General features: G+C 53.0%; 2 protein-coding genes across 7 annotated transcripts; both read left to right on the plus strand.

Moving 5' to 3' along the window:
- The first annotated feature begins 12,232 nt into the window (after window positions 1-12,232).
- IGSF9B (immunoglobulin superfamily member 9B) lies at window positions 12,233-88,583 on the plus strand. 6 transcript variants are annotated; one of them, XR_008629351.1, is made up of 22 exons: window positions 12,233-12,496; window positions 20,953-21,150; window positions 22,642-22,788; window positions 28,577-28,728; window positions 28,957-29,074; window positions 30,142-30,283; window positions 30,367-30,512; window positions 32,631-32,773; window positions 33,523-33,663; window positions 33,739-33,855; window positions 34,402-34,552; window positions 35,282-35,405; window positions 37,816-37,991; window positions 39,182-39,408; window positions 41,777-41,861; window positions 68,393-68,554; window positions 68,932-68,977; window positions 69,588-71,219; window positions 71,671-71,760; window positions 72,340-72,385; window positions 75,283-77,220; window positions 80,074-80,099. XR_008629351.1 is itself a non-coding variant. In XM_055133355.1 (20 exons), exons 1-20 carry the CDS (start codon window positions 12,433-12,435, stop codon window positions 80,280-80,282), a joined length of 4,302 nt encoding a protein of 1,433 aa, XP_054989330.1. In that variant the 5' UTR covers window positions 12,233-12,432; the 3' UTR covers window positions 80,283-88,583. The 6 variants fall into 6 exon arrangements, 3 of the variants coding, with proteins under 3 accessions (XP_054989330.1, XP_054989333.1, XP_054989331.1); XR_008629350.1 differs by having other exon boundaries at window positions 77,099-77,220; window positions 80,074-80,085; XR_008629352.1 differs by lacking the exon at window positions 71,671-71,760 and having other exon boundaries at window positions 77,099-77,220; window positions 80,074-80,085.
- Window positions 88,584-125,189: 36,606 nt separating this feature from the next.
- Window positions 125,190-131,833, plus strand: SPATA19 (spermatogenesis associated 19). The gene is made up of 6 exons (XM_055132165.1): window positions 125,190-125,267; window positions 125,403-125,459; window positions 126,534-126,623; window positions 126,774-126,865; window positions 131,536-131,613; window positions 131,758-131,833. The coding sequence occupies exons 1-6, from the start codon at window positions 125,190-125,192 to the stop codon at window positions 131,831-131,833; spliced, it is 471 nt and encodes a 156-aa protein (XP_054988140.1).
- Window positions 131,834-141,031: the final 9,198 nt, after the last annotated feature.

Genomic DNA, 141,031 nt, shown 5'->3' on the forward strand with positions numbered 1-141,031 from the left:
GGAGGCTCATTTCTGGTCCCACAGGTGGCCAGTCTTTATTACCAAACAAACCATGCTCTTTGCCCAACTTCTCGGGATTAAGTGGGGGTGGGGGCCCCTCTGTGGGATACCCCTCCAGGACCCGGCCTCAGTGTGGGGCAGCTGCGTGAATCTCCTGGGTTCAGACTTGAGTGGATTCCCTTCACTGGTCTCCAGGTGACAGGCCTGGCGCTGGCCACGGTGCTGAGCATCCCCCCAGCAGCAGCCAGAGCTGCTGCTCCAGTGAATTCAGCCCCGTCCTCAGCACGGACGTGGGGCGCACGGGGCTCAGCCCTCTGTGGGTCCTGGCGCCTCAGAAGCAGGGATGCTGCCAGGCTAGAGAAGCCCTCACCTCTGCCCCCTGTGGAGTGCCCCTGAGCCCACACGTGAGAGCTGGCACAGAGTGCAGGCACCCCCGGCCACAGCGAGATGTGTCCTGTGGCTCTGGAAGGCCCATGGGGATGTGTGAAGGTGTGTGGGCGCGTGGGCCTGGACGCGGCGTGCGGCACCTGTCTGCGTGGGCAGCGTGTGAGAGACTGTCCCTGGAGTGTGTGGTGTGGGGAGCGGGAGGGGCCGGACAGCTGCGGTGCCGTGGGTGAGAGAGGAGGCTCGCCAGCTGCCTCGGTACTGCTCTCAGAAAACAGCATGCACAAACACGCACAGCATACATGCATGTACACATAGGCACACACAGGCAAATGGCACATATGCATGCACACATACCTGTGCACAGGCACACATGCACACACAGGCATGCACATATGCATGCACTGGCACATAAAGGCACACACATGCATAGGTGTACACAAGCACACATGCACTTGTGCATGCACACACAGTCACACCTGCACACACATGCACACACAGGCACACACAGGCACACATAGGTACGCACAAACACACAGGCACACACACAGGCACACATAGGCACACACAAACACATAGGCACACACAGGCACAGATAGGCATACACATGCACACACAGGCACACACGCATGCACACACAGGCTTACAGGCACACAAAGGAACATACATGCACACACAGGCACACACATAGACACACATGCACACACAGGCACACACACAGACACATATGCACATACAGGCACACATGCACACACAGGCACACAGGCACACATAGGCACTACACACACAGGCACACAGGCACACAGATGAACACATGCACACACACTCATAGGCACACAGAAGGGCACATAGGCACATATGCATACATGTGTCCACACAGGCATACACACAAGCATGCACACACAACTCATACACACGTGGGCACAAGCATACACACATATGCAAAAACACGCAGGTACACCCAGGGGCACTTACACGTGTGTGCACTCAGCATGACTGAGTCACCCTTCCTTGTCCCATGCCCACCCCACACATGCACACACAGACGCGAACACCCCCAAACCTCTCAGGAAGAGCCTGGAGCTGGCTCTCCGCTCTCTTCCCCTTTAGTCACTAACATGCAGCTTCCAGCCTCTTGGGGGCCCCTCTGTGGTCTTCTGCCCCTGCTTCATCAGGAGTGGCTCTCCTGGGCCAGGGGTACTTGGTCGACACAGTCCCTGGGCTCCGTCTCGGCGTGCATGGGGCCCTCGCTCACTTTCTGGAACAGTTTGCTCTCCTCTGTCCCAACCCTGGCTCCAGGAGGCTCCTGCTGGCGCCACCTGCTGGATTTGGGAGCAGTGGAGGGGGTGCCTGGCGAGACCCAGACACTGGCACCTTGGCTCAGGGCGTGTGGGCCCAGGAGGCTCATATGGACAAGCCTCATCCTGGGCCGGGAGTCTGTTCCAGGGCTTCCGCCTGGCGCTGCCTGCGGGTTAGCAGGAGTCCGCGTGGCTGAGAGTGCTGGGGGTTGTGCTGGCGAATATTGGCACACAGAGAGCACTTTCCCAGGAGCAACGCAGAGTGGGCGGACTCCGGAGGTTTGCGCAGAGGCTGTGGCCTGCAGGCGGGGCCCTGGCGGGGTGGCACGCGGTTCTGCGTGTGCTTGCAAGCTGCGCGCCGTGAGCCCTGTGGGAGAGTCTCGGCAAAGATGTGGCTTCAGCTGCGGGAACAGGCTGGGGCACAGAAGCCGATGCTTGTTCTGCCGAACCCTCCAGCCCACACGCGCCCTGACTCCGCAAAGTGGCGAGATTCTCTTACTCTTCAACCCCCTCAGTCCTTCTCCCCCAAATGCCAAGGCCTGATTCCCAGGGCCTGCTCACCCATCTCCTCCCCATCTCCTCCCTCCCCCTTCCCGAAAGCCCCCTAGCTCAGGGGCACCCCCAGATCCTACACTTGTGCCCGTCCAGATTTCCTAGCTCCCTTTATGTCAGGGGTCCAAGGCTGCAAAGACTCTTCTTGTCTGCCAAGGGCAGGCGTTTGGTCTGGAGGGCACCACCATCCCCCAACACACACACACACCCTGTTCTTGCTTGTCTCCAGGGCTCACGCCTCAAAGAGGCTCAGAGAGAAGCAGTAGCGGGCGGAGAAAGGCCCCTTCTGCTCTGGCAAAGGCCCTTTTCAGAAGCAGCCCCCTCTTCTTGGAATGTGGCAGAGGCAGCTTGGTGCCCCCCAGTGAACCTTGGGGAGACGCCAGGAGACTAGCCATGGCGCAGCCTCCCCTGGCCGGGCCACCCCCCCGCCCACATTCCTCTATCAGCTCATTGTCCCCAGTTTCTTCTGATGGCTCCATGGGAGCCTCAAAGGGGGCTGGTACCACTCACAGCCTGGGCCAGGCCCTCTGCAGGCTGCCCCAAGATGGGTTCCTAGAAAGGGTGGGGTGGGGGAGAGCTTCCCAGCACCCCAGCAGGCCTCCAGACCTTCTTCCTCTCACAAATAGCTCCGGTCTCCCTTTCTGTTCTCCACCTCCTCGCCCAGGAAGGCCCGTCTAGATCAAACATCCCAGCACCACCCACACACCTGGGCTTCCCCCTCCAGGGTCTCCATGCCCACCGAGTTCCCTTGTTCTAACAGCTAGTAAAGGATTCGGGGCTGCAGTGTTAGGGGAAGCACCATATTCTAGATTATTTTTTTTGGTTTTGGGAGCTCAGTCCTCCCAGCCCCCTGCCTGGCACGGCAGGGTCTCTTCACCGGATATCCCTGCCGCATCCAGGAGAGGCCAGGTTGAACCCCTCCTGGGCTTCCGCACCTGCTTGAGATCCCTGCCAGCCATGCTGCTCATCCCTCTCAGGCTCTGGATCAGCCCGACTGCTGTGGAGGGTTCTCTGAATTCGGGCAAGAGGAACTTTCATTCCTGCAAAGCGCTGGCAAGACAAGCATGAGCCAGACAGCCAAGACAGACACTGGAGCCATCACTGGGGCCCAGGAGGACTGGAGCACAGGCCTTGCATGTGGGAGTCCGGGGCTCAATCCCAGCATTGCGAGGCCCCCCAGCACTGCTGAGAATGACCCCGGAGCATGGAGTGAGATAGCTGAAGCACCAGGGGTGAATCCCCTCAAACCTAAATCCCTCCCAACAATCTTTCTGGATAATGAGAAATTTGTATATCAATATTCAGACATCAACATTATTATCGTTCATTCATTCATTCATTCTGGCTTTGGACCATGCCCAGCGGTGCTCAGGGATCACTCTTGGCAGTGCTCCAGGGACCCTATGCAGTGCTGGAGATCGAACCTGGGTTGGCCGTGTGGAGAACCCCTGTTCTCTCCGGCCCTGTCACTGGCATGTGCCACAGCCCTGTGCTGTGGCACATGTGCTCCATGCATGTGCTCCATGCGCCAGGACACCTCGCCTTTGCCGGAAAGCTGAGGGTGTGCCCACAGCCGCTCGCAGACCTGCGGTCCTATGCAGAGCCTCTCCTGGAGTCTTCCTAAGAGGCTGGACGAGGTGGCGAGCTTGCTTCAGACGCCCTACTGGAGAAGTGAGGCTGAGGAGGGACTCAGCTCATCCGGCTCTCTGAATCCTGCTCTCTCCTGTCCCCGTGTCCATGCTCCATGGAAGCTTCTAGATCTCCCCTCTGCTGTGTGGCTTTTCCCCAGGAAGCAGCCCAGCTTCGTCTCTGGGTGCCCCATGCCACTCTGCCGTGGAGCAGAGGATAGGATGTCTCCAGAGAGGGGCAGGGAAATAGGGGCCTGACCTGACCCATGACCTCTGGCCCATGACCCCTGCCCCCTTCTTCCTGTTTCCTGCACCTGGCACAGCCCAGCTTCTGCCAAGGCCGGGGGCAGGGGGGAGCAGGGCACAGAGAAGCGCTTGGTACCTCCTGGCTGCTGACACAAGGCCCTTCTGTGTGCGGGTGGAACATTCATCATCGGGGGTCCAGGAAAGAGTGTGGGGGTCGAATGTGTGCCAGAAATAGACGTCCAGAGTCCTCCAGCTGTAGCTTCAGAGCCGGAGCCCCCATGCCCCCTGCCAGCAATGCCCCTTCTGTGGGTGCAAAGCACAGCACGCACACACCCAACCCCCCAGGCCCGGGTGTCCCAGCCTCCTGTCGTGCCCGTTATGTGTGGCTGCCTCAGCCCAGACTTGCTTCTTGCCCCCTTGCCCCCTTCCCCAGCTCCTGAACCCGTATCCTGTCCTGACCCCCACTGGCCTCGCTCCCCACCTCTCCTAGCTGACCTACTTCCTCATGCCCCAACGCAGTAACAGTCTCTGCTCTGAGCATGGAGGTGTCCTCCTGGTGCCATGGGCCGACCCCCGCTTCTCTCCCCAGAGGCCCCAAGAGGGAGGCTGCTCCAGCAGCTCTCCTGGGCCAGGCAGGGAAGCTGAGTGCTTCCTGCACACTCCCCGTCCTCAGGGTGTGGGTTGATCCTGTCCTCCTGCCCTCACTCAGCCTCTCCGTCTCTCCCAACCACTAGGCTTCCCAAAGTGGGCGCAACAATCCCCTCCCTTGGTGGGGCTGGTTTCCTGGAACACTTTCTCTCTGTTTATTTAAAGAAGACAGATTTCTGGAGGGGGGCTCACTGAGTGATTTCTTTCTGAGAAATAGAGACAACAGGCAAATAGCAACAATAGGGAGAATAAATCTGGGAACCTCTCCGGGATGCCACTTCTCCCTCCTCCATCATCTCCTCCCCCACCTTCATCTATCCTATTTTCCCCGTCTCCCCTGTCTCCATCTCTACCACCTCTCACCATCTTCATCTCCACGATTTGGTCCATCTCCACCATGTTCACCTTCCTGAGGTTCTCTGACAACTCAAGTCTCTCTCTCGACTCGATGCTGACAGCAGTTTTTAAGTGTCAGCCTCATTTTTCCAGGAGACACTGAGCTCCAGTGATGGAGGCCAGGCCGGGCCTGTCTGTCCTGTGCCCACAAGCGGCTGTTTCTTGCTAGCTGGAGAATTCCTTCTTCAGATGTTTTGTGAGGCAAGCTCCTTGGTCTCTTACTCCTTGGCTGAATTGCTTTACTTTATAAACCTCTGTTTATAGTAATTTTAAAAAATCAGTTTCAAAGTCAATTATTCCGACTCATGCATCTGTGTGGTTCTGGAAGCTTCTGGACTACACTGGAATGCCTACACCACTGACAGGTCATTGGGGGAAAACCAGCTGCAGTGTTTCCTCTGCTACAATGTCCTAGGGGATGGCAGTGGGTTAGGACTTGAGACTGTCGGAGAATCTGAGCAGAAACAGCACAAAAGAGTCTCCAGGTCCTTCTTTCCCAAACAGCTTCATTTCTAGAAACTTCTACTTTCCCTTCAGAGAGGAGAATATGTGACTCCCACACAAGCATGACCCAGATCCCAGCATGCTGGGAGTGGCACTTGGATGCCCCAGCCAGGCTCCGACCCCTCACTCTGGCTTTGCATAGGGCCACTGGCTGTGAGTAGGGCCACTGGCCCATCTGTTCCAGCACTTTCCACTGAGGCCCACAGCCCTGTTGGGCAGCATGAACAGAGTCTGTCTGTGGGTGGGGCTTCCTAGGAGTCCCTCAAGTCAAGTGTCCTATGAAGCCATCCTCAGCAGGCAAATGTCCCTTCAGATCGATGTCCCCTCCCCCCATGCCCCAGGACAGCTGCTGTCCACGCTTCCGAGCTCTGACAAGGCTGAGGCAGAGCAGAGAAGCTCCTTCCTGCACTCTGTGTGAAGCCACTCTGGCAGGTCGCTCAGGGCTGGCCCCCAGCCCGAGTTGTGGCGAGCCTGCTCTTGAACTGGATTTCACATTCAACGTGGATTTATTACTTATGCATCTACTTTCTCCCTGGGCAAGAACTTGTTCCCTTCTCGGTCCAACAAGAAATAAATAATACTGCGCTAAAATTCCAGAGCTGGTTCATGTCACTGAAGAGTTTCTATCAGATGGTTCTTTAAGAACTGGGGGTGGGGCTCAATGATCAAGCGCCAGAGACTTGGGTTCGAACTCCACCACTGAAAGGAAAAACAAGAAGTCTGGCAGAAGGGGCAGAGTGAGAACACTCTGCTCTGTAGCTTCTGGGGTCACCCCTGCATTCTGGATGGAGCGCCCCCTCCACCCCTGCCCTGGCTCCAGGCTCTGCTGGGGCTTGTGAGGGTTGGAACCCAGTTCAGCAGCGGTCATCCACCCCTCTCTCCAGGACAGGTGGGGTACTGGTGTCCTCACCTCCCATGCACAGGACCACTCTTGGACAAGACGGCAGAGACCGCTCATGTGGGAGATGTGGTCAGTATCAGCTGAGACCTCAGGAAGGGGTCTGTGATCACTCAGGAAGGATCTGTCTCAGGACAAGTGACCCAAACAAGGTCACATATCCAGGGGTTGCTGGATATGATGGGAGACTCGGACAAAGTTTTGAATCTAATTTTTATTATTTTATTTGCTTATTGGGGGGCCATCCCCAGAAATAGAGTTTGCTCCCTGGTTCTTTTTCTTTTCTCTCTTCTCTTCTCTTCTCTTCTCTTCTCTTCTCTTCTCTTCTCTTCTCTTCTCTTCTCTTCTCTTCTCTTCTCTTCTCTTCTCTTCTCTTCTCTTCTCTTCTCTTCTCTTCTCTTCTCTTCTCTTCTTTACTTTTCTTTTCTTTTTTTGCTTTTTTGGGCCACACCCGGCAATGCACAGGGATTACTCCTGGCTCATGCACTCAGGAATTACTCCTGGCAGTGCTTGGGGGACCATATGGGATGCTGGGAATTGAACTCGTTCGGCTGTGTGCAAGGCAAATACCCTACCCACTGTGCTATCACTCCAGCCCCTGCTCCCTGGTTCTTAAGGGAGCATGTGGTGCTGGGGTCAACCCCAGATGTCTTCCCTGACGTAAAGCATGTGCTCCTTCCAGTTCTTTGAGCTCTCCAGCCCAAAGTTTATTTATTTCTGGGGGTGTATGCCACAACCAGAGATGCTTAGAGATTATTCCCGGTTCTGTGCTCAGAAGTGACCCCTGGCAGTGCTCAGGGGACTGTATGTGGAGCTGGGGATTGAATCAAGGTCGACCCCATGCAAAGCAAGCACCGTAACGCTTCTATCTCTCTGTCCAAAGTTTGAAATTTTAATAAAAAGTTGATAGAGAGGAGGAATTTACCGGGAGGAGAATGTTGGAAGAGCAACCTGGATCCAGAAAAAGAGCTTAAACCCAGAGGCTACCTGGCTGAGAGAAAGGCAAGTCGGCTGCTGGGAGGGCCCATGGCCTGCTGAGTCTGGATGGGAAATTCTTGTACGAGAAGCAGGTTTGTGAATCCTGCACTTTCCTTCTCTTATCCTGTATCAGATCATAAGATTAGATATTTATATTTCGGAAATCCAATTTCCTTTGTTTATTTTCTTCTTCCTTCCAAGTTCTTTTAAAACATGCTGACTGGTCTCTGGCATCTTCAGAGCAAAAGAGGTAAAAGGATTTGTTGGCTTCACACAAAGGATCGGCTTTTGATAAGGGCCAAGTTCACCTCCCTGCATGTCTGTGCTGGGGGACAGTAGCTTCCATCAAAGCGTGAAAATCTGAAGCACTAGGTATGGTCTGTCCAGCCCTTTCTTTCTGGAGACTTCCTCAATAGTGCATGTGGTGTGTGTGTGTGTGTGTGTGTGTGTGTGTGTGTGTGTGTGTGTGTTGCTCAGAGGGACCAGGCAGGCAGTGCCAAAGAATGAATCTGAGCCTCTTGTATGCAAAACCTGCATTGGTTCAGATCTGGGGAGCCAGAGAGATATACAGCAGCTAGGGCACTTGTCTGCACGTAGCAACCTAAGTTTGATCCCTTTCACTCCATGTGGTCCCCCGAGCCTATCAGGAATGATCTCTGAGTGCAGAGCCAGGAATAAGCCCCAAATACTGCTGGTGTGTCCCCAAAACAAAATCCCCAAACCCAGCAGAAATAAACAAACAGGTTCTTGGAGCTGGAGTGATAGCACAGCGGGTAGGGCGTTTGCCTTGCACACGGCCTACCCAGGTTCGATTCCCAGCATCCCATATGGTCCTCTGAGCACCGCCAGGAGTAATTCCTGAGTGAAGAGCCAGGAGTGGCCCCTGTGCATTGCCAGGTGTGACCCATAAAGCAAAAATAAATAAATAAATAAATAAATAAATAAATAAATAAATAAATAAAGCAAGCAAAAAAAAAAAAAACCCAAACAGGTTCTGGAAATCATCTGGAGGGGGGTGGACTGCAGCGCCCTCCTCCCCACGAGCTTCTGCATTCTGAGACCCGGGCTTGTTCCTGCTGAGAAGCACAGATGTTCTCTGCCTTGAAACTTGGGTTCCACTAGGTCTCCCAAGCCAGGCCAGAAGTTAGCACCTTCCACCAGGTTCTGATGGGGGATGCTGGCACTTGGCACCCGGTCACCATGCTGTGGGGAAGTCCAATCAACCTGCGCAGAAGCCCACTCTGGGCCCCTGAGAACAGCTGGCTTTGCCTGTGGCCCTGGCCGCTCGCCAGCAGCAACTTGCCGGCCATGGGAGAGAGCCATCTTGAGAGAACGCCTCCCGCCCGGCTGGTCGGGTGCCAGAGGAAACAGAGAAGAGCTGTCCCCACCGAGCCCAGCTCTGTTAGCAAATAAATGACGCTTGTTTGAAGGCACTGCATTTGGGGAGTTTTTTTTATATAGGGCATGATAACGAAGGCAGTTCTCTCATTCTGTCAACTCTGAACGTGCTCTCTGGGGCTCACGTGGATGGGTGCATCTTCCTAATGGGCAGCTGTCCCCATACTGGTCCTAACCTGGATTTGAGAGAGAGGCCTGCCCCTCCAGCCCCCAAGGAAGGGGAGAGGGAACAGGCAGGAGGGGCCAGACCCTTCTGCCTGTTCCCGCTCTCCATGGAGGAACTGATCAGATGAGCTGTTATTTGGGGCCAGGTAGGTCATACCTGGTGGTGGTCAAGGCTGGCTCCTGGCGGTGCTCAGGGGACCACAGGAAGTGCTGGGGATTAAACTGGGATTAAGGCAAGTGTTTCAATTCCTGCACTGTCTCTCAAAATGGCCCCAAGCATTTTGTCCTTCCCAAAGCAAGAGGGATGACCTCTACCCTCATGCTGATGGATGGCCAAGGCCTTCCTCCATGGCATGGTACCGGGCGGGGTCCACCTATCACCTGCTTATGCTTTCAGCTCACATCCTGCTCCCATGGCCCTCTGTGACAGCTGCAGGCCATGTTCATTCCCTGCTGGGATGGGTCCATGCCAGGGAGATGCCTCAAGCCTTGCTGCGCCCAGAGGCAAAGGTCGAGTGGTGGGGCCCCTCACCACAACCTGATACAATGTGTCTCTTTTGAGTTCAGGAGAAACCAAGTCGGGACTTCAGCACTGAGCACTTTCCCTTTTACTCCCAGCTTTCTCCCCTCTCCTCTATGTTTTCATGGCCTTGTTTCACAATTCCTGAAAGGCTTATCCAGGAGGATATACTCTCTTGGGGTGGGGTGGGGTGGGCTGGGGTGGGGGCTCTGAGTGGTACTCAGGAGCCCGGGGAGCCATCACAGTTAACCAGGTTAGATTCAGTGCTAGGGTCTGAGGATGTGGTGCTGTTTGGGGGCTGTGGAATTGGGGACTATCAGGTCTTCCTGAAGGTACCGCGAGGTGGGGGTGGGGTGGGTGCATGAGGGCCAGCTGAGATGCTCCAACTGTTCTTTTTACAGCCATGGTGTTGCATGGCTGGAGACTCTACCCCATTGTTGGGGAGCCCACAGCCCTGGGGCTGGAGTAAGCTGGAAGTCACTTGTGGCTGTTGCAGATGACAGAATTGCCTAGCACCTTACTCAGCACATGTGGTGGTACCTGGGATTGAACTTGCAACCTTACATTTGCAAAGCAGGTGTCCTTAGTCACTGAGCTATTTCTCTGGACCTACTGTCTTTCTGGACAGCTGTGTTTGTGCCTCCTTCCTCCCAACCTCACGGAAGGGTTTGACAGTGTCCCCATCTTTCCCTGTACCCCCTCCCGCCTGGGACCATTCCAGAATGTTTTCCTGAGTACAGGTGCTTCCTGCCCCCGTCTTGTTGATACCGCGAAAGGGCCAGGCACCCGCACTCACCCTTGGGATTCCAGCATTTCTCCCTAGGCCAGTTAGCGCTTGGAGATTCTGGAAGAAGAAAAATCCTGCTATTAACAGTTCTGCAAATGGATCCCCACAAGACTTCTCAGCCCTGGGACCCTGGGAAAGGAGGCGCATGTGTGTATTTGTGGAAGTTAAGGGTAGAGCGGCTATTCTCTCATAAGCTAGCTGGGATCAGTAGGAGCCTAAGGCTTACAGCTGACTTCAGAACCCCCAAGAAAAGCATTTGTTGGAGCAAGAAAACCTCAGGCAGGGACTCAGGGACAGAGCTTCCAGTGCTGTGTATCACTCTGGGCTTGTGGGGCTGGGAGGCATGGAGAGGGTCCAGGCCCTGAGCCCTCACCTGACACCCGCAGTCCCCACCTCCTGGTGGGTGGTGAGTAAAGAGGGTCTGGGTTCCCTGGTAAGGCTGTTCTCAGCCTCAAGGTCATGCATGTGGTGTGTGCCTGCCCAGAAGCGGGTCTCCTAGTTCTTTGTGTGTGTGTGTGTAGGGGGGAGCACCAAGTCTTAGGGCAGTGCCCTGTGGCTAGGGTGTACTGTCGGGGTGACATTCCCAGCTGGCATCCGGGGCCCCTCTACCTGCCTTCCTTGGCCAGCAGTCCCTCCTGGGGCCGTGCCCTGCTCACCGCAGCTATCCCCACTGGAAAGAGCAAATATCTCTACTACAACCTCCCAAGCAGGCCAGGGCGAGGAGGCTGTTTGTCCGTTTCCATGACACTCATTTATTTCTTCTGCAAATACAGCCGTGCTGGTTGGGGGTAGGGAGGAGAGGGGAGACTGGGGAAGCGAGGAAGACCCTCAAGTGGACTGGACTCGCGTCCTCGGAGGAGTCCGAGTTCACCTTCTCCCTTCCCAGGGTCCTGCCTCCATCCCAGCCCCCTCACACAGCGTTCCCCACCCCCACCCTGGCTTCTTCGCTGCCGCGGAGCTGGGGCCAGCTCGTCCATCAGTGCTGGGCACAAGGAGGCAGCCTTTTATGGAAGAAGGGAGGGGAAAACTTTCATGGCTCCAAGTTGAGATTAGTAACGATGAGCAAGTCTGGCCAGCCCTGGAACGGCCTATGCGCGATGGACGCGGGTTCCAGTGGGGTCTGGGACACACCCGCATCCCAGTCAATGGCTCGGTCTAAATCCCAGTGACTTTTAGAGGTCATTTTAGTCATCCCCCCGCCTTGCCGCCCGCTGGAGCTCAACTCAATATCACGTTTGGGGGGTGGGGCGGGGGTTGAGGGGAAGACTGGCCGTGTGTGGAAAGCGGGGGGAGGGGGTGCGGAGGCAGCGCGTGACCTCTTTTGCGAAGCTCTCCAGCGAAGGACGTCCCCAAACGTTCCGGGGCTGCGCGTCCCCGGGCTTCCCCCATCATCCAAACGGCACTGTCCTCTGGGGACTGTTATTTGCAGGATGGAAACCGGATGTCGGGTTCCCTGGGTGGGCGGGGGCGCCACCCCCTGGTACCTGTCAGGGGTAATACGACACTCCCCAGGGTCCCGTTAGCCCTGCCGAGGGGCCAGCAGCATCTCGGGAAGAAACTTGCCATGCAGTGTGAGCAGAGCGCGGAGCGGACCGCGCCGCCACACCACCTTCTCCCTGGCAATGCGCATGATTCTGCGGCTCTGTGCTCACCACCCTCCAACGCACCTTGAAATGGGCTCGCCGCCCTCGCGCCGCGACAGGCAGCTGCATAAGCCAATTGGCGCTCTGGAAGGGGGAGCCTCGGCCAATGGGCGGGTGCCGAGGGCGGGTCCCGGGGCGCGGCGCGGCTAGGCTGCACCGAGGCGCGGGCCGCGCTCCGCCCGGGCTCGTAGTGCAGGTGCCGCTGCGCCGGGGCCCGGGAGGCTGCGCGCCGAGCCAAGCGGAGCCGCGGAGGGATGGAGAGCTGGTCGCCCGGGCTGCAGGGGCACCGGCGCGGGGCGTAGGCTGGCGCGGGCGGGCGGGCGCGGGCGCTCGGGCGCGGGAGCATTTGCGGTAGGATGAGGCTCCCGGCGGGCGCGCGGTAGTACTATGATTTGGTATGTGGCCACTTTGATAGCAAGTGTGATCGGCACCCGAGGTCTTGCGGCTCAAGGTGAGTTCGCGTGCAGCATCCGTTCCCTGCTCCTCTCTCGGCCCCGCCAGGCGCCGCGCCTGTCCATTGGCGAGGCTCGGGCGCGGGCCGGGCGCGCGCTAGGCACGACCGGGCAGGGCCCGCGGGTTGCCAGGGCGCGGAGCGGCCCGAGCTCGCAGGCTGACATCCGGGGAGGGACGCCCGGGGATCGGAATCGGCTGCGCCCACCCTGACCCACCCATGGGTCTCCAGCGACGCGCCGAGCCGGGCGCCCTTTGCGGGCGCGGCCACCCGCCTCCAGCACCGGAGAATCGGCGCCTTTCCTAACTCGGGTGGCCGGAGTTTGCGGGGTTTCGGGCGGGCTGGGACCCCGCGCGGCGACTCCGCTCTGTGGACTGATGAGCGGTGACGCGAGGCGCGACCCCTGGCCCGGACTCTGGGGGCGCAAGGCTAAGGGACGGGCTTCTCAGCTCCGCGGTGCCCACCCTCCGGATCGCACATTCCCCTGCGCGCACAGCTCGGCAGGTGGAGGTGGGGTCCTTCTCGGGGGCTCTCGGGACCTCGGGATGAGAAGCTGAAGCTGGAAGGCTCTCGTGGCGGACGCCGACCTCACCGCACCTGTGCCCCGGGCTGGCAAAAGTTCCGGGGGACCCCGCGGCCCTCCCGCTGTCGACGGCGGCGGCGGTGTTTCCCCGCCGCCTGCGGGAGCACCGGGGGCTTTTCCCTTTCCCGGTTCCGGGAGTGAGGCTGGGAGGAGGCGAGAGCTTCGTAGCGCGCTGGATGCTGCGGCTCGAGCGCGCGCGCTTTTGCTGTGGACACGGCACAGCGGCCGGCGAGTCGGGGTGGCAGCTGGGTGCCCGGCCCTTGTATGGAAGCGGGAGCGGGGCTCAGCCGCGCAGAGGCTCCCCGGCTGCGGGCTGCGGGAGGGGAGCGGCTTGCGGGGCTGGGGGGCGGCGGCACCCGGGGAGCCCCGCTCCCCGCGGCGCTCGCCTGCTCAGTGGGTCGTTCGAGATGCCTTTTACGCGGGTCTTCTGCCTCCTCGTCCGGGGGTGCGCAGGGGAGGGGAGGGATTCGGGAAAGTTTCTGGAATGGGGCTCGTCTCCAGTGCTCGCGGGAGGCGTCTGTAAACACACCGAGCGCAGTGCCGGGGGAAAGGGGGGCTTTTGAGACGCCGCGTCTTCCCGGATGGTTAAAAACTCCCCGTGGGCTGCAGGGGGACCCCCGAGACCGGGATGCACCAAACCTGGGGCGGCCGGGGGACCGGGTGGGCTCGGTCGAGGCTCCAGCCCGAGCCCCGCCTCCCCTATCTCCTTGTAGTCTCTGTGCCCTCGGCCGCCCCCCGCCAGGTTTTGGTATGTTCCTACCATGGGACCCGGACTGGAAGCACAAAAGGATGAGCTGGGATCTTTGAATCCAAAGGGGCTGGAGACAGACTCCGGAATGGCCTGGGAGAGAGGGGGAGGGGAGGGGCTTTCTGCAAGGTGAAGCCCAGAATGAAGGCAGAGGGGGAGCTGGGGAGATTCCCGGATAGCAGGACCAGATGAGGGAACCCCAACATTGAAGGGGGCGCCAAGGTTACGCCTTCTCTCTGGGTGATTGGACACACAAGCCCTTATTTAAGGTGTTGGGGTCTTTGTTGCTGAGTCTTGCTGGCTGGTGACCTTGGGTAACCCGCCCATAGCCCCGTGGCCCCCACCCTTTGTGGGAAGTGGGAGGGGGGTGCAGGGTGATGCGCCCAGGGGAATGTGTGGGGAGAGCGCTGGAAAGCAGGCGTGTCTGCCTGTGGGACAGTCGGTGCCCAGAGAAGGCTCACTTCAGTCTGAGCATTGCCGTGGCTCCCGGTTCGCTCTTTTCCTTGAGCCCCTTCTCCAAGCTTTGCCCTTGAGCCAGTCCTGCCATTGATCAGTGGGAGTGTCTGAGGGCAAGTCAGAACCTTCTGGCTGACCTTGTCTGGGGAGAGCTGGGCCCTCAGCCTCCCCAGGGGGATGTGCACATCCCTGGGGGATGTGTGAGGGCCAGCTTGCAAATCTTGGGCGGGAGCTGTCCGGACAAGCAGCTTCATCGAGCCTTAGCCTGAGCTCTGAGGTTGTGGTCCCCGCTCAGCTCCTCTCCTGGCTGAGATTCCCTGGGGTCACTGAGCTGCCATTCCTAGGTTTGACCTGGGCTCTGGGTGGGAGGACAGAGGGGGGTGCCTGGTCCCCCTGGGCTGCAGTTCAGCACCGCAGACTTGCTGAGCAAGCTGGGGGGAGGCCTGGAGCCGCCAGCAGGGGAGGGGATGCTGGAGTCTGGATTCCCAACACTGCTGCTTCCTCCTTTCCTGGGTGTCCCCCACAAACGGGGATTCTGACTCAGAGCTGCAGGGGGACCATGGTCCTCCTCTCTTTCATCCGTCCATCCGTCCTGGATGCTGGAGTTTGGAGTCTGCTCCCGCCCCAACACCAGCCCCTGGCTTCAGGCAAGCAGGCTGAGGACCGACAGGAAGTGACTTAGAGGTGCTTTCGAGAAGGGGCGTGTCGGCTCCCTGCTGGGGCTAGCTGGGGAGGACAAATGGGAAGGGGTGGAGGGCAGGGGCTGTGCTGGGCAGAGCCATGTCCAGAGCCAGAGCCAGGCAGCCGCAGGTTTAAGGCCCTGAGACTGCAAACAGGGCTTTGCTTACCTGGGAGCAGGGAGCTAAGCAATTGACACATGCATTGCCCCTCCTTTTCTCCTGACCCCTGACCCTTGACATCCGCCCCTGGTGCCTGCCCCTTAGCCCCTGCCCCGACCTATTCTCTGTTGAGTTCCCCGTACCCAGAGTGCCACCCTCACCCTGCCTACTGCTCTTTCCCACTATCTCCACCCCAGTCAGGGAGCTGGGACAGGAAGATAAGCCCTAGAGCAACCCAAGACAGCACCCCACTTGCTCCCAGAAGGCTCCTCCCACCCCACCTAAGGCCGAGAGTGGCGGACCAGGGTCCCTGGGCATTTCTGTCCTGTCTGCTGTCTCAGATGTGCCCCACAGCTTGCGACGAGCCACTCTGAACTGTGGAAGTGTGTGGGGGTGTGATTGAGTGCAGGTTTCTGTGCCCATATGGAGTCCATGCCAGTGTGTGTGCATGCATATGTGTTCAAGCATATGCCCACGTGTGCACATGCATGTGTGTGCATGGAGTCTCCGCATGGGCGCACGGCACATGTGCATGCATGTTCTTGTGTGTGTGTATGTGCAGAGTGCATGTACACACCTGTGTGTACTGTGTGCCACTGTGTGCACATGCATGCAACATGCCTTTCTGTCTGAACATCTGCTGTACACAGGCATGTGTGCCTGGCCTCTCTGTGCCATCGCTGTGTCTGTGGATGCACGTGCTCTGCCGTGGGGAGGCACACCCAGCCTGTGTGCAGACAGAAGAGTGAGTTGGTGAGGCTTCCCCGTCCCCCCTGCTCCGTGCTGGAGTTGGCAGCAGTCCAGAAGTTTCCAAAGTTGGCAGCAAAGCCTGGGACCAGGGACGAAAGATACCCATGGTCCCCAGGTCACTGACAGTGGGGGGCGGTGCTTGAGGGAGAGACGGATGCCGTACTCAGAGCTGGCCTGCCCGCAGGGCAGCCCCTCCGCCCGCAGGGCTGACCTATTTTTCTCAGGGATCTTTCCGCTTTGCTGCTCTTTCTGGGTGAAGAAGCAGGAGATGGGGAGTGAGGTGGGGAGTGGAGTTCTGGCCACCCTCAGGGAGTCTGGGCAGCATCTCTGTATAGAGAATGGGGGACTGACTCGACCTGGCCTCATCTCCTTCCTGTCCCTTGATCCTGGTCCAACTGGATGTCAGCCCCTGCCTCGCATCTGTGGGCTGCCCTTCCCCCACCTCTGCTGGCGTCACCCACACAGAGCGACTGGGGTTTCCACTGCTTATCCCTCCACCCCACAGCCCCCCGCCTATGGGGTGTGACCAGGCCAGAGTGGTGTGAGTCCAGCCAAGGCCACCTCTGCTGTTTCCTGTCAGAGCTCTAGGAAATACATAGGGTCTGGCCCTGAGAGCCTCCTGGTGCAGGTGGGCTGCTTGCTGGGGAACCCCCTGGAGGGCTGGAGAGGCAGGGGGTTCCCTGGCTGCCCATCCTTTAGCTCCGACTCTGCTCTTCAGCATCTGTCTTAGCCCTTGTGGTCTGACCTCATCTGACCTCTGACCTCTGACCCCCAGGGGTTGATGGGAGCTGGTGAGCATCTCATGGGGGGGCGATACCCAGAAGGATGGAGACTTCTATGAGGACATATCAGGGTGGGGTGTAACATCCAGGTGACCCCCTGTGTCAGGGTGGGTCTGGTGTCCAGGTGACCCCCTGTGTCAGGGTGGGGTGTGACATTCAGATGACCCACATTGGGATGGGGTGTGACATCCAGGTGACCTCCTGTGTCAGGGTGGGGTGTGACGTCCAGATGACGCCCATCGGGGTGGGGTGTGACGTTCAGGTGACCTGTGTCAGGGTGGGGTGTGACATCCAACTGAGGCTGTTCTGGCCAGGACAAGTGCACCAGGCTGCTTGGCAGCTCTGGCCAGAAGGGGCTGGCCCATATTTTGCCCTCTGTGGTCCTCGGGCAAACCCTTGGGGTGCCTCCTGGGTTCTCGGGGGAGGGTTCCCGGGGGCTGGGCCGCATTGGAACCCTCAGGGGTATTTTTAGGCTGCAGATGGAGGTGGCAGCGGCTGGCGCTGGTATTATTAGACCACAGACCTGTGGTTCCAGTTGGGCCAAGGAAGAAGAGGGGGAGGAGCACAGGAGGAAGAGGAGGAGGAGGAAGCCCTGCCAGGCTTGACCTCCAGGAAATGTGGGAAACCTGACCCCTCCTACAACCCACACCCAGGCCCCAGCAGCAGGGTCGCAGACAGAGGCCCCCCCAGGGCAGGCCCCCCTCCCCCTCCCCCTCTCCTGAGCCTGGTCTATTCACCTCTGGCCATGATGCACCTGTGGCTGTGTCTTGGGAGCACATTGGGATGAGGAACAGAGCCGAAAGGCAGGGGCAGCCGAACCTGATGGGGGCGGGGTCAGCGTGTGGCCTCCGGGTGGCTTCCTCTGCACTTGGCATGGACTGGCCAGGTGGGCTGTGTGGGCTGATCCAACCTTCCTGTTGGAGGCCCAGCCCAGAGGCAGGCGCACGGTGGGCATTTAGAAAGGTTGCATCCACCCAGACCTGAGGCTGGCCCGTCCAGGGTCCTCCCACCAGTGTGAGTGGGCAAGGCTCTGCTACCTTGGCACCGTGTGGCTGTGGAAGGGGCTGAGCTGCCTGCTGCGTTCCACCTGGCCCAGAGATAGCTGACTTGCCTCTTACTTACTGACTTGCTTCCCAGGAGGTGACCCCCACATCCCTCCTGCACACTCTCCCATGCCTGGGGGAGCAGCTGGCCAGTGATCACGACAGCCTCCAGGCTGCACTTCTGGCTGTACCTCTCCACCGCTGTCCTCCTGGAGGGGTTGGGGTCCTCCTGCTGCAGCCCACCCCCACTCCCTACCCCCCAGGTTCAGCTGGGATCCTGTGTTCAGGTCTAGCGCTGAGTCCTTTGTATTCTTCCCTCCCCCCTCATTTTCCTGGACACCTGCCCCTCATGTCCATGTCCCTGACTCTGGCCCTCTCAGGTCCTCTTCGCACCAGGCGCTTCTGGGGAAAGTATTAGGTGTGCTGTGGGCCCGCTGGGCGCAGGGTGCAGCAGGGGTGGGGGGGAGCCCAGGGAGCTGGGCTGGGAGGGGGGCACAGGGCATGCTCTTTGTTCTCTCCCCTGGTCCCCACCCTGCTGACAGGCTGGGCGCTGTCCCTCTCCACCTGCTTTTGCTAGGGGCGCAGCTGAAGGGGGGGAGCAGGCTGGGGTGGCAACACCGGCTGCTCATCTCTATGCGGTGTGAATGAGCCTGTGCAGGTGTGATGAAGGAGCAGCAGGGGCTCTGGGGACAGGCCGCCCCACCTCAGTGTGAGCATGAGCGGGCCTGCCTCTACCCTGGCCCTGGGCCCCTCTGTTTTCTCTTCTCGTTGCCTGGTAAGGCAGCACTACACACTCACAGATGTGTGCATGCATGTACACACTTTCCTTGGCCATGAGCACACACACCCTCTCCTCACACACATTCACACGCACATACTTGTACTCATGACCTCACACATTCCCACGCAGGCACACATGTGCACATTCACACTCACATACACACCCACACACACTCACCCTCCTGTACATACATTCATGCTTATATGCACATGCACATGAACATGTGCATACATTCACACTCATGCACACATGTGCTCATGCACATACACATGCACACACATTCACCCTCATGCACACACTCATACAGCACATTTGCACTCACACGTGCACACGCTCACACATACACACAAATACATGCTCCCACATACACACAAGCTTATGATCACAATACACACTTATGCACACACTCATGTGTACACACATTCATGTTCACATATACACAGACACTCATACATGCACACTCACACATGTACACACATAGTCACACACAGGTGCTCACACAAGTACACACACTCATGCACACACAAATAACACAGACACACAGGCTCACATGTGTGGACATGTATGCTCACACAGCACATGCATAATCCTCATGTTGAGGTTGCACAGACAACAACATGTGTGTGGGTGTGTGCTTCCCTCTATGCTTCCTGGTCACTCATGGTGCCTGCATGTGTCCCTCTCAGGCCCAGGATCAGCCTTTGTACTGGGAGCCAGGGGTCTGCCCTGCCGAGGTGTCCCTGGGGTGCTGGGGGAGGCACCTAAGGCAGCTGGCCATCTCCCTGCTCTCCCTGAGGGGGCTGGGATTCAAACTTAGCCTGAAGCAGGGTTGGGGGTGGGGGTTTAGGAAGCCTGCTGGGGCCTCGGCAGGTGAGTGCAGAGCTCTGCTTGGCTCCAAAAATACTCTGTGATCTTAGCTCTTTCTCTGGAAAACAGTGATGTCACCGGGAACCAATCGGCTTCTGGCAGGGCTGGCCTCCTCCTCCTTCCGCAACTTGCAGGGGAAGAGAAGAGAGGGGGAGGGGGAAAGAGTGCCAGGGATTCAGGGAGACTCACAGACGACAGACAGACAGACACTCAAAGGGAGTGGGATGCCAACCCCGAAATGCACAAGCACAGATGCATTTTCTCCACACAGACAAGTGGCAGTACCTTTCTCACTGCACAGGGGAACCAAAACCCACTCTCCTCGGCACACATGCATGCTGACACATGCACATACTTATACATAACCCACATAGATATGCACACAGTGAATGCACACACGTGTGCCACACACAATCGCACATGTACACACACATGCAAACACACTGACAGATGCTGGGAAGCAGAAACAGGCAGCAGTCAGCACCCGAGCAGGGGCTGGAGAGAAATTCTACAACAAAGAGACTTGAAGAGAGCCTGAGAGATAGTCCAGTGAGGAAGGCCCCTGCCTTGCACTCAGTTGACCTAGGTTCGATCTCCAGCACCACATATGGTCCCCTGAGCGCCTGCAGGAGCAGACTCTGAGCACAGAGCCGGAAGCAAGCCCTGAACACAGTTGGGTGTGGCCCCCAACCAAAAACAATAAAAACCCAACCTACAAAAATCCAAAAACCAGAGACATGAAGAGAGACAGAGACCCCGAGAGGCATGAGAGAGCTGGAGAGAAATAGGACAGAACTAGAGCTGGAGCTGGACACGCAGAAGGAGGCAGAGACCCCGAGATAGGAGGAGGACAGTGGGCGGATACCCTGGGGCCCCAGGGGTCAGTGAGGCAGCCCGGACAGACACTGTGGGAGAGTCACTGGCCCAGAGGAGCTGTCCCTGGTGCTGCCGCGCCCCGCGGTGGGGCGGGGGCACTGTGCGCAGGCTGAGTGGGGGTGGGGGGTGGGGAAGGTGGAGGGAGTGGCTCTCATGGGCTGGCGAACTGGTCAAGGTGACTTTGTGGGTGGAAATGGGCTTACTCCTCTCTGGCGAATCGGTCTGGGCCAGCGGGAAGTCCGAGGCTAGCCCTGAAGATGTGTCTGCGTTAACTGCCCCTGCTGACCCTTGGTGGCCTCTCCCTGCTCTGTCCTTCCCCTCCAGTCCTCTGCCTATCCCCAGCTTGACTTTTGCTGAGGGTAGGGTGGTTCTCTTGGCTCACCGGCCCTTTCAGTGATGGCAGGGCTTCTTAGGCTGATGGATGTGGAGGGCACAGTTGGGGGGGTGCGCCCTGCTTTCCCATTACAAAGGGCCTCTGGCTGGTTGGGGATTCCCTGAGTCCGCCCTGCAGCGGAGGCCCTGGATCTCTGCATGCAGGGGGCAGGGGAGGGCTGATTCTGGGGGTGTCCAAGGGAGGGCTCCTTTCTCCTCTCCCCCAGCCCCCCTCAGGTTCCAGGATGTGGGGAACTCAGTGCTGGGGAGACTCGGCAGAGGGGAGCAGGAGGCACCGGGCTTGCAGACCTTCTTGTGTATGTGGGGGCGCCCAAGGCACTTCCTGTGTGTCCTGGCAGGTGCCCACGGCCTGCGAGAGGAGCCAGAGTTTGTGACTGCCCGCGCCGGCGAGGGCGTGGTTCTGCGATGCGACGTCATCCACCCGGTGACAGGCCAGCCCCCACCCTATGTCGTGGAGTGGTTCAAGTTCGGGGTGCCCATCCCCATCTTCATCAAGTTCGGCTACTATCCCCCTCACGTGGACCCTGAGTATGCAGGTAAGGTCTGGGCTGGTCCCTTCTGTCCCCTCTCCTCCCAGCTGTTCTCCTAGGAAGGCACCTGCACCCTCCTGCCCACCCCCCTCAGCCCAGCCCCCACCCAGCCCTGCTCCCTGCTTATCTCTATTGCTTCTTATCTTTCACTCCCATTATCTCTGTTTCCACGGTCCCTGCCATCCTGGGGACTGAGTAGGTTTTAATTAAGTGGTGGAGGCAAGGGAGGAGCAGGTGCTGCATGCAGAAAGCTTGGCTAAGTGACACAGCCCAGGGGCACTGGGCAGAGGCAGAGGAGCCAGGCTGGGCCCGAGGGCTGGTCTCTGCAGGAAGTGGAGTCTGAGCTGGTACCTCGGCCAGGCTGTGGGGCTGCAGGGGTGCTATGTGGCTCCACCCCTCCCTCTCTCCCTCAGCTTCACTTTGCTCCTTCCTCCCATCCTTGTCTCTGGGTGTAAGTGGCCTCTTGGCTCTCTGTGTCACTGTCAGTGCCTGCTGTCACTTCTGCGGCTGCTCCAGCTTCCCTGCTCCAGCCCTGGTGTGTTGCCCTGCAATTGCCCCTGCCCACAGAGGCCTTGCAGTGAGTCACTTCCAGCAGCTGCCCACCAGCCCGCTGGGGAGGAGGGCACAGGGTGGATGAGTGTGTATCTGTGCAAGGGACTGATTGCATATGCACATACATGTCAGTATGCATGGGAGCATATGTGTGTATGCATGAGCAGGTGTGTGTGCACAGACTTTTACCTGTGTGCACACAAATGTGTTTGTACACAAGTATGTTCATAGTAGTGTTTGAGTGTGTCTGAGTGAATGTTTACAGAGGGCTGTGTTTGAGTGTGGGCAGGTGTGTGTGCATTTGAGTATGTGTTTGCATAGATTTGCATATGAGCAGGTGTGGAAACCATTTGCAGAGGGATGTGTGCAGGGAGTGTGTTTGCATGTGCGGATGTGTGTGAACATGGGAGTGCATGCTGGGATTTCATCGAAGAGAGGAAGTTGGTGGGTCACTGCTCTTATCTTCTGACTTCTGGGCTCTGAATAGTTTTTCTTCTTAGAGTTCTCTGTGTGTGTGTCTGTCTCTGTCTCTGTCTCTGTCTGTCTGTCTGTCTGTCTGTCTTTCTGCCCATCTCTCCCTCTCCCAGCCCCAGCCCTATAACCCTTGTGCTCTTCCTTTGCCCCAAGAGAGCCCCAGAAGAAGGGTATATTCTAAGGGACTGAGGCTTCCCTCTGTCCAGACAGGGTGGTGGGGCAGGGAGATGGCAGGCAGCTGAGGCTGCAGGCGGGGAGGGTGGTGGTGGGGGAATGGCTCTGACCAAGGCTTTATGCCTTTTCCTTGGCCACCTGCTGCCCGAGGTTGATGCCAACTGTTCTCCTGAACCCCTGCCATGGGAGCGTGTGGGAGCTATGTGGGGTCCTCCTCCTTTGACATGAGTGTGAGGTAAAGAGCTGCTGCCCTGGTCCTGATGACCTCTGGGCCTCCTGTCCACTCTGTTCCTCTAGGGCGGGCGAGTCTTCACGACAAGGCATCCCTGCGGCTGGAGCAGGTGCGCTCTGAAGACCAGGGCTGGTACGAGTGCAAAGTTCTCATGCTGGACCAGCAATATGACACCTTCCACAATGGCAGCTGGGTGCACCTCACCATCAACGGTGGGGCCCCCCTCTCTGAGGTCTCCCTCTTGCACCCCAGCCTCCTAGCTCACCTCCCTGCCAGCCCCTCCTCCCTGCCCTTCCTCCCCATAAGGTGCGGTCCAGCTGCATTCCCTTTTCCCGATCCCTGACCTCACTCCACCCTGTTCCATCCTCCCCCACTACTTCTCCTCTAGGCTCCTGGCCCCGCCCCCAACCCCTGGCCCCGCCTTCTGGATCCTGGCCCCGCCTCCCCGCTCTGGGCCCCGCCACAAACGCCCCTCCTACTTCATCCCCCAGCTCCCACTTCCCAGCCGTCACCCTTGCAAGGACCCAGTGGGGAGCAGAAGGCGGTGGGGGGGGCAGCTCCGTGACTGGAGGAGTGTCTGGTGGGGTGTGAGCACCAGAGGCAGCTTGGAGGAGGCTGTAGGGGGTGAGGGGGGCGGGGGATGTCCTATCCTGCACTTGCTAATGGGGTAACAAGAAGCTTAGCGCACCACCGTCCTTTGAGATTACTAGTTTGGTTCCGTTACCCAGATGCATCCCAGAACTATGCGGTGTGCGTGTGGGGGGCGTTACTGGGGTCTCGCCCTGCCCTCAGTGTAGGAAGGCACCCCTGTCAGTTGGGGCCTCCTGTCCGGCTCTGGAACCTGTGTGGAAAGGGACAGTGATGGCTCTGGCCACTGTGTCTGGACAGAGTTCACTGTCTGTGTGCCCCCGCTTGACTAGGGCGGTGGCAGTTTGCAGGGTTCTGTGTGGGTGGGGTTTGGGGCATGGGGTAGGGGCATCTCCCCAGTGGAGCAGCTCTCTGCATGCCGGGAGGACTCCTGTGCAGAAGAAGGAGGCAGGAACAGGGGGAGGTGGGTGGAAGTGTGTGGGTCCCCACGGACGGCTGGGGCAGGCTTGACCCTTCTCTGGACTCACTCTGCGGAGTCTTAAGTGCTGCAGGGGCCGTGTGGGGGCCGCAAGGGTGTGGGGGCCGCAAGGGTGTCTCGGCTTTGGGCCCTATGGCTTTGGTGTCTGCAGCTGGAGACCTTTGGTGGGGAGCAGGGGCCTGGGCAGCTCTGAAGGACAGTGTCTCTCCCCCAGGGTCTCCGGAGGACTGTTTTGGCCAGAGTGCTCGCCTGGGGTAGCACTGGTGGCCCTGGTCAGCCTGCGGGGGCCCATGCTGACCCACAGATGTGGTGGTTCCCGCCTGCCAGTGCTAAACAATGGGTGAAGGGAGCTTCTTTCCACCCCAGGGTGGGCAATCCCCACGCCCGCACGCTTTGAGTCACCTCCTTTCCATGCCAGCTGTTGTGTGTGCCGGGAACGAAAACTCGTCTTAATATTAGCTCAAGCTAAACATAATTAGGAAGGTAAATTTGCTACTAAAAGCTTCGCCAAGTGAACAAGCCAAGAGATCCCCACGTTGCTTTGCTTCTGTCTGTCTCTCTCTCATGCACTTTCTGAAACAGCTCAGATCCCTGGGCACCACCGCCCTGCGCTCCTGGGCGTGTCTCTCCAGCTGTTCTGGTCTCAGGCAGGCAGGCTGCTGCCAGGGACAGCCCATGGCCTTCCCCCCGGAATTGTGTGCTAGGTCTGTGGCATATGTGTCTCAGTTTGTCTGACTGCAGAGGTGGGGGGTGAGTTGGTTTGGGGTGAATCCTTAATTGCTGGGCCTGGAGTAAGCTTGGATACAGTCCTCGAGCAATTTGATTTCTGGGATCGAGGTGACAGTTTAAAGGGCCGAGGGCAGGTTTTGCGTGAGGGAAGCCCAGGGTCATTTCTGGGCACCTTGTGGTCCCCTGAGCACTGTAGGCAGTGGTCCTGGAGCAACTCTCTGGCCCCTGAGCGCTGCCGGGTATGGATCAAATCCTGAAACCAGAATGAAAAATGAGGACTGGCTGTGTGTCCTCTTGACCGCAGTCCTGCTCTCGACCACTTCTGTCCCCTCTCTGAGCTTTGTTTTTTTCCGTGACGGAAAATGCTGTGTGTCACAGGGCCATCTGAGGACTCAGCATCTCACTAGGGTCGCCGGTATGAATGATGGCCCTGCTCCTCCCACGAGATAGAAGAATGACATCAGAGGGCGATGTCGTGCAGGGACAAAGTCACAGAGGAAGGACCTTGGGTGTACAGGCAGAGGACGACGGTCCACAAAAGTGCTGTGCATTCTCCAGCAGTTATCCATGCAGGCTCGGGGACTGACTGTGGGCAGGATGGGGTCCCCAGAGTCGGGCTGGGCTAGGTCCTGTGGCCACCACCAGCACCAGCACCTGAAGAGCCAGTTAGGACCAGAGGTGGGTGCTGTGGGTCTGGTGAGCAGGCGACAGACCCAGCTCTGCACCAGTGAGCACTTCAGAGTCTGCCCTGGCAGATGGCGGCCAGGGGCTACAGGGAAAGGTGCTCCAGGCAGAGGGAAGAGTGTGCCTGGATGTTCGGAGGATAGAGAGCCGAGTGGTTTATGAGAATGTGTCATCAGGGAATCCTGGGTGCTTTCCAGGGCACCCTCATCTCCACATGTGGCAGAACTGCCGCTGACTCCCAAGGGGGCAGGAGTGTCTCGCTCCCTCCCTCAAGTTCTGGGGCACCTTCCAGCAGAGATGTGTCATTAATGAAGGGACGAGTCCAGAGCGAGGCTGTTCTTGGGTGTCCACCGTTGGGCAGTTTTGACAGGGATCACCTTTGGAAAAAATGAAAGGCCAGTGAAAAATAAGACTCACAAACTGTCTCTTCTCTTTTCTGGAAGACCAGCTGGGTGGAAACAGACCCAATTATTTCTTTATCACACGTGAAAAATAACCCCTCGAGCCCAAGCCAAGACTTGCCTGAGGTCGGAGAATGGCCCGAGACCCGGCCAGGCTGTTTGAACCTACACTATTAATTACAGGCCTCTCGGAGGAAAGAAAGAAGCCTGGAAATGCAGCTGGCAAGCTAACACCTAATTCAGTAAATAATCGACAGGCAAACCATTATTTTCCTGAAAACTATAAATTGTTCAAAGTACTTTCTTGATTAGCACCTAAATAATAAAGTAATTATGTAATTAGTAATTAATTTGTCACTTCAGGACGTAATTTAATTTATTATCTTTTCTCTGAAGCTTGACAGTAGAGGTAATAGAGGCAGCAGTGGTAGTGTTAAGTGTGTTCTGAAGGGCAGGCTTGGCAAGGAGGGTGCAGAGCACAGAATCCTGCTACAGGAAAGCACAGTGTGAGGGTTCCAAAACCTTCCAGCAGATGGGTGGGGGCTAGGACCCCCTCTTTCCAGCATCCTATGGAACCAGACAGGACTTTGCTGGGAATGTGGGGTACTTGTGTGTGCACGTGTAATGAGACTCAATATTTTTGCTTTGTTTTGGGACACACCTGCTAGTGCTCAGGGATCACTCCTGATGAGGTTCAGGGGACCATATGGGATGCTGGGCATTGAACCTGGGTCAGCTGCATGCAAGGCAAATGCCCTTCCCACTGTGCTATCATTTCGGTCCCAAGACTCAGGACTCTTCATTCTATTTTTGGGGGGGTTTGTTTTGTTTTTTGGGTCATAGTTCTCAGGGCTTACTCCTGACTCTGAGATCAGGGGTCACTCCTGCCGGTTCTTGGGGGCCCAATTGGGTGCTGGGGATCAAACCCAGGTTGGCCATGTGCAAAGCAAACACTGTACCCACAGTACTGTCACTGCGGCCCACCCCAAGTTTTATTTATTTATTTATTTTGGCATTTTGGGTCACACCCAGCGATGCTCAGGGATTACTCCTGGCTCTGCTTGGGGGACCATATGGGATGCTGGGGATCGAACCCGGGTCGGTCGCATGCAAGGCAAACGCCCTACCCCCTGTGCTATTGCTCCGGCCCCCAAGTTTGTTGTTTTGAACCACCTGTGACAATGTTTCCGAGGCTGTTCCTGGCAGTGTGGGGACAGAGCGTGGGTCCCAGGCCACAGCCCAGAGTGTCACCTGGCCACCCCTCTGCTCTTGCGGTTGTGATGAGATGTTGCATTGGGCTGCGCTACTCACACACTTCAGGTGCTGGGCTAGCCAGGGATTGCCCACGGTGGAGCTCCGCAGAGACCCCAGCTGTGGCATTTATGGTCCCCACTGGGCATGTGCTGCTGTGCCAGGGACTGAACTTGGGGCTCAGATGTTTAAGCTCTGGCGCCATCCTGGTGCTGTCCTGGTCTAGCTTGGAGCCGTCTCTGCACCGCCCTGGTGGCTCTGTGGCAGCTCCCCCGTGCCCCTGGGTCCGGTCCCCTCCGGGCACTGTGCTTGGAGCTGAGCGTGTGTGGGCCCATCTGTGCTCAGGGAGTCCTGGCAAGAGCTGTTGGAGTGGTTGGGGGCAAGGATGCCAAGGGTTTGTCTCTGCAGGACCCATGAGGGCACTGGGGGGCACTGGAGGCAGGGCACAGCCCAGTGCTGGGCCGTAAGGCGGGGCTTCTTGTCCTACATGGGGGACTCAGGGTAACTCAGTATAGCAGAGTGGGGGGGGGCGGGAGAGAGGAAGGGCGTAGGGAGAAGGCATGAGACTCCCTACTCCAAGCACCCCACGATCACTTCAGAGGCTCCTGGAGAGATGTGGGGCTGAGAGCACTGGGGGTGGAGAAGCCCCAAGAGCAGGGCACTGTCCATCCTGACACGGGTGTCGGGGCGGCGCTCACCATTCCCGGACAAGCTCCTCATGGGTGCTGGTCAAGTGGGACCCTCACCTCAGGCTGTAGGGTTGGGAACCTTGGGGCCAGAGTCCCGAGGCAAACAGGTCTGTGCTGCCGGGTGCGTCCAGGTCCCTGTGCAGGGGGCTGGGGTGGTGGGCACACTCAGAGCTGGGAAGGGAGTAGCCTGTGAGGAGGAGGGCAGCGGAACTGGCTTTCCCTGCATTGTCTGGGGAGAGGAAGGTTCTGGGTTTTTTTCCCTGCATTGTGGTGGGGGGAGGAAGGAAGGTTCTGGAGGGTTTCCCCTGCATTCCCTGGGGGAGGAAGGTTCTGGGGGTTTCCCCTGCATTGCCTGGGGGAGGAAGGTTCTGGAGGGTTTCCCCTGCATTGCCTGGGGGAGGAAGGTTCTGGAGGGTTTCCCCTGCATTGCCTGGGGGAGGAAGGTTCTGGAGGGTTTCCCCTGCATTGCCTGGGGGAGGAAGGTTCTGGAGGGTTTCCCCTGCATTGCTTGGGGGAGGAAGGTTCTGGGGGTTTCCCCTGCATTGCCTGGGGGAGGAAGGTTCTGGAGGGTTTTCCCTGCATTGCCTGGGGGAGGAAGGTTCTGGGGGTTTTCCCCTGCATTGCCTGGGGGAGGAAGGTTCTGGAGGGTTTTCCCTGCATTGCCTGGGGGAGGAAGGTTCTGGGGGTTTCCCCTGCATTGTCTGGGGGTTTTCACTAGAGGGTTGGGAAGAGGAAGTTCTCCAGAATTTTTCCTGCTTTGTCTGGGAGGTAGAAGGTTCTGTGATTTCAGGGACCTGGTCCTATGATCTCGGGGACCTGTTGGGGAGCAAGTGGCTGGTGAAGGTCAGAAGTGAGGTGGGTTATGGTGTGTCCTGTGACGGGCAGAGGGCCCCAGGTCTGGACCACAGGGGGAGAGCTGAGGGTGCTGGACCAGTGCTGGGGGCCGAGGGGCTGCCCTGTTGTTCCCCGGTCCCTGGTCCCAGCTGTCTTGCCCGATGGGCCTTGAACATCATTGGTTGGGACACAGATCTGGACAAGGGCAAGGCCTAGGGCTGGTACATGGGGGCTGTCACCTTGGCCCACACTCCCTGCCTGCCTCATCCCTGCCCCTGGCGAGGTCACACCTGGGTGTACACCGGAGACCCTGCAGGTGCTAGCCCAGCCAATGCTCTCTCTGCAGCTCCCCCCACCTTCACAGAGACACCCCCACAGTACATTGAGGCCAAGGAGGGCGGCAGCGTCACTATGACCTGCTCCGCCTTCGGGAACCCCAAGCCTGTCGTCACATGGCTGAAGGAGGGGATGCTGCTGGGAGCGAGTGGGAAGTTCCAGGTGAGTTGGATTCTCTGGGCCTGTTTTTCTGCCGTGGGCCGGAACCTCCCGTAGAGGCGTGGCTGGGGCTCAGATGGCACCAGACCCCTGCCTGGCACAGACCCACCAGTGCCACATCACTGTTGTCTGAGGGCATGCAAAGCGTGCCTCTGTCCCCCCAGGTACCCGGGTGCAGGAGCCTGGGACCCATGGGCCTGGGGTGGTCCCATCGGTCTCACCTGTCCGCAGGTGAGCGATGGCAGCCTGACAGTGACCGCAGTGAGTCGGGAGGACAGGGGTGCCTACACGTGCCGTGCGTACAGCATCCAGGGGGAGGCGGTCCACACCACCCACCTGCTGGTCCAAGGTAAGGCAAGCATTCCGGTCTTGGCCGGCCCCGGGCCTTTTGCACTTGAACTGCAGTGGGTTTTTCTGTGGAGAGGTGGGGGTTGGGGAAGGCTCCTCTCAGTGATCAGGCGGGGGCTCCCATGGGACCTGCTGCTCTGCCAATGAGGCGTGGGGGCAGTGTGCTGAGTGCTTTCGTGGTTCCGTCCTGCTAGCATCTTACCATGCCGCTCCCTCCCTCATCCATTAGTGATGGCATCAATAAATCAGGACGGGGCGCCGCGCCCAAACCCAGAGGCTTAAATAACACCCGGCGTTTGGCAGAGCTGGGAGGCTGGAGCCAGCATCACAGAGGCCACTTGGCCCGGCCTGGGGCCCTGGCATTGCCGAGCCCCCTCTGCTGCTCCCCCAGAGTGATGCTGAGCCTGTCCACCCGCTGTGCCAGCCACCGCTGGTGGGCGGAACTGTGAGGCTTTGTGGCAGCTGTTCCGCTGTCCAGCCTGCCCAGGTGCTGGAGTGCAGGCCCTACCAGCCACCCCACCCCCCGGGCGCCGAGCGTCAGCATTGGCCCCATGTAGGCCGCAGGAGGGACAGAGCTAGGTGGCAGCCGTGCCTGTGTGGGCAGCAGCACTGAGGTGCTGAATCCCACCCTCCCTCTTGCTCACCCGACTCCTCTCCCTGCGCTGCCTGTCTCACCCCAGCAGGTGGGCAGGACCAGCCTCTGCTGCCTCTGGGGGCACAGCCCTCGCTGTGCCCGCAGAGGGGCTTCCCTGCGTCTTTTGTGTCACCTTTGGCTCCACGGAGGGACGGGTTGTGTGTGTGTGTGACCGTGGCCAGTGTGTGGGTGCCGCACACATGCCCGTGCAGTGGACAGCAGCTCGCAGATGTGTGCCTGTGTGTGGAAGAGGGCTGGGTGCCAGGATGGACAGAGGGTGGGGACAGCAGGCGTTGGCCTCGCCTTAGGCCACGTGTGTCCCTGGGCTCTTTGGGGAGGGGAGTGTGGCGGTGCCCGCCCTCCCTCCTAGCCTGTGTGTGACCGGGGAGCCCTGCCCCCTCCAGGGGAGGTCATGCTGCTCCCCGTCTCCCCAGGGCCCCCCTTCATCGTCTCACCGCCGGAGAACATCACTGTCAACATCTCCCAGGATGCTCTGTTCACATGCCGGGCGGAAGCGTATCCCGGCAACCTCACCTACACCTGGTACTGGCACGACGAGAATGTCTACTTTCAGAAGTGAGCCCCGCCTGCCCCTCGGGTCCCTGGAGAGGGGGACGCCGCCCGGCCCGGGCCCTCAGCGCCCTTGCTTGTCCCCGCAGTGACCTGAAGCTGCGCGTGCGGATCCTCATTGATGGCACCCTTATCATCTTCCGGGTGAAGCCCGAGGATGCGGGGAGGTACACCTGTGTCCCGAGCAACAGCCTGGGCCGCTCGCCGTCCGCCTCGGCCTACCTCACAGTGCAGTGTGAGTGCAGTGGGCAGGGAAAGCGGAGGGCGGGCTGCCAAGGCCACCCTCCACTCACAGGGCATCAGCGGGGTGGAGCTGGCACCGGACAGGGGGCCTTGGACCACGGGGGCCGCCGCAGGGCTCAGCCTCTCTAATTCCCTCAGCCAGAAGCGGGACAGGGCTGGCCAGGCAGCACCTGGGCTTGGACCCCAGGGCTCAGGGACCTTTTCTCAGATCTCAGCTGTATGTGAGTGTATGTGTGAGTATATGTATGTGTGTGAATGTGAGTGTGTGTATATGTATGTATGAATGTGTATGTATGTACGTATGTCTCTGTATGTCTCTATATGTGTGCATGTCTGTATATCGCTGTGTGTATGTGTGTATATATAGTCTCTGTATACATCTGTGTATGCATATATACACGCATGTGTATGTATGTGTACATGTGAGTATGTGTATAAATGTGATAAGTGTATCTATATAGCTGAGTATGTGCGTATATGTGTGTATTTGTTTGTGGTGTATTGTTTGTATGTGAATATGGGTATGTGTATGTATACGAGTGTGTATGTGATCATATATATGTGAGTCTATGTGAGAGTATATGTGTATGTGAGTCTATGTATATCTATATACAAATGTGAGTATATGTGTACGAGTGAGTATACCTGTTAACTTTAGAGTATATGCTATGTGTGACTGTATGTGTAAGAGTATATATGTGAATATATGCATGTATGTGAATATATGTATTTGTGAGTGTATTTATGAATGTGTGTATGTACATATGTGTTAATGTGGGGCCGGAGCGATAGCACAGCGGGTAGGGCGTTTGCCTTGCACGCGGCCGACCCGGGTTCGATCCCCGGCATCCCATATGGTCCCCCAAGCACTGCCAGGGGTAATTCCTGAGTGCAGAACCAGGAGTAACCCCTGAGCATCGCTGGGTGTGACCCAAAAAGCAAAAAAAAAAAAAAAAACATATGTGTTAATGTGCAAGTGTATGTGTATATGAGTACATGCAAATGTATAAATATATGTGTGAGTATATAAGTGAATGTATGTATATGTGAGTGTATGTATGTATATGAATATATATGTGTATATGTGAATATATGTTTACATGTGAGTGTATGTGTGAGTATATGTATGTGTGAGTATATGAGTGCATGAGTATGTGCATATGTGAGCATGTGAAAGTATGTGCATATGTGTGCATGTGTATATGTGAATTTGTATGTATGAGTGCATGTGTGTGTATGTGTGAGTATATTGTGAATATGTGTGAGTATTTGTGTTTGAGTCTATATGTGAGTGTATGTATATGTGAGTGGTGTTCATGTGAGTGTATGTGAGTATAAGTGAGTGTATGTGTTTAAATGTGAGTGTATATGTGTATATGTGAGTGTGTATATATGTATGTCAGTATGTATATGTGTGTATCAGTGCATGTATATGCATGTATATGTATGCATGTATATATGTGAGTGCATGCATGTATGTGTGCATATGTGAGTAGGTATGTCTGAGTGTATGTGTGAGTGCATGTATGTGAATGTATTTGAGTATATGTGTATGGGTAAGTGCATACACGTGTATGTGTGAGTGCATGTGTGTATATGCATATGGGTAAGTAAATGTGTGTATATGTGAATGTGTGAGTATATGTGTTTGAGTGTATATGAGTATGTGAGTGTATGTGTGTTGGGGTATGTGGTTGTGGTATATGGTTGTCTGTCTGAGTATATGTGTATATAACTGTATGTGAGGGTATGTGATTGTGAATATATGTGTATTCATGTAATATGTGGGAATATTTGTATATGAGTGTATTTGTGAGTATGTGTGTGAGTGTATATGTATGTGATTGTGAATATATTGTGTATGTATATGTTTGTGTGTCTATGAGTGTATCTGGATATGTGAGTGTATGAATCCATGTGATTGTGAGTATCTGTATTTGTATAAGTGTATGTGTATGTATGTATGTGAGTATACATGTATGTGAGTGTATGTGATTGTGTCTGTGGGTGGTGGGGGCTACCCCCCACTCCATCAGGTGCAGGGCCTGCTTAGGGATGACCCCTCACCCCCTCACCTCCTGGCATCTGCTTTTTCTTGCATCCACTGCAGACCCTGCCCGAGTCCTCAACATGCCACCCGTCATCTACGTGCCCGTGGGTATTCACGGCTATATCCGCTGCCCTGTGGACGCGGAGCCGCCGGCCACCCTGGTCAAGTGGAACAAGGACGGACGACCCCTGCAGGTGGAGAAGGTGCTGAGCACTGCTGGCCTGGAGGCGTGTGCATACACACTAATTAGCACATGTGCAGGCATGTGTGGAGCACACATGCAGGCATGCAGCATGTAGGTGTGCAGACACAATGCGGGCATGTTTGCACACACACTGCATGCATGCATGGAGGCATGCACAGAGACACACAGCACGCAGACAGGCAAGCATGCTGCACACATGCAGGCATGCAGCATGTAGGCATGCAGGCATGATGTGGGCATGTTTGCATGTACACTGCACACATGCATGGAGACATGCACAGAGACACAGCACGCAGACAGGTATGCATGCAGCACACATGCAGGCATGCAGCATGTAGGCATGCAGGCACTATGTGGGCATGTTTTCACGCACACTGTACGCATGCATGGAGGCATGCACAGAGACACAGCACACAGACAGGCGTGCGTGAAGCACACATGCAGGCATGCATCGTGTAGGCGTGCAGGTACCTCTTGGGCAGCATGCATGACACGGGCATGTGTGCATGCACGCATACAGTACAGGCACGCACACACAGAGGGACACACAGCATGCAGACGTGCAGCACGGAAGCTGCCGGCCCCCCTGCAATGCTGCCTCTCATGGCTGAGTGCCCACTAGCCCCCACCCCTGCATGCCCTCAGGAAAGCTGAGGGCTGCACACCGCTCCCGGGTGGCGGCCATGGCCTCACAGGTTGGCTGGGGCTGCCCCAGACTCCCCCTGATCCCACTCTGTGCCCCGCCAGAACCTGGGCTGGACCCTCCTGGAGGACGGCTCCATCCGCATTGAGGAGGCCACAGAGGAGGCGCTGGGCACGTACACCTGTGTGCCTTACAACACGCTGGGGACCATGGGCCAGTCGGCCCCCGCGCGGCTCGTCCTGAAGGTGAGCCCTGCCGGGTGCCCCCACCCCGCCACCCCCCTCCGGTAGCCCCACATCACACCCGTGCTGCTCCCCCAGGACCCCCCGTACTTCACGGTGCTGCCAGGCTGGGAGTACAGGCAGGAGGCGGGCCGGGAGCTGCTCATCCCGTGTGCTGCTGCTGGCGACCCTTTCCCTGTCATCACCTGGAGAAAGGTACCTGTGGGCAGGGGGAGGGGGACCCCCGCCTCTGCAGCCCCTGGGCGGGCAGGGGTGTAGGGAGCTGGGACCCTGGGCCTCTGCAGCTCCTGGGCGGGCAGAGTAGTAGGGAGGGGGAATCCTCCACATCCCTGCCTGACCCAGAAGCTAGTGAGCCCCACGGGGGTCAGGGAGATGTCCCTGAAGAGGGGTGCAGGATCTGGGCCGCTCCTTCTGTTCTCACGACTCCTGAGGTGGTGGTGGCGACTTTTCTCCCCCTGCACCCCGCTTCTCCCTGTGTCCCACTTCCCCCACCCTGCGCCCTCGGCCCTGCTCCCCCTGCACTCTGTTTTCCACTCCTGCCCTTCTACACTCTTCCTGTCCCTCTCCCGGACCCCCTCTCTTCTCTGCCCCTCTGCCCTCTGGTCCCCTCTTGTCCACCCCCTTGCCCTCCCCCTCCGGCCCTTTTCTGCCCCCACCCTCCTCCCTCCAACCCCTGTCCCTGCTCCTTCCCCTGCCCTCCCCCGCCTCGCCCTCCCCCTCTTGCCCCCTTGCTTGGCCAAGGTAGGGAAGCCCAGCAGGAGCAAGCACAGCGCCCTGCCCAGCGGAAGCCTGCAGTTCCGCGCGCTGAGCAAGGAGGACCACGGCGAGTGGGAGTGTGTCGCCACCAACGTGGTCACCAGCATCACTGCCAGCACCCACCTGACCGTCATTGGTACGGCCGCCTCTACCCGGGTTCCCGCTCTGGGCTCTGTGGGCTCCTGTCCCTGGAGCCCCTTCTCCGATGCCCAGTTCCCCAGCCCTCTCTCCCTGGACACGAGGTGCCTGTGTCCCGGGGCAGGTGGGGAGGCCGGGCTGCTCGCTGGGCCTGAGAGGGTAACTGGGGCCCCCTTTCCCATGGCGCCCCACTGCTGCTCCCGTTTACCCCGGCCCCCCGGGGACTGACTCCACCAGCGCCGGGGTGGCTCCATGGCAGGTTAGAGGCCTGGCCCTTGGCACTGAGCAGAGGAGCAGGTGGTAGCCCCGACAGTCGTGGGGCCGGGTGGGTGGTCTGGCACCGAGTCGGGTGGACCCCGGCCTGGCATGTACTCAGCTGAAAGCCCACTTGCAGTTTCCCGCCCTCCTGGGGGTGGGCATGTCCCGGAGGGCCTGTGGGCTGTGCTGGTCACCTCGGGGACTGTGAGCCCCAGCTCCTCAGATGAGGTGCGGTGGGGGACCTCGTGCCCACCTGCCCTTCACACCGTGTCCTGGAGGCCGTGTGTGGACAGGGCGGGGGGGGCAGTCTCCTGCACCAGCCCTGCTCCCCATGATGCTCGGCCGGGTGTCTCCCCGGAGCTGCCCTTTCACCCCTGCCCACCCCTCTGCGGACTTGCCGCGACCTGCTGGGCGCCCTGATCTGCGGGCAGGGCCCTTTGCGGCCTGAGCGTCTCCACTTGCTCCCCAGGCACCAGCCCCCACGCCCCGGGCAGTGTCCGGGTCCAGGTGTCCATGACGACGGCCAACGTGTCCTGGGAGGCGGCCTACGACGGAGGCTACGAGCAGACATTCTCAGTCTGGTACGGCCCTCTGTGAGTCCGCCCCGCACGCTTCTCTCTGCTTCTCCCCCCGCCCCGGGCTGCCGGGCCAGGGCACGGCCTCCAGGGGACCTGCCTCGGGAGGCTTTTCCTTGCTGCCCGCCTCCACTTCCTGGGCTCTGGGCACCTCCTTCAAGACTCCTCTGCCCCTTGAGGCCCCTGGACACCCGAGTCTGGTTCTCATGTAGCCCTTCCCGGTTGGTCCTGGCACCCGGTCCACAGTGCCGCCTCCGCGGCCCCACCCAGTGCCCCGTGCTCTCCGGGTCTCTCCTTCATCCTGTTTCTTCCAGGGGGCTCCCTAGTGGTGCTCCGGGGCCCCTCCCAGCAGTTGTGGCCGGCGGTGTCGGGCTGAACCCTGGCACAGCCCTGGCCCTGTTCTGTCATGCTGGCCCTGCTCTTCTCTTTCCCTTCTCTGCTCTCTGGCGGTTCTGGGTGTGCAGGTGGCCTCTGGTGCCACTGAGGCTGCAGCCTGGGGGCTCTTCCGCCCCTCTCCCACCCTCTTCACAGCCCGGGCCGCGGTGCTTTGAGGTCTTGGCCCGGACCTTGGCGGCACGCAGAAGGCGCCATGGGCAGTGCCTGCTCTGCCGTCTGCTCCACGCAGCTCCTTCGCCACCCACACGGCCTGTCCTGAGCCACTCTGGGCTCCAGGGGAACCCTGGTGGGGGACATGCACCCCTCCCCCTCCCCCTCCACGCCCATTTCAGCCAGGGCTGGGGAGGAGGCTTCAGCCAGGGCTGGGAGGCTTCAGGGAGAGTTGGGGCCCACTGTCTCCACCCCGGCCCCTCCTGTCCTCACTGTTCGGGTGCTAGATAGACAAGCTGGACTGAGAAAGGGGGCTGGGGGAGTCTAGGAACAGTGGAGGTCTGGGGGCTGTGGGGGCCTAGAGGGTGCCAGTGGGGGTCTGGGGACTGTGAGGATGCCAGTGTGTGTGTGTGGGGTCAATGGGAGTCTGGGGGGTGTGGGGAATCAGTTGGGGCCTGAGGGCTGTGGGGTCAGTGGGGGCCTGGGGACTGTGGCGGTCAGTGGGGGCCTATGAGGGTGCTGTGGGGGTCTAGGAGCCTTGGGGGTCAGTGGGAGTCTGGGGCCTGTGGGATGCCAGTGGGGGGTTTGCGGGGCAAATATGGTTTTGGAGGGTGCAGGGGCCAGTGCAGACCTGGGGTGGGAGGGGCCAGTGGGGCCTGGGGGGTCGGGGTGCCAGTGGGGGGGCTGGGAGATGTGGGGGCCAGTGGGATCTTGGGGTTGTGGGGGTGCCAGTGGGGATCTGGAGGGTGGGAAGGGGCTAGTAGGGGTCTGAAGCATGTGGGGAGCCAGTGAGGGTCTGGGGGCTGTGGGGTTGCTGGCAGTAAGCTATGGGCCTCCCTTAGTGGGGAGTTGGGCATAGACTGGGGGTCCCCTCGCTGCTTACAGCTCTGTTCCCACATGGCCATCAGTGCACTGGGCATGGTTGCTGTGGCTCCCTGGCCTGACTGGCATGGCAGGTTGGCACCTGCTCCTCTCACCGAGGCCTCAGCAGGGTGCAAACATGGGTGCAGACATGGGCATAGACGTGGGTGCAGATGTTAATGCAGACGTAAATGCAGATGTGGGCAGAGATGTGGGTGCTGGCCACTGCTTCTTGCTCGGCTGGTGCTGCTTCAGCTCCCGTGGGGACCCTGTGGGCAGCACCCAAGTCTCAGGCAGCGCTGGCACCATGTCTTCTCCCTGCTAATAGAGCCCCATGGGCTGTGCAGGGCAGGAGACCCCCGCCTCCTCTCCCCCCTCCCCTCACCCAGTCTTCGTTTTGGTCATGGGGGCCACCCCCTGCTCGGGTGCCTGCTCAGGTGGGAGTCAGGGGGCAACATGGCACCGGGATTGATCCTTGCACACTTGCTTGAGCCTCATGCCTATGCTGATGTCTCATTCTCAGGCCTTTGGGGTGCCAGCCCTACTCTGGGGTGACCCCTGTTACTTTTGTCCATGTCTGGACCTTCTCCACGACTTGGGTCTGGTTGGGTAGAGACACCTCTGGGTTCTGCCAGCTCTCGCGTGGCTGTGCCCAGGAGGGCAGTGTCCAAGCACACCAGATCCCCTCCCTCTTCCTGGGGTGTCATGAGTCTGGTACCCTCCTCCATGAGAGTTCCGCCCACCCCAGGCAGATCCGCTCTTGGGACTGTGATTGGGTTTTGATTCTCCCATAATGCCCTGGGCTGCTGGCTGGTGTCTGGAGCATCCTTTGTACTGAGTGGCCCTGTGGGAAGATACTCCCAGCAGTTACTGGGGGTGGCATGGCTGGGGTGGGGGACTGGCACAGCCCTGGCAGCCAGTTGGATTTAGACGGGTGGGCAGGGCCCTCGTGGGCACCCTCCTCTGTCCAGTGTGACCCACCCCGGCCCCTTGGCCCTGTCCTCTTGTTTCCTTTGGTCAGGATGAAGCGGGCACAGTTTGGGCCCCACGACTGGCTGTCTCTGCCGGTGCCTCCGGGCCCCAATTGGCTGCTGGTGGATGGCCTGGAGCCCGAGACGGCCTACCAGTTTAGCGTCCTGGCTCAGAACAAGCTGGGGAGCAGCGCCTTCAGTGAGGTGGTCACTGTGAACACTTTAGGTGAGGCCTGGGTGCGTCTCGCTGGAGAGGGGGTCCTGGCAGGCAGTGGGCAGAGAGCCCATCCAGGCCCCGAGCATGTGTGTTCCAGCCATGGTTTTTGACCTTTAGGCCTCAGCTGGTGGTGGGGAGGGGAAAGGTGGTTTCCTGGTTCCCAGTTTTGGTTATTGCTCCCTTCTTTCCTGCCCCGACCCCCCCTCCCGCCCCTTTTCTGTTCTTGTGGCCACATCTGGCAGTGTTCAGGCCTTACTCCTGGCTCTGTGCTTAGGGATCACCGCTGATGGTGCCGGGATGGAACCCGGGCTGGCTGTGCAGGGCAAGGGCTTTCCCAGCTGGACTGTCTCTGGACTGCCCGGGGGCAGGCAGCCCCCAGCTCCTCCTAGTGCTGCAGGGAGCCTGTGTGTGTGTGTGTGTGTGTGTGTGTGTGTGTGTGTGTGTGTGTGTGTGTGTGTGTGTGTATGTGTTGGAGGGTGGCAGTGACTGTGGGCCTTGTCTCCACCCGGCCCACAAGGGGATCTGGGGAGGCTTCTTCTGACCTGGAGTGAGCAGGACTCGGGGGTTGTGTGCAGAGATCCCGTCTTCGAGAACAGGCATTGGGGCCTGGGAGACCACTCAGGGCTTGCATGTCTGTGCCAGGCCCCACATCATTCCACAGCATAGCTGGGCCCCAGCCTGGGGCCTTATGGCTGGCTATCTGAGAGCTGTATGGAGTAGCCCTCAGGCCCCCTGGATATTGCTTGAGCCCCCAGAGAAAATGGTACCCAATTCTTCCCTCTTACCAGCAGTTCTTTAAAAGAAAGTTTGGGCTGGCAAGAATGTACAGTGGTTAGGACGTTTGCCTTGCATGTGACGGAGCCAGGCTTGATCCCTGGAACCCCATATGGTCTCCCAAGCACCGCCAGTAGTAATTCCTGAGTGCAGAGCCAGGAGAACCCCCTGAGAACTGCCGCATGTGGCCCCAAAACCATGGGTTGCTTTGCAAGTAGCCGACCTGGGTTTGATCCCCGGTATCCCATAACCGTTCAGGGGTGATCCCTGAGCACAGAGCCGGGAGTAAGCCCTGAGCACTGGCAGGTGTGGCCTGAAACCCACCCCCTACCGCCCAAAGGGAGGAGAGGGCAGGCGGGTGACAGGACGCGCAGGGCCAGAGGCAGGTGCGGGCCTCACGTGACCATGCCGCCTCCCCTGCACAGCATTCCCGATCACAACTCCAGAACCCCTGGTGCTCGTCAGCCCACCGAGGTGCCTCACAGCCAACCGGACGCAGCAGGGCGTGCTCCTGGCCTGGCTGCCCCCCGCCAACCACAGCTTCCCTGTCGACCGCTACGTCATGGAGTTCCGCGTGGGCGAGCGCTGGGAGACCCTGGACGATGCCATCCCGGGCACTGAAGGGGACTTCTTCGCCAAGGACCTGTCCCAGGTGAGGGCTGGGCGGCCCCCGCCAGGGCTGCCGGGCAGTCTGAGAGGCCCGGGCCAGGTGATCGAGGGTGGTTTGCGTGCCAGGAGGGTTTGGGGACATAGTGCAGGGATGCAGGACAGGGCAGGGGACACAGGGTGGGACAGGGGAGGCAGGGCATGGGGGCACAGGGCAGGAAGGGAGGCAGTGCTCTGCTGCCTTTCCTTCTTCATTTACTGGGCACTTTTTTTTTTTTTTTTTTGCTTTTTGGGTCACACCCAGTGATGCTCGGGGGTTACTCCTGGCCCTGCACTCAGGAATTACTCCTGGCGGTGCTTGGGGAACCATATGGGATGCTGGGGATTGAACTGGGGTCAGCCATATACAGACAAACACCCTACCCGCTGTGCTATTGCTCCGACTCCTACTGGACATTTTTATTTATTTATTTATTTATTTATTTATTTATTTATTTATTTTGCTTTTTTTGGGTCACACCCGGCAATGCTCAGGGGTTACTCCTGGCTCTGCACTCAGGAATTACCCCTGGCGGTGCTCGGGGGACCATATGGGATGCTGGGAATTGAACCCGGGTCAGCCAAGTGCAAGGCGAATGCCCTACCCGATGTGCTATCTCTCCAGCCCCTCCTACTGGACATTTTTGTGTGGAATTTGGTGCCTGGTGGCTCCTGTGCGACCCCTTTGAGTCCAGTGCTCAGCAGCCTGATGCCTGGGTCTGAGTCAGTGTGGTGGGGCCGTGCGTCAGTGTGGGGGGACCCTGGGTTGGTGCGGAGGAGTCATTGGTCAGCCGAAGGGGGCCCTGAGTCAGCAAGGGCGGTCCTGGTCCATGTTGCCTGGCAGTGAATCCTGGTTGGAACCTGTTTTCAGCCCCTGAGCTTTGTACCCTTGTGGTTGGTGCTGCTCCCTCTGAGAGCAGGACACAGTGCCCCCCACCCCAGAACAGGACACAGTGCCCCCCCACCCCAGAACGGGACACAGTGCCTCCCACCCCAGAACAGGACACAGTGCCCCCCACCCCAGAACAGGACACAGTGCCCCCCACCCCAGAACAGGACACAGTGCCCCTCCACCCCAGAACAGGACAAGGTGCCCCCCCCCACCCCAGAACAGGACACAGTGCCTCTCCCACCCCAGAACAGGGCACAGTGCCTCCCCCACCCCAGAACAGGGCACAGTGCCTCCCCCACGCCAGAACAGGACAAGGTGCCCCCCCACCCCAGAATAGGACACAGTGCCTCCCCCACCCCAGAACAGGACACAGTGCCTCTCCCACCCCAGAACAGGACACAGTGCCTCCCCCACCCCAGAACAGGGCACAGTGCCTCCCCCACCCCAGAACAGGACACAGTGCCTCTCCCACCCCAGAACAGGACACAGTGCCTCCCCCACCCCAGAACAGGACACAGTGCTCCCCCACCCCAGAAAAGGGCACAGTGCCTCCCCCACCCCAGAACAGGACACAGTGCCCCCCACCCCAGAACAGGACACAGTGCCCCCCCACCCCAGAACAGGACAAGGTGCCCCCCCCAGAACAGGACACAGTGCCTCCCCCCCCCCAGAACAGGACACAGTGCCTCCCCCACCCCAGAACAGGGCACAGTGCCTCCCCCACCCCAGAACAGGACACAGTGCCTCTCCCACCCCAGAACAGGACACAGTGCCTCCCCCACCCCAGAACAGGACACAGTGACTCTCCCACCCCAGAACAGGGCACAGTGCCTCCCCCACCCCAGAACAGGGCACAGTGCCTCCCCCACCCCAGAACAGGACAAGGTGCCCCCCCACCCCAGAATAGGACACAGTGCCTCCCCCACCCCAGAACAGGACACAGTGCCTCTCCCACCCCAGAACAGGACACAGTGCCTCCCCCACCCCAGAACAGGACACAGTGCCTCTCCCACCCCAGAACAGGACACAGTGCCTCCCCCACCCCAGAACAGGACACAGTGCTCCCCCACCCCAGAAAAGGACACAGTGCCTCCCCCACCCCAGAACAGGACACAGTGCCCCCCAACCCAGAACAGGACACAGTGCCCCCCCACCCCAGAACAGGACAAGGTGCCCCCCCAGAACAGGACACAGTGCCTCCCCCCCCCGAACAGGACACAGTGCCTCTCCCACCCCAGAACAGGACACAGTGCCTCCCCCACCCCAGAACAGGGCACAGTGCCTCCCCCACCCCAGAACAGGACACAGTGCCTCTCCCACCCCAGAACAGGACACAGTGACTCTCCCACCCCAGAACAGGGCACAGTGCTTCCCCCCCACTGCAGAAATAGGGCACGGTGTCCCTGCCACCCTGCTGTGGCATGGTCCCTGCAGAGCGTGGTCCGTCCCATGTCCCCGCCTTGACAGTCTTGTGTGTCTACAGGACACCTGGTATGAGTTCCGAGTTCTTGCCGTCATGCAGGATCTCATCAGTGAGCCCAGCAACATCGCCGGGGTCTCCAGCACAGGTATGTGGGGGCGCACGGCTATAGGGATGGGTGCAGAGCCCTCGGAGGAAGGGCTGATGCAGGCCTGGGATGGGGGTGTGTCACCGTGGCCCCCATCCAGCCGTGTGTCCTGCCTCTAGCCCCAGTCCTAGTCTCATGCTGTGGATGTGGTTTTCATCCTTGGCCCCTTGGAGTGTCCTGGGTCCCCTCTGGTCCCAGGGCAGTCATGCTGCTCTAAGGAATGGGGCGGTGGTGTGGGGCCAGAGCCCCTGTGATCTGCAGGGATGCCGTGAGGACTGTGATTTGGGAACAAGCATGCAGGCCAGCCTGTGAGGTTTGGGGACATGCATGCCACCAGGGCCACCAGCACACGAGGTTTGGGAACAAACACACAGGGCCATCCTGAGAGGTTTGGGGACACGCACGCAGGCCATCCTGAGAGTCTGGGGACATGCACACAGGGCCATCCTGAGAGGCCTGGGGACATGCACGCAGGCCATTCTGAGAGGCCTGGGGACATGCACGCAAGGACATCCTGAGAGGCCTGGGGACATGCACGCAGGCCATCCTGAGAGGCCTGGGGACATGCACACAGGCCATCCTGAGAGTCTGGGGACACGCACGCAGGCCATCCTGAGAGGCCGGGGACACGCACGCAGGCCATCCTGAGAGTCTGGGGACATGCACACAGGCCATCCTGAGAGTCTGGGGACAGGCACACAGGGCCATCCTGAGAGTCTGGGGACACGCACGCAGGCCATCCTGAGAGTCTGGGGACATTCACACAGGCCATCCTGAGAGGTCTGGGGACAGGCACGCAGGGCCATCCTGAGAGTCTGGGGACACGCATGCAGGCCATCCTGAGAGGCCTGGGGACAGGCACGCAGGCCATCCTGAGAGGCCTGGGGACAGGCACGCAGGCCATCCTGAGAGTCTGGGGACACGCACGCAGGCCATCCTGAGAGGCCTGGGGACATGCACGCAGGCCATCCTGAGAGGCCTGGGGACACGCACGCAGGCCATCCTGAGAGTCTGGGGACACGCACGCAGGGCCATCCTGAGAGGCCTGGGGACATGCACACAGGCCATCCTGAGAGGCCTGGGGACATGCACGCAGGGCCATCCTGAGAGTCTGGGGACAGGCACGCAGGCCATCCTGAGAGGCCTGGGGACATGCACGCAGGCCATCCTGAGAGGCCTGGGGTCACACACGCAGGGCCATCCTGAGAGTCTGGAGACAGGCACGCAGGCCATCCTGAGAGTCTGGGGACACGCACACAGGCCATCCTGAGAGGCCTGGGGACACGCACGCAGGCCATCCTGAGAGTCTGGGGACAGGCACGCAGGCCATCCTGAGAGTCTGGGGTCACGCACGCAGGGCCATCCTGAGAGTCTGGGGACACGCACGCAGGCCATCCTGAGAGGCCTGGGGACACGCACGCAGGCCATCCTGAGAGTCTGGGGACACGCACGCAGGGCCATCCTGAGAGGCCTGGGGACATGCACACAGGCCATCCTGAGAGTCTGGGGACAGGCACACAGGGCCATCCTGAGAGTCTGGGGACACGCACGCAGGGCCATCCTGAGAGTCTGGGGACATGCACGCAGGCCATCCTGAGAGGCCTGGGGACAGGCACGCAGGCCATCCTGAGAGGTCTGGGGACAGGCACGCAGGCCATCCTGAGAGTCTGGGGACACGCACGCAGGGCCATCCTGAGAGGCCTGGGGACATGCACACAGGCCATCCTGAGAGGTCTGGGGACAGGCACGCAGGGCCATCCTGAAAGTCTGGGGACAGGCACGCAGGCCATCCTGAGAGGCCTGGGGACAGGCACGCAGGCCATCCTGAGAGTCTGGGGACACGCACACAGGCCATCCTGAGAGTCTGGGGACACGCACGCAGGCCATCCTGAGAGGGCCAAGTGCCTTCCCTGCTGCTCTCCCTCTTGAGCCTCCTGTCAATGCAGAAGCAGCAGCATCTCATCCAGAAAGGCCGCTGAGGGCTGGGGAGGGGTGCAGGGAGTCAGGGGCTGAGCCCAGGCGGAGGGCAGAGGTGGAGGCGATCTTAGGCCTCTATCAGCACACACTCGTGTGGCACCATGCTGTTCAGTCCTGCTAACGTCCTGGCATGTCATGCAGGGCATCTGCCCCAGCACGTCAGGTCCCCCCAGCCCCCACTATCTGAGGGTCCCCTCCTGCCCCCAGGGTCCCGGGCAAGCCCAGACCAGAGCAGGCCCCAGGGCATGTTCGCTGGGCGGTTTCTTCGTCCTTCTCTGTATTCTACGCCCCTGCATGGGGGACAGCCCAGGGTCTGTCCTCTGGCTCCTTTGCTCAGCAGAGTCCCCTCCAGGTGCGCCCAGTGACCCGTTGTGCATTGAGACCCAGTTTCTCCCTCCGCCCGCTGGTGTTTGGGTGCTGTGAGGTGGTGGCAGTTTGAACAGTGCTGCAGGAATGTACTCAGGGGGCAAATAGCTTTTCAAATGAGTGTTTTTGGGTAGGACTGCTAGGTCACATGGAAGTTCATTCTTAACTTTTTTAGTTTTGGGGCCAAACCCAGCTGTGCTCAGGGCTTAGTCCTGGCTCTGTGCTTAGGGATTATTCCTTGCAGGCTCGGGATGCTGGAATCAAACCTGTTCCACCGCATGCAAGGCAAGCGCCTGATCTGCTCTGCAATCTCTCCAGCCCCCTCATTTTTTTTTTAATTAGTGAATCACCATGAGGTACAGTTACAGGCTTACAAACTTTCATGCTTGTGTTTCAGTCACACAATGATGGAGTACCCATCCCTCCATCAGTGCCCATTTCCCACTACAAATGGTTCCAGTATCCCTCCCACCACCCTCACCCCATCCCCCACCCCACCCCACCTTTGTGGCAGGGCATTCCCTTTTGCTCTCTCTCTCTCTCTCTCTCTCTCTCTCTCTCTCTCTCTCTCTCTCTCTCTCATTTTGGGTGTTGTGGTTTGCAGCAAAGGTATTAAGTGGCCATCATGTTTGGTCTATAGTCTGCTTTCAGCCTGCATCTCCCATCTGGAGTGGGCCCTCCTAGCACTCTTTGCTTGGTTCCCTTCTCTATCTGAGCTGCCTTTTTCCCCAGCATGTGAGGGCGGCTTCTAAGCTGTGGAGTGATCCTACTATTCTTGACCAGCCCCCTCATTCTTAACTTAAAAAACTTAAAAAAAATTAATTACCGTGAGATAGTTACAAAGTTGTTCATGATGGGGTTTCAGTCATACAATTATTCCAACACCTGACCCTTCACCAGTGCACATTTCCCACCCATGTCCCCAGTTTCCCTCCCGCCACCCCCCCACCCCCCAGCCTGCCTCCATGGCAGGCGCGCTCTCTCTCTCTCCCTCCCTCTCTCTCTCTCTCTCTCTCTCTCTCTCTCCCCACTATTGTGCATCATGGTTTGCAGTGCAGGTACTGAATGGTTATCATGTTTGCCCCTTTACCTACTTCCAGCACTCAGTTCTTGCCCAGAGCTTTCACTACTCTTTGAGCTAATAGCCTACATTTTTGGCAGGTTAATTTCTTGGTGAACTCAGTCCTGAGGTCATGGAGTCTGTCAGAAGCATGGCAGCGACTATAGGGTGCCAGGAAGCCCAAGGGTGCCGTCAGGATGCCGGTGCTCTGGCCCAGTGAGTCTAGGTTGACCCACTGGGGTGCTGTGGCCTCTGGCTTGGGTGCTCCGGGTGGGCTGCTGCTCCTCCAGCAGAGCCTGGCGGGGCCACTCGCCCTCACCCTGGGGCCTGGTCTCCAGGTAGTGGGAGCTGAAGGACTCAGCGGAGATCTTCCTCCGAGACATGCTGCAGCTGCCACGGTGGGCACTGAGCTGCAGGAGCTGTGCTGGGCTAAGGGCGGGGCGGGGGGCACTGCGGGCCTGGGCAGGAAACCAGGCCCTAAGCAGGAGCTGCAGCAGCTCCGGCCCGCACTCCGGCCCACACTGTGCAGGCACAGGCAGGACTCGGAGAGCACTCTTTAAGAAGGAAGAGTACAAAGATGGAAATGACACTCACATTTGTTCCAGTGAAATCAGGCCATTTCTGTGCCCGCCGCGGCTGCTGCTCAGAGGCCTGGAGCCACCGCGGCGCCACCACCACCGGCTCCCTCATCCTTGCGTCTACGCGCCCCTCTAGACGCTTCCCACAGAGGCTGAGCCAGTTGGCGCTGCCGCCAGCAGGGGTGAGGCTCTGTGTCCCCCATCCCCCCCAGCACTGGTGGTTTCTACTCTTCTTGGCTTGTGCCAGTCTCACTGATGAGACGTGGTTTCTTTCTTATTTATTTATTTTGCTTTTTTGGGTCACACCTGCTGATGCCAGGGGTTGCTCCTGGCTCTGCACTCAGGAATTACCCCTGGCGGTGCTCGGGGGGACCATATGGGATGCTGGGAATTGAACCCAGGTCAGCTGCATGCAGGGCAAATGCCCTACCTGCTGTGCTATCGCTCGAACCCCAGTCGTGGTTTCTTCTTGCTGGTTTGATTTGCACTTCCCCACTGCTCTGGCTCCAATACTACAACTTCTCCGTCCGCCCGTCTATAGTTGATCATTCGGGGTGTTTATGTGTCTCAGCCATTGCCTGAAGTCCTGTGCTGGACGAGGGCATGCACATATCCTGCTTTTGTGTTTTGGGGATAAATGCCAAGAAGTGGTTTTGCTGGGTGGTATGGAAGTTCTAGCCCTGTTTTATTGGTGCCATCTCCATACCCATAAAGGCTGAACCAGGTGACATTCCCACCAGCCATGGGTGAGGCTCCTTTCTCACCCCAACCCCGCCAAGCAAGTGCTGTTTCCTGACTTTTTGATTAGCGCCAACTCACTGGTGAGGTATATCGTGTTGTTTTGATTTGCACTTACCTAACCATGAGGGATGATGAGCGCTTTTTTGCATGCATATTGGACATTCTTATGTCTTCTTTGGGAGAGTATTGATCGCCTTTCCCCATTTGTGAGTATGGTGTCAGATTCTTTTTTTTTTTTTTTTTTGTTTTGGGGCCATACCTGACTGTGCTCAGGGCTTACTTCTGGCTCTGAACTTGGGGTTCACGCCTGGCAGGGTTCTGGGGACACATGTGATACCAGGGATTGAACCTGGGTCAACTGCACACGTGGAAGGCACCCTCCCTGCTGTGCCATCTCTCCAGACCCTCATGGGATTTTTGGTTGTTGAGTTTTGTAAGAGTTTTATAGATTGTGGATATCAGCCCTTTGTCTGATGTATTGCATGCAAATATTTTCTCCTGTTCATTCGGGTGGCTTTTTACCACACCCCGAGTTTCTTTAACTGTGCAGAAGCTTTTTGGTTTATTGTAATCCCATTAGTTCCTTTTGTTTTTGTTGTCTTTGCCACTTTGCTGTCTCATTTAAGACGCCTCTGCAGTCAGTTTCCTGGCTGCGGATGTTTTCTTCAGTATTTTCTCTCTGCCACTCTCATTCCGTTGCTCATCAGTTTGTTCAAGCGGGCACCAGTAATGTCTCTCATTGTGAGACTTATTGTTACTATTTTTTTTTTTAATTTTTAAATTTATTTATTTTTAATTAGAGAATCACCGTGAGGGTACAGTTACAGATTTATACACTTTTGTGCTTATACTTCCCTCATACAAAGTTCGGGAACCCATCCCTTCACCAGTGCCCATTCTCTACCACCCGTAAACCCAGCGTCCCTCCCACCCTCCCCAATCCCATCTCCCCCCACCCCACCCTGCCACTGTGGCAGGGCATTCCCTTCTGTTCTCTCTCTCTAATTAGCTGTTGTGGTTTGCAATAAAGGTGTTGAGTGGCCGCTGTGCTCAGTCTCTAGCCCTCATTCAGCCCGCAACTCACTTCCCCCACATGGCCTTCGACTACAATGTAGTTGGTGATCGCTTCTCTGAGTTGACCTTTCCCCGGAACGTGAGGCCAGCCTCGAAGCCATGGAGTCAACCTCTTGGTACTTATTTCTACAGTTCTTGGGTGTTAGTCTCCTACTCTGTTATACTATATACCATAGATGAGTGCAATCTTTCTATGTCTGTCTCTCTCTTTCTGACTCATTTCACTCAGCATGAAACTTTTCATGCCCATCCACTTAACTACAAAATTCTTGACCTCCTATTGTTACTATTTTTGGCATTTCAAATACGCTACGGGTAGCTTGCCAGGCTCTGCTGTGCGGGCGCGATGCTCTCGGTAGCTTGCCGGGCTCTCCGAGAGGGGTGGAGGAATCAAACACGGGTTGGCTTCGTGAAAGGCGAACGCCCTACCACTGTGGTATCGCTCCAGCCCTCAGTGTATTTTATGGACTTTAATCTAATCTCAAAATTTTTAATCCACTTCAGGTTTACTTTTGTGAATGGTGTGAGGTATGGTTCTATTTTCATTGTCTTATATATGTCTATCCAGCTTTCCCAGCACCATTTGTTAAGGAGACTCTCTCCGCTGCACTTCATATACTGAGCTCCTTCATCATCACTGTCCATAAGTGTGGGTATTTAATTCAGGACTCTCATTTCTGTTCCATTGGTCTGCAGATCTAGCTGTCTTTATTCCAGTATTATGCAGTTTTTATTATTTAAGCTTTGTAGAATAGTTCAAAGTTGTGAAACACAGTATCTCCCATCCTCTCTACACCCCCAGCCCCCAGCCCCCAGCCCCCGCCAACCCCCTGCCCCTTAGGATTGTTTTGGCTATTTGGGGAGTTTAATGGTTCCATACAAACATTAGTGGGGTTTGTTCCATGTCTTTGAAAAATGTCCCTGGGATTTTAATGGGTGTTGCATTAAATCTGCATAGCACTTTCTGTAGGATGGCTCTTTTGCCAATGCTGGTTCTTCCAGTCCATAAACCAGGAGTGTCTTCCCATTTTCTCCCATTTCTCCTGTTCTCTCAGCAGTGAGTTACAGTTTTCACTGTGTAAGTGTTTTATCTCCCTTGTTGATTCCTAGGGGTTAGATGTCTTGGGGCACTATTTTGAAGGGAATAGTCTTTTAAGTTTCTTTTCCAGTTCACCTTTTGTATAAAGGACTGCCATGCATTTTTGTTGCTTTAAAAAAATCATAGGTGGGTGTTAGATCTTGTTGAAAGCTTTATCTCTATCTGTATGATTTCTAACCTTTCCTTGTATTAATGTGGTTTATCACCTTATCGACTTGGACCTATTGAACCATTCTTGCATTCCTGGGATAAATCCCACTTGATCATGGTGTATGACCCTTTCAATATATTGCTAGCTTTTGCTCACTAAGATCTTATTGAAGATCTTTGCATCTATATTCATCAGGGAATTTGGTTTGAAATTTTTGTGTGTGTGTGATTTCTTTGCTTTGGCATCAGGATAATATTGGCCTCATAGGAGCTCTTTGGGAGGATTTCTATTTTATTGACTTTCCGGAAGAATCCTACATAGACGGGTAGAAAATCCAGAAAACCAGTTCTTGGATTCATCAATCTTTTGTATTTGTGTTTTTGTTGAATCGTTGATTTTGTTCTAGGTTTTATTATTTCCGTCCTTCTGTTACTTTTGTTGCTCTTTTCCTAGTGACTCAGTATGTGTTGGCCGCTCCTGGTTTCCGATGAGCTCAACTTGCATTGCTGTGAGCTTCCTCTCAGGATAGCTTTTGCTGGGCCCGTGTGTTCTGGCAAGAGTGTCTTCCCCTCATTTGTTTCTGGGGATTCTTTGATGCCTTCTGTGATTTCCTCTTTGACCCACTGCTTGTGCACTACTAAGTTGTTTAGTGTCCAAGTATTTGAATTTCTTTCCACTTTAATTTTTTTCTTTCATTTTATGGGTTTTCCTTTTAAAATTTTGGGAATCACACTTGATGGTGCTCAGGGCTTACTCCTGGCTCTGCACCCAGGGATCACTCCTCATGGGCTTTGGGGACCATACGAAGTGCTAGGGATTCAACCCCAGTCAGCTGTGTGCAAGGCAAGTGCCCTACTCACTGTACATCTCTTCCCCCCTCATTAAAAATTTTTTTTTATAACATTGCGATTTGCCAGTTGTTTCAGGCATTGTATGTTCCAACACCAATCCCATCACCAGTGTAACCTTCCTTCCACTCATGTTCCTAGTTTCCCTCTCAGTCCCCCACCCCCAGCCTGTCCCCTTAGCAGGCACAAACAAACAACATCAAGGCAAATGGAATTGTCAAAACTTAGATCAGTAAAAGTCAATTTGTGATAATTGTTATATCTCATAATGATGTTATTAAAGTCATTGTCTGGGGATTTACTGGGCTGGTTGGTGCCAGTTGAGCCTTCTGTGTCATCGTTTAGGCTCATTGAGCCTAGTAGGCTTCTCTGCAACTTTCTCAGCAGATGTGTTGCGATCCTATTGGCTGTCAGTACTATGAAATTTGGAGCTATGGAGCTAGAATGGTTTGGTGGCTTGGAAGTTTGATGAAGTTCAGTTGAGGGGCTGGACCATTTCTCTGCTTCTGTGTTGTAGGGTGTCAGGTATGGTGGGGGGCTGCTGTGCCTTCAGGCAGAAAAGGAGATCTGCTGCCCCCATTCCTAGAATTGTTAGCCCAGACCAGTCTACCTGGGAAGATTTGGTGGCATCATCTTTCAGAGGTTATGGAGCTAGGCTGTTTCTATGTCCGAAGATGTTGTGTTCTTTCCCCCTTTTTATGATTTGTGTTTTCTTATTAAGTTTAACAAGCACTTTGTATATCTTAGATACTAACCCCTTTCAGATGAGTGGTGGACAGATCTCTCTCAGCCTTTTTATTTTGGTCGTTGTTTCTTTTTGCAGTACAGAAGTTCCTTTATTTGATGTAATTCCTAATTTGTTTATTTTTGCTTCCATTTGCTTGGCCAATGGCATAGAATCATTGGAAGATGCCCCTAGATTTGATGTAATGAAATATTCTATTCAGGTTTTTCCTATATAATTTATGATTACAGGTCTGATATGAAGAAGTTTTTTAATAATTTTTTGAATCGATGAGCAATGGGATGACAGTGGTATAGTGATGCAGTGAAAGTAGTTCACAATATTTGATCACATTTTATGTTTGAACATCAAATATTTGATCACATTTTATGTTTTATATCTTCCTACCACTATATTTTGGATGTTTCCATCTTGAACCCTAACCAAAACCCCAAATAGAAACTGAAATAATTTATTTTGGATTTTTTGTCATGAAAAACTGCTGAAAATGCTCCCAAAAAATTTCCTTAGAGGAAAGTGTGTGAAGATTGTTGTATTTCACCCAGGGGCCTTTAAGCCGTTCTATAAGAGATCACTAACGTATTTGTTAAAGGTTGAGCCTTGTGTACTTAGATACATATATATCTAATATATATATTTAATGTATATTTATATATATATGTATCTAAAATAATATTTCCCTCTAAGATTCTTTGCCTCCTTCTTTAAACCCCATCAAATGTGGTGCAGTACTCTTGGAGTGTGGGTGGTGTGAGGTATGAGATGTCGTGTGGCTGCAAATGCGGCTGCACAGTCCAGGAATATGTTCACTTGTGGGTGAGGCTGGGCTCAAGTGTGTAGACAGTGGCTGTGAATGTGGTGGTGGTTGCGTTTGGGAGGTTTTTGGTTGCCGGGGCTGGGTCCCTTGGGGTGGGGAGGGGTCTCACTTGCCCCCCTCTGTGGTGCCCTGAGTGAACTAGCCTGGCACATGGTCTGGCAGCATGGTTAGGGCACGTGTTGTGTTATGCAGCCTTGCGGGAGAGAAGGAAATGAAACTGGTATGGAGGTGTTTTTTTTTTTTTTTGTGGGGGGGGGTTATACCCGGCAATGCTCAGGGATTACTCCTGGCTCTGCATTCAGGAATTACTCCAGGCTGTTCTTGGAAGACCATATGGGATGCTGGAGATTGAACTCATGTTGGCCATGTGCAAGGCAAACATCCTACCCGCTGTACTATCACTCCGGCCCCAATATGAAGGGTTTTACTTGACTTTTGTGTATGGTGTGAGGTAAGGCAAATGGTGTGAGATCCTTATCTGAGTTAACTTTTTGTTTTTTGGGGGGCCATACCTGGCAATGTTCAAGTTGTTACTCCTGACTCTGCACTCAGGAATTACTCCTGGAAGTACTTGGGAGACCCTTTGTGATGCCAGGGATTGAACCCGGGTCAGCAATGTTCAAGGCAAGTACCCTATCTGCTGTACTACCTCTCTAGCCCTGAGCCAACTTTTTCACATATGACTGATCAGTTTTCCCAAAACCATTTACTGAAGAGACTTTTCTTGCTCCACTTCATACTCTGAGCTCCTCTGTCAATGACTGTACTGTGTACTGAGGGTTTGTCTCTGGCTCGCGTTCTGCCCCACTGGTCTGAGGGTCTTTGCTTATTTCAGTACCATGCTATCTTAATTCCTATTACTTTGCATATTACTTTGCAATATAATTTAAAGTTGGGGGAAAAGTCTCCCATAGTATTTCCTAAGATGGCTATTTGGGGTGTTTTTACTTTTATTTTTTTATAACTCTAAATAATTCCAGCAGCATTTGGTCTATGTCTTTAAAAAATGTCATGGGTATTTTTATAGAAACTACACTAAATTTGTATATTGCTTTGAGTAGGATTGTCCTTGTTAATTCTTTTGACAGGAGATGTGATTTTATTTCCTTATCCCTTTCTTATTTCTTTCAACTGTGAATTACAGGTTTCTTTATATAAGTCTTTCACCTCTTTTGTTAAGCTGATTCCAAGGCACATTTTTTTTTAAGGTACAATTTTGAATGGGGATTTCTTTTATTTTTATCTCTTCTATTGTTTGCATATAGGAATGCCATAAATTTCTGCATGTTCATATTGTAGCCTGCCATGTTACTGTACAAGTTTATTGTTTCTCAGAGTATTTTGTGTAAGAGTCCTTAAGGTTTTCTAAATTTATTCTCATGTCATCTGCAAATAATAAGTTTGATTCTGTTCTAATCTGGATGTCCTTAGTATCTTTTTCTTGCTTAATTGCTATGGCAAGGACTTCTAATACTACATTTAACAGTAGTGGTGAGACTGGGCAATCTTTTCTTGTGCCTGATCAGAAGGCTTCTAGTTTTACACCAGTGAGTAAGAAGTCAGCTGTAAGTTGATGGCAAATTGTTTTAACTATGTTGAGGAAAATTCCTTCAATCCCCATTTTATTGAGGATTTTAATCACAAATGGGTGTTGAATCTTTCTCAGCATCTATTGATATGATCATGTTTTTAAAAATTAATCATCTTTTTTATTTTTATAGTTAAAGAATTTATTTTAATGTACACAAAAGCAACAACTGTTGATACAGTTCTAGAAGTGAAAGTGATCACATAACAAAGCTTCAATATAAAAATCAATAGTGTAAAAATATCAGTTTTTAATGTGAACATTTTTCTGATCATGGGGGTTGTTAATTGCCTAAGAAATTATTAAGCTGTTGATAGTTGCCTTCTATATTTTATTGTTTTTGTTTGTTGAGTTTAATTGGCTTCTGTTGCTTTCCCATCTAATTTGGTGTACTCATATTGGAATTTCATTGTTGAGAAATAAGGAGGTGTCATGGCTATGCAAACTTCAGGATCTATGGTTGATGGGCCAATGAGTTGATTGTGGGAACTGGTATTTCAGTGAATTTCAGCTACTTGGCATGCATCCCCTTGGATAGTCATCAGGAATCGGTAGAGCCGGGCAGGGGGTGGGGGGCAGCGAGTCAACATGGCAGAGGCTGTCTGGCCATATGGTTTTATTTTCCCTTTATTGATATTACATTGATTGACTTGTGCTCTCTTTCCCTCTTTGTTACTTTCTCTCTCTCCTCCTTCCTTCCTTCCTTCCTTCCTTCCTTCCTTCCTTCCTTCCTTCCTTCCTTCCTTCCTTCCTTCCTTCCTTCCTTCCTTCCTTCCTCCCTCCCTCCCTCCCTCCCTCCCTCCCTCCCTCTCCCTCTCTCTCTCTCTCTCTTTCTTTCTCTCTTTCTCTCTTTCTTTCTTTCTTTCTTTCTTTCTTTCTTTCTTTCTTTCTTTCTTTCTTTCTTTCTTTCTTTCTTTCTTTCTTTCTTTCTTTCTTTCTTTCTTTCTTTCTTTCTTTCTTTCTTTCTTTCTTTCTTCTCTCTTTTTTTCCTTCCCTTTCCCGTACCTCATAGCACTCAGGATTTACTCCTGGCTCTTTGTTCAGGAATCATTCCTGGTGGGTTTTGTGGGACCTAAAACACCCTAAACTTGCACATATGAAAACGTCCTTGCATCAGTGGGATAAATCCCACTTGGTCGTACATCTTTTAATGTTTTGTTGGATTTAGTTCCTAGTATTTTGCTGAGTGTCTTTGTGTCTATATTTATCAGGAATATAGGTCTATAGCTTTCTTTTTTAATGATACTTTTGCTTTTGATATCAGGGTGATGTTTGCCTCATGGAAGCTATTTGGAAGGGTTTCTGTTTCTTTGATTTTTCTGGAGGAGCCTGAAAAGGATTGCAAGTAGATATTTTTTAAAAACTTGAAAGAATTTGCTAGTAAATCCACCTGGACCTGGACTTTTGTTTTGGAGGAGGCTTTTGACTATCAATTTCCTTGACAGTAATTGCTCTTTTCACGTGCTCTTTTTCTCTTGGTTCAACCTCAGAAGGTTCTGAGTCAAAATTTATCTATTACTTTTTGTTTGTTTTTTGTTTTGGGACCATACTCAGTGATGCTTAGGGGTTACTCCTGACTCTGTTCTCAAGAATTACTCCTGCAATACTCAGAGGATCATAAGGAATACCAGGAATTGAACCCAGTGCAAAGAATGCCGAGAGTGAGAAAGCCACAAACAGACGCCTGTCTTTGGAAACTCTCGAGCTCATTCATCAACGTGGTTTGGCGCGAGCCTCAGGCAACCACAAGCTAACGTCTGAGCTCACAAAGCTGTGCAGAGAAGCGATAAAGGAAGACCTCAAAAAGAGAAGAGCAACAGTATTGGCCGATGCGGCAGAAGCCGGGAAAAATATTTGCAATGCTCGCCTGTCCTTTGCCAACTACAAGACCAAGATGACTGCCCTCCGACGTCCTGATGGATCTATCACATCTTCCAGAAAGGCAATGGAGAGGATTATTCACGACTTCTACTCGGATCTCTTTGACAGCCACGTCCACCTGCCCACATACCAAATTCCGAAGGATGGATATGTCGTTCCCAACGTCCTCCCTTCCGAAATCTGACATGCCATTTCATCGGTAAAGACACGTACAGCACCCGGTCCAGACAAGGTCAGACCCAAACACTTGAAGAATCTGCTGCCAGTACTCATCAATACACTGGCTCGGCTCTTCACACGCTACCTGTCTGAATGCAAGGTTCCCAGTGGAAAACCAGCAGGACTGTTCTGTTGTACAAGAAGGGAGACATCTACGACATCAACAACTATAGCCCAATCTGCCTGCTGTCTGTCATCTACAAGTTGTTCACTTGTGCCATCCTGAATAGAATAGGCAGAACACTAGATGAAGGACAACCATGCAAGCAAGCTGGTTCCGAAAAGGATTCAGCATGATCGGCCATATCCACACAGTGACCAAACTCATTGAGGTTTCGAGAGAGTTCAAGATGCCGCTCTGTCTAATGTTCATTGACTTAAAGAAGGCCTTCAATTCTGTTGAGACTGAAGCAGTCATCAAAGCCCTAGCCAAACAGGGCGTTCAAACTCAATACATCAAGATCCTCCGCGAGCTGTATTATGGATTCACCACCAGGATCTCACCATTCCACAAGGAAGTGATCATTGATGTAAAGAGAGGTACCGGTATGGCAGGGTGATACCATTTCACTGAAACTCTTCAGTGCCACCCTCGAGAACGTCATGTGACGACTGGAATGGGAAGGAATGGGAGTGAAGATAAACGGTCGGAAACTACACCACCTCTGCTTCGCTGATGACATCGTTCTCATAACGCCAAACATTAGACAAGCGGCACATTTCTTTTAGGTTCTCTAATTTCATGGCATAGAGATTTTCATAGCAATCCCTGATAGTACTTTTAATTTATGTGGTATCTACTGTGACATCTTCCCTTTGGTTTATTAGATTTGGTTTATTAGATTTTTCTGTCTTTATAAGTCTTACTGGTGGTTTGTCAATCTATTCTCTCAAAGAACCACTCTTGGTTTCATTGATCTTTTGAGTTTTTTTTCCTTAGCTTTCATTTAATTGATTTCTGCCCTAAGTTTTATTATTTCCTTCCTTCTGCTCCTTTGGGTTCCCTTTGTTAGTCTTTTTCAGTGCTTAAGCTGTGCTTTTAAGTTATTTATTTGGCCCTTTCTTATTTCTTAACAAATGCTTACATTGCTATGAACTTCCCCTTAATGCCACGTTTGCTGTGTTCATATTTTTTTATGGGATATTTTATTTATTTATTTATTTATTTAAATGAATCATCATGAGATAGTTACAAGCTTTCAGGTTTGGGTTACAATCTCACAATGATCAAACACCCATTCCTCCACTAGTGCACATTCCCCACCACCAATATCCCAGGTATACCCCCCTTTCCCACCCTCCTCCTGCCTCTATGGCAGACAGTATTCCCCATACTCTCTCTCTGATTTTGGGCATTATGGCTTGCAATACAGACACTGAGAGGTCATCATGTTTGGTCCATTATCTACTTTCAGCATGAATCTCCCATCCCAACTGGTTCCTCCAGCCATCATTTTCTTAGTGTTCCCTTCTCTATTCCATCTGCCTTCTCCCTTCTGCTCATCAAGCAGTCTTCCAGCTATGGGGCAATCCCCCTGGCCCTTGTATCTACTGTCCTTGGGTGTCAGCCTCATGTGATGTTATTTTATACTCCACAAATGAGTGCAGTCCCTCTATGTCTGTCCCTCTCTTTCTGGCTCATTTCACTTAGCATGATACTCTCCATGTTTATCCATTTATAAACAAATTTCATGACTTCATCTCTCCTAACAGCTGCATAGTATTCCATTGTGTGGATGTACCAAAGTTTCTTTAACCAGTCATCTATCTTAGGGCACTCGGGTTGTTCCCATATTTTGGCTATTGTGAACAGTGCTGCAATGAATATATAGGTACAGATGACATTTCTATTGTGCTCTTTTGCATCCTCGGGATATATTCCCAGAAGTGGTATTGCGAGGTCATATGGAAGCTCAATTTCTAGGTTTTGAAGGACTGTCCATATTGTTTTCCAGAAAGGCTGGAGCAGTTGGCATTCCCACCAACAGTGAAGGAGCATCCCTTTTTCCCCACATCCACGCCAGTACTGGTTGCTTTTGTTCTTTAGAATGTGTGCCAGTCTCTGTGGTATGAGATGATATCTCATTGTTGTTTTGATTTGCATCTCCCTGATGACTAGGGATGTGGAGCATTTTTTCATGTGGCTTTGGGCCATTGTATTTATTTTTTGAGGAAACTTCTGTTCATTTCTTCTCTCCATTTTTTGATGGAGTTGGAGGTTTTTTCCTTATACAATTCTACAAGTGTCTTATATATCCTGGATATTAATCCCTTATCAGATGGGTATTGCGTAAATATTCTTTCCCATTCTGTGAGTTCTTTCTGTATTTTGGTCACTGTTTCTTTTGAAGTGCAAAAGCTTCTTAGTTTGATGTAGACCCATTTGTTTATGTTTGCTATCACTTGGATGGTCAGTGCTGTTTCGTCCTTAAAGATGCTTTTGGCTTCAATGTCATGGAGAGTTCTGCCTACATTTTCTTCTATGAACCTTATAAGTTCATATCTGGTGTTGAGGTCTTTAATCCACTTTGATCTGACTTTTGTGCCTGGCATTAGACAGAGGTCAGAGTTCATTTTTTTTTGCAGGTAGCTATCCAGTTTTCCCAGCACCACTTGTTGAAGAGGCTTTCCTTGTTCCACTTTGCATTTCTTGCTCCTTTGTCAAAGATTAAGTGGCCATATATTTGGGGGTCTGTGACAGGATATTCAACTCTGTTCCATTGGTCTGCAGGTCTGTTTTTATCCCAATACCATGCTATTTTAATTACTACTGCTTTGTAGTGTAGTTAGAAGTTGGGGAAGGTGACTCCACTCATCTTCTTTTTTCCAAGGATTGCTTTAGCTATTCGTGGGGGTTTATTGTTCTACATATATTTCAGGAGCGTTTTGTCTATTTCTTTAAAAAATGTCATGGGTATACTGATAGGGACTGCATTAAATTTGTATAGTGCTTTGGGCAGTACTGCCATTTTGATAATGTTAATTCTCCCTATCCATGAGCAGGGGATGTGTCTCCATTTCCTAGTGTCCTTTATTTCTTGAAGTAGTGTTTTGTAATTTTCCTTGTATAGGTCCTTCACCTCTTTAGTTAAGCTGATTTCAAGGTACTTGGTTTTCTGCTTTCACCACTCCTATTCAATATAGTACTGGAAATCCTGGCCATAGCAATTAGACAAGAAAAAGATATCAAGGGCATATAGATAGGAAAGGAAGAGATCAAGTTATCACTATTTGCAGATGATATGATACTATACTTGAAAAACCCTAAAGACTCTACAGAAAAGCTCCTAGAAACAATAAGTAGATATAGTAAAGGGCAGGCTACAAAATCAACACCCAAAAGTCCATGGCTTTCTTATATACAAATAATGAAAGAAAAGAATGCATTCATGCGTTTTGGTAGGGCTGGAGTGATAGCACAGTGGTAGGGCATTTGCCTTTCACGCGGCCGATCCGTGTTCGATCCCTCCGCCCCTCTCGGAGAGCCTGGCAAGCTACCGAGGGTATTGAGCCCACATGGCAGAGCCTGGCAAGCTACCCGTGGCGTATCGGATGTGACAAAAACAGTAACAAAGAAATCTCACAATCGAGAGATGTTACTGGTGCCCGCTCAAACAAATATGTTTTGGTAATGCTTATCTTCATTCATGTTTTTTTTTCCAGGAGTCATTTGATTTTCTGATTTTCTCTATGACCCCTGTTTGTTCAGTATAAGTAGTTTAACTTCCAAGTGTTTTGAGTTTTCCGGTTTCTGTTTGTCATTAATTTCTATTTTCAAAACGTCCTGGTCTGAGAGGATAGTTGATATGATTTCTGTCTTCTTGATTTGATGTAGAGATGTTTGTGACCCAGCATGTGGTGTTTCTCGGAGAAGGTCCATGTGCCCTGGAGAAGACTCTGTACTCCACTTTTGGGGGATGCAGGGCCCTGTATATGGATGCCAGGTCCACCTCTTCTATGTCTTCCTTCAATGTCAGCAATTCCTTTTTTAAATTTGAAGTCTGTTGTCTGATCTAAGTTTGGCTATTCCTGGCTTTTTAAGTGAATTGTTTGTTGATTGTTTCCCAACTTTTGCCTTTGAGCCTCTGTTTACCCTGTGGGTTCGATGTGTCTCTTGTAGGCAGCAAGTTGGGTTCAGCATTCTGTCTGTGCTGCCCGTCTATGCCTCTTGATTGGTGAGTTCAGACCGTATTGGACATTGAGTGAGATTATTGAGATAAGGGCATTTATTGTCGTCATTTTGTAGTTGCTGTGTGTGTTTGTAAAGTTTAGCTTGACACCCCCTCCCCCCTTTTTTCACCATTTTTTGGCCACAGTGACTGTGCCCAGGGCTTACTGTTGACTCTGTGCTCAGAAATCACTTCTGGGTTGGAGTGATAGTACAGCAGGTAGGGTGCTTGCCTTGCACACAGCCAACTCAGGTTCTATCCACAGCATCTCATATAGTTCCCCAAACCCTGCCACCAGTTTTTTAAAAAATTTTTTTTAATAGTTTATTTTTAATTAGTGAGTCAACGTGAGGGTACAGTTACAGATTTATACATTTTTGTGCTCATGTTTCCCCCATACAAAGTTTGATAACCCATCCCTTCACCAGTGCCCATTCTCCACCACCAGTAAACCCAACATCCCTCCCACCCTCCCCAATCCCATCTCCCCCCACCCCACACTGCCACTATGGCAGGGCATTCCCTTTTGTTCTCTCTCTCTGATTAGGTGTTGTGGTTTGCAATAAAGGTGTTGAGAGCCACCAGTTTCTGAGTGCAGAGCCAGGAGCAAGCCCTGACCACCATTGGGTGTGGCCTAAAAACAAAATAAACAAGAATCACTCCTGGCAGGGGTGTTGGAAATTTAGCTGGGGTTGGCTGTGTGCAGGGCAAGCGCTGTCACTCCAGGCCCCCTCTGGGTCTTTAGAGAGGTCCCTTTAATATTTCTTACAAAACTATTTTTATGGCTATTAAGTTGCTTGTTCTGGAAACTATCTTTCCTTCAAATCTGAATCATAATCTAGCTGGATAGAGGGTTCTTGGTGAGGTGTTTCTTTCATTGAGGTATTTTTTTTCTTTTTCTGTTTTTTTTTTTTAAATTTATTTATTTTATTGAATCACCATGTGGAAAGTTACAATGTTCTCAGGCTTATGTCTCAGTTATACAATACTCAAACACCCATCCCTTCACCAGCGCCCATATTCCACCCCCAAAAATCCCAGTTTACCTCCCAACCCCCGCCTCATCCCCGCCTGTGTAATTGATAAATTTCACTTCATTTTATCTTTACCTTGATTACATTCCATATTTCAACACAAAACTCACTATTGTTGGAGTTTCCCCCCAGGAAAGACAGCCCTACTGCCAAGGAAGCATTTGATAATTAGTTTTCCTTTGCTGAGAATGGGGAGATATGAAGTCCTGCTGTTTCAAGTACATAAAATTATTTTTCCTCCTTCCCATGCCACCAAGTTTGTGCCTGCTTAATAAATAGTCCTTATAATATGGTTGACGCCACGCTGCCCGGCAAGAAAAAAGGATATTTTCTGTCCTTGGCCAGCGTGGGGCTATGGCTTAGTTCACAGTCTAGGGACATGGCTGTAAGCGGTTTCTGGAACAAAAGTAGTCTAGTTGGCGTCCGGATTCTGATTGATCAGCAGCAAAGCGGCTGCACAAAAGTGTGGCCACCCGGGTTGAATCTTGGTGGAGCGTGCACTGGTATCAGCCCGAGACTGCCCAAGCGTCCCTCTGTTCCAAGTACATAGTTTTTTTTTTCCTTCCCCTTCCTGCGCCACTAAGTTCATGCCTGCTTAATAGACCTCATAATATGGTGGACGCCACGCTGGATTTCTCCCTGAAAAGGGAAAGGAACTGAGAAAGGAGGATATTTCCTCACCTCGGCTGGCGTGGGGCTTTGGCTTAGTTCACAGTCTAGAGAAATGGCTGCTACTTTGATTACCTTCAATATTTCAACAAAAAGCTCAGTATTATTGTTTGGAGTTTCCCCCCACAGTCAGACCTGCTAAAAAGGATCCATTTCACATTGCTGACAATTAAGAAATATTAGGTCTGGATTTCTGTATGAAGTCCAGGGAAAATTCTGCCAGAAATTGCATCACTGCAAGCTTTTACTTCCCTTTTGTGTTGCTCATATGATGGAGAAGCTTGGAGAGAGAAACCCTGCCCCGCTGGCGCCACATGGGGCAGTGGCTCAGCTCACAGTCTGGAGGCATTTCTGCGAGCTGCTCGTGTCCAAAGTAGTTCAGTTGCCTCCGGGCTCGTGCTCAAGCAGCAGCAGAGAGACCCATACCTGCCTGGCGCTGCATTTAAATATCGGCAAAGGGCGGGTTCTTTTTCTGTTTTTTTTAATCCCCCCATTTTTTTCAGGCCTGTGGGGACTCACTTGATAAAGCTGCTGAGTCTTATATCAGATTCCCTTTGTATCTTAGTCCTTTTTTTGATCTTGGCACTTTTAGTGCCTTTCTCTGTCTTTGGCTTTTGTCATTCTGATTACTATGTGTCTTGGAGTAGTTTTATTTGGGTATCTCTTGTCTTTGTTTGTTTTGGGGCCACACCTGGCAATGCTCAGGGGTTACTCCTGGCTCTGCACTCAGAAATTACTCCTGGTGGTGCACAGGGCATCATAAAGGATGCTGGGGATCAAATCTGGGTCGGCCACACACAAGGCAAGTACCCTATGTGCTGTACTCTCGTTCCGGCCCAATTTGGGTCTGTGGTGGCTGGGACTCTTTGGTGTTCTGGATCTGGGTGCACACACTCCTTAACCCTGGGACATTCTCCTTATTATTTCTTTGACTAGTGTTTCTCATTGAGTTTGTCTTCCTGCTCCTCAGGGACTTGAGTGATACTGTTTCTCTCGAACTCATCCATAGCTCTGTTGCATGCTTTTCATCTATTTTGAGACTTTTCCCAAATTTCTTTTTTTTCTCACTATAATTTTAGTTTTATCCCTTCTCTGCACTTTATTTAAACACCATAGTTTACAAGGTTGTACTTGATGATTTGTTACAGGCACTCAGTATTCCAACACCAATTCCTCTACCACTGCCACTTTCCCTCCACCATTGTCTTCATTTCCTAATTCCCCCCAATTTATGTTGTTCTCTGCTTGTTTCACCTTGGAGCTCGCTGACTCTTTCCTCTGCTGCTGTTACCCTGCTGCTGAAGCCTTCCACTGAGATGTCTATTTTGCATGCCACACCCTTCATTTTGTTACTTTGATTATGTTTGCTCATTTCTCTCCCCTGCTTCCCTATACCGGTATCATTGTTTCTTTGAGCTCATTAAACATCCTCATCATGGTGCCCCGGAATCATCACCGAATGAGGTCACTGAGCTGGCTGGTGCTGGCAGAACCTTCCAGACCGTCATCTTCACTCACTCTGCTTTTCTTGCTCTTCTCCTTCCCTGCAAGGCCTAACACCACGTATTTTTGCTGTTTCTAGTTTATTGTTTTGAATTCAGGGTTTAAATTACCAGGTTTTTATTATTGGTGGGGTAAGAGGTGGGGTTGGGTCATATGTAGTGGTGTTCAGGGCTTACTTTTGGTTCTTTGCTCAGAAATCACTTCTGGTGTGCCCGGGGGACTATATGTGGTGCCATAGATCAAACCTGGGTTGGTTGTGTGCAAGGCAAGTACCTTAACCTTTTATACTCTCTCTGGCCTCTACATTAAACCCCTCTGGCCCTGCTCTCCTCTGGCTGTAGTTTAGGGCTCTGATTTCTTACTACTAGCACAGCTGTGGGCGAGGTGGATGGAGCCAAGAGTGAGTGTGAGCATAAGGCCCCTGGAGGCAGCCAAGGCTACACCGGACTGTGGGTTCCGTGCAGGAGGCTTGAGCCTGGTGTGGTGCGAGGCAGAGAGCAATCACAGGCTGTCGGTTCTTGTGAGCCTGAGAAACGGTTCAACTTGTGGGCAGTGATGTGTGTTCTGCCAGCCAGTGTCCACCTGGCATCCCAGGGCCCAGCTTCCAGAGGAGTCTGGGTGGCAGGGAGGGAGGGGACTCAGCAGTGAAAGAAGTAGAGATGGGGGATGAGCTGCGGGATTTAAAGGGGTTGGTCACTGGGGTGGGCTGAGTCTGCAGAGAGCGCCCATGGTTTCCCAGCAGCTGCGTGAAGTGGGGGGAGAGAAGCCGTCTCTGGGAAGTTGGCCTTGGGATGGCGCTGGCGGGCAGAGTTCCTCTTGCTTACCCTCCAGATGGCCAAGGCCAGGTGGGTGGAGTACAGGTGTCCGGTGCTCACCACAGGGCCTCTGGGGACTCACAGGGCAGGGAGGCCCACATGGGGTGCCCGCAGGCAGGTTGGAGTGGACACACTTCCTGTCTGTGGTTGATTCCACGTTGGAAGCCTTACATTTGATTTCTACCCTCTTGGTTTTAAGGAGACCTTGTTTCCCAGTGTGTGATCGACCCCAGAGGCTGTCCCCTGTGCATGAAAAGCTGGTCCTTACCTTCTCTGGGGTGGACAGCTCTGGTGCAAGTCTGTGGTCTCTCCTCTTCATTTCTTTCCCATAGGGTCAGTGTTACTGATATTTTTTCCCTTAGTTGATTTATCCGGCGTTGAGAAGAGGGTGTTAAAATCTCCAGCCGCTATTGTGTTGCTGTGTTACCTTTTTCTCATGTCTCCTAGTAGCTGCTTTATCGGTTTTGATGGCCCTATATTTGGTGTGTATATGTTTATGAGTGTAAAGTCCTTTTTTTGGTTTGTTTTTAGGCCATACCTAAGTGATACTCAGGGACGTCTCCCAGCTCTGTGCTCAGGGCTCACTCCCAGAGGTGCCTGGGGGATTATTCAGTTCTGGGGATTGAACTCTTTTTATTTGTTTTTGGGCCACACCCTGCTGTGTGCAAACTCCTTACTCCTGGATCTGTGCTCAGAAATGCCTGGTGGACTCAGGGAACCTCAAGGGATACCCAGGATTGAACCCGGGTCAGCTGCAGGCAAGACAAGTGCCCTCCCTGCTATGCTGTCTCTGGTCCATTGAGTCAGGTCTCTTGCATGCCAAGTGTGCACTTGGGCCATCATTTCCCAAGTCCTGGGAATGTTCTTGATGTATAGATGTCTTCATCATTAAGTAGTGCCTGTCCTTGTCCATTAGAAGCTTTAACCCTTGAAGCCTATGTTGTCCAATATAAGCGCTTGTCCTGGACTATTCTCAGTCAGCTCTTTGCCTGTGAGATTGTTTCCCGTCTTTCATTTTGAGCCCGTGTTTCCTGTGACTCTCCAGGACTGTCTCTAGTAAGCAGTGGGTTTTTGCTGTTTGTGTCTTGGGCCACCCCGGCTATGCTCAGGGCTTATTCCTGGCTCTGTGCTCAGGGATCACCCGGCAGCAATTTTCTGATCCTGTCACTCTGTGTTTTGACTCGTGAGTTCAGGTCATTGACATTCAGCAAGATTATTGACATGGAGGAATTAATTTTCATAATTTGATAGAGGTTTTGGTGCTTGTGTAGTCTGTCTTTTGAAGGGACCATTCAGTACTACTTGCAAGGCTGGTTTAATGGCTATAAACTGTGGTTTGTTTGTTTTTTTTTTTAAATTTTCGGGCCACAACAGGTGGTGCTTAGGGCTTTCTCCTGGCTCTGCTCTCAGGGATCATTCCTGATGACTTGGAGGATTATATGGGATGCCAGGGATCAAACCCAGTCAATCGTGTGAAGAGCAAGTGCCTTACCTGCTGTACTGTTCTCTCCAGCCCCAAACCTCTTTGTCTGTTGAATTTTGTGTTTTCCCTTCAATCTTGAATGACAGCCTAGCTGCACAGAGTACTTTCTTCTATACATAATTAAAAAAAAAATTTTTTTTTGGCTTTTTTGGGTCACACCTGGCAAATGCACAGGGATTACTCCTGGCTCTGCACTCAGGAATTACTCCTGGCAGTGCTGGGATGCTGGGGATTGAACCCGGGTTGAATGCATGCAAAGAAAAAGCCCTTTCTGCTGTACTATTGCTCCAGCCCCTAATTTTTAAAAAATTTATAAAGTAGTTCACAATATTTTATTACATTTAATATTCAAACACCAATCCCACCACCATTACACCTTCCCACCACCATATTTCGGATGTTTCCATCCTGAACCCCAACTCCTGCCCCAAAGCAGAGCTGAATAATATATTTTGGGTTGTTTGTTATTAAAAAGTACTGAAAATGCTCCAAAAAAGTTTCCTTAAGAGGAAAGAATGTGAAGATTGTTGTATTTCACCGGGGGCCATTGTAAGCCCTTCTATAAGAGATCACTAACATGTTGTTAAAGGTTGAACCTTGAGTGCTTTTACATATATATATATATGTATGTATATATGTATACATATATATGTATGCATATATATCTGTATTAGTATACATATATATGTATATGTATATATATCCATATTATTATACATATATATATCTGTAAAAAATATTTCTCTCTAAGATTGGTTGCCTCCTACTTTGAACCCCATCAAATGTGTGTGGTGTGGTACTCTTGGAGTATGGGTAGAGTGTGTGGTATGAAGTGTCATGTGGCTGTGAATGCGGCTGCGTGGTCCAGGAATAGATTCACTCGTGGGTGAGGCTCGGTCTGAGCGTGTGCAGAGCGGCTGTGAGTGTGGTGGTTGTTGAGTTCTGGAGGTTTTCGGCTGCTGAGGCTGGGTCCGTTGGGGCAGGGAGGGGTCTCACCTGAAACAGCCTGGCTCGGGGTCCAGCAGCATGGTTATGGTGAGCGTCATGTTACGCTCCTTTCTGGGAGAGAAGGGTGTGGGACTGGATGGTGGCCGATGATGTGATTACCTGGCACCAGCCTGAGGTGGCTTATGGGCGTGACTGCTGAGTTGCCGGAGACAGGGGGATAATTGTGGAGGATCCCTGTTCCCAGGCCTGGTGAACCCAGAGTTCTCAGTCACAAAGTCCTGCATATCTGGGTTTCCTGGGGATTCACTCTTGGGTGGGGCTCAGCCCGAGCATGTGGAGAGTGGCTGTGAGCATGGTGGCAGTTGAGTTCTGGAGGTTTTTTTGGCTGCTGGGGCTGGGTCTCTGATGCACAGAGTATTCTTGTTGGGATATTTATTTCATCCAACCTGTTTATATGTACAAGTGTTCTCTTCTGGCCTGTAGTGTCTCATGATAGATTTTCTTTTTTTTTTTTTTTGCATCACATCCAGAGATGCTCAGGAGTTACTCCTAGCTTCTGCACTCAGGAATAACTCCTAGTGGTACTTAGGGGACCATATGGGAATCTGGGAATCGAACCCGGGTTGGCTGTGTGCAAGGCAAATGCCCTACCTGCTGTGCTATCACTCCAGTCCCATGATAGATTTTCTGTGAATTTTCTGTGTATCCTTTATGTGTAAATTCCTCCTTTGGTTTCACAGCCTTCAGGATTTTATCTTGATCTTTGTTTTGTTTTGGTTTTTTTGCTTTTTGGGTCACACCTGGCGGTGCACAGGGGTTACTCCTGGCTCTGCACTCAGGAATCACTCCCTGGCGGTGCTCAGGGGACCATATGGGATGCTGGGAATCGAACCCGGGTCGGCCGCGTGCAAGGCAAACGCCCTACCCGCTGTGCTATCGCTCCAGCCCCTTATCTTGATCTTTGATTTTTGATATTTTAACTCCTGTGTGTCTTGGTGTTTTCTTTTCTGTTTGTGTTTATTTTGTTTGTTTTGTTTCCTGTTTTTTCTGTATTTTGGGTCACCCCTGGCTGGCTGTGCTTAGGGCTTATTTCTGACTCTGAACTCAGGGTCACTCCTGGTGTTGGACAAGGGATCCTATTTAGTGCTGGAAATTGAATGTTGTGTGGCCAGATATGCAACCGCATGCTCCAGGAGACATGGAGCTGATGGTTTTCTGCATCCCACCCTCTGACCCTTCCTTGGCTTCCATCATGGCCTCCGAGACCTATCATGTGTCTTGGTTCACGGTTGTGCCCTTCCTTCAGGGACTTCTGAAGGCCAAGCTGCCACACCCTGTCTGTGCTTCCTGTTCACAGAACTCTGTTCTGCTCCTTACCCAGAGGCCACTACCCTGCCTCACCTCCGTCTCCTGGAATTTTTTTTATCTCAGAAATTATAGGGCCGAAGAGTGTTGAGGACCCTTTGGGACTGTCATCAGCGCTCCCCCCATTTCTGTGGCTCCTGTGCTGCTGTGCCGTGGGGTCTGGTTTTCTTCAGGGGAGGTGGCACAAGGTGGCAGTGGGTGGCTTCGGAGCATGCAGTTCTGGCTGCCTCCGCTCCGCCTTTCCCTAACTCGAGTGCCACTCGAGTGTTCGGTGTAGGACACTCTCCTAGAGCCTCTTGCAGTTCCCCCTGTGGGATCTCCGGGCGCCTGTCCAACCTGGTGTGTGTCACAGGCACCCCTTCGGCCACGCGTGTGGCTGGAAGAATCCCTGTGGTGACCTTGGCCTCCAGACCCAGGTCCTGTTTCTCAAGGCCCCGGTACTTGTTGTTGCTGCAATGTGACCATGGATCCTGCCCTGTGGCCCAGGTGTGCCCTGAGGAGCCCAGCGAGGCACGTGGTCGCCTGCTGGGCCACTGGGCTGCTCCGCCCCTTCCTGACAGGCTCTGAGAACCAGGCATTGGTGACGCTCAGCTCTGCACCGTGCAAGGAGGCAGGCGTTATTCCGTTCTGGTGGGGCCCCCTCGGTGCTCAGGGCCTTAGGGGTCACCCTGGTGATACTCGACCTGATGGACTCGTCCTCCCTGTTGGATTCCCTCGTGTTTCTGAGGTCAGGCCTGAGCTCTGCAGTGGCAATCCTGCTCCTTCCTGCGGGCTTGATCTTTCCACGGAACTGAAAGTCAGCCCCACTAGCGTGGCTCAGGCCCGATCACCCACACGTCCACGAGCTGTACCTGCACCAGCTGGCCTTGTCCTCTCTCTAGCACCCAGAGCCCCAGCAGGTGTGCTGTCCCTCACAGGCAAAGCACTTGCAGAGGCAGCAAAGCACAAGAGACTCCGTGTGTGTGTGTGTGTGTGTGTGTGTGTGTGTGTGTGTGTGTGTGTTGGGGGAAGCCCCGCAATGATGGGGCTCGAGGGTCACCTCTGGCAATACCCAGCTAGCCACGCGGGACATCCAATGCTTGGCCCTGCACTGTGGTGCTGCTCCACCCAGCAGTGCTCAGGGACCACCAAGGCCTCGTCAGGGGACTGTGCAGTGCCTGGTGCCTGGTCCCAAACTCGAGGCCTTGTGTGTGCGAGGCCTGCACTCAAGCCCCGGGGAAGTGGTCCCCGGGGAAGTGGTTCTGTGGGGAAAGTCTTTCTTTGCCTCTCCCGAGTGGCTGCACAAACCTCCTGTTCCCTGCAGCTTCACCTGTCCACAGGGTGGGGAGGAGACAGGGGAGGTGGGTACACCCAGGGGGACTGTGGCACAGAGGCTCAGGCGTGGCCCTTCCCGCCCCGCAGACATCTTCCCGCAGCCGGACCTGACAGACGACGGCCTCGCCCGGCCAGTGCTGGCCGGCATCGTGGCCACTATCTGCTTTCTGGCGGCTGCCATCCTCTTCAGCACCCTGGCCGCCTGCTTCGTGAACAAGCAGCGCAAACGTAAGCTCAAGCGCAAAAAAGGTGGGTGTCTGTCTGGGTCCCCACTCTGCCCTGCCCTGGGAGGTGGGTGTCTGCCTGGCCCAGGGAGGCGGGTCCCCTGCTCCACTCAGCCCTGGGCCGGAGCTCCCATGGAGGGCAGGGAGAGAGCCCCTGTTGGCTCAGTCCACCTTGAAGTGGGCATCCTGAGATCTTGTGGGCAGGGCCGTGGGGGAGTACACTGGGGGAGGGAGAAAGGCCCAGGCTGGAGGGGCGAGCTGGTGGGGGGCAGTACATGGGCTCTGGCCTGGGCCCACCCTGGGTACAGGGGAAGTGGCCACTAGCCTGACGCAGGCCCGAGATCCCCCTTGGGACATGCTGGGGTCTCAGTCTCACTGGCTATCGCCTCCGTTCCCTTCCAGACCCTCCACTCTCCATCACTCACTGCAGGAAGAGTCTGGAGTCTCCGTAAGTGCCCCTGGGCCTGGCAGAGCCAGGAACTGGCCACAGTGTGGGTGGGAGCTGGGGACAGGCGAGTGGGCAGGCAGCATGTCTCGGTGGGTCACGGTGCCTCGATACTGGCCTTGCTGAGGAGCGGGGCAGGCCTGGAGGCCAGCCTGGAGGCGGACAGCCCCTAGTCCTGTGCTCTGGAGTGCAGCCCACCTTCACCCCATTTGTTGTGAGGTGAGCATGGAAACGGGTGTTTCTTGAGCTGCCAGGGATGGAGCTGGTCTCTCGGCAAGAGTCCGACTAGCATAGGACCCAGGTGGACTCAATCTCGTTTCAAACGACAGTGCCAGAGGCTTCCAGGCTGAGCTCCAGCTTTGCATGTGGGAGGCCTGGTTTTGCTCCCTGAGCACTGTTGGAGCAACCCCTCAGCACGGAGGCAGGATCAGCCCTGAGCACTGCAGTGCAGAGTCAGGGACTAAGCGCCTTCCTGCCTGTGTGATCTCTCCAGCCCCCCCCGCCCCGTCTTTAAAGAACAAAGTGAGACAAAACACTCTGCCCGCAGCTGGACTCTGGGGAGGCGACGCGCCTCCGGCCGGCTGCCCTCACCCTCTGCCCGCTGTCCCTGCAGCTTGTCCTCCGGCAAGGTGAGCCCCGAGAGTACCCGCACGCTCCGGGCCCTGTCCGAGTCCTCCGACGACCAGGGCCAGCCGGCCGCCAAGCGGATGCTGAGCCCCACGCGGGAGAAGGAGCTGTCCCTGTACAAGAAGACCAAGCGCGCCATCAGCAGCAAGAAGTACAGCGTGGCCAAGGCCGAGGCCGAGGCGGAGGCCACCACGCCCATCGAGCTCATCAGCCGCGGGCCCGACGGCCGCTTCGTCATGGACCCGTCCGACATGGAGCCGTCCATGAAGAGCCGGCGCATCGAGGGCTTCCCCTTCGCCGAGGAGTCCGACATGTACCCCGAGTTCCGCCAGTCGGACGAGGAGAACGAGGACCCGCTGGTGCCCACGTCCGTGGCCGCCCTCAAGGCCCAGCTGACCCCCCTCTCGTCCAGCCAGGAGTCCTACCTGCCGCCGCCCGCCTACAGCCCTCGCTTCCAGCCGCGGGGCCTGGAGGGGCGGCTGCAGGCCACGGGCCAGGCCCGGCCCCCCGCGCCCCGGCCCTTCCACCACGGCCAGTACTACGGGTACCTGAGCAGCAGCAGCCCCGGCGAGGTGGAGCCGCCGCCCTTCTACATGCCCGAGGTGGGCAGCCCGCTGAGCTCGGTGCTCTCCTCCCCGCCCCTGCACAGTGAGGGGCCCTTCGGACACCCCACCATTCCCGAGGAGAACGGGGAGAACGCGTCCAACAGCACGCTGCCTTTGACTCAGACGCCCACGGGCGGCCGCTCGCCCGAGCCCTGGGGCCGGCCCGAGTTCCCCTTCGGGGGCCTGGAGGCGCCGGCCATGATGTTCTCCCACCAGCTGCCCCCCTGTGACGTCGCTGAGAGCCTGCAGCCCAGGGCCGGCCTCCCGCGAGGCCTGCCGCCCGGCCCCCTGCAGGTGCCCGCGGCCTACCCGGGCATCCTGTCCCTGGAGGCTCCCAAAGGCTGGGCTGGCAAGTCCCCAGGCCGCGGCCCCGTCCCCGGGCCCGCCGCCACGGCCACCGCCAAGTGGCAGGACAGACCTATGCAGCCGCTGGTGGGCCAGGGGCAGCTGCGACACACCAGCCAAGGCATGGGCATACCCGTGTTGCCTTACCCCGAGCCGGCCGAGCCGGGGGGGCACGGCGGCCCCAGCACGCTCGGCCTGGACACCCGGTGGTACGAGCCCCAGCCCCGGCCCCGGCCCAGCCCCCGGCAGGCCCGGCGCGCCGAGCCCAGTTTACATCAAGTGGTGCTACAGCCTGCCCGGCTCTCGCCTCTGACCCAAAGCCCCCTGAGCTCGCGCACCAGTTCCCCGGAGCTGGCTGCCCGCGCCCGGCCGCGCCCCGGCCTCCTGCAGCAGGCCGAGATGTCCGAGATCACGCTGCAGCCCCCAGCCGCCGTCAGCTTCTCTCGCAAGCCCACGCCGCCGTCCACGGGCTCCCCCACCCAGAGCAGCGGCAGCAGCCTCAGCTTCCGGCCGGCCATGGGCTTCACCACACTGGCCACCAGCTGCCCCTCCCCGCCGCCGGGGCCCCCGGACACCCTGGATGTGTTCGGCCAGATGCCTTCCCCTCGGAGGGTGGGGGAGGAGCTGCTCCGGCCAGAGGGCCCCCCCCCACCGCTTCCCCCTTCCGGGTGAGTGTGAGCCGGGTCTGCTGCCCCCGCGCCCCCGAGCCTCCCCAGCCGGCCCCACCCCCCGACGGACCCCCTTTCTGGAGCCAGGCTCTGGTCTCTGCTGGCAGCAGGGGCCCCGGTCTCCTGCCCAGGGCCCGGCCAGCGCTCTCCGGGGACCGGGTTAGGGTGTGGGCACGCGTGTGTGGTGTGTTCGGTGACCGGGGACCCCGGTTTCTCTCGCGGTGGAGGAGAAGCTCCGCACCTCGGCTGCTGCCGTGTCCCGCCTCCTCGTCTGCCCCGGCCTCTCCTCCTTGCTAAGCTGGACCCCCCAGGAGCCCGACTTCCCCGGACCGCCCGGCCAGGGGCTCCTGTTCCCCACTTCCGCCCCTCAAACTGCCTCGTGGGTGCCCGGCAAGTCTCAGGCCTGCAGACCACTGGCCCCGAGCCCCCTCCCCGACCCGTTGCCTCACAGGAAGCTGCAGACAGACAGACAGACAGAAACACTCCCGCGGTCAGCCTGCCTGGGAGCGCACAGTCTAGACCGTGGCGGCTGGTATGCCAGGTACCCGCCCGGGCTCGCTGGAGCCTGTCTGCGCCTCCGCTCTCCTGTCCCGTTCCTTCCTCCTCTGTCTCTCTGTCTCTCTTCCTGCTCCATCTCTGGGCGGCTCCACCTGCTCAGGGGGGCCGCCCCGTCTCCGGAGGGTCCCCGTCCCCGTCCCTCTGCTTCGGTCCTTTGGTGGCTGCTGGATGTGCAGGTTCGCAGAGTCCCGAGGAGGCTGAGCCGGTGGTAGGCAGGCTGGGGACCGCCCCGTGCCCGTCCCGAGCCCGTCCCACCCCCTCCCTGCCCAGGAGGCTCCAGGGCTGCGGGGTGCGCAGGGCGCCAGGCTGCCGTCCGTCAGTCCGCCTGCCCGCCTGGGCGGACGCCGCAGCCGCAGGTCTGTGCCCGTCCCGTCCCGTCCATCCCGTCCCGTCCCGTCCTTGCGCGCTCATCTGTTTCCTGCGTCCCACGTGCCGTCTGGTTCTTGTCTCTGCGCTCTGGCCGCTGTAGTCGGGGTCTCCGGCCGTGCCCCCCTGCGTCCCCGGGGTGTGCGTGGTGCCCCCGTGCCCTGCTGGTAACTGCTTTGTTTCTGATTGATCTCAGCTATCTGGGCAGTGTTACCGAGACAAGCCTCTCCTCCGCTCAATAGGTAAGGGAGCTCCGGGCCGGGGGGCGGGGGGTGGACAGGCGGGGCTTCGGCAGGGCCATCGCTTCCTCGACAGGGGGCTCCAGACCATGTCCCCTCCCGCCTCGCCGCGCGCGGGCGCAGCCGCGCCTCCATCCCCGTGGCTTCTGGGTTCCCCACATCGCGCTGCTCCCACGGCCGCCCTTCCCGGCTCGGCCCGCTTAGCTGCCGCTTCCGAATGCCCCCACCGCCTGGCAGTGTGTCCCCGCCACCCCGCCCCGCTGCCAGCGCCAGGGCTCCCGCGGGCCGGCTTGGGGTGCCCCGCATGCACCCGCCAGCTGGGAGGCCTGAGCCGCTTTGCATCCCTGCAGCCCAGACGCGGGCTGGGGCTCTGGCCCCCTTCCTGCCCTTGCCCCGCGCCCAGGTGGTGTGCGCCCCCTCCCTCTGCCCTGCTGCCCGGTGGCTGGCCCTCACTGCCCCTGTCCCCCACCCCTGCTCTCCAGGAGCGCCTGCAGCCACCGCTGCTCCCAGCTGACAGCTCCCCCTGCTTCCTGCTCTGGGGTGGGCGGGGTGGGGGGTCACAGCTCCCAGGACAGGGGAGAGGCGGCCCCTGGGGGAGAGGGCAGACTGGCCCATCGGCGGGCACTCGCTTGCTCCGCTCCCAGCCGCCTGCTCTCTTGTGGGCAGGAAAGTGGGCGCCCGTAGCTCCTTGGGCCCCCAGGCCTTCATTGCCCAAGCCTCTGGGTCCTGGGAGGGGAGTGAGTGTCCTGGGGCCCGCATCAGGTCTGGCCTCCTCCTCCAGGCAGGAACTTGGCTTCCAGAGAGAGGAGGCTGGAGGTAGCTCCCGGGGCAGCTGTAGCCCTCCTGCCCAAGAGGCCTCCTGTGGCCGGCTGGGGGCTCTTGGAGTGACAGTGATGGGACCACCCCTTCCCCTCCCCCTCCCCCAGTTCTGACTGCTCCAGGGCCTCCTGGAGGTGTGAGCCCCAGGACTGCCCTCGCTGCCGCCTTCACCCCTCCCCGGGCTGCACCCCACCCTCCAGCCTCCCCTCCACGCCGGATCTGCGCTGGCCGAATGCTCCCTTCTCCGCTGTGGCAACCCAGAAACCAGGGGTGAGGGGGAGGGGCCTGGCCAGCACCCCGGCCCAGGAGAATGAACCCCACCCCGAGCCTCGGAGTCCGACCCCCCACCCCCCACCGGGCGCCGTACCTGCTGGGCCATGGGGCTCGGCTCCCGTCAGCGCTGCCCGTGCTGGTCTCTGCATGTGTCCCCGTTGGTCTTGCTTGGAGAAGTTCCACGTCTCGTCTTCGTCCGTGCGCTCTGTCCCTGTTCCCCTCGTCTCTCCCCTGCACCCAGGCGTCCCCCTCTGAACGGGGCAGCACCTCCCCCCTCCTGTTACCTGGGGCCCTGGCCGGTCACAGTCGGTGCCGTCTCCATCCTCCCTGCCCGTTGTGTGGCCGAGACGGGGGTCTGGGAGTGTCTGGGGCTGCCCAGGGAGACAGTGCGAAGTGATCCCCACAGACCCCCCAGGCCAGGCAGGAGTGACCCCGACTCCGCAACGCTAGTCTCTGAGGCACGAGCGTCACCTGGGGGCAGGAGTCCAGCCGAGAACAGGCAGTGGATGCCTCTAACCTTGTGGTTTTCAGGCTAGGGGAAGACAGGCCAGCGATGTTGCTGTCCTTTAAGGCAGAAGGTGGAACTATGACCTGCTGAGGTCAGTGTCTGGAGAGCCTGTCCTGAGGGCAGGGGCCCAAGAGCAGTGTCCAGGGAACAGTGAGATGACAGCACTGCCTGGGGGCACAATCCTGGGAGCAGTGACTCGAGAGCAGTGTCCAGGGAGCACTGTCCAGGGAGCATTGTCTGAAGAACAGTGTCTGAGGAGCAGTGAGCCAAGAGCAGTGTCTAGGAGCCATCTCTAGAGAGCACTGTCTGGGGAGCAGTGTCTGGGAGCAGTGTTTGCACGTCAGCGGGCTCCGATTGCTGCAGTGATGCAGCCTTGCCTTGCGCTGAGTGGCAGTCACTCACTGGCCCAGAGGCAGGCCGTGGGGGTCTGTGGCCGGCTGTGTCCTGGTGGCCAGACTCGGGGCGTGGCAGGAGGAGGTGTCCATGGGTCTCCCCTTCCAGGCCTGCTCTCCAGGAGAGCAGGGAGTCGGGAGTGCCGCCTGCATTCCTGCATCTCAGAGCACTGCTGGCTGCTTCTGAGCTGCCGTGTGCCGCAAGAGGCCGGAGGCCTGCAGCCTGCCCTGGCCCCGGAGCCCTGGCGTGCCGGCAGGGACGAGCACCTCGGAGTGGGGAGGCCCGGCCCAGCCCCAGGTGCCCAGGACGCTGTCTGCCCCCAGGCTTCACCTCCCGAGGACCTGCTGCTGGGGCTCACACAGGCCTGGGCCAGGGGTCCCCCTCCCCGAGACGGGGGAGGGAGTTGCATGCTGCAGGGGAACCTGCGTCACCTTCCGTGTGTCTGCAGAGGCCCCGGTCACCCTCCCTCCTCTCCCCCCGCGCCCCCTTCCAGACCTCAGCCTGTCTTCGTCTGCCGCCTGGGGACAGTGTCGTGGTGTTTCTGTCCTGTCTGTGTCTGAGCTCGCAGCCCAGGGTGACACCAGCAGGGCGACTGCCGACCCCCGAGGGCCTCGTGTGACTGTTCCTCCAGGGGCACAGGGGATGCTCTTCCGTCCGAGGATCGGCCCTCTGGGGTCATTTGGGGCTGCAGCCCCGACCCGAGCCACCTCCCGGCCGGGTCTGGCTCGTGCCGGCGCGGCCTGCGTGCGCCCAGGTGGAAGCAGATGGAGACTGCCATGTTCTTCTCTGGCTCCTGCCCCGGTGCTGCCGAGGAGAGACGGGACGCGCATCTGACTGAGGCTGGGGAGTGGCGGCTCTGTCCCGGCCACCGGCTCCGCCCCAGGCTAATTCCCTTCTCTGCCTCCAGTGTCTCCTCTCCGCCCGACAGTGAGGCTGATGTAGTATCGGCTTCTTGGTGCGCTGTGAGGAATAAAGGGGCTTATTGTAGCGCATTGCCTGGCCCGGGAGCGGTAAGTAAACGCTCGGGACAGGAAGGATCCCAGAGGGAGACCCGAGCCCTGAGTGACAGCGCGTCTCTTCCTGGGCGTGGCTCCAAGGCCCTCCGCCAGGAGGCCCTGTGGGTCCCGAACCACTGGGAGGGGCCCCTGGGCTTCATGCGCACTGTTTGGGAGCCCTCACGCCAACAAGAGATCCAGGTGATACTGGCAGGTGGCACTAATACCTTCTCCCCTAGAAGTCCCTGCTGGCTGGCGGACCCCGCAGGAGGGCCCAGGGCATCTGCCCCACTTCTGCATCTGCCTGGGGGGTGATGCTGGGCAGGGGGGTGGGGTTGGAGTGCTGTGTGCACAGTCCTTTGCTTCCTGGCTATGTCTGGACCTCGCCTGGGGACTTGAGGCCAGCGCGTGTGGACATGAGGGACAGTGGCCTCCTCCTTGGCTGTCCCTCTCAGGCAGCACAAGGAGGCCCGAGTCCAGGGCCGAGAAGGGAGTGAGGGCAGCACCTTCCTGGCGGAAACTCGCTCTCTGCCCCTCGCCTCCCTGTGCCCTCCCAGCACCCGGGGGGCGCAGAGGATGGGGTGGGCCTCTGCATAGCTGCCCGCGGGCGGGGAGTCGGGGGCTGTGCGGTCAGGAGTGCCTCTGGCCTGAGCGGGGGTAGGCACTGGTGTCTGTCCGTCGATGCTGGCGGAGCTGACAGCTGGAGGCCGTGCTCGGAGGAGAGGCCTGGAGACCCTTCGCTGCGGGAAGGCGGCGGGACGCGGCATCTGACTTAGTCTCTGGGTTTCTGCTGCGCCAACTCCGTGGAGACAGCCGGTGGCGGGGCCAGGCTGCAGCACCAGCACCTCGCTTCCTCCTCGTGCCTGCTGGGATGGCTGGCTCGCCCGCGGGGCTCCCTCCCCTCAGCAGCCTCGCTGACCCTCTCTCTTGAGTCACAGCTCCCCTGTCCGGTGCCAGGGGCAGGGAGAGGGCCGCCTGTGCTCTGTCCCCAGAGGAGGGCCGGCCTCGGACACGCCTGGACAGTTCTCTCCTCTCTGCAGCTGTCAGAGCCTGTTCCTCGCCGTGCCCCTTGTCGAGGGGCCGCCACGGGCTGGAGTCGAACTGCCAGGGGCAGCATTCCCTGCCTCCCCCTCCGTCCCTGGAGCGCGGGTGCTGGGGTGCGAGGGGGAGCAGAGAGCCAGTGTGTGAGCTCCTCTTCTTGGAACCGTGCACCTCCTGCCCTCAGGGGGCCTGGCCACCGAGCGCCCTCCTGCGCGTGCAGGGCCGCCGGGCTGCCGGCCTCTGCAGCAGTCCCGTGCCGAGAGGAGCTGGCAGTGCTGGGCCTGAGGACTGCAGCGTAGGGCGTTCCCGGGTCCCCATCCTTTCACTTGGCAGGACCCTGGTGACGGGGCCGCGGGGTCAAGCCTGTGGAAGGCACCCGCTGCCCGCCCTGCCCTGTCTTGGGACATTTCCCTCCCTCCTCTTGGAAGCTGCTTCTCTCCGACCCTCCAGCTCTGCTCGCAGCCGCAGGCCTGCGGCAGGCCCGGCTCCGTGACTGACGCCACTCTCTCCCTTTCCTAGGTGTCCTGATGACCGGCCACGGTGCCGTCCCCCAGGCAGGCTCCCCCCAGCGCCGGAGAGGCCACGTCCAGGCACGCTGCCCAGGCCGGAGGACCCCACAGGGCCCGCTCCTCGACGCCCTCCCTCCCACTGCAGGGCTGACCCGGCCTCTCCCCTTGTCCCTTCCAGAACACGCCCGCCTGCGCCCGGGAGCGCTGCTGCGCCTGAGAGGCTGGAGGCCCTGAAATACCAGCGGATAAAGAAGCCCAAAAAGTCATCCAAGGGCTCCTCGAAGTCCAAGAAACGATCCGGTGAGTGGCAGGCGGCCCCGCCCCGGCCGCGCCCCTTCCACGTCGTGTGGGGTGTCAGCTCAGGCTGTGGCCTCCCCCCGCCCCCACTTCCCTTGTTCTGGGACCCTTTTCTACCCTGCTTGTCAAGGAGACTTTTTTTGGGGGGGTTGTTTCTGCGCCACACCCGGCAGTGCTCAAGGCTCACTCCTGGTTCTGTGCTCACGGTTCACTCCTGGTGAGGTTTGGGGGACCCCTCTGGGGTGCCCGGCATGGAGCCCAGGTTGGTGGCTTGCAAGGAAGTCCTCTGTGCTGTCTATCATTTACATGTGAAAACTGAGGAAGATGAGGGCGAGTCTCGGGAATTCTCTCCTCTGGCGGGCAGGTACTCAAAAGTGTTGGGGTGCAGCTTTTCACTGTAGGATCATCTGGGGTGGGGTAGGCCAGAGTGCAGGCTTTGCTTGAGGGAGCCCCCAGGTCATTCCTGCCCTGGAAGAACTGTGGAGATGACCCCAGAGCACCAGGCTGGGAGTTGTCCCTGAGCACTGCTGAGTGTGGCCCAAACAGCGAAACAGGAGTGATGCCTATCCCCTGTGTTCTGCGAGTCCCTTTCTGCTGTCTCATTCTCTGTGGCATCTCTACCTGGGGATGTTCACCTGGGACCCTGCTCACTCTGGGGGCGGGGGGGACCTAAGGGCCCAGCCCAGCACTGCAGGTCTCAGATATCTCTGCATGTGGACACATGGTTTCCTAAAAGGACCCTCCTAAGAGGGTGTGAGAATGACTTAGCTCTTCTCAGACTCGGGGAACTGGTTTCTGTTGATCCCTAGTGACCTGTTTGGGGAGATGACTATGGGGAAGGTTGGGCTGATGATCTCTTTGCTGCTCTTCCTCACAGATGAGGCTCCCAGTCAGCCCGGCTCCCTGTCAGCTCCCTGTCAGCTCCCTGTCAGCCTGCCTTCCTGTCAGCCTGGCTCCCTGTCAGCTCCCTGTCAGCTCCCTGTCAGCCTGGCTCCCTGTCAGGTTTCTATCAACCGGGCTTCCTGTCAGCTTCCTGTCAGGCTGGTTCCCTGTCAGCTCCATATCAACCTGGCTCCCATCCGGTCTCAAGGGGTCTGTCAGAAACCCAGTCTCTTCTCCGGTTTATCTGCCCAGGTTTATCTGCCCCAGGCTTGTCTCTGATTTCTAGTTGTTTGCACTTGGTTGCTCTATAAGCCTTGGGTACATCCAAACTTGTCATCGATGATTCTCTCCTGATCTGCCTCTCCTCAGCAGGTCTCCCGCCACTAGTGCCCGAATAGAAGCCGTCTCCTCCACCCAGTTCCCAGGCAGCCACGTTTGCCCTCGCCCTTAGGTCTCACACCCATTTTCTTGGCCCCATTGATAAGACAACCTGACGCTGTTATGTCCCGGGAAGGGAGTTTCACTCCACATTGACCAGACCAGACGTGAGGCTGCTTATCGCTAGCTTGAGCTAGGGTCCAGTCTCATCCAATACCAGTGGTGTCTTGACAAGGACCCCGACTCCGAATTCTGAGCAGCTTATATAGGGTTTGGTTACATCACAGCATTTTTCTAGGCACTGGCAGTATGTTTCCAGTTCTTGTCTTTGTCTGGTCCTGTGACTTCAGGGACCAGCACTGTGTTTCCAGTTCATGGCTCCAGGGGGCCACATTATGTTTCCAATATTTGGTCCATGACTGCACCCCCTCGGCCCTCTCTACTTGGCTGGGCGCCACTGCCCATGCCCCTACCCCAGTAGGCTATTGCAGTTTACCCGGTAGGCGGTTTACCTGCCCAGGATGATACTGTTCTCTGAGAAGTCGGGACTCTCTGAGAGGGGAAACTGGAACTTAGACCTGCTGAGTCTCGGTCTTAAAGTGGAGCCTGTCATGGCTCCGCTTCAGCCTCACAACGCCAGCCCCTTCTTCCATTTCAGCTGCTCGAACTAAACCCAGAGGTGTTCTAGATGGCAGCGTCATCCTCCCACGCCTGCCTCCACGGCGGTCGCCCCATACTCGGTCATCCCCTGCTGGTGTTCGTAGGCGTCCCGGACACAGATATGGGCCTAGCCACCTCACATTTTCTCTCAGGGCCTTCTGGAAGCTTCTGGTGTGTCAAGAGTATACTCCAGGTTCCTCCACCTGTGTTTGGCCTCCCTGTGCCCTGCTCACCCCATGGGCCTTCATGCCGCCCCTCCTGGAGGCCGGTCCCCTCATCTCCTGCTATGCATCGTCTCAGGGCCTGAAGCCATGATGGCGTCCTTTGAAGTGTCGGGAACTGATTTCTCTCCACATCCCTTCCAGCGTCTTTCCCTTCTCTTTCTGTTTCTGTCCTTCAGGGACTGGTAGTCTTTTTTTTTTTTTCTTTCTGAGTTACACCCAGTGATGCACAGGGGTTACTCCTGTCTCTGCACTCAGAATTACTCCTCGCGGTTCTTGGGGGACCATATGGGATGCTGGGAATCGAACCCGGGTCGGCCGCGTGCAAGGCAAACACCCTATCTGCTGTGCTATGGCTCCAGCCCCAGCTGGGTAGTCTTTGTCTCTGCCACCCACTGTCCCAGTCATGAACCACCCAGAGTCCTCAAGGGTTTCTCGGTCTCTCCACATGGGCTGGGTGGCCTGGACAGAACTGGGGACTCAAGTCCAGCATCCTGGGGGGAGGATGAGGGTGGGCTGAGGGCAGTGGACAGCAGTGAACACGTTCAAGATGAAGTGCAGAGAAGCAGCAGAGGGCAGGCACGGGGACCCTGCGGGTCAGTGGGGGGCTGTCTGCTGCCGGGGTTTTCTCTTTGCCCATCCCTACCCTGGTGGCCCCTGGTTCCGGTGCAGAACCTCTCGCGATCTCACCCGCTGGCCTCTCCTCCCTCCCCAGACGGTTCTGCCTCCCAGGCGCAGCAGCTCCCCAGCTCCCAGGTCCTGTGGCCCGACGAGGCTGTTTCCCTCCGGAAGAAGAAGAGACACCCCCGGCCGGACCCCTTTGCCCGCCTCTCAGACTTGTGCCACCGGCAGCTTCCGGAAGACCAGACGGCCATTCTCAACAGCATGGATCAGGACGACCCTGGCCACGCCACTCTTCTGTGACCCCCCCTACTCTAAATGCCCCCGCAGTGCGAGAAGGTTGGGGGGCCTCACCCTCCCTAGACCGTGGGCCTGCAGCCCCCTCCAAGCTCTGGCCCGCTGTCCCCACGTGGTGCCGGCTGGCCAGCGCAGACCACTCAGCAGCAGCGGGTGGAGATGGGGCGGTAACGGGGGTCCGGAGCCATCCGCCTGCCCCTGCCCCGCCCTCGTTCCTGGGTGAGTGTGGACGAGGAAGAGTCTGCCGCTCTCACTTTCCTCCGGGAGGGAGCGGCCTCGCCCCCCCCCCCCGCCCCCTCCACCATCTTCCAGACTTGGAGCCCCCGCGGGAGCCCAGTGCAGCTGGGCCTGACGGCGGAGGAGGACAGGGCCTGGCGGGGGCTGGTGGCCGGCACCCTCCCTGCGTCTCTTGCCTTCACCCATGCAGAGCTGAGTGGGGGCCTGCCACGGCGGGGGTTCAGCAGGGGTCGGCACCCCTGAGCAAGACGCAGGCCTTTGTTGCTTTGCTGTGGGGGCATGGCGGGACGTGGGGGGCAGGCCCAGGGCCAGCACCCGTGTCTTCCCGCCTGTGCCCGGGACCCCGGCCAGAAGCTGCTTCACAGCGGGCCTGAGAGGCGGGTCCCCCGGCTCACGGCCGTGCTCCAGCCCCTTCTGCTCCCGCAGGGCCGGAAGCCCCGTGGCCAAAGGGCCTCCCCTGCTGGAACCTTCTGTGCTGTGGAGCTTGTGCTCGGCGCTATTTATATCTGCCTCCGGCCCGGCCCCCCGGAGGCTGTTCCAAAGCCGACAGGATCCTCCTTCCCTATTGCTGCAGCTAATTTCCCAGATTGATTAATTGCCACGTGTGGGGCGCCCGCCGGCGGCACCCTGCCCCGCTACCCACGTGCCGCACGCCGACCCCACGTGGCCTCGGCCGCCCCGTCCCACCAAGGGGGGCGGATGAAGCTGGGGAGCCCCGGTTTCTGGGGTGCTCTGGGGTGACTGCCCATCCTGTGTCTGTGGAATCGGGGCCAGGGTGGTCTGCGGGGGTCCGTGCCCCAGTCTTCTCTGCCAAAATCTCATCCGACTTCAAACTTGGCACCCTGAAGCTTCCTTCCGTGAGGTCTCCTGACGGGACTCTTTCTCCACTGAGATTATGGTGCTGCCCACGACCGGCGGGAGGGCGCCCAGCGGGTCCTCCTGTTCTCCCCCGCCTGGCCTCCCGCGGCTCCCTCGGTGCGGGCTGGGGACCCCCACGTCTTGAAGTATTTCCTTCTCGGTGCTGCCGCCCCTGCGGGGACGTGGCCAAGTCAGAACCCTGGCGGCTCCTGCCCTGTCGTGACCAGGAATGGTGCGGGGGGCCCTCTCCCGGGGACCCCTCTCTGCCACACCGGCCCGGTGCTTCTCTCTCTCACCACCCTTGCTGTCCTGCCACACACATCCCAAGAATGTGATGAGTTGTGGCAAAAGAGGTGGCGGGGGTGGAGACCCTGCCCCCCTCCCCGCAGTCCCCTGTGGGGCCCTGGCCCTTGGGGGGCTGCCTTCCCCCTGGAGTCATGCCCCAGAGATGCCCCGAGATCCTCCGGGGGCACTGGGGGGGTCTGGCGGGGTCCGGTGCCCGGTGGCCTTTGTTCTCCCGCTGGTGCTCCAGGCTGGAAGGCATGCTGGCACCTGCTGTTCGCCCACTGTCCCATTCCCAACTGTGGTGCTGGGAGTGGCCAGCCCCGAGGTGCCTTCGGGAGCAATGACCAGGAGGTTTGGAGGACGTCACGGGAGCCGCGCTTGCGGCTGCCGGGGAGCCCCCAAAGCTCACACAGGTGCTGACTCGGTCTCTGCTCTGGCTGCCCCTTTCCTCAGCACTCAGACCAAAGGGTGGGAGCCCGGCCACGCGTCTCTCCGATGACCAGACTGTCCCTGCTGCCCGGCGGCCTCTGTCTTCCTTCAGGGCCTTCAAGTGCAAACAGAGTCCTGCTGTGTGGCCGGGTGAAGGGGTTGAGCGACCCACATCCATGCTGGCACATGCCCGAGGGGGTGGCTGTAGGCGTGGGTGGGTGTGGGTGCCTGTTGTGCTGAGGGCACAGCTGTTCCCGGGTGCCTGGTGCTGGGCACATGCATGCGGGTGAGTGTGAGGATGGGTGTGTGCATGTGTGTGTGGTTGTGTGCGTGTGTGTGCGCGTGCGTGTGTGTTGGGGGGGGGCGCAGCTGTTCCTGGGGCCGTGGTGCTGGGCACGTGCATGCGGGTGAGTGTGAGGATAGGCGTGGGCATGTGTGAGCGTGTGCGTGTGTGTGTGTGTGGTGGTGAGGGGGCGCTCAGCTGTTCCTGGGGCCGTGATGCTGGGCACATGCATGTGGGTGAGTGTGAGGATGGGTGTGGGCATGTGTGTATGGTTGTGTGCGTGTGTGCGCGAGCGTGCGTGTTTGTGGGGGGCGCAGCTGTTCCTGGGGCCGTGGTGCTGGGCACATGCATGCGGGTGAGTGTGAGGATGGGCGTGGGCATGTGTGAGCGTGGGGGGGAGGGGCACCTACGTGCTGGTTGTGTGTACGTGGTGTGAGCACCCAAGAACATGTGTGGTGGTGCTCAGCGGTGCCTGAGGACCATGGTGCTGAGTGCGTGCACGCAGGTGAAGGCGCGTGTGGGGGCATGGCCATGCCGGGGAGCATGTGCCCTCTGTGTTCTGGGGTGTTCCCTTCAGCCTTCTTTCACCCGGCGTGAGCTGTCTCCCCCGTGCCCGTGACTCCCTGTGGCTTCTGGCCTGGAAAGTCGCTCCAGTGCTGTGACCAAGTCGGGGCGAAAGGTTCTCCATGGGGCCTTGGGCCAAGAGCACGTGGGGGTCGTGTGTGGGAGGCCTCGGGCTGCCTCGGGCGATGGTGGGGGGCCTCCTGGCAGCTTTGCCGAGGAGCTGGGGGCTGCGCCTGCTGCGGAGAGGCCCGTGTGGGCTGCCGGGGCGGGGAGTACTGGCTCTCTTCACTGCCGGCTTTGCGTCGATCCCAGGTGCGGACAGTCTGTGTGCAGAAGCAGCTGTGTGGGTTCAGGTAGGAGGCACCTTTTGGGTGCCACAAACCATCATTCCCGGAAAGCCAGGCTCCCAGGCTTGGTCTGGGTGAGTGGGGAGAGCCTGGAGCTCGTGCTGCTACTTGGCTAAGAAAAGAAAGTCTTGGGGTGGGCCAGGCGAAGCGTCGTTTATTACTATGTAGAGACCCCCAAGGGCAGGAAGGCGAGGGTCCTTCAGGGCTGCGGCTCAGGAAGCTGCATTGGTGGGCCTTGCTGGGAAGGTGGGGCTGGGTGGGGTGTGAGGAGGCGCCTGCTCTGGGGACAGGGTGTGTGTCCATCTGGCTGAGAGTTCGGGGGAGGGTGGAGGCCGGGCACCCCGGGGTGGGCCGGGTATCAGGGGTGACCGAGGTTCAGGTCCAGACTGAAGGTGCTGTGGGAGGGCAAGGGTGGACGTGAGTGCCGATTTCCTGAAGGAGAAGTGACCTGGCAGGGGAAGCCGCCCAGACTCACGAGAACTGCCTTTCCAGGTGGCTCCAGAGTAGGGGTGTTGGGGGACAGCAGGATGCTCGCCAGGGACCACAGCCTCACCTCCCTCGGGTGCACGGTCACTTGGTGTTCCCTGGGTGCAGTGTACACGTTGAGGACTGTCCCGTGAGAAGGCGGTGGCTACCTTGGGGCGGGGTAGGCTGAGGTGTGGCCGTGAAGGGGACCTGGGGAGCAGGGGGGGCGGGGGAGGGCGCCCCGGGCTGGCTCATGGTCTTGCTGCTTCATTGGACTGTCTTGCTTCTAGATTCCGCCTATAACACTAAGTGCCCACACGGAACATGGACATATTCTTTCTGACGCCGTTCAGCTTCCTTGATTGGGGTTGTTGCTCAGTCCTCAAGGAGACTCGTCCTGAGTGTGTGTCCCCACCCCTGGGCCCACCGTGTGCCCGTGTGTCCCACTTGGTTGGTCTTTCCCCTCTGTCTGTGACCCACAGCTGTCCCCCAACCTTGCAGCTGAGATGAGGCAGAGGACGGTGGTGGCCAACTCATGCTCAGTGGACAGCCCTTCCTCAGCTGTGAGGTGGCCCCGTGGACCTGTGGCCTGCTCCTTACTTCCACGTCAGGTAGGGGGCACCCCATGTGAGAAAGGGGAGTAAGAGTCTCCTAGGAATCCAGGCCAGACCCCCGAACCCTGGGTCCTCCACACGAGGCACCAGTAGGGAGCCTGAGGCCAAGGAGCAGGTGCTGGCCTTGCTGGCCAACAGTGTCCACCCCTAAGCCTCCCACTGGCACTGACCCCAGAGGGGTCCAGCTTTATTCCTGACCCTCCCCCACCTCCTCATATCCCCAGACATGGTCGGTAAGGAGATGCAGTGCCCCTGGCGAGGGTCCCTGACCTGAGGAGGGAGGGGGAAGCTGTGACTCTGGGCGCTCAGTGCAGGCGTCTGATGACTGGAGACTTGGAGGGCCTGTCCCCCCTTCCCATCTCACCAGAGGGGGCCTCAATATGGACTTCTCCAGTCTCCCCCCTCACAAACCTGGCCTTGTGCATGGTTTCTGGTGGGTGGGAGGGGAGGAGGGCTGGCGCGGCGGACTTTGCATCTTCGGCCCTAGAAATTCTGCGGGCATGTTCTCGGGTGCTTTAGGGGGCTCCTATTGGGGTGAGCCCCCTCCTGCTTGCTTCAGGGCCTCCGTGAGGCCTGATTTCTATGGGAGGCACTGACCCCCAGGACATGCTGCAGCCTGTGAGAAAGAACTGGTCATTCAACCTTTGCTTCTGCCTCCAATGGGCAGTGAGAGGTCTGTGGAGTCCATGGACAGACCTTGGCCAGGTTGGAGAGACTGGATTGGGGCACCTGGCCTGTGTCAGAGACTGGACTGTCGAAAGGCACATGAAAAAGTGCTCTGCATCACTAATCATCAGAGAGATGCAGATCAAGAGACTGGACTGTGTCCGGGACTGCTCTCGAGCCGTCAGCTGTCCACACCACTTTCCTCTCCTGAGTACAGGCGGAGAGTAGGTGTCAGTGCATGAGTGTGTGAGCGCTTGACTGTGTATGAATGTGTGAGTGCATGAGTGTGTGAATGCATGAGTGTGTTTGAATGCATGAGTGTCTGTGTGAGTGCTTGAGTTTGTGAGTGTATGAGTGCGTGAGTGTGTGTGAGTGTGTGTGTGAGTGCATAGATGTGTCTGAATGGGAATGTCTGTGTGTGTGAGTGGTGTGTGTGAGTGGCTGCTGGGGGGTGTATTTGTGTACAGGAGATTTATGGGGACCCACAGATTTGCTTGCGTAGCTGGCCTAGGAGACCCTTGGCTTCCTTTGCTGGAGACTGCTCTTGGGGCAGGAGGTGGAATTAGTACTAGGCCACTGTTAGTGTATTTTTATGGAGATTGTATATAAAATTATATACATATATATAGTTTGCTCTATTTTAAGGAGAGAGGGAACTTAGGAGAGAGGGTGGGGGGAGGGGTGATGCCAGGATCAGATGCAATAGTCCCGAGGGGGCTCTCGATGGGAGGGACAGCCGGGCAGTGGGCAGTGGAGGAGACTGGGGCAGGATGGGTGGGCTGCCCCCTGCGCATATATATATATATATAAATAGGAAACCTATATGGAGTCTAGCTAGCTTATCTATATATCTATATATCTATATGAAGTCATAGCTTGCTTTATTTTTTTACCTGTGCTTAGAGATGTTCTGAGTGGGACCATTGGGCCCGTGGGGTCTGGGACCCTCACTCTTGCCTTGAAGCCCTCCCCGCTCCTTGCCTCTTCTCCCGAGGCCCCTGTTCAGTTTCTCTGGGCTCCCTTTGCCCAGGACCGTGCTCCTCCACCTCCAGGGGCACACGGGCAGGAGGGCGACTGCTAGGGTCTGGGTCTCTAAGCAGGAGTGGTCTCATCCAGAGGGGATGGTGAGGAGAAGGCAGGAGGGGGCGCCGGGGGTGGGGGCAGCCCTAAAGCACCCGTTTCTCAGAGTGGAAGGAGGCGGCGAGGAAGGACCCTCTCCGTGCCCGGATTCACAGCCAGTGCCGCCTGCCCGGGCATTCAGTGGCCCCGAGTGGCAGCCCATCTGTGGGCAGGAAGTTACCCATTAGGGAAGGTCAGGTGCCCCTGGGAAGGGGTGGGTCCCCCACAGTGGAGAACCCTGGCCATGATGGCATGTGGCTGGTGAGGATTTCCAGAGCAGGCAGAGGGCACGGGCCCAGCCGGGGGACAGGGCTGGTGCTGGCCCAGCAGGTGCCCTGCAGACCTCAGAACCCACGTTTCCCCTGCAGCCAGTGGCTCCCCTGGGTGCTTCTTGTTCCAGAGCTCCCTGGCCTGCCCTGGGGCCAGTGACCCAGCAGAGCCGGCAGCCTTGCTGCGCACCACGTGAAGTAGGCAGTACCCCTCTCCTCAACCAAAGGCCAGCCTTCAGGGCGACTGCCGTGGGCACAGTGCTGTGGACTCTGGGAACAGGGGGACGGGCTGAGGGTGAACTGTGGCCCCAGGCCTGACGCTTCTGCCCCACGATGTAGATCTTGTGGGGCTCTGCCTGTGCTCATCTCTGGCCAGCAGCCAGGGTCCCCTGGCTCTGGGGTGTTCAGGGGCCACCGTCTGCTCCTCCTGGTGGGTTTACAGGGAGCTCGAGCTAATTCCGTGCAACCCTTGCACCCCTCGAGCTGACCAAAGCTGCTACACCAAGGGGTTTCCAGACTGTTCTTTAGCTCCTGCTCCCCCTGCCTATGTCTGTCGAGCAGCAGTGCCGGCCCCTCCTCCTCCCTAGCGGGGGCAGCCCTGCCACGTGTGCCCCCAGGCCCAGCCGCTCTCCACGCGGTCCATGGCAGACCTGTAGGGACAGCTCCGGGTCCAGCCACTGAGCCAGCGCACGCCGGGACAGGGGCTCCCGGGAGAGGCAGAGCTCGGAGTGGGCTGTGGGATGGCCTCGAGCCGCCCTGGCCGCCAGCCGCGTGGTGCCGGGAGGGGACAGCTCAGGGGCCAGGGCTTCGCAGCCTCCCTGAACACCAGGGCAGCTGAACTCCGAGAGCTGGGCGCCCCGGGACAGGGTGGTGCCTGGGTCCAGCCCCTGGGCTTGGCCACTGCCTGGGCATGGGCTCTGTGCTGCCCAGTGCCCTGGGGCTGGGCAGGCTCCAGAGCCCTTGGGTAGGTGTCAGTTCTGTTACCTGCAGCCCCAGTTTGGACAGTGCCAGTCCAAGGTCGTTCTTCGTGGACAGTGGCATGGGGAAGGGGGTGTGCCTGTTGCCCCGTGGTGGGGGTGCCTGCCGAGCTGTGCTGGGCAGTATGAAGGGGGGTGCACGGAGGCCACACCCCGGCAGTGCAGAAGGGGTCCTGCCCTCTGTCCAGGATCCAGGCCAGGAGGCAGTGCTTTGAGAGACCACCCAGTGCTGGCCCTTGGGGTTGGGGTGACCCAGGGGACTGTTGAGTGAGCGAGAGTGGCTCCGTTTACCGAGTCTTAGACATCAATCTCACCAACTCTTTTCTTCGGGGCTCCCAAGCAGTGCTTAGGGGGCCCCAGTCCACTTCTGGGCACTCTCCACTGCCCGTGTAGTGCCCGGGGTTCAGTGCTCGGGGCCTGTGGTGCTGGGCCTGAACTTAGGGCCTTACATGGGCCAGACCTGGGCCTCTGAGATCTCCTGAGCCTGTCTTGAGTCATGAGGTGATGCCAGGCTGTTCTGCCTTGGGAAGCGGGGAGGTTGGGCGGGGGGGGGGGGGGCGGGCACGCTGCTTCCTCCCGCCTGGTGGGGTCCCCTGGACTCCCTCCTCCTTGGCCTACCCTGGCACCGATTCCTCAGTGCTCAGCCACAGGCCCGTGACTGGCCGGCCCGCAGACCCCACATGTCATACCTCTGGTGGCGGGCCACCTCCTGCTTCGCCTCCCTGTCAAGTTGCGGCCCCGGGCGTGCTCATTCCGAGCGCATTGGTTCCTTCCTCCTGCTTCCTTTCGGGCGCCCTCCCCCGGCCAGGTCTCTGGAGATGCCCTGCCCCGTGCTGTCTCCTGAGTTGCTGCCGGGTGCTCCCGGTGCTGTCCTGGAGAGACCCGCTGGACGGGACGCCCGCGTCCCTCTGGCGCCTTCATGTCCCCGTCCCGTCTTCTCTTTTGTTTTTCTCGGGGGTGTGGGGAGGGAGCCTTGGGGGTTGGCTTTTGTGTTTGCTGTCTTCTCGGTGTGGGTGGGCTGGCTCAGGCCCGTGGCCCAGAGCCAGCTCCCCAGGGTGGGGCCTGCCGAGACCCACCGTCGTACAGCGCGTGCAGAGCGCCTCTGAGCGCAAACTTGATTGGCAACTAGAGGCTTAACTTTTTGAACTTCAGGTATGTAACTCAAAGCAAATAAAAGCACTATTTTTTCAGTAAGCTTTTTTTTTCCCTTCTAAGAGACAATATAGAAATCAAACTTGGCAGGTGGGTGGTGCTGAGCTTCGAGGGCTCTCACCATCTGCTGTTTCCTGCCCTGAAGCTGGCGGGGTGGCCGGGCCCAAGTCCTGGTCCTGGTAGGGGCTGAGGGGATGCAGGCACCGCTCTGCTTCCGTGTTGGACAGAGTGGGACAGGAGGGTGTGCATGTGTGAATACGTACATGTGTGCACAGTGTATGTATGTGCATGTATGTGTAAATGCACACAGGACTGTGCACAGTGTGGGTATGTGTGTGAGCATGCGGATATGTGTGAGCATGGTGTGTATGTGCATGCATGCATTGTGCAGTGCATGTATGTGAATGTGTGCACACGTGCATGTGTGTACAGTGAACATGTGTTTTCACACAATGTGGGTATATGCATGTGCACAGGTACATATGTGCACTGTGTTGGTATGTGTGTGGTGGGGGTTCATAGTGCACATGGCATGTGTGTACACACATGTGGGCCTCTGCATTTGTGTATGTGTCTGTATGCACACTGGGCACATATGTAAATGTGTGTGCATGGTGCAGGTATGTACACACGTGTGGACAATAAGGGGTATGTGTGTGCCTGTCCAGGCATATGTGTGCATGTGTACATGTGCTCACACAGTGCAGGTGTGTGCCTACGTGTGCAGAGAAGGTTATTTGTGTGCACGTGCACGCGTATGTGTACTTGTGTGTGCACTTGTATGTGCAGTGAGGGGCATGTGTGTGCATGTGCAGGCATATGTGTACATGTGTGTTATACAGTGCAGGTATGTGCACACATGTGCAGCGAGGGGTATGTGTGTATGTGCACATCTGCAGGCATATATGTACATGTGTGTGCAGTGAGGGGCATGTGTGCACGTGTGCAGACATGTGTATGTGTGTGAACTTGTGTATGCAGGGAGGGGCATGCATGTGCACATGCATGTGTGCAGGCATATGTGTACATGCATGTACAGCGAAGGGTATGTGTGCATGTGCCTGTGTGCAGAGTGTGTGCACATGTGTGTGCAGTGAGGGGTGTGTACGTGTATATGTACAGTGAGGATGTGCTTGCCCAGGGCCAGAGCATACGTGCTTACTGGGTGCCGAGGGAGGCCCCGCTGGGCTCTGGGCAGGGGCTCGGGCTGGAGGGGTGTCCTCTGTGAGTGGGTCCTTCCCTTGCTGCCTGCACAGCCCCTTGCCCCATGAGGTTGGCCCCTCCAGACGCCGGAGACTGCACAGTGGGGGCATGACTTGGCCCCAACAGCTGCTTGGGGAAGGGGGTCCTCCTGCAAGGACTCTCCCTGCCTGGCGCCCACTCCAGATGGGCTCGCCCGCCCTTCCTGTCCCTCTCCCCACTCTCCAGAGGGTGGCCTGGCCCTGCCTGCGCTCTGGACAGTCGTGGCCACCCCGGCCCCCACAGAGCAACCCCTCTGCTGTCGATTTAAGAACCCGAGTGATGTCGTGGCTTGGGCTCCCGGGCCCGACTGCTGTCACTGCTACTGCCCGTCCTGCTGGACCCTGGCCTGGCTGCGTGGTCACCGGGTCAGAGAAGCCAAAGAGCAGCCCCTCTGAGCAGGAGCCCTGGGGCAGGCGTGTGCCGGGGGAGGTGCGCAATCGCACGGCATCCCGCACTTCATGGCGCTCCCGTCGCCTCCACGTGAATAAACACTTGTCTTAAAAGCACGTTTGATTTTCATTGATGCCAGGGGAGCCTTTTCTTTCTGACTCGGGGCCCCACCAGGCGGAGCTGGGGTCAGCTGGGGCCGCTCCCGCAGTGGCCCTGGGACCTGCGCGGGTCTCATCTCGCCTCCGTCCACTCGACAGACTCACGACTCTCCAGGCCTTGGGAAGGGATGCTTGCTCCTCTCTAAGATCGCGGAATTTGGGGTGTACGCAGGCCTCTCCCAGGTTCCCTGGGCCAGAGGGGACCAAGAGACCAGGCTCTGGAGAGAGCAGGCATGCAGTTCCTGCCGAGGACAGGGTGCAGGGCACACGCTGGAGCTGGGGTGGGGTCGCGGGTGCAGGTGCCCACGGGTTCTTCACGACAGAAGCAGAAAGGGGGTCCCTGGCCTCGGAGCCCAGAGCACCTCGAGTCCTGAACTCATCAGCATTACGGTGACGGGGCTGGCTTGCTCGGAGGCCTTGTCTGTGGACCCCAACTCCATCAGGGTATGTGGTGCCCGGGAGGGAACTGTGCCCCCCTTTACCCTGCCTGGAAAGAACAGGACTGGACAGGGCTGATGGGGGCAGGGCCACACGCATCTTTCATGGACCGTCCACCTCCACTGCAGACTGACTGTCCTGCGCCCTCAGGGCTGCCTCCTGACCTCATGCGGTGGTTTTAGTGGGAGCAATATTCTGATTTAGCCTCTAGGAGAGGGAAAAGAGCCAGCCAAGTAGATGGACAGACGGATGGACGGACAGACCTCCCCACCCATGGGAGCCACGTGCCCTGCAGCCTCGCCCCTGGGGCAGCATGCTCGCCTTAGCCCCCACTGCTTCCCCTTTGCTGCCCCTTCTCGGCAGGGAGACCCTTTGGGTTTTTGGGGCTGGGGGTCTCCTAAGCAGCCCCCAGCCCCGTTGTTTGGGTCCCGGGCCCTGGGGTGCGAAGCTGCTTGGCTGTGGTGGTTCTGGGCACCACAGGGGTCAGCAGGCCTCAGCGCCCAGCTGTGGGGCTCCCTCCTGGCCAGGGAAACCCGTGCGTGTCCCTTCTCTCCCTGCTCCCGGTCCGTTGTGCTGGACACAGGAGGCTTCTGCGGCTTCTGTCTGCATGCCCCGTCCTGTGAAGGCCCAACTCATGCTTGGCGGTGGGAAGGCGTGTCCCCACCCCCCACCCAGCTCTCTCTGTGGCTCTGCGGGGTGAGTAGGCGTCTGGAGCGAGGACAGAACTAGCAGGGGGGGTCTCGGGCTTCACCACCAGGCCTGGGGGTATGTGTCCCTCAGGCCCAACAACTTCACTCCTGGCGAGGCACAGCACCCGGCCCTCCCTGGAACATGGGACATGGCACAAGCCCTCCTGGACATGGCCAAAGTCCCCGTCCCCCAGCCAGGCCAGAGAAGTGTGTCCGAGTCTGACCCCATCCCAGGAGCCGTCTTCCCGTCAGTCCCAGGTGCCCGCACAGTCGGAGCCTGTTAAGGGGCTCTGAGACCCCACTGAGTCATGCAGTGCCCCTCCCAGGGGGCCATAGGGAGACCCCCACACAGCTCAGCCCTCTGTGCTTTGGGACAGGTCTAGGCCAGCCCTGCGGAGGGCAGGCAGATGGCAGGGTGGGGTGCGGGTCAGGGCTGTGAACCAGCCTGTGGTCCCTCTCTCTGCACCTTCCTGCACTTTCAAGAACCCTCTGGGCCTGGGCCAGTCTGGGCCCCTGTGGCGAGGCTGGGCAGGTGACCCATGTTCCTGCGTTTCCCCACGAGGCCAGGAGGGGGCAGCATCGCTCTCAGGACCCGGCCAGCGCGACCTGCCCTTAGCTGGACAGCAGACACAGGGCTGCCATGCAGTGGGTCTGCACGGAGGGGTGTCTCCAAGCGCGGTTGGGAACAAGAAGCTGAAGCAGAAAACTTGGGACTGATGTGGGGGAAACAGGATTGAAGTCTTTTTTTCCCTCCTTTTTCTTTTTTCTTGGCTTCTTGGGCCGTCCTGGCTGTGCCAGGGGTTACTTCTGCTCTGCACTCAGAAGTCGCTCCTGGTGGCGCTCGGGGAACCATATTGCATGCTGGGAATCGAACCCGGGCTGGCTGCATGCAAGGCAAGTGCCCTATCGCTGTACTACTGCTCTGGCCGGCTGCTTTCATTCTTTCTTTCTCTTTTGGGGTGTGGGGTGAGTGTTTAGGCCACACCCCACAGTGCTCAGGAGCTGTTTCTGGCGGGCGGGGGCCCCAAGTCCTGCCAGTGCAGTGCTGGGTGAGCCAGTTGGCCGAGCACCCCCACCCGTGCCCTGTCTCGGACCAGAGCGGGGTCTGCAGCTGCTGGCGCGGCTCCTGGGAGCCTGTGGACAGTGGCCATGTAGAGTTGCATGGCAGATATGGGAAAAGGGCACTGAACTGGAGCACCTGCTGCCCGGCTTCAGGAGGCGGAGGCAGTCATGCTGACCTGGTCAGGCCTGGTGTCCACCTATAGCTGCAGAACGTTCTTCCAGGGCTGGACTCCGGGCTCTTCCCTCCAGTCCTCAGAGAGGAAAGATCTAAGACATCCTGGTCCAAACTTTGTGCTGGAGACCAACCTGGTGGTTAAAATAAGGTGGAAAAGGAATCGGTGGAAGCTGGATCCCCAGAGGGACCCAATGCTTCTGGCACACAGGTGACCTGCCCGTCGCGGCCAACCCAGAGCAGAGGAGCCCCCAGGTGCAGCAGGGTTTGTCCATTGAGACTGTTGCGGGGAAAGGCAGAGAGAGCCTGGTGGGCTGAAGGATGCTTGTCCCCCAGGGGCTGTGGTTCAAAGCCCAGCCCACAAGGGCATTGAGCACTGCTGGGAACACCTCGAGCACCTCAGAGCATCTGTTGGGGGCCAAGAGACAGTTCGAGTTGGAGGTGTGGGGTTGGCCTGTGCAAGGCCTTGGGCTCCAACCCCACACTGCTGGGTGGGCCCTGTGCCCATGCCACTGTGCTCTGGGTACATCTGTACAGGTAAAAGGGACATTGTGGGAAGACCAGGAGGAGGGGCTGGGCTTCGGGGGGCGGGGGGATGGTGAGAATGTGCGGCAAAGACTCAGGCTGTGGCGAGAGGCAGATTGGGTGGGAGAGGTGGAGCCTGGGGCAGGGCAGAGCCTGCCCATCATGCCGACACTCCAGCACCTTCCCGCTGTGATGGTGGCCCGCAGACCCCTCTCTGGTCTGGAAGGGCACAGACATGCCCCACGGAAGATGTGGCAATGCGATGTGTGTGCAGACACACCTGGGAAGAGGTGGCCGATGGGAGTCGGCAGAGATGGTCCAGGGAGACGTGAGTGAGTCAGCCAGAGCTGGGCCCATCCTGGAGATGGCATCCCCGGACTGGTGGCCAATGCCCTTGGCCCCCTTGGTGCCACCCTCCGCTAGGTGTCAAGGTGGTGAGGAGGGGTAGGAGCTACCAACACAGAGAGCAATGGCCTGAGTCGGACAGACACAGACGTTACTGCTCGAGGTCCCCGGCTCTCTCTAAGGGGCCCCAAGTGGTGCCGTGGGGAGCCCTTGGGACCCAAAACAGCACAGCTCAGCCCGCGGTGCAGGCCTGGCTGTGGATATGGTGGCGGTGGGGCAGGGCTGATTGAATCTGGGACCTGGCACGTGCCCAGTGTGGTCTGTCTTTGTGGCTGACCATGACCCAGCAACCAACAGCACCAGCCACGCCCGGACCCACGTCCGCCTGCTACTTCCTCACTACTACTGCACCCCTTCGTTCTGTGAGGCGGGACAGAGTTTGGTGCCCACACACAGAGACCACAAGGAAATGAACGCATCTGATCACGTGAAAATGAGGAGAACCTTGTACCTCAGGAGAAGCTTGTCATGCAGGGTCTAGAGTGAAAGAAAAGGGTGTAGGCAGGACGAGGCTGTAGCTCAGGGGGTGCCTGTCTGGAAGGCAAGAAGCCTCCAGCTGGACCCTGGCACACCAGGTGTGTCTGCACACACATCCCATTGGCACCACCCCAGAGCACACATGCCATCCTGGTGACACAGCCACGTGCGTGGGGCCCTGGGCACCAGCACCCAGAACCTATAAGCACTTTGGAGCCCGGTCATCACACTGCAATGGAGAAGGGGATAGTGGGTAAATCAGGAAGCAAACGTCCACCTGATGTTGGCAAGTGCCCGAGCTGGCTGGGCAGGCGTTGCAGCAGCAGCAGCACATGGGGGCACCCAAGCTTGAGCCCCGGCAACCCAGTCCCCAGTACCTTCAGTTGTGGCCCTGATGGTCTTGGGCACCCAGGACCTGAGGAGCATCAGATCCTCACTCCAGCACGGAACTGTCCCTCTGGCTGAGAACGGCCAGGTGTGGGCCCAGCTCTGCAAACCGTCGCGCAGGAGCCACTTCCCAGCACACGTGGACGCTGGCCTCACATGGGGCAAAAGGCAGCTGGGATGGAGAAGGAAACACTAAGTCAGTGGTGGTTGGAGGGCTCGTGAGGGATGGGAGATGCATGCTGAAAGCAGACCATGGACCAAACATGATGGCCGCTTAGTACCTGCATTGCAAACCATAAAACCCAAAAGGAGAGAGAGAGAGAAAGGGAATGTGTCTGCCACAAAGGCAGTGGTGGGGGTGGGGGAATTGGGTGGGAGTGGTGGGAGGGATACCGGGAACATTGGTGGTGGAGAACGGGCACTGGTGGAGGGATGGGTACTCAATCATTGCATGACTGAGACATAATCATGAAAGTTTGTAAGTCTAGAAAAAAAAAGTGATATTTTTGCCTGGCAGCTGGCTGGCAATTATTTAAAAAAATTTATCCTGAAAGGAAAAAAAAAAGAAAAGAGAAGAAATTGGGCTGGAGAGATAGCACAGTGGGTAGGGAGTTCACCTGTTGTGCGGTTGATTTGGGTTCCATCTAGGGCACCCCATAAGGTCCCCCAGCGTCACCAGGAGTAATTCCTGAGTGCAGAGCCAGGAGTCACCCCTGCTCACCACCAGGTGTGGCCCCCCAAAAGAAGAAATTAAAAATGGATTTGGAATTTCTGTTTGCAAGTTAGAGGTGGACAGCTCAGTTCTTTAAAGCCAGATACGCTATAAACGTGCGTGTTAAAGGCAGTGAGAGCACTAGTGGGAGCTCCCAGAGAGCAGGGGATCCTCGGGAGAGTGCTGGTCATTGCCGGACCCTCTGCAGCATCTACGGCCTTGGCTCTCCCTGACCCCCAGCTTCTGTCCCTGCAGGTTTCTGGAGAAGAGAAATTAGGAAGCTTCTAGTGACCACTCAGATTGGAAACCCATGGATCTCTGACTTAAATCCTTTTTTTGTCATTTTTGTATCACACATTTGTTATTTTTTGTATCACACCCTATGGTGCTCAGGACCTACTCCTTTCTCTGTACCAAGGGCCCACTCCTAGCAGGGGTAGTGGTGAGACTTCAGTCAACAGCCTTAACCCCTGGGCTGGGTCTCCGGCCTCCACGTGAAATTTCTGAGTAAGTTGTCCTCATAGGCTGTTTTTCTGGGGTTGGGGCCCAACGAGCTGCTATGTCACCAGGCCAAAGCAAACTACTGTGCTCTCTCCCGCGGAAGGGAACACAGCTGCTAGAGTTGCATCTCCTTGAGGCATAGCCTGTCTTTTTCTCTGGATAACGGGGTCATGCTTTCAAACAGCACAGAGAAAGACATAAACACTTGCCTTTGAAGGACACAACTGAATCTGCAGCAGAAAAATATATTTCAGAGCAGACTGCACATGGTAGATAGCAGGGCTGGGGACTAGAAGCTACAACAATAAGAATCATTCAAGCTGAAATGTGCATACAACAGAGCTAGGCTGGAGGCCAGAGACCAGAGGCTGGAAGGTCTGATCTATATCTGAGGGGGAGGAGAGAGAGACAGAGAGAGAGAGACAGAGACAGAGACAGAGAGAAAGACAGAGTGGGAGACAGAGACAGAGAACAGAGACACAGAGACAGAGAGACAGAGACAGACAGAGACAGAGAGAAAGAGAGAGATCGAACAAGATTGAGTAAGAGAGTGAGAGATTGAACAAGATAGAGTGAGAAGGTGAGAGAGAGAACAGGAGAGAGTGTGAGACAGACAGAGAGGAGAGGAGAGAGGGAAAACAGAGAAGGGAGGCTAACAGAAGCGAACAGAAGGTCTGAGACATTTCCTACACTAGTGAAAGAAGATATTCCACAGATCCAAACACTCATACAAAGACAAAAGACAACATATTAGGCATGTACAGTCCACCTGGTAAAAGATAAGAAAAATCTTAAAAGATTGAAAGACAGAACCTCTGTTATCTCTAGGACAATAGTACGAGTCATGATGGTTGTTTCCATATCAACAGTGAAAGTGTGAAGAATGAAGATGTGGAATTATCTTTAAAGTGTAAAAGTGGAACTGGAGCGTGTAGTGCACTTGCCTTACATGTGGTTTGTTAGGGTTGAGCAGGCCTCTACCCGGGGAAGCTCGGAGGAACGAGACCCAGACAAGTCTTTCTGCAAACACACGAGGTTTATTCAAGCCAACATGTCGGGACCCTACAGCCGGCAGGGCTGAGGGCCCTGAACTCAAAAAGCAAACAGTTTTTGTACCGTTTTGGAAAAAAAAATGGGGGGGTTCACACCTATTGGATCAAAGGGAATCACACCTATTGGATCAAAGGGGATCACACATATTGGATCAAAGGGAATCACACCTATTGGATCAAAGGGGATCACACATAGGTCACTTAATTTGCTAATCTCAACATTTGTTAACTGTTAACTGTTTCATTGCAAATGTTTGCTTACAGTTCCTAGAGCAGTTTGTTGTCCCATTTGGTGACCGTTTTCTGCCCAGCAGTAGGTCTCGAAAACATCTTTCAAAGCAGCCAAGCAGTTACAAAGGCAAATTCAGTGGTTTAGCAGAAGGAATTTTTAACCCTTAACCTGCCCTCCTCTTCAATCCCCACTTCTTGTTGTGAATATCTCTAATCTTAGAGATTGTGAAGGGGGTCGTCTTCCGTTGTCTGGACATGCCACTAGTCGATGTCATTCTAAGAGGGGAGGCAGCTTTTTGATTCCATCCTCCTTCTAAGCAGTTGGTGTGTTCAGGATCACAGTATGAAGACCTCTTCACCGAGGTTCTCGGGTGGCAGTTTTTATCACCTGATTCAAACCAGATATCTCAATGCATACGGATGAGGAGTTCACTCTGGCAGTGTGCTCCAAGCCCCCATGGAGCTGGGCCTTGATACCTGTAAAGGCTAGTAATAACTGGAAAAGAGAGAGATCATACATTCTGGCCTACACTTCCTTTTTTCTGTAATGGGCTATTAATCCCATGATAAAACAAGAATTGAGAGCTGTTATGTACTAAGAATGAATACTTAGAACCGGTTTAGATCCCCACTCTCAGTTCTTCAATCAATTTACAGGTTGGGGGAAGCAATTGATACTTTAAGCTGAAGTTCCCCCACTTTGGTAAAGCTCTGACCCCTGCTTTTCTGGCCAGGCTGGTGACAGCATGCACAACATTGAGTATCTTTATAGACTAGACAGCTTACTTTACAGTCAGCAAAACACATTTTACCTGAATTACCCAAAAGGGATACCTTTTAGATCAAGATTAGAATACATTTACTAGATCACTCTGTAGAATTTCAATCTGATTCTTTAAAAAGCAAGTTACAGAAACATGGTTTTCTCTCCACCTTCATTTTAAAATTTGCCTGATGGCTTAACAAATCTGACTTGTTCTTTTGCATTAACACAGCAAGATTGGAGAGCTCTCCATTTGGGGTACCCCATTACTTACTGAGAAGTCCTGGGGGTTGGCTAAAGACAGGAGGCATATCAATAACGGCATTAATTTTATGTGGCACGTCAGAGTTACCCAGGCCTGGCCAAAAGTGTCCCACGATGAACTGGATGGCCTCAAGCCTTCAAGTTGAACTGGAGGTGGCCTTGGGCCTCATTTTTCATAGAGGCATCCTGGCAGAAAGGAGTCCATCCCCTCCCTTCTTCAGGGCTGGGAGAGATCCTGGTTTCCAGGGTTTTTATTGATGCTGAGAGTAGGCCAGGCCGTGTCAGTCACACAGATTTCCCGATTCCTCATTCTCCATAGCAGTGATAATTTCCATTCTTTCCTTGAGCTGGCCTGCCTCTAGGGTCTCTCTGGGGTTTGTAGGGTACTTGAAACAGTACCTGTTAAATACATGCTCTGTCATTTAGACCAATCCCTTGACTGTTTCCCTGGAAGAGGGTTTTGGAGTCCCATAACTGATTTTCCTGTCTGCATGAGGGTAGACCCTATTACAGAGAGGAAAGACATTTATCTGGATTTATGCAAACCAACATAGTGCCATGAAGCATACTGAAGGTACAAAAGAAGAGAAAAGCAAACATTTCACTTTACTCACAGTGAGATGCAACACACCCATTTGTTGTGGGTCCTAGTCAAAGAAGCTAAAATCTGTAGAGGAAAAGTGTACAATTTAACATCATATTTAACCCATTCAATCCCATGTTGAAAACCTTGACTTCCCATTAAGAGCACTGTACTGGGAGTCCAGTGTACAGTTAAACATGTCTAATTCATTTGATCCCATTTGAAAACCCTTGATTTTTCGCAACTTTTGAAGAGTTCGATTATCTAAGAGCACTGTAACAGGAGTCCAGACAATCCATCCAATATCTTTTCCATATATCCTACCAAAAAATGTACTAGAACAATTCTGCATGTGATTTAAAGAGTTTCTTAAAACAGTGATCAGTTTCTTTTCTTCAAACACAACTTCAAACCTACACATTCCTTTATATTCATTCTGTCCTGTAACTTTCCTTCAACCCATTTCAAAATCAACCTCACTTTAACAGGATTTCTTTCCTTTTCCCAACTGATGATATCTGCATCCATTATCTTTTTGACTTGACATACATCTATATTCTTTATAGTCCCACAAGTTTAAACTCTTATTTTTACTGAACTTAGTACAACAGATCTTCCAAGTTTGGACACAAATTACCAATCATCTCATTTAACATGACAAAACTACTTGCAGTGCTATTTCAAAAGCATTAGGTCAGTTCTATAGATATTAAAAAAAAACTTTAAAGATGCTCACAACTAAAGTTCTTACAACATATTCATTGGGCAAAGATTCACTTCACATTAGAAATTAACCAGGAGACATCTTAGAATTCTGATTTCTAGGAAAACACAAATATAAAGGTTAAAATACTCATAGATTACCATAAAACATTAAGGATCTCACACTTGCGTACAAAATTCTCTGAGGTTCAGGGTAAGGTTGGTACCGTAAATCCCAGACTAAGTTCCTCAGGCCAATTCAGCCTGTCCTTCCCTATAGGAATCCTGTGTTGCTGACTCTTCCTCAGATTTCCTTGTGACTTCCAGCTGAGATCTGTTTGAGGTTGATGTTTGGAGGGTTGTGAAGTCTCAGGTGGTTTGGGGTCTGTATCAGGAGGATGACGTTTACTCCAGATGAAGCCATAGCAGGACCCAGAGTACATTAGTAGGTGTTACCTGTTAAAATATAAGCATAGACTTTCCTCCTACAAGGAGATTTCACACTATTTCTTTTTTGGGTTTGTCAGATTTTAATGCAAATATAAAAATCAATTGTTCCCCAAGCCCTTTCTCTTTTACAAAGTTGCAAGAACCAGATACCTGGAAGAGTTAAGAAACTAGATTAGCAAGTCTTATCTGCTGGGCAAAAGTGTGATTAAAATTCACTGTTGAGATTAGGGAGGGTCTGCATATCCAGTCTGACTGAGTAGATCCAGGGAAAATCTTTAAAAAAAACTCTCAAACTGACATCTGAGATTAACCCCTCATAAACCTGAGCTAAGTAGCTTTAAAAATTTTTATTACCAGAAGTCTCGGAGATCAAATAAAACACAAGTACAATAAGTTTTTCAACCAATCTTGCAACTCTAGAAAATAATATTTTAAACTGACGCATCACTCCTTGAACCCATTTTCATATATCACAATTATTTCAACTCACAAGATTCTCTAGGTCAAATAATTCTAATCCAGTGCAGATACAAATATTTACATTGGTATAATAGCAAAAGACCTCTGGACCATCAATTTTTGTGAAACACGGTAAAACCTTCTTTGACTTAAGTTCAATTGTTCTCGTACCTTAGTTAGTTCAAATCATGAGCTTTCTAACTTTAAACAATTCCACCATACAGACATGTTTTCAAATACAGAAGCCCCCCCCCCTTTTTTAAAACCCAACCTTTGATATTAGCATAGGAAAAAAAAACACTTGGACCGTCAATGTTAATGGATACATAAGAAAACTTTGTTTATTTTGATGGTTCCTGTACCTCTGTTGCTTTAAAAACAGCTAAATTCCTCATTAAGATGGGCTGAGGTTTGTAAGATAAAGCCTTGCATCCTCTGAATTGTTATTTCACTTTAGCTTTAGGCACTACTTCCGAACCTCTTCCTAGATAGTACAGATTATGAATTTCAGAAGAGTTACAACTGTTAATAACTATGAATGTTCTTCCAATAAGAAATCTAGATTGAGAATTTCAATTTCTTTGTAGGCGCCACATTCTGATTAGAAATCTTTTTTTAAACCTGATCTAACAAGTTCCAAAGATACCTAGATCTTTTAAATTGCTGGGCTACATATCATTCGGACCTTCCTTGATTTTGTTTGCCCAGGTCTAAGAATTACTGACTTCAAACTAGCTTTAACACTCGAGTGTTCCACAGACAGAGAGACAGACAATAAACATCACACAATAAACATGCACAAATATATACTTGATTGATCAATCTGACCCTTCAAGAATGGCAGGAAAAAAACTGATAGACGGAGAAAGGAAGGAACAGTCCCCAGGGCAAAGTGAGCCCTGTCAACCGATTGGGAACATTGCTCCTCATTTCTCTGCCTGACGAGCCAGTTTCCTGCTTGTTAAAAAGAGGTCAAGAAAGCGCTTTTGTTGATATACGCCGGCAAAACAAATTATGACAAAGTTGTTGAAACCTAAGGTAGTCAGATGTTACCATTTTAAGGTCAAGACTACTTTTGAGGCAGGGAGCTAGTCTCTTCTTATCAACCATGGGGATAGACTGCCTTCCTTTATAGGGAGAGAGAGATGAGCTCTAGCCCGAACCTCAGACCAATGGGTTAGGGTCAGGGACAGGGGAGTTGATGTGTTCTGTCCCATCTCGAAGTACAGGAAGATTCCTGCCATCACCAAACCTAAAAGAAAGCAGGACGCAAGCGCTTGTCCCTTAGGGGACTTCAGGAGAGAGAAACAGTAATAAGATCAGTAAGGTGGAAAGGATCCTCCGAGAATGAAGGATAAAGATCGGAGGAGAAAAAGGCCAATATTGAAGAGTTGGCGTTTGCCTGCCTGCCCCATCGGGGATGTCTGGGCCAAAAGGGCGTAAGGGGAGAACAACAGCCTCTGCCTCATTTCGATTGTCAGGGGGTCGGACGGCCCGCCCACGGGTCCCGTAAGTTGGTCCTGATGGGGAAACAGAAGAATCTGGAGGCGGTGCAGAGGCAGAGAAAGGGGGTCTGTTGGAATGGGAATCAGCGGGGGCAGAGATTGAGGTCCAGGTACCGGAGGATATGGAGGCGGCTCCTCAAAGAGGAGGAGGTCCTGAGACTCCGGCAGAGGGGGTTTTAGTTGAGGATACAGAGGTTGCTGTGGAGGCTGTGGAGCGGTCAATGTCAGAATCGAGGTAGAAGCAGAAGCAGGCATGGGAGTCAATATGCCAGAGTGGGGTAAGAAAGGTTTAATCCAAGAGGGTTCCTGGTCTGGATGCCCCTCTGGGTGAGGTTTATAAATGACTCCTTTCACCTGCAAAATAAGGGGGAGGTGAAAAGACCCCTCAGGGGCCAGTTAACCTTAAAAGAAGGCCATTCAGCAGAACAAACAGTTAACTATGAGAGAGAGAGATTTGAGAGAGAGTCAGAGACAGCGGGGTGGAGGTTGACTGTCCCATCCTCAGGAGATCTCTCTGGAGAAGGAGTCCGAAGGTGATCCAACCTAAAACAAAACCAAATGCCAGAAGGAGAGAGAAATAGTAAAGCGGCCGATGTTCAGATTTCCAGGGATAGACCTGACGTAGATCCTCTGGATCTACCAGATAGGAGGCAGCCAGGCAACCCTGGGCCTCCTCATCCACCCTTGGGGTGTCCCCCAGGGCTGCAGCCAGTGTCACCCGGACACGTCTGTCACACACAAAGCTACTTCAGATCCCAGGAACGGTATACCACAATACAGAATAATTGTGCACATAAAGTAACGGTACCGAAAGAAAAATAGGCGCCAGTACTTACCCCAAAGAGAAGCTCGGGACTGTCCTGTCCGGTGTCCCTCAGGCAGAGTCAGATCTCGATGGAACCTACAGATGTTAGGGTCAAGACCTCTACCCAGGGAGGCGCGGAGGAACGAGACCGAGACAACTCTTTCTGCAAACACACGGGGTTTATTCAAGCCAACATGTCGGGACCCTACAGCCGGCAGGGCTGAGGGCCCCCGAACTCAAAAAGCAAACAGTTTTTGTACCGTTTTGGAAAAAAAAGGGGGGGGATCACACCTATTGGATCAAAGGAAACCACACCTATTGGATCAAAGGGAATCACACCTATTGGATCAAAGGGAATCACACCTATTGGATCAAAGGGGATCACACATAGGTCACTTAATTTGCTAATCTCAACATTTGTTAATGGTTAACTGTTTCATTGCAAATGTTTGCTTACAGTTCCTAGAGCAGTTTGTTGGCCCATTTGGTGACCGTTTTCTGCCCAGCAGTAGGTCTTGAAAACATCTTTCAAAGCAGTCAAGCAGTTGCAAAGGCAAATTCAGTGGTTTAGCAGAAGGAGTTTTTAACTCTTAACCTACCCTCCTCTTCAGGTTGACCAGGGTTCAATTCCTGGTACCCCATTTGGTCCCCAGAGCATTACCAAGAGTAATCCCTGAGAGCAGAGCCAGGAATGAGCACCCCTGGGTGTAACCCAAAAATAAAAAATAAAACAAAATAAAGTGCTGCAAGAAAAATTCAACCTGTAACTGAAACAATTAAAACTATTTGATGTTGGGGCTGGAGTGATAGCACAGCGGGTAGGGTGTTTGCCTTGCATGCGGCCGACCCAGGTTCTAATCCAAGCATCCCATATGGTCCCCTGAGCACCGCCAGGGGTAATTCCTGAGTGAAGAGCCAGGAGTAACCCCTGTGCATCGCCGGGTGTGACCCAAAAACCAAAAAAAAAAAAAAACTATTTGATGTAAACCAAATAAAGGATAATATAGAGAAAGCAATACAAACTGAGAAAATAAAATAACCTAAGATATACCAGTAATAATACTGACTTTAAGTGGACTTACTCCAGCTGATAGAAAGACTTGATCAGGATGAAAAAACACAACTCTATCAAGTCTATGCAGTTTACAGGAATATGTCATATAAGTAAATCGAAACGAGGAAAGTAAAAATGCACATACCACGAAAGCACTAAGAAAGGAGAGCTGCTGCAGCCCTATTAAAAAGACACTTTAAAGGTAATAAATATTATTTTGGCCAATATTTTTTCAAGTGTTACTTTTTGTCTATTTAATTATGATAAAGTGACACACACATGAATCTCAGACCCGAGCAGCTCGCTGCAGAGATGGCTCTGGACTTTGCAAAGGCCACTTTCGCCGGGCCACTCCAGACGGGAGCAGGTGCCGTCCCTCCCCCTGGCCCCTAGGAATCCTGGCGGTTGCCATCTTCTAGAACTCAGCGAAAGCTCTGGGTACAGGGTGGCAGTGGCGGCAAACGCCAGGCCTCACGGGATGGGGGGAGAAGTCGGCCCTTCTCCTCCCCCCCAGCCCCGCCCGCCCCATGGGACTCTGAGATGTCCCCCACATACAGCCACCGTCTACTTAAGCTCCCACACGGTCATGATCCAGAGACACACACGAATCTCGGACCCAAGCAACTTGCTGCAGCGATCTCTCCAGATCCTAATTATTAAAATTTTAGGATTCCTAGACATTATATTGCATCCATAACAAGCAATACAAAACACATTGTCTAGCATTGCCTTTTTGGCAGGTATCAGTGGTGGTGGAACTGGTGTCGAAATATCAATGGTAACCAAAGTAGAGAGAGAATATTGTGCAAATTGTCTGCACAGGGCAGGGGAAGGTGTGGAATGGGTGGGGGGGAGGTGGGATACTGGGGATTTTGGTGGTGGAAAACGTGCATTGGTATGTAGGATAACATAGCCTCAGGTAGTTTAGGTTTATTTGGGTTACTCCCATCACAGTGCTCCCATTCCTCTGTGTTTATTTGTAACTTCTTTCTTTGTGTTCTGTTGACTTGTAAATATTGTTTTTCTCTTCTCCTTGAGTCCTTTGCATAGTTTATTCAGAGCCATGTTCTTTTGTATGGGCACAGGAAGACTGTAGCAAATGCTATGCTTTTGTAACCTGGAAGTCATTTTACTCTACATGACATTTTCCTCCTGGGTATCTGTTCTCTCGACCTAAGCCTCAGCTGCCCTTACTTCCTAGCACCCCCAAAAGCAGGGTCCTGATGAGGGACGGGATGGACCCAGGGCAAGCAGTGAGTTATGTGCCTCCCTGGAATCGAGATGGGCCTGGCCAAAGTGCCTAATGCTTAACTATAAATTAAGAGCTTGGTCGTGGACAAATGTTGTCATGATCCAAAAAATAATAACTAGATTTGGACCCTGCTAGGGTTAGGAATGATTAATCTGGTCTGAGCTTTGTAGTCTGAGTCTGTGGCAAGATGGTCCCAGGAGAGCTGCCCTGCAAGCCTCAGTGTCTCTCTTACTGTGCCCATACAAAAATAACTAGTATTGAGATGTTAATTAAGATGCTAGGAGGAGAGGATTGCCTCTAGGTGCTGTTTCCTTTGAGCTTGGTGTTTCCTTTGAAACCAAGAAGGACTTTCTTATGTTGATTTTGCTGGGTATGACTAGGGCCCAGGGAGACAAGTAGGGGGAGAGACTAGTGAAGAGGGTAAAGAATCCAGAGAGCTGGGGCGGAGGAGTGAGGAACTAGGAAGGAAGAGTGCCTGAGATGAGAGAGAAAGATTGAATAAACAATAACTAATCAGCAACGAGCTGGGTCCTTGTTCTTCCTTCACTGGTCCTTGGCCAACAGCCGTCCTGATTCAGCCCATACACAGTGGCTCCAGAGCACCGAACGCGGGCAGTGAGACAGAGTCACCCTGAGAGCCCTCGAACATACACCCTTCAGAGTACAAAGTTTTTTACACTGCTGAAGGGATGGGTGTTTGATGATGGGTGTATGATCGAAGCTCAAACATGAAAGCTTTGTTACTGTACTTCACAGTGAATCAATAGAAAGGGGGAAAATTATGATAAAATGGGAAGTCTAGCAGAAAAATGTAACAGTGCTTATTCTCTATGAATGAACAAAAGATACAAAATCAAAATTGACCATACTAAGAAGACATAATCAAAAGTTCAATCATACTTGGTGACTGCAACCTGTTTTTCTCAGTAACTTCCAGAAGAAGTAAGGAACATGTTGTACAGATGCAGGATAATGGAATGATGTGATCAACACTTGGACACAACTCTAGAAAGATCTAGAAAGACCTAGAAAGACCCCAACAGTGCAGGCTGCACCTCCTCCAGGGCTCACGAGGCACTGACAAAGAGATGGTGCATGGGCCAGAAGCTCTTAGTAACTTCAAAATACTGACTTTAGACTAGCTTCCCTGCTCACCGCACAATTATAATAACTAGAGCATACTCATTTTTTTCTTTAGTTACAGAGCCTAATTCTGTAACTAAAAGTAACTTAAAGGTTAAAGAAGACTAATTTGTTAGTCAGAAAATATTTTGGAGTGGGTTGGACAGATAGTGCAGTGGGTAGGACACTTGCCTTGCACCCTGGTATTATCCCTGGCACCCATATGGATCCCCGCCAGAGGTCAGTCTCAGCACAGAGCCAGGGATAGTCCCTGAGCACTGGTAGGGGCAGTCCCCCTGCCCCCTAAAGAAGACATTTTGGGCTGGGAGAGTGAAGATGCCTGTGAAATGCAGCTGATGATGCAATGCTCTGAGGGTGGGTTAGATCTCAGCACAGGCCAGAAGATAAAGGGGCCCCAGCTAAAGCCCTGAGCAGACCCCAGGGGTGGACTTTCATCCAGGGACCTGTGCTGTGTGTGCCCAGTGGGTCATACCTTAGATTCCAGTGGGTTCCAGCCTCCGCTCTCCTGCCCCTGAGGCCCAGGAAGACTCAACTGGCTGAAAGGTCGCTGCCAGCCCCCTGACCCAGGAACCCCACAGAGGCCTTAAGGGAAGGAGCTGCCATGAGGCCCAGAGAGGAGTGTCCAGTGCTTGGCGACCCTCCCAGAGGGTCATCTCCAGCATGGGCATGGGAATGACACCCCTACAGGAAGCTGCCCCTGATCCACCATTGGGTTCACAAGAGGCAAGAACAGGCTCTTGGACGAAGCACGGGAGCAGCTGTGACTTGCACCTCTCTGATCACGAGTGACGGTAAGCACTTTCCCATGTGTCTTCTTGGGAAGGTGTGTCCATCTCCTCACCCCATTTGCGGCAAGGATCCTTGGAAATTTTTTGTTGAGCTTTGAGAATGCTTTATAGATCTTGGAAAATTGCCCTTTTTTCTGATGTAGTGTGTGCAAATATTTTCTCCCATTTATTAGCTGTATTAGAAATCAAAGAAACTCAATCAATTGAAAAAAAAGCATTTATAAACCTGGTATGAGTATTAACAGGGCTGGAGGAGAAATGACACCACATGGGAATGGGGTGGGATACATGGCACTTAGGCCCTGCTGTGACTCAAGGGTGGGCTGGCGGGGATGGGGGCTCTTCCTCTGAAAAACTCAATCCCTGCAACTGGAGTGGGGCTAAACCTCAATTTTCTATCTATTTTTGGTCAATTCCGAATAGTCATGGTAGCTGTTGGTGCAAGCTAAGGGGGCCTGACCTGAAGTAAAGGGGCCTGGGTTCTCAGCCTAACGGTGGGTTTCTGGTTGTGGATAAGAGAGCTGGGACTTGGCTGCCTTCACTGGGGCAATTCGGAGGGGTGTGGGTTGAGTTTCCCTCCCTGGCCCAGCAGAACCCCAGCAGTCAAAAACCTCCAGAACTCAACTGCAGCCACGCTCAAGGCCATTCTTCACAGGCTCAGATGAGCCTCACCCACAAGAGAACACGCAGAAAAACCCGGGTATGCTGTACTTGTGACTGAGATCTCTAAGCTCTCTTGGAGCAGGACTGGGCCTCCTCCCTTGAGCTCCCAAGTATTCCAGTAGCTTGGCAGTCACACCCACAAACTGCCCCTGGCACCATATAATCTCATCAACGGCCAAGAAGAGAGCGACACAGGCCTTACCCATGAGTGAATTTGCTCATTTCATATTCTAAATTTCAGAATTCCCAGAGCGTGTGGCCGCAAATGCAGCCGTGTGACCTCTCATGCTCTAGCCCAGTGATGTACCAAAAGTAGCACACATTTGGTTTTTTTTAATTTAATTTTTTAAAATTTTTTATTTTATTTTATTTTTATTAGATCCATACATCTTTGTACTCATGTTTCCTCCATACAAAGTTCGATAACCCATCCCTTCACCAGTGCCCATTCTCCACCAGCAGTAAACCCAACATCCCTCCCCCTCTCCCCAGTCCCGTCTCCCCCCACCCCACACTGCCACTATGGCAGGGTATTCCCTTTTGTTCTCTCTCTCTGATTAGGTGTTGTGGTTTGCAATAAAGGTGTTGAGTGGCCATTGTGTTCAGTCTCTAGTCTGTATTCGGCCCGCATCACCCTTCCCCCACATGACCTCCAACCACATTTTACTTGGTGGTCCCTTCCCTGAGTTACCCAGAATGAGAGACCAGCCTCCAAGCCATGGATACAACCTCCTGGTACTTATTTCTACTATTCTTGGGCGTTAGTCTTATAGTCTATTATTCTATATTCCACAGATGAGTGCAATCTTTCTAGGTCTGTCTCTCTCTTTCTGACTCATTTCACTTAGCATGATACTTTCCATGTTGATCCACTTATATGCAAACGTCATGACCTCATTTTTTCTAACAGCTGCATAGTATTCCATTGTATAGATGTACCAGAGTTTCTTCAACCAGTCATCTGTTCTAGGGCACTCCGGTTTTTTCCAGATTCTGGCTATTGTAAACAGTGCTGCGGTGAACATATAAGTGCATATGTCACTTCGACTATACTTTTTGGCTTTTCTGGGATATATTCCCAGCAGTGGTATTGCTGGGTCAAATGGGAGCTCAACCTCTAGTTTTTTGAGAATCGTCCATATTGTTTTCCAAAAGGGCTGAACTAGCCGGCATTCCCACCAGCAGTGTAGAAGGGTCCCTTTCTCCCCACATCCTCTCCAACAGCGGTTGCTTTTGTTCTTTTGGATGAGTGGCACACATTTGTTTGTGTCTAACATACATGCTTGTAATCTCTTCTACAAGGGCTTAAATGGCTACAGGATGAAATGCAACAATCTGCACACACTTTCCTCTTATGGTGGTGGGAAGGTGCATGGTGGTGGGACTGGTGTTTAAATATTAAATGTAGTGAATTATTGTGAATAACTTTATAAAAATAAAAAGAGAAGGGGAGATCTGGGACTCCCGGCTTCCTAGGGCACAGGGAACGGGAGCCTCAGTGACAGTCTGAGCTCAGGAGGCCCAGAGCTTAGTGAGGGGTTTTGCAGGCCAGGCTTCTCTGCCCAGAGACCGTCTCTGACCCTGTCTGGAGGACGTAGAGTCTGCACCCAGATTCATCTCTGCCTGGACCTGGGATGTGTGGGTGAGCACTGAGGAGCCGGAGCCAGCATTGTGGGGAAAGGGAAGGGAGATGGCTTCTGGTGCCTTGGCCAAGTGGCACTGCCAGCCATGGAAACAAGCACGACTCATCACGTGGGGTCAGAAGAGACGCAGCCTTGCCTCGGCCCGGGCTGGCTGGGACCCTTCTGCCTTTCTCGACTTGCCATCCTTCGTGCCCCAGTGCTTGTCTACACCTGGCTGAAATGCGACTGAGGAGGCACCTGCTGAGCCTGTGTCTGCCTAGGAACGCCCACACAGACAGTGCCTGCTTGCCTGGCTCCCTGGCTCTGGGCTAGCCTGATGCTATGGACATCAGACAGCAGCAGAAGGGGACGTGGCAGGCAGGCAGTGAGGAACCCTCAAGAAGCTCTGGTCCTTGTCCCGCTGGGACTTTCCATAGCGACGACCTACTCTTGGCCCTGAGTCTGCATGCTGCAACTGTTACTTGGTGCGTGCGTGCCTGTGTGTGTGTGTGTGTGTGTGTGTGTATGTGTGTGTCTTGGCCTTTCTGGGGTGCAGTTACGGCTGTACAGAGTATTAATAGCTTCACTTCACAGAAACAGGAGTAACTTCCAAATGCTTATGTAAAGCACTAAAAATGTACCTGGTATTTAGTAATCGGAACCCAGTTCTGCCAATGATTTTTTTTTTGTCACAGGGAAGCTATGAAAATGTACCTAATTACAACATACAGAACATTCTACGTAATTTTGCAGTTTCTACACCCTTCCTTCAGTCTGTCTCATGGCTTTCCATCCATGGTTAAATTCTCTGGTTAAAGCAGTTCTCCATGGTTATCACGCATCCCTTTGGGGTAGGAGTTCCTGGTAGGAGACTGAATGGGAAAAGCACTGTTTCTGGGCTCAGATGCCCGCTCTGAAATGCTTCCTGTCTTGTCTAATCTTCCTCTGGAGGCCTGTGTAGCTGGAAAGTCAGGAATCTCCACAGCCAGCCTCATTTGTTCCTGTTTATGCTGACAACCTTCCTTTCCAATAGAAATGTACTGACACGTAAAAGAAAGGGAAAAGTGGAGCATCAATGAGCTAAACTGTTGTCCCTCCAGAAGCTGCAACAGTAACAATCAGTGAATGTAGAAGGAAAGTGAGGATAAATATTTTCTAATTTGAGCATAGATAAAATAAAAAGACAATTACTTGGAAAAGATAAATAAAATGAACAAACCACTAGCAAATAGACAAACAAAAAATATCACCCCACAACAATGAAGATAGTGAGACAAAATAAAAAACTGATTATCAGGAATAACATTCAGGATCTCACATCAAATCTCACAAACTTTATTTTAGAAAGATGGCAAAAGGATTTTGTGAACAGTTCTGTGCCAGTATTTTTAGCAGCTTAGATAAAACTATATCCCTTGAGAAATACAAAATTAAAACTTACACAAGCAGAAAAACAAATCTGAATAATTCTATATACATATATATTAAAGAAGTTCATTCTGTAATTAAAAACTACCCAATACAAAAAGCTCCAGGGCCAAACAGATGGATTCACAGATGGATTCCTCCAAACCTATAGGAAAGAACATTATGAACCTAACATGAATTCGCCTAGAGAATAGAGGCAATGAACACTGTGAAATTTAGCATATGAGTTCAGCATAAGACTGAACCCTATATCCAATAAGAAAAGACAAGAAAAGAGGAATTAGAAGAATAACATCTCTTATCCAAGCTGCAAAGACTTTAAAATGTATGCGTTGTCTATTTGTGTATGCACATATACATATTTAACTAGTGGGGTCATCACAGAATTTCTCTATGTTAGTCTAACATTTGAAAATTTGTCAATGCAATTGAAAGACCATATGATTACCTCAACAGATGCAAACACAAATTGGTGAAATTCAACATGCTTTTATTACAAAAGCTCCCAGCAAGCTAGAACTGAAAGATCCATATTTCATTTGATAAAGGGAACTGATCACAAATGGACACCATATTTAGTTGAAAAATAGTGAACACTTCTTTAATACTGAAAATAAGATAAGCATCACTTTTATCATTTCTATCTAATATTTCATCAAAAATATCAGTTAAGGCAAAAGGGCAATGAAAAGAAACACTAATAATTGGAAAAGAGAAAAAATAATTACTCACATTTTTCCTGACAGAAAATATTTCAAATTTCTCTGGAAATGATGAAGATGGGAAAGTCTGAGATTGACCAAAATACTCACAAAGAATTGACACCAGGAGCCGTCTCTGTCAGATGCGGCAAAAATGAAGGAAGTGTTTTTCAGGTTCCAAAAGAAAACCTGCAGAGCAGGCCAATAGACTAGCAAAGGGAACCCAGCAATAGCTCAGTGTCTGCGTGAGCCAATGGCAGCGAGACTCCCTCAGTGGCCAGGGAAGAGAGGCCAAAGACTCACACTCTTTGCAAATCGGCTCCACGCCCGTGACCAGGCCACGGCTCACAGACCTGAACAGTCGAACTTCCAGAAAAACACGGAAGGTCTTTATGACTATGGAAAGGGATTGTTCTCTACCACAGCGAAGAAGACGGAGCATATGAAGGATTGCGTGCGTGCATGGATAGAGGGTCTGGCCATGGCTGCCCGTTGCCCCTAGCACTGGGCCACGGCAGTGCTGAGAGAGGTCACACATGCATCCTCTCCTCTCCCTGGCCATCACAGGCCAGTTCCCTCTGGTCATCAGGACCCATCACTCCAACCACTGTGGCAACTCCCTTTCTCGCCTGGTGATCTGCAGACACGAGGCCTCCCATGAGCTCCCAGTTCAGGGGTGCCATCGTGCCCCCCCGGGGAAGTGTACCCCCCTGTACGAAGCTGTCCAGGAGCCCCTGGGGACAGGAAGCCAGCGTCTTGCTAGTGTCTCACTGGGAGTCTGTGGAATGAATGGTGCCTCCCCGCTCACCGCCCTCTGCCCCCTGGCTTCCTGGGTTCTGATTCTGCTAGTGGAGATGCAGAACACAGGGAACACTGGAGTGGACCAGGCACTGCTTCCTGGAGAGAACACTGCTCCAGACTTAGAGGGTATCGTCCTGTCCTCTGCTTCCACTGTGACTGCATCTCCAAAAGGCTGCCAGCTGTTCTACTGCTACACATGGCAAGGAAGACGGGCAGAAGAGGGAAAACCTTGAAGAGGGTTGAGCCTCATGTGCTGTGATGCCCAGCCTCAGCATACCCAGAGGAAGGTCCTGTCTAATAGGAGCAATCCCTGCAGCCCACATAACAGGCAGGGGCAGTGTCGAGACGAGCTCCTGGGGCTCTGAGCTCCCAGTGTGGACCCTGCTAGGGGCAGGCTGGGCTTCCGGTGGAGGCTGATACCAGGCTCCTGGTGATGTGGCAGTTCATGTGCTGAACCCCGCAGCCTCCATGCCTGACCCCAGGGCCACTTGGTGCCTGAGCCTGTGGGCAATAACAGTGACTGCTGGGAGACACATAGTTAGTATGTCCACAACAAGCATCTTAGTCACTTGGATAGAAAACCTGCTGAAAGGCCCTTTTGACGAAGATTATGTGGGACACACATCTTAAAATTATTATATTCTGCCTATTCAGAGAGGATGTACAAATCAGGGAATATGATTCAACCCCAGAATGGAGAAAACTTTTACAATATGCTCCGATCCTGAGACGTGAGGTCAAGTCATCATTATCATCATCATCACTGTCATCCTGTTGCTCATCGATTTGCTCGAGTGGGCACCAGTAACATCTCCATTGTGAGACTTATTACTGTTTTTGGCATATTGAATACGCTACAGGTAGCTTGCCAGGCTCTGCCGTGTGGGCGAGATACTCTTGGTAGCTTGCCAGACTCTCCCAGAGGGGCGGAGGAATCGAACCTGGGTTGGCTGTATGCACGGCAAACTCCCTATCCTCTGTGCTATCGCTCCAGCTGAGGTCAAGTCATTCACAGAAATATTCTAGGACTCCACCTTCAGGAGGTGCCTAGAGCAGGGAAATTCATAAAGAGAAAGAGAAGGACCACAAGTGCCAGGAGGAGGGGTGGAGAAGAATGAAGAATCATTGCTTAATGACTGAGGTTTTCAGTTTTGCAAGATGCTGAGTCCTGAAGCTGGAAAGTAGAGGGGGTGTTCTGGCAATGTTGGTGTGTTTGATGCCACTGAGTGTACATTTTAAAATGGGTAGGATGGCAGATTTATTTTGTGCATAAATTAGTGCAATGAAAAAGTATGTCGATATGAATTCACTTTTGCTATTTCTATAAGAGATATAAATTGCATAAAATAATGATTGTGATGCTATGTATATAAATTTATGGCATGTATGTCCTATATCTGGTAAGATTTCCAGAAGTAAGAGGGAGGAGGTGGAGGTGTTCCAGGGCATGGTTCCATAGAATATTACAATCAAATTTACATTAGTTTGAAGGAGAATAAGATCAATCAACATCATGATCATAAGGATGATCATTATGATTAATGAAGATGCTTAATTGATTGATTTCAATGATTCACTGAAATCTCTGGAGCCACCACAAAGAGACAAAAAATGACAAAAATATAAAGAGGAATCAAATGAACATTAAAAACTACTTACGTAGCACAAAACAAGGTAGCAAATAAAGAGCATAAAATTAAGACCTACGTTAAAAATATATCAGGCTGGCATATACAAACTCAATCATTTTAATAATAATTTATGTGAATGGACTAAACAGTTCACACAGAAGTCAGACCAGATTGAGAATCAAGCTTCTACTGTTTGCTGTCTTAGAGACATACATAGATCAGATGCCAAGATAGGAGCTAAAAAATAAAGGGTGGAAAATATGTCATGAAAATAATAACCAGTGGAAATATGGGATGTTTTATTAATGTCAGACAATGCAGACCGTAAGAAAAATTAGTAGATATAAAAGTGACATTTCACAATGATAGAAGAGTTAATTTACCAGGAAGATAAAACAATTACAAATGTATAAGAAAAGAGTCCCTATGTGCAGGAATGTCTGTCCCTGAAAGAAATAGGAGGAGTCAACAACCCAAGCTGAAGTCTTAATTGTCTCTTGGTGATGGATTGAAAAATAGAAACTTAGCTAGCATGTAGAAAACTTGGTTAACACTGCTATAGCCTTAACCTAACATTTAGGCTAGGGCCAGATACAGCAGGATGTACTCATGTGGTGCTTAGCAATGGTGAAAGATCTTGGGAAATGCATGGGTAGGTGAACTTTGTTAAGTGAATGTGGTACATGAACGTCAGCTGCAAAGATACAGACCTAGAGGGTAGAGCCAGCTACACATCTCAGCTCTCCATTGTGGTCTGGGAGGATCACAGTCAGAGATGCAGTGCACTGTCTACTGAAACATCTCTGAGTGATGCATGATTGTCTAATTCTTTGCCCACACACTGGAATTTTCTCAGAGGTAGTCCAGACACTAGATCATAAACCAAGTCTCAATACACTTAAATGAGCTGAAATCAAGGCACATTCTTTGATCACAAAAGAATTAAAGTAGAAATCAACAATAAGGAGGTAATTTTAACCCCCCCCCAACTACTTGAAATTAGCCACATGCCTCTAAATTACCCGGGGATAAAATAATAAGTCACAAAGGAAATTTGAACATATGCTGAATCAAATGCCTATAAATATACCGCTTATGGAATACAGCTTGAAGCTATGTTTACAAGAAAATTTATATCTTTAAACACTGGTAAGAGAAAAGGAGAAAATCTCAAATGAATGATCTGAGCCTCCATATTAATGAACTAGACAAAGAGAAAACCCAAATGCAAGTGAATGAAAGGAAAATACTAAGACTAGATTAGAGGTCAATGAAATAGAAAGTGGGGGCAGGGATGTAATAGAGGAATTCCCTGGGAACAGCAGGTGGTCTGTGACAACATCCAAACACAAACAACAACAAAACACCAACCCAACCCAGCCCAAACCCACAACCAATCCACACCAGACCAGACTAGGGAGAAGACGTGACTGCCGAGAGACAGCACAGTGGGAAAGGTCCTTGCCTTGCTTGTGCCAGCCCTGGTTCAATCCCCCGCCCCCATCTGGGCCCTGGAGCACTGCCAAGAGTAACTGAATGAGTTACTCAGGAGAGCCAGGGGCAACCCCTGAGAATTGCCCGATGTGGCCCCAAAACAAAACAAAAACAGAACGAAAAACCAAAGGCAAGGTTGAAAGGTGTTATCATCACTGGCCCTGCAGATATTTTTAAGGTTCTAGGATGATAATATGAGCAGCTTTCGATCCAAAGAAGAGGGAAGTTAGGTTAAAACTGGTCCTTATTTCAAAAAATATCATCTAATAACATTCTAGCAGGAGTTGCCATTTTTTAAAAAAAGTAATTGACAAGGTCATTCTAAGGTTTACAAGGGATCTCAAAGTATATAGTCTAGCTTGGAAACTTGATGAAAAAAAAAGGAGTATTTATAGTTGATCTGAAAATTTACTATAAAGCTGTAACTAGACAATGTGATACAGGTGTAAGAATAAACATGTCAGAAAATGGAACAAAATCAAGATATTGAAATACTTTTATGGGCAACAAGTTAATTTTTAATGAAAGTATGAAGACAATTCAAAAGATAAGAAATTATAGTTTTTCTAATGAATAGTTGTTCTAATATCTTCATATGCAAAAAAGATGTGCTCAGATCCTGATTAAAGCTATATACAGAGAAATAACACAAATTAGGTTACAATTCTAAAGGTGAAAGCTAAAATTATAAAACTTCTGGGAAAAAAAACAAAAAAAAATCTTCATGACCTTGAATTTTTAAATGGTGCAGATGTGATGAACAGTTTGATTTAATTAAAACTGCAAACATTTTTCCTCCCAAAAGAAGGAGAAGCCACAGACTAGGACTTAATATTTGTGAATCATATATTTGAGGAAAGATGACAGCAGCTCTGAGCTAAGGATTGTCCCTTGGTGCTACGTGGGGGACCATTGGTGGTGCCAAGGATTTAAACCAGGGTCAGTTACGAGCAAGGCAAGCACCTTAACCCCTGAGCTCCAGAATATATAAATAATTCTTAAAATGCAACAAAAAAAACCCACACTAACAAAATACATATGGCTAGTAAGCAAATGAAAATATTGTTAACATTATTAGTTAGGAAAATACGAGTAAACACCAAAATATACACCTCTTTCCACACTGACTAGCCTGGCTATGATAGGAAAAAATTACAATATTAAAGTGGCAAGGATATGGAGAAACTCGAACCTTTATATAGTGCTTCTTTAGCCTCTTTTGAAGACGTTTTTACATTTACTTAAACTAGCTACTACATAGAGAGAAATTACCTACTCTTTGCAAGTTTTTTTTTTTTTTAATAGAAGGACAGTTTCAATCTGAAAACTCGGAGGCACCCTTGGGAGGGCGCAGGCTGGGCCCCCACCCTGCTGAAGCCCTGTCAGCCACACCCACACTCCAGGGCTGTCACCAAACTAAGCTCTGCAGAGACACCACGTTGACAAAAACTTAGGGTACACCAGTTTTCGGGATGAAAACTCTGAGGTCTTCTCAGAGTGGGGCAGGAAGCCCCCCACCCCTGCACTGCCAGATGTCCCAGCAGCCATGCCTACAGCCACAGCAGCATGTTAACCACACCCGGGCTTCGCAGTTTCACCACTAGTCTGAGAGGAGCTGCAGCCCAGCCACACTGTGGACACTCATCAGCCCAGTTCTACAGGTCCTGGGGTTCCTGGAGCCGGGACACCTCCGCGTTCCACAATACTGACCGCCCAGTGGGAGCACAGCAAATTTAGATGGGGAAAGTGGTACAGAAGCCAACTAAGCTCAATAAACAAAAACAGAAGGCTCAACTAGCAACAAACAGCTCAGTAAACCCACAGACAATAATTTTAATGATTCCATGGTGAGATATAACAATTTTCACAACTTTTCTTCTTCTTCTTCGTTTTTCTTTTTCTTTTTGGGTCACACCTGGCGATGCACAGGTGTTACTCCTGGCTCATGCACTCAGAAATTACTCCTGTCAGTGTTCGGGGACCATATGGGATGCTGGGAATCAAACCTGGGTTGGCCACATGCAAGGCAAACACCCTACCTGCTGTGCTATCACTCCAGCCCACAACTTTTCTTTTACTGAGGATATTTTAATAATTTCATTAGCCACTTTTTTGTTTTTTTTCTTTTTGGGTCACACCCAGCGATGCTCGGGGGTTACCCTGTCTCTGCACTTAGGAATTACTCCTGGCAGTGCTCGGGGAACCATAGGGGATGCTGGGAATTGAACCCAGGTTGGCCGCATGCAAGGCAGATGTCCTACCCACTGTCCTATTGCTCCAGCCCCTTGCCATTTTTTTGTAACAAGCAATATAAAATAAATTACTTTGTGCCTACTAAGAGGGCAGGTTTGAGGGTGAGTGGGAAACTGGACAATGGTGGAGGGATGGTTATATTGGTGGTGGGATTGGTGTAGGAATACTGAATGCCCAAAACAACTCTATTATGGAAGAACTTTGTAAAACAGTATTTAACTAAAGTAAAAAATAACAAGCAAAAAAGAAAAAAAGAGAGAGAGAAGGAAACACACCTAATTTATTCTATCATTGTACGAAGCAAATATTATCCTGAGTAAAATCATATAGACTATTACAAGAAAGTAAAGCTACACATAATTTTTTCCTTTAGCTGTAGCTGTTAAATCTGCAATAAAGTACTAGTAAACTGAACAGAGTAACACATTGAAAAGGTTAGCACACTAAGACCACATAGGCTTATCTGAAGAGGGCAAGACTGATTCAGCATCTGGAAATCAAAGTCTGACTTAGAGCACACTATTAAGAGAATGAAAGACAAATGCCCACACTGTCATCTCAGCAAATACATAAAAGGCATTTGCCAAAATCCAAAGCTTTTTAATGAGGAAAACACAACCTAGGAGTAAGAGGGAAACTTACTAAATTTGTAAAAGGATCTACAATAAAGCCCTTGTCAAACACCATACTTAATGGTGAAAGACAGTGTTTTCCAAAATCTTGAGTAAAATAACCACATTTAATTCATCAGTTTTATTTAACAATGTGTAACCAGGCTGACTAGGGAAGAAATAAATTGAAAAGCATCAGACTAGATAAAGAAGGAAAACAAAGAAGGAAACTTATTTCTAATTGCTGAAGATACAATTTATTTATAGAGATCCTCAAGAAACCACTTTAAAAAAAGGACTCTAAAAATTAAGTTCAGAGAAATAGGTCTCTGGGCTGAGCAACCCTTTGTATTCATGAGGTCTGGTTCACTCTGCAGGGCCCCCTGAGCCTCACTGGGATCAATCCCCCAAAAGTAGAACACTTGAGCACCTAATCCCCAAAAGCCTGAGCACCATTGGTGCTTTTTACCCCTAAACCTCCCAAAAGAATAGTATTTACTATAGTATTGAAAATAATAAAATAAAAAGAAATAAATTTAACAGATTAAATTCAAGATTTAAGAAGTTTTAGAACTATAAACTTTGTTGAAAGAAATGAAAGATGTAAAAACTAGAAAACGCATCATGTTCATGGAATGAAATGTTGACAATAGTCCTTGCCAAACACTAACAGATATATTTCTTCTCATGGAAATGGACAACCTGATTCTCAAGTGCCTAACACTAAAAATGGCCAAAAGAATCTTGAGAAAAAGGAGAAGTTGGAGCTTCACAGTTTCCAATGTCAGAAAATAGTACAAAGTCACAGTAATCAAAACAGTCTGGTGTCTGCCTGAGGATAAGTGCTACATAAATAGAAACTGATAGTCTAGAAATAAGCTCATACATATTGTTAGCTCATTTTTGACAAGGCTGCCAAGGCAATTCAGTGGAGAAAAAGATTCATTTTAGCATATGGACTGAAAAGAGCTGGATAATAGAAAATACAAAATAAAGACATTGGGTTCCTTCTATCATACCAAATACAATAATCAGTTAAATGCATCAAAGGCATAAAAACTACAACTATGTAAAGGTTACAACTATTAAACAACATAAACATTAAACATGGCTGGAGCGATAGCAGCGAGAAGGTGTTTGCCTTGCACATGGCCAACCCGGGTTTGACTCCTCTGTCCATCTCGGAGAGACCGGCAAGTTATCAAGAGTATCCCGCCCGCACAGCAGAGCCTGGCAAGCTCCCTGTGGAGTATTCGATATGCCAAAAACAGTAACAACAAGTCTCACAATGGAGATATTACTGGTGCTTGCTTGAATAAATCGATAAACAATGGGACAACAGTGCTACAATGTTACTAAACATTAAACACGAACATATTAAACAACATAAACATATGCAATATAAATGTAAAAGCTGCAACCCTCAAAACACGCGAAAAAGAACATAGAAGAGATTCTTCCTGGCCACAGACCAGGAAATGGTTTCTTAGATGGGTCTCTAAGAGCAACAAAAGTAAAAATAGTCAGAAGGAAGGGGATTGGTATAGAATGATCTCTCTCAGAGGGACGGATACAGAATGTTATCTTATGTGTGTCAAGGTAGCAACAAAGGGCCAAAGGCAACACAAAGTGAGAAATGAGTCACACAGTTGAGTTGAGGGAGGCTTAAAGGAAGGTGCTTTGGGGTCCTTGGGGGAGGGAGGTGGGTACACTGGTGATGAGTGTGTGTTGGAATTATGTGCATAAAAAACCACCATTGAAAGCATTTTAAATAACAGAATCTCAACAATTTTTTTTTGCTTTTTGGGTCACACCTGGCGATGCACAGGGGTTACTCCTGGCTCTGCACTCAGGAATCACTCCTGGCGGTGCTCAGGGGACCATATGGGATGCTGGGATTCGAACCTGGGTCGGCCGCGTGCAAGGCAAAGGCCCTACCCGTTGTGCTATCACTCCAGCCCCGAATCTCAACAATTTTTAAAAGAATAAAGATGATTGGACTTTTCCCAAAGTTTAATTAATTATTTTGCATGATGTCCTCTTAATGATACCATCAAGAAAATAAAATAAAAAACCAAAACAAAACCATAGCATGGGAGAAAATATTTGCTAAACATATACTTAATGAGTTGTAAACAGAGTTCTGAAGAGCTCTTAAACTTAACACTAAAAACCCCAAATAATACAATTATAAAAGCCAAATGATTTGAATAGACACTTCTCCATAGGAGATATACAAATGACCAAAAAACACACATAAAGGTGCTCCGTATTATTAATCATTCAGAAGGTACAAACAAAATACACAATGTGAGTGCTTCAAACTCAGCAGAATGACTAAAATCAGAAAGCTTTGGCAAGAATGTGGGCAAATTGAAGCTCTCACACATTTATAGTTGACGCTTAAAATGATACCACTACTGATAGTTCTCAAAAATTGAGTTTATATAACTCTGATGCTAAACATCTTTAATAAATTGATCAGGTGCAAAACTGAATTGTTCTTGGTTACAACTAAGTTTCCACATGCCTGGTAAAAATTAGAATGATGACATCAAATGTTGGCAAAAGAAAGAAACAACTGTTACCTTCATACGTTGTTAATGGGTGGTTACTAGCAGAATGATTTTGCATTTAAAAAAATATGAATCAATACTAAATATGCATAGCCACTGGTCTAGTGATTCTTTGCATGTAACTTCCCAGCAGATTTAGAGCTTATCCCAATCAAAGAGCATTCTGAGAAATTTCACAGGAGGCTGGTGGATCAGTGGTTGGGGCTGCTTTGCACATACCACTGCACACTCTGATGACACTTCTGGCACTTCAACCAAGCACGTACCCCCACCAGCATCACAGCAACCAAGGGCGGCCAAGAGGGCTGGGGAGAATGTCCACAGCAGCATTGTTGGAAAAAGCCCCAAACTAGATAAACTAGATCAAGCAGTAGTAAATTAAGTTTTTGAGGATCACACCTGTTTCTTTATCCACTCATCTGTGCTGGGATATATGGGTTAAGCGCTTGGGGGGCCACTCCTGGCAGTGCTTAGGGGACCGAGCCTGAAACTAAACAAGGATCAACTGGAGGCAAGGCCTTTTCTCCTATACTATTGTGCCAACCCCCAACAGTAAATTTGACAAATAATTTGTTGGTGGAATATGACCTGCAAATAAAATAATAGAAAGCTAATGCCTCATGCAACAACCGAAGGTCGAGGGAAGGGGCTAGAGAGAAGAGGGCGCGTGACAAAATCTAGATAAAACCTGTGTGATGGCAATGGTCAGAGTGCTGGTCATCTTGTGGGGGCCTGTTTCTGGGGTTCTTTGGGGGCCCGGAAAGGTCTCTAGGTGGCAGTGATTCATACATATGCGTGCATGCATCTCTATGTAATTTATGTTTTATATGCTGGTGCTGGTATAATTATACATTTCTGTGCAAAGTAATGTGTTAGACCCTTACTCATGCTAGACATGCCAAAATAACTCAGAGACCTAAATTGGAGAGCTAAAATTATACATTTTCTGAGAGAAAATAGGAGAAAAATAAACCCCATGGTCTGCTTCAAAGGGGTGGAGTGTAGGCTTTGCATGATCAAGGCCCGGGTTTGATTTCTGGCAGCACAGAGCACTCCCAGCTTCAACGCTAGTTCTGTCAAGACGCCCTGGGGGCCCCCAGTGCATTCAGATCCAAGTGGCATATCACTGTCCCCTGGTCACTGGACAGTTGGGCCTCACACTGCCAGACTGTCCATCGCTGGATGACCCTGGGATTCCACGGGGAGGCCCTGGTGTGGAAGGCGTGCTCTGGAGCCTGACTGTATCCAGCTGAGACCAGACACACGAGGCTGTGCACATGTTGACCAGCTCACACCTTGTTACAAAACTGCGTGTGTGTGTGTGTGTGTGTGTGTGTGTGTGTGTGCTGTGCATTCTCCAGTCTGTGTTTTGTGACACGGTCATAAAAGCAGTAAAAGCCTTACGTGTCTGCTTCTTTGGCTTGCGCACCCTGGAAGAGCTCCTGGAGGGAGACAGAGCAGATGCAGCCTCCCAAATCTCTCTGCTCCTCTCATTTGGATTTGGGAGTCAAATAAATGTCTTTAAAATGGAAAGACACAAAGTGGTTTCCGCCAGGAGAGGCACAGAGCTCTTAGGAGACAGTGACACAGGGGACAGAAACCTGTGTGTGCCAGGAGCTTCAGCCTTCATTGGATCATTTCTGGTCATGTAACCAGCCCTGGCCAGAAAACTTTCAGATGAAACCTCTGGGTCAGTGTCCACGCTCAGGAAAGTCCCAGGCCACGAGCTGTGGCCTTACACTTTCCAACACTCCCAATGAACCCCCACTGGCCTCACAGGGATGTTGTGGGGGATCTTGACCCCTCCCTTATGGCTGTCATCCTGGGAAGGCTCTGCAGTGACTCCTGGGGGGAGCAAATGCCTCATTGTGGTGCTTTTACAACCTGTCATCATGAACAGAGCAGCTTCTTGTCCCTCCAGGCCCCTCTCAGAGCATTGCACAAATTCCCCTGGTCTTTATAGAAAATACCCCTTTCCATACGGGGTGACAACCTTTACCACAACTGCAGCTTCCAGAGACAGGCGCCAGCCATCGCTTCTTGGCCTTTTGGCTAAGACCAAGTGCAGAGACAGGTGCCAGGACAAGAAACTAGCAAACTGTTTCCCCATTTCCTGTTCCCATCTTCCTTTGCTGCTTCTGACACAAACTTAAAATTCACTAATTTGCTTTTTCTGTCTTTTTTGGGCTGCTGTGGTTTACAATTTTACAATAGTCTCCACGGTAGGGATTCACACGGTAGTGTTCACACAACACTCCATCACCACACCCATCACCACTGGGTCCACTTCCCTCTACCATGGTCTCAGCGTCCCCTCCCAGGCTCCCCCATCAATGTTTCTGTGCCTCGACTCCTCCTGGCCCAGTGAATGGTAAGCTCATGCTATTAGGCCAGTTCCTAGATTCTGCTGCGCTTGTCCGTTTGTTGTTTCCCTACTGTGAGGTAGGGTTTTTTTTTTTTAAGTTTTTTTGTATATTTGTTTGCTTTTTTTGCTTTGGTGCCACACCTGGCACTGTCCAGGGATTACTCATGACTTTGTGCTCAGGGGTAATTTCTGGTGGGGTTTGGGATACCCCTTGGATGCCGGGGATTTAATCCAGTCAATCGTGTACAAGGCAAGGACCTTCTCCACGGAACTGCCTCCTGACCCTCTACTGTGAGTTTCTGTGTTCCATGTATGAGGGCAGCCATTCTGTAGCCGTCTCTCTCTGCTGTTTCACTCCGCATGGGACTCTTCAGATTCACCCACATGGTGATGGGTTGCATGAGTCCATCTTTTCATCTGTTCTTAGTATTCCACTGTGTATGGATACCACTGTTTCCTTGTCCAGAAGAAATATCCCCTGTTCTTAGACATTTGGGTTAAGGCAAAAGCCAAGATTTGAAGCTGGAACCAGAGACTTGGAAAATCTGTGCTGGGTCACCTGTCCTGGTCACCAGTGGCAGCTGCACCTGTTGAGGCCCAAGCCCGGACACTGGTTGGGAGAAAGAAATGTGCCTATGTGTTCCCCAGCCCCAAGGGAGGCTCTTCTCCAGCTGGTGAGCAGGATCTCAACATTTGGGGGTTTTCCCACTAGTATTTGGGCTGCCACAGAAAAGCTCGACCCTTGGGTGGTCTCCCTGGCTCTGGTGATCATGGGGGTCACATTCTGAGAGGGCGTGGCCTCAGGGGGGCACAAGCAACTGAAAAGCTACTCAGTGTGGAGAGTTGGAGAAATAAATTGTCACAGGGCCCCACTGGTGGCCTTGGCAGAGCCTTATGGATTCTGACCATGCCAGGGAAGAGGCCACGTGGAGGAAACACCAGGGTGGAGTTCTGAGGGGAATGAGAACAGGCCGGTGATAGCAGCTTGGAACTGAAGGAACGAGGCATTTTTAAGACAAAAGGACCAAGGATCAGAGAGATAAGTAACTGGGTCAAAGGCACCCAAGACAGAGGAAGGGCTGGGATGACGGTTCCGATCTCTGTGGCCAGAGAAGCACCTTTGTGTGGGGTTACAGCAGCCTGGCAGCAGGTCAGTACCAGCCTGGGCCCCTGTGGCAGTCTGGAATGTTCCATTTCGGAAAGCATGTAGCTGGGAACCACAGATCTGTGAGACCTTATCAGTTTTGCTTTATGGCTCTGAAATCTGAAACCACTCCCAGTCACCTTTTTCATTTCTCTCTTTCTAGGTCACTGGAAGTGACAAGGGATTGCCTGCCACAAGAAATGCGCCTTTTGGCCCGAGAGATAGTCTGGGGCTAAGCACTTGCCTTGCAGGCAGCCAACTCTAGTTTGATCCCTGGCACCACCATATGGTGCCCAAGCGTTTCCAGGGGTGACTGCTTGGTCATAGGTCCCCAGAACACCAGCACATCAGGTGTGACCCCCAAACCCAACCTCTGTCCCCACGCCAGTCACTGACTCTCTTACTTTTTGTTTTTGTTTTTGGGCCAAACCTGGTGATGCTAGGGGTTACTCCTGGCTCTGTGCTCAGGAATCACTTCTGGTGGTGGTCAAGTGAATGTCTGTGCATATGGAATGCCAGGGATTGAAAGCAGGTTGGCCATGTACAAGCCCTTCCCACTTCATTATTGCTCTGACCCATCTTTTGCTTTTTACTATATTTCTTCTTGTTGGATGATTCCCCTCCCCCCACACCCCCAGCCCCCGCCAATGGTTTTTATTACTTGTGCTAGCAAAGTGGAAAAAACATGAAGAAAGTCTCTTTGATGAGACTCTTGTGCTACCATCTCTGTCCTGGGGGAGAACTCTCCCTATCTTTGAGAATGAGGAAGACCTCATACCAGTCTTCACAGGTATCTCAAGGATGCCAGCCATTCTGCCCACAGTTTATAAAATGTCCTTCTACTTCAGTCACTTCAGATTGAGGGGCTGACCACAAGCCCCCAGACCCCGGGTCTGTGATCTGAAAGTTCGTTGTTATCTCTCCCTCCCTACCTCCATCACTCTGCTTCTGACCTATGTGATGGCAGACACCAGACTGCCCTCTCTCCTCTGCACTCTGAGTCTGGACCTTGGGGGAGTCATTGTGTCATCATCAGTGACCAACCAATCAGGCACAGCTTCTCTCTTGGCTGAGCCCCTAACTGGCTGGGACCCTCAGGTCACGTCAATGGAAGGAGAGAGTGAAGAAGGAGGTCTGGCCTAAGTTCAAGATGATAATCACAACATGGACTGTGTACATTTTTTTCCGGACAAAGCTAGGCTTCCCCTTCCCACCAAGGAAGTATTCGGTGAGTGCCATTGGGGGTCACCACCTGGAACTGTTTCTTCCCCCTCTTTCCCCTCCAAGTCCCGTCTGCCCAGAAGAGAGGGAGAAGCTGCGTCCCGAGGCTTCTGGATGGCCTCACTGAACCCATTTGTTGCAGGATGTTCAAGTGGTAGAAAGTGATGCTGTGAACGTTGTACAACACTGGTTGAAAAAAGTGAGTATGATTTCTCCACAACTTGGCCCTGCCTTCTAGAGAGCCTAGACCCGGGAAATTCTAGTTACTTGCCAAACTGTGCTCTCCCTCCCTCTCTCCCCTTCCTCCCCCCCTCTCTTTTTCTTTCTCTCTCTCTCTCTCTTTCTTTCTTTCTTTCTTTCTTTCTTTCTTTCTTTCTTTCTTTCTTTCTTTCTTTCTTTCTTTCTTTCTTTCTTTCTTTCTTTCTTTCTTTCTTTCTTTCTTTCTTTCTTTCTTTCTTTCTTTCTTTCTTTCTTTCTTTCTTTCTTTCTTTCTTTCTTTCTTTCTTTCTTTCTTTCTTTCTTTCTTTCTTTCTTTCTTTCTTTCTTTCTTTCTTTCTTTCTTTCTTTCTTTCTTTCTTTCTTTCTTTCTTTCTTTCTTTCTTTCTTTCTTTCCTTCCTTCCTTCCTTCCTTCCTTCCTTCCTTCCTTCCTTCCTTCCTTCCTTCCTTCCTTCCTTCCTTCCTTCCTTCCTTCCTTCCCTTTCTTAACAGGATGCACAAATTTTATTTTGAGATGAACTGTGTACATTTTTAAAAATATACTATGTTCTGCATGTTGCATTTGTTTAGTCGGGCCAAACAGACCCTTTGAGGTATCCCCATGACCTGCTGTTGTGCTGCCAGGAATGTGGATGTGCACACACCTTTTCAATGGGATGTTTTGTGTTTTGGGAGTAGATGTCAGGACATGGAGTCACTGGGGCATATGGAAGTTCTAGTCTTACTTCTGTAGGAATCTCCATATTGCTTTCTACAGAGACCGAGCAGACAGTTTTCCTCTCAACAGTGAAAGGGGCTTTTTTTCAACCTCCCACCACTACTGGCTGTTCCCCACCCTTGATATTGAGAGCAGAGTCTCACCCATGCAATGTCCCCGAGGGTGTGAGGTGCCTGTCTTTGCCCTCAGTGTGTTGAAGGGGCCACTGGCCTTGTGTTGGTCCTCAGGCTGTGGACACGCAGCACCAGCTTCCTGAGGCAGAGGAAAGAAAGGAAACAGGAAGTGGTGGGGTCTGGGGTGGGCTGTGGAAGGCACCTGAGGGGTCACTCATGTTTCAGACTGAAGATGAGGCCTGCCATGACATCAAGGAGAAGCTCTCCATCAACCCTTCCATCCATGGCCAGGATGTGCACGTGACCCGAGATGTGGTAACTTGGGGAGACACCATGTTCCTGGCAGACTGCGGGAGAGAGAACTGGAAGGATCTTGGGCGAGTGGGCTGGGCTGGTCCCGATGGGGTCCTCAGTTGTCCCGGGGTTCTGGTGGTGGGAGTAATGTGGAACCCGTGGGATTCCTAGGTGAAGCACCGTTTCTCAAAGGCCGATCTCTTAGCCAACGCGAGTCAGGAGGTTCTGGAGGAGAGAACAAGGATCCAGTTCATAAGATGGAGGTAAACACCCCGTTTGTGCTGAGCCGTTTGACATGAGGGCGTGGGGAGGCACTGATGGCAACACAGACCCACCGCTGCTCCCTTCCAGACTGTCTCTGGACAAATGGGGTGCTTTGTATCACAAAACTGGTTGCCAAGTAATGAGGGAGCACGCACAGGGCAAGAAGAGGCAAACTAGAAGCCCATGAGAATGTGGTGGAGGGTTTAAGGCAGTTTGGTGGTGGTAAGGGGCAGTGACTCTGTACATCAAACTCATAAACGTTGATACAGTTGCAACCACACAACAACAAACACTACAGAACCACCACCACCACCACCACCACCAGAATATGAATTAAATCACACACACAAAAGATTTTGGGGTGTGGAACATGGGGCTCGCTTCCTGTTTCTTGAGTGCTTCCAAACACGACTCACTTCAGTTACTTTGCCACTTGGTTTCCTGAGACGTGGCTGCCCTTACAGCAGCGGAATGAGAACAAACTCTTACAGTGCAAAAGCTGAGTCTCCTGTGCATGCAGGCTGAGCAGGTGCTCAGAGCCCAAGGTGAGGGCGCCACGCTCTCCTAAGGGTCACATGGCAGCCTCTGCATGCCCAGCACAGAGCCAGATGCCAGGTGCTGAGTCTCAGGGCTGGGGGCTTGGCAGAAATGTGCTCCCTGCACCCTAAGCTTCCTTTGTGGGTTCTTGGGTCTCTGCCAGTATAGGAAGGTGGGGCCCCCACAGAGGTGCCAAGGCCCCATATACCCCCACCTTGCCCCATATACCCCCACCTTCCTTTCAATGCCTCCCTCTCTAGCTAGAGTGAGCAAATTTGTCTCAAGAAATGCCTTTAGGCTTCAGGATATCCGGTTCCGGTGTGCATTTCATTCCCCCCATTTCTAGGGCATCCTCATTTGAGAAGAGGGTTGGAATGTTCGGCTCTCAGAGCAGAAAGGGGAGCTGGGGTGGAGCTGAGGCCTCCTGGGAAAGGTGGCTCACACATGCTTGCACATGCATTTCACTCTTTTTTGTTAGTTTTATTTATTCGAATATTGTTGTGACAGGTTGAGACCTGCTTTGGGTGCTTGTGGGCCATGGTGAGATGAGCACACTTGCGTCACTTGCTTCCTGTGTGACAGTGCTCAGAGCTCTTTAGCTGAGGTATAGGTCTAGCTGCCCTACAGGTTACAGCAACAGGAACTTCCATGTCCTGGGCAACCCTCCCCTCTTCTTCCCCCCTTCCTCCTCCTCACCATGTGGCTCTCCGTTTGACACACACACACACAGACACACACACACACAGAGCTTCTTCCATCTTTCCCTCCCCAGCATGCCACTCTCTTCTTTTTCTCCTCCGGTGCCAGCTCACACCACCCAGGGACTTGGGTTTATATACATTACGTATCTCCAGCCCTTAGTTGTTCCTGACATCTGATTGGCTGCACCCTGTAGGTCATCCCACTGGAACAGCTAGTCGGCATGTGCATGCAAACGAAATGTGGAGTGATTGTGGGAAGACCCATCAGATCGCACATGCCCTTACGTGGGTTTGCAAGGTGCTCTCTTTTGCCCTTAAGCAAATGACGTCTGTAAGAAGACCAATCCAGCTGAATGTACAAATTAGTGCATGTAATTGATGGGTCAAAGCCTGGCCCCTCCCTCTCCTTTCTGGCTTCCCTTCTCATTTCCTCCATGGCAATGTTATTAATTTATTCATATTATTATGGTAGCTGACATTGGTTTACAGACTGGCGTGTGTATTTCTTTTAGAAGTACAGTATTACCCTGCCACACTCACCACCAAAATGCTCATATCTCTCCATCACAGTCCGTAGGTCCCTTCCCTACACACCCACTCCCGAGATCCCCTCAGTTCTGTGTTCAGAATCTCAGAATCTCTTTTCAGAGGACATTGTTCCACTGTTTTTCTTCTTTGTGTCCCACCTCAGGGAGAGGTCACCAATATGTCTTTCCTTTCACTTAGTGTGCCCTGCTCCAGGTCCATGGGTTTATAGCAAAGGGCAAGACTTCTTGTTTCTTTCCCTTTTGTATCTCCAGGAAAGGTTCTGGATTTGGGATCTGACTCATCCAACGCAGCCCTGTCTGTGCTGGGGAACCACACTTGGCTTGGGTTGGATAATAAGAACATGGGCTTCTGACATCCCAAACCTGGGTCAGCTGTGCCTTGCTCAGGTTAACTTTGGAGACTTGCTCCTGGATGTCTCAGTGTCATTTTCCACCCTGAACTTTCTTTTTATAATTGAATCACTACTGCTGACAAAGTTACAAAGCTCCTTATGTATCTCATCTCTTGTGTACAATGTTTCAACACCAATCCCTTCACCCCTGTCCACTTTCCTCCACCAATGTCACCGGTCTCCCTCTTGCCCCTCATCCTGCCTTTATGGCAGGCACTTTCCCACTTCACCATTTTCATCATGTTCCCTTCCCTGTGCTGCCCCTCCCACCCCCACTTCAGTGGCAAGCTGCATGCTGAAGAACTGTATTAAATGCCATTTCTACTGCCTGTGGGCATTTGTTATTCCCTACTATCTTTCTTTATATTATGCAAATGAGGAATCATTATGTGTCTGTCCCTATCTTTATGACTCATTTCACTCAGCATGATACTCTCCAGGTCCATCCATGTAGCAGCAAATTGCATGATTTCATCCTTCCTTAAGGCCTAGCAGTATTCCACTGCATAGATGTACCGTAGTTTCTTTACCCTGTCATCTGCTCTCGGGCACATGAGTTGTTTCCAGATTTTGGCTGTTGTGAATAGTGCTGCAATAAACACAGGACTTTTCTTCATTGTGCTTTTGGGCCCTTGGAGTATATTCAACAGGTTGGAATTGCTGTGTTATATGGAATCTGAATTCCTAGACTTTTGAGGAATGTCCATATTGACTTCCAGAAAGGCTGGGTCAGTCGACATTCCCACTAGCAATGAATGAGGGACCCTTTTTCCCATGTCCATGTCAACACTGGTGGTTTTGCTTTTTGATGTGTCCAGTTTCTGTGGTGTGAGATGTTTTGATTAGCTTTGATGATAAGTGCTATAGAGCATTTTTCATATGCCTTTTTTCAGTTGTATTTTTTTTGAGGAAGTTTCTGCTCCTGTCTTCTCCCCATATTTGATGAGGTTGGATTTTTTTCTTATAAAGTTTGCCCTTTATCAGGTGAGTGGTGGCTAAGTAGTTTCTCCCAGTATGTGGGGTATCTTTGTATTCTGTTCATCACTTCCTTTGAGGTGCAGAAACTTCTTAATTTAATGAAGTCCCATTTATTTATCTTTGCTTCTACATCTTGGCCAATGGCACTACATTCTTAAAGATGTCCCTAGCTTCAATATCATGAGAATTCTATGTTTTTCTCTAGGTATGATATTGAATTCTTTAATCCATTTTGATTTGACATTTGTGCATGGAGTCTGAGCTCATCTTTTGCTTGTGGCTGACCAGTTTTCCTAACACCACTTGTCAGAGAGGCTTTCTTGCTCCACTTCCTATGTTTTGCTCCTTTATTGAAGATTAACTGACCATATACCTGAAACTCGGCACCTGGATTTTCAGTTCTATTCCACTGATCTGAGAGTCTGTCTTTATTCTAGTGCCATGCTGTTTAAGCCTTCCTGGATTTTCTATGGACATCTTTGAGCTGATAAACTCAGCCTGGCTCTCTGTCCCCACCCCATCCCCAGTACCCAGACCTATAACTTTCACTTGGCACACAGCACTTGTTTCCTGCACTGGGAACCTGTCTGTGCATTGTCAGCTACCCTAGCATCTGCTGCTTGCTTGACCTCTCAGAGAGAAGTGTCTTCCAAAGACACTAGGAAGGGGTGTGTCAGGGTGAGTGGGCTCTGAGTGTGGTCAGGTTCAGGTGCCGCACATGGGGACCCCGGTGCTGATAAGGTTTCCATCAGGACGTTGGCCTGGTTATGCTGGAGTCAGGCGGGGACCACTTAACGCCTGGCAACTGATGCATCTCATCTCTGAGGCTCCCTTCCCACCTGGGCCCACGCCTCCTCTCCCTCCCAGCCCCTCCTCCCTCCTCTACGATCCATCTTTGAGTTCCAGAGACTCAGGGCACATGTTCTTGTTTGGGGACATGTCCTGGGGATGGAGGGATTATTAAGTGGGACATGGAGTTGGGGAGAACAGATCCATTGAGGGAAAAGCAAATTCATTAAGATGCCTATAGAAATCCCCCCAGTCGCCAAGAGAGGCTTGAAGCCTGCCTCACTGAGGCAGAATGTTCCAATACAATCTCCAAATCACCTTTAGGACTCCCTGGCCGAATGAACCCACTCTTACACTGAGCTGCTGTGTAATTGGAGGGAAGGTTGAACCTCTGCGTCCTCCATCCACCCAGATGTTTGCAGGCTAAATAAAAACAGCAAGCCTTTGCGTTCCTGATGCTAGAAGGGTGAAGGCCCTCCTCAGACATGCGGGGCGAGGTCTGTTCTGAGACTGCAGCCCCAGCGGCTGGTGGAGGGACTTAGGAAGAAAGGATGGGACATAAATTCTGGAAGATGACTAAGATTGACTGAATGTAAAGTCTGAAGATGACTTGCATGCAAGAGGCCTGGGTTGGATCCCGGTACCTCACGGTTCTCCCCATGTATCTGGGTGTGGCCCATTAAAATAAGGAGCCCTAGTAACCCCAATGTCTGTTGTCTTGTAGCCACACCCGCGTTTTCCAAGTGCCCAGCGAGGCGCAAGAGGAGATTATTCGCGAGCGGATCCAGCAGGTGAGACGAAGGTAAGCAAGTGGCTGGTTTGCATTCCTGTTGAAGACTGGGGGGCTGGTGGGGGCTCGGGGGGCATGGGTCTTCTGCCGCATCCTCATCCCTCCCTCACCCCCCCCCCCGCTGTGTCCCCATCACCCCCTCTCCTGTCCCCACAGCCTCTGCCAACTTTCAGACGAATCCTCCGAAAGCTTCAGTTGTTGCTCTTGCCCGGATTGTTACCCCCAGTGCTGAGAGCAGAAGGGTGAGGAGCAGGAGGAGCGGGCAGCGGCGCGAGCACCCAGCAAGGGCGCCTGTCCCCTGGGTAGGGCTGTGGCCAGCAGTGCAGCTGCTGCCCTCTCTGCGGCCTGCTGAACATTTCCTGAAGGCAGGACCGAGCCTGTGCCATGGTGTCACACAGAGCCGGCTGTTAGTGTGTGTGTGTGTGTGTGTGTGTGTGTGTGTGTGTGTGTGTGTGGCCAGGTCTGGGCGCTGCGTTTCTATGGCCAGAGCCTCAGAGCATAGGGCACTGGAGTCAGTGCACGGGAGACCCTTCCTGGCCTGCTGCTGTGTCACCGTCTGCAAGGCTCAGAGCAGGGAGGGGGCACCAGCTTGCCACTCAGGAACCGTGATGCCAGGTGCAAAGGGCAAGGAGTCTTGTCGCACCCTGGAGCCTACTGGGTGGGTGGGCAGCTCACTGGGGTCATTGCTCAGACAACATTTACTGTGTGCCTGCCCTGCATTGCACTTATTTTTTCAAGGTTTATCTGAGCACAGGGGATTTGCAGAGGAGGGCCCGGGGTGCCCAGCACACAGATGACAGGGAACAAACCACCCTAGGTGCAGACAGATGCTCCCCTGAGGACATTGTCTGGGCCAAAATGCCACCACACTGGACTTTACCAAACTGTGTCATGGCCCAGGGCTGCTGCCAAGAAAGGGCTGGCAGGGCGTGGGACGGTGGAGAAGTAGAGCCCACCTTAGTCCAGCTAACCCTCCTTCCCCTGCTGGAGCTGGGGTCCTGCCCTGAGCCTCACCCTGGAATGCTCTGCCTCCTGCCAGCCCACAGGCATTTCTCTGCTTTGCAGGGTAACGGCTTTCAGGGTCAAGGACCAACCTGAGTCAGAGCAAAAGCCATCTCCCCTTGACCTAAGGAGTGATCCCAGCCCGGCCAAGAGAACCACCAGATTGCCCTCACTCTGGCATCCAACTCTGGGTTCTGTTGTTGAACTGCTAATAAAGAGATGTTGCTATTTAACCACCACCTGGCCTTGGGTGAGAGCTCTGTCATTCATCTATCCATCCACTCACCTGTCATTCATTTTCTCATTAATTCACTCACTCATTCCTTCACTCACTTAATCATTGATTTATTTATTCCATCCATCCTTACATTGCAATCACTCATTCACCTACCCGTCCATTCATCAATTTACTCACTCACCCATCCCTCTCCTCATTCATTCATTCACTTATGCATTCACCTATTTATTTATTCATTTATTTACTTATTTGTTCATTCATTGACTCACTTATTGACCAATCCATCCATCCATTTGTTTCCTCACTCATTCATGACTTATTTAATACTTCCCTCCATCCACCCATCTCACTCACTCATTCGTTCACTGACTAACCTACCTATTAAGTTATTCATTGATCCACCTATTCAGTTACTAACCCCACTCATCGGTCCGCCCAGTCATTCACTCAATTATTCACTCATTTCCATCCATCATTTTTTCACTCACTTAGTCCTCTGCTCCTTTATTCTTTTATTAAGCACCCTGGGGCTCATCTCTGAGCACAGCTGCAGCCTGGAAGGATAGAGACCAGGCCTGTCCAGGTGGGGTTCTCAGGCCGGCTGCAAGCCCAGGGCATCAGTGCTGGGAAGGTCAGGAGATTTCCTTGGAGGATGGGCTGGTTTCTGGGACTGAGTCTCTTTCCAGGGATCCTTCCCCAGAGTCCCGCCTCAACCCCCGGGCTCTGTCTCCTTTTGATTCTTGCTGGAGAACCTGGAACCTTTCTTGAAAGGCAGCTGTAACAGGACAATTTCCTTTGTTTTTTGTCTGAGCAAGTATTTCTCCTTCACTTGTTTTGGATTAAAATACTCAGTCTTCATTGTCTTTATTTATTTCAAAATTATTTCTTAATTTATAAAGTTGTTCATGAGGATTCATTACATTCAATATTCCAACACCAATCCCACCACCATTGTACCTTCCCACCACCATTATTTCCAATTTTCCCAATAACCACTCAAGCCTACCCCAATAGCAGGCCCTAAATAATTTATTTTATATTGCTTGATATGAATAATTTGCTAAAAATGATCATAAAAGGTTTCCTTAGAAGAAAGTGTGTGAAGATTGTTGTGTCTCACTATGGACTCACTAAGCCCTTGTATAAGAGATTACTAACATATTGCTACAGGTTAAGCCTGTGCGTTAGTATTTTCTTAATCGAGATTGGTTGCCTTCTGCCTTACATCCCATCCAGTGTGTGTCCTACTCCTGGGATATCATTGGTGTCAAGTTTGAGATGTTGTGGGGTCACAAATGCTCCAGGTATTCTGAAAGTTTGAATGGGGTGATATAATTGGAGTTAAATTTTTAAGTGGATGGTGACTTTGGGGTCCGAAAGCATCTCTGTAGCTTGTTGATATCTTTCGAGATTTATTTATGAGTTTCTGGATCGTGGCTGGTTCATGAGCTTATTTGGTGCCAGAGGCAGTTCATGGGTGACTTCCAGGCTCTGGGAAGAATAGGGAATTGGGGGAGGTAACTCACCCATGAGATGACTTCATGAGAGCCTGGAGATTTCAGTCACAAAACCTGCATACCTGACTTTTCCAACAGATCAATTTCTGGATGAGGCTCGACCCAGCGGTGGAATCTGGCCTTGAGCATGTTGATGATTGTGAAGTGTGGAGGTTTTCAGCTGCTTGGGCTCTGTTTAGATGGATGGTGGGCTCACCCGCTCCCCTCTGGGGTACCCCAGATGAGACTGTCTGGTGCAGGGTCCAGAAGCATTTCTGCCTTCTAAGTCTTTATTTAGACTTAAAAAAATTGAACCACTGTGAGATACACAGTTACAAGGTTGTTCATGATAGTGTTTCAATCATACAAAGTACTAACACCCATTTCTTCACCAGTGTGCATTTTCCACTACCAATGTCCCCAGTTTCTCTCCCACCTTCTTCCCCGTACCTCACCCCGTGCCCCAGTCTGCCTCTATGGCAGGCTCTGGGCATTATGGTTTGCAATATAGGTACTGAAATGTCACTGTCATCCCGTTGCTCATTGATTTGTTTGAGCAGGCACCAGTAACGTCTCTCATTGAGAGACTTATTGTTACTGTTTTTGGCATATCCAATATGCATGGGTAGTTTGCCAGGCTCTGCCGTACAGGCTCCATACTCTCAGTAGCTTGCTGGGCTCTCCGAGAGGGGCGGAGGAATCGAACTCGGGTCGGCCACGTGAAAGGCGAAAATCCAACCACTATGCTATTGTTCCAGCCCACTGAAATGTTATCATTTATATTTCTTTATCTGCTTTAAGCACTCAGTTCTTGTCCGAAGTGATCATTTCCAACTATTATTGCCATAGTTGTCCCTTCTCTATCCTAATTGGCCTCCACCCGCACCCTTCCACTCTTGGCAAGCTTCCAACCATGTGTCAGTCTCCTGGCCTTTGTATTTACTGTCCATAGGTATTAGTCTCATATTATGCGTTTTTAAATATCCCACAGATGAGTGCAGTCATTCTATGTCTGTCTCTTTCCTTTTGACTCATTTCACTCAGCATGATACTCTCCATGTTCATCCATTTATAAGCAAATTTCATGACTTTTTTCCCTGGTAACTTCATAGTGTTCCATCATGTAGATGTACCACAGTTTCTTTATACACTCATCTGTTCTCAGGTACTCAGGTTGTTTCCAGATTCTGGCTATTGTGAATAGTGCTGCATTGAGCATAAAGTGCAGTTGGCATTTCTGCTTGTGTGCATTTGGGCCCACAGGGTATATTCCCAGAAGTGGTATTGTTGGGTCATATGGAAACTCAATTTTTAGTTTTTTAAGGAATGCCTATATTGTTTTCCAAAAAGGCTGGATCAATCGGTATTCCGACCAAAAATGAATGAGAGTCCTTTTCACCCCACATCCATACCGGCACTGGTTGCTCTTGTTCTTTTTGATGTGTGCCAGTCTCTGGTGTGAGATGATATCTCACTGTTGTTTTGATTTGCATCTCCCTGATGATTAGTGATGTAGAACATTTTTTCATGTGACTTTTGGTCATTTGCATTCTTTTTTGAGGAAGCTTCTATTCATTTCTACTCCCCATTTTCTGATGGGGGTTGGATTTTTTTTTTTTTTTTTGCTTTGGCGATGTACAGGGGTTACTCCTGGCTCTGCACTCAGGAATTACTCCTGGCGGTGCTCAGGGGACCATATGGGATGCTGGGAATCAAACCCGGGTCGGGCGCGTGCAAGGCAAACGCCCTACCTGCTGCGCTATCGCTCCAGCCCCGGGGTTGGATTTTTTCTTGTAAGGTTCTACCAGTGCCTTATATATCCGAGATATATAAGATATATCCAAGTAAATATCAGAGGTATATGGGTAAATAATTCTTCCTATTCCATGGGCTCTCTTTGTTTCTTGGTTACTGTTTCTTTTGAGGTGCAGAAGTTTCTTAGTTTAATGTAGTCCCATTTGTTTATATTTGTTTCCACTCGATTGGTTAGTGGCGTTAGTGGTGTTTAATCTTTAAAGATGCCTTTAGCTTCCATGTCATGGAGGATTCTGCCTACATTTTTTCCCATGTGCCTTATGGATGCAGGTCTGATAGTGAGGTCTTTAGCCCATTTTGATCTGACATTTGTGCCTGGCACTAGAGGTCTGAGGTTTTTTTTTTTTTTTTTTTTAGTTTTCATTAAAAGATTGTATGTTTTCAGGTTTTAGAAAAGGTTGCGCGGATGTGTCCCAGTCCTGAATCCTGGAGCCATGTTAGTTGCTGCTCAGTGTCGCCAGGGTTCCATCTGGAGAAGGTGTGCTGGCGGCACCTCCTCCTTCCAGCCCCCCGGTGTTGCTGGCCCCGATTCGGGTCCGGAGCATTGTCCGGGCCGTGTTGCTCACCAGAATGCCTGCCACTTCTCTGTGGATTGTGGCATCAAGATGGCGCCGAGGGTGGGTCGAGGGCGTGACTTGAGGTCTGAGTTTTTTTTGCTTATAGCTGCCCAGCTTTCCCAGCACCACTTGTTGAAGAGGCTTTCCTTGCCCCACTTTTCACACTTCTTGCTCTCTTATCAAAGATCTAAGAGATCATATATTTGAGGGTCTGTCAGGATATTCAACCGTCTTCCATTTGTACGTAGGTCTGTCTTTATTCCGATACCATGCTGTTTTCATTACTACCACTCTGTAGTACAGTTCGAAGTTGGGGAAGGTGATGCCTCCTATTTTCTTTTTCCCAAGGTTTGCTTTAGGTATTTGTGAGGGTTTATTGTTCCATATAAATTTCACGAGTGTTTGATCATTTCTTTGAAAAATATCATGGGTATCCTTTTAGGGACTGCATTGAACCTATAATGCTTTGGGAATATTACCATTTTGAAAATGTTAATTCTCCCAATCCATGAGCAAGAGATGTGTCTCCATTTCCTTGTGTTTTTATTGTTTCTTTTATTTTTGGCTTTTTTTGGGGTCACACCCAGAAATACTTGGGCTGACTCCTGGCTCTGCACTCAGGAATCACTACTAGTGGTGCCCGGGGCACCATATGGGATGCTGGGAATCGAACCCGGGTTGGCTGCATGCAAGGCAAACGCCCTACCTGCTGCACTATCACTCTAGCACCTCTCTTTTGTTTCTTGAAGTAGCATCTTGTAGTTTTCTTTGTATGGGTCCTATTTCTCCTTAGTTAAGCTGTTTCTGAGATATTTGATTTTCTGAGGCACATTTGTGAACTTTAAAAAAAATCACTTTCTTCTCTTTCATTATTTGCGTACATGGACTTTGGGGCATTGATTTTGGAATCTGCCACTCTTCCACACAAATCTATTGTTTCTAGGAGTTCTTTGGTAGCATCTTTAACTCTTAGTATCATGTCATCTGCATATAGTGAGAGTTTGATATCTTCCTTTCCCACCTGCATGGCCTTGATGTCTTTTTCTTGCCTAAGTGATATGACAAATACTTCCAGTACTATGTCGAATAGAAGTGGCAAGAGTGGGCAACCTTTTCTTGTCCCTGATCTTAGAGGGAAAGCTTTGTAAGTTTTTTTCCCCCTTGAGAATGATGTTTGCTGTGGGCTTGTGGTAGATGGCTTTATATATATTGATGAAATTTCCTTCAATTCCCATTTTGTTGAGTTTTTTTTAAATCATGAATGGGTACTGGATCTTGTCAAGTGTTTTCTCTGAATCTGTTGATATGATCATGTGGTTTTTATGTTTCCTTTTATTGATATACTATATTATGTTGATTGACTTGCAAATGTTAAACCATCCTTGCATCCCTGGGATGAATCCTGCTTGGTCATGGTGTGTGATCTTTTTAATGAGTCATTGGATTCTGTTAACTAGTATTTGTTGAGGATCTTTGCATCTGTGTTCACCAGGGATATCTGTAATTTTTTTTGTGGTGTCTGCTTTTGGTATGAGGGTGGTATTTATTTCATAGAAACTGGGATTGTTTCTGCTTCTTCAGTTTCCTGGAAAAGCCTGGAAGGATTGGCAGTAGGTCCTTTTTAAAGGTTTGGAAGAATTTACTAGTGAATCCATCTGGGCCTGGGCTTTTATTTTGGGGAAGACTTTTGATTACCATTTCAATTTCCTTGATAGTGATAGGTCTACTCAGGTATTCAAAATCTTCTTGGTTCAGCCTTGGGAGGTTATAGGAGTCCAGTAATTTATATATTTCTTCTAGGTTCTTATTTTAATGACATACGACTTACAGATTCTCAGAGTAATCTCTGATGATCTTTTGAATGTCTGTGGCTTCTGTTGTTTCTTTTATTTCTGATTTGATTTATTAGGGTTCTCTCTCTCTCTCTCTTAGTTTTACTGGGAGTTTATTGATACTGTTTACTTCTTCAAAGAACCAGCTCTTGGTTTCATTGATCTTTTGGGTTGTTTTTTGGGCTTCCAGTTCATTAATTTCTGCTCTAAGTTTTATTATTGCCTGCCTCCTGCCTGTTTTGGGCTTTTTTTGTTGGTTATTTTCTAAGATTTTAAGCTGTGAAGTCATTTATGTGGGCCCATTCTCCCTTCCTGATGAATGTTTGCAGAGCTATAAACTTTCCAATTATAACACTGTTTTTGCTGTGTCCCACAACTTCTGGTAGCTCATGTTCTCATTCTCATTTGTTTCCAGGAATCTTTTGATTTTTCCTTTGAATTCCTCTAAGTCCACTGGTTGTCCAGTGAGTTCAGTGGTGAGGTGTTAAATTTCCATGTGTTTGATTTGATTCTCCATTCTGTGTGTAATTAACTTTTATTTTCAGTGCATCATGATTTGAAAAGATAGTTGATAAAATTTTCATCTTCTTGATTTTATGGAGGTATGCTTTGTGGCCCAGCATGTAAAGCCAGAATTTTCATTTAAACTGATAACCAATATTCTAAGTGATGATGAAATGCTAGAGACAATTCTGTGAAAATAGACAAAGACTCACTCATATCATCATTAATTGCTTCCTGTTTTCTTCCAAAAAGTTTTTTTTATTATAGTGTTGGGTACTCTGATTATAGTAGTATTAATGTTAATGGTTTTGAGGTACAAAGTTATTGCAGGCTGGAGAGAGAGAGAGAGAGAGCATGGGGTGAAGGCTCTTGCTTTGCACGTGGTCAACCAGAATTCAAGCCCTGGCACTGCATATGGTTCCCTGAGCACAGTGCCGGGAGTAGCCCTCTAGCCCAGACAGGGATGGTCTCCCCCCAGTTCAAAGTCACAGCACCTTCATCACCACTAAATCCCCCAGAACTGCCATCCTGTCCGTGGCCATTTCTAGTATCTTCCTTTTCCTTCCACCTTCACATTTGAAGTACAAGTCTGAAGGCAGGACTTTAGCTTTTGTTTATCCTTTCAACACTTTAAATACCCCTCTCCTCTCTTCCTCCTTTCACTCTCAGTGAGATCCTGTTTGGCAGCTAAAGATTCCCTTCTTTGCCTTTGACTTTCTTTAGTTTGAGGACAGCACGCCTCGGTGCCGACCCTGGGGCACCTATCCAGCTTGCTGTGCTGGGTCACCTGCATCTGTTGGGGGTTCTGGCATTCATCCTGGAGAATTCTAAAGATGGTCAATCTTCAAACCTCATCTCTCGAAGATTTTTCCTTTTGACATTCCCTCTTCCAGGATGTGATGCCTTTTGTGATCATTCCAGCATTCTCCGGTGTTGTTTTTCTATTTTTTATTCTTGTCTTTCTCTGCCTCTGGAGTTTTGGAACTTCTATTCATATTCCTTCCAGTTCCTGGGTTTTGGTTGTGTCTTGTCTCTGGATGAACCTTCCAGAGACATTCTCATCCCTATGACACATCTTTTGTCTCCGGCATTTGTCTCTGGTGTTTCCTTTGGATTTTTCTTAGGCCCCCATACTCTGCCCCCATCATCCCTCTGTCCTTGCATGCGGTCCATCCCCTGTGTAACCTCTGTCCTAATGCCCTCAGTGGTCTCCGTCTGACCACTCCAACATCTGCTGCATCCCAGTCTGGTCTGGATGCTTGCTATGTCCTTTGCTTATTTTTTTTTGGGGGGGTGGAAGGGAAGGGTTCACACTTGGCAGTGTTTGGGGGATTCTTCTAGCTCACTGCTCAGAGGTCATTCCCAGTGATGTTTGGGGCACCATGGGGTGGACCATGGGGACACAGCAACAAGTACAGATCACAGAGATGTCACTGGTGAGCACGTGGCTCAGAGGTAGGAGGAAAACCAGGGTGACAGGGAGCCCTGAGGCAAGAGTCTGAGAGAGGCCCAGTGACAAGATTCCAGACTAGGAAAGTGTCCACTGAAGAGAGAACAGCAGAGGCACAAGGCCAGGCACTTTTGTCTGCAAATCTTTCATACACGTTGCGAGTACCCACCAGCTCAGAATAAACCCACTTTTGTGGGTTTATGTTTTTTAAACCAGAACCAGGCACATGATGCCTGAGCTCCAGCCTGCTGAGCCATTTCCCAGTCTTCTTCAGACGCTCTTATTTATTTATTAAGACCCCATGATTTACATCTTCAGAGCTGAGTCTTGGGCATCTGATGTCCAGCACCGCCACTGCCCCCAGTGCCAGCTTCCCCCACCGGAGGCTGCCCTGGGCCTTTGCTCATCCCGGGTGCTTTGTGGAGAGCCAGGCCCAGGCAAGGGCAGAGGCTGGCAGATCTGATGGGAGGTTTCTGCTGATCTGGCTCCCACTGGGCTGTGTTCACTCTTCCCAATCAAGGTGGTTTCAGAGGCGC

Source organism: Sorex araneus, chromosome 3 (assembly GCF_027595985.1).
Source record: "Sorex araneus isolate mSorAra2 chromosome 3, mSorAra2.pri, whole genome shotgun sequence".
Classification (NCBI taxonomy): Eukaryota; Metazoa; Chordata; class Mammalia; order Eulipotyphla; family Soricidae; genus Sorex; species Sorex araneus.

Bases quoted from the DNA above. Each gene is read 5' to 3' on its own strand.
- IGSF9B (XM_055133355.1), top strand. From the start codon at position 12,433: ATGATTTGGTATGTGGCCACTTTGATAGCAAGTGTGATCGGCACCCGA. The intron at 30,513-32,630 runs GTGAGTGCAGTG...CATCCACTGCAG, and splicing joins GGCCTACCTCACAGTGCAGT to ACCCTGCCCGAGTCCTCAAC. The intron at 33,664-33,738 runs GTGAGCCCTGCC...CTGCTCCCCCAG, and splicing joins CCGCGCGGCTCGTCCTGAAG to GACCCCCCGTACTTCACGGT.
- SPATA19 (XM_055132165.1), top strand. From the start codon at position 125,190: ATGATAATCACAACATGGACTGTGTACATTTTTTTCCGGACAAAGCTA. The intron at 126,866-131,535 runs GTAAACACCCCG...GTTGTCTTGTAG, and splicing joins ATCCAGTTCATAAGATGGAG to CCACACCCGCGTTTTCCAAG. The intron at 131,614-131,757 runs GTAAGCAAGTGG...CTGTCCCCACAG, and splicing joins ATCCAGCAGGTGAGACGAAG to CCTCTGCCAACTTTCAGACG.